Below are 121515 nucleotides of genomic sequence, written 5' to 3'. Positions count from 1 at the left end.
GAAACACAACTCTACCCACCTGCCAAGTTTCATCTCTTTATCTCTTATATTTGTATGGATTTTCAAGCTTTTTTGAGGGAACAATGGGTAGTTGGCGACATGGTAAAATGGTCCGTTTTTTTTCTTCGGTCAGGTTTTCGGTCGTAACTTTTTTATTTGTGGCCGCATTTTAGTGTCTTTTCGCAGAGCTACGAGGGATAAGTGGACGATAACGTGTGAGAAATATCGTCGCGGTTCGTTAATTTTTTCGGCATTAATTTAATCGATGAAGTTGATGGTCGCAAAGTGGGTAAGCCACCCTACTTTCCTACCTAACGTACTTCTAGTAGGCGTAGCATAACAATTTTTTCACGTGTCAATCCTGAGGTGACTTCAGGACATATTTGATATTCCTAAACTTTTTCTCGTAAAATCTAACCTATCTATTCGATGATGCCCCAATAGCAAACTCTATTTCTGATTTAAACTAAATTCAGAAATTATTAACCAAATGCTGAAATGGCGTTATTTATTTTGAGTTATACAGATATCCTATTGGCAGATTGGTGAACTGTTTATCCGCCATTTAACATTGAGACATTTGATTCAATGATGTTACTTCAGGCCATAGGAGTGCAGTCGGTCATAATTAAAAAATGTTGCCCCTTCTCCACATTCATGGATATTCATTTTGTGCTGTCATATCATAAACATTGTGAAACTAATTGAGCAAATTTCAAACGGCATCAGGGATGGCCAATACCGAATAATTTACTATTTCGAATACATTCAAAATTATTATTTAAGTTTCGAATACTTCGAAAATAAATGCAAGCTTATCTTTATGGCGGAATTAGCATACAATAAACAATGGAATTACCGTTACCTACAAGCTGGCTACCAGAAAATTTATATCCGCCGATTGCCGTGATATTTTATAGTAGTATGCCCTTTTTATTTTCGTAAGTACGAGAGTGCGAATCAAAATTAATTATAATAGGGCAGTTTACCATTAGTTTTGTGTTTTTGATTGCTGTGGTATTTTGAAACATTTTATTCTTCGTAAGACGAGGCATTGATGAGTTAGGCTACATCGAACAAAAGTAAATTAATACGAAGGCATTTTAAATGCTGTTATCAGTCATGGATTTACGGTAAATACTTTGCACAACCGATAATTCCATACTTTTAACAATCATTATCAAAACTATTTGCCGAAAGTGGGTAAAGGTATAAATTATTTTTTTGTGAGTACGAAAGTGTGAATCAAAAATTAATTATAATCCAGCATTTTACCACACATTATATTTCTACAGATACCGCGTTATTTTAAAGTTGTAATGCTTTTGTATTTTGTAATTATAATCAAGCAGTTACCACACATTTTATGTTCACAGATGGTCGCCGTATCTTAGAGTAGTAATGCATTAATTTATTCGCGAGTCTGCAAAACTATGTGTTACGTTAAAAACAATTAAATTAATACAATAACAATAAGTCATTTTAAATGCTGTTGTCGGTCATGGATTTGAATATTTTGCAACATATAATCATCTTAGTTAAAAGTCCATACTTTCAACTATCATTATCAAAATTATTATTTTTCCGTGAGTACGAATTAATAAATCAAAGTTAATTCTAATCGGGCAGTCAACCACACATTTTATGTCCACAGATTGCCGTGGTATTTTGGAGTTGTATCAATATTTGTTTTTCGTAAGTACTGTAATAGGTTTAAAAAATTAATTATAATTGGCCAGTGCACCACACCATTCAATGCTGCAGATTGTCGGTAATACTTTTATTTTTTCGTTAGTTGACGCAACCACGAGTTAGGTTAATTATTAAACAAAATTAAATTAATACGACAAGGCATTTTAAATGCTGTTATTGTTCATGAATTTGAATATTTTGTCGCAACGGAAAATCATCATAATAAAAAGTCGATACTTTTGACTATCATTATCAAAATACGGTATTTGCCAAAAGTGTGAAAATGTTTAAAGGATTTTTTCCAATAAATCAACTCGTTTTTTAAGACATGAGACAATTTATTGGGTGTTGTAATTTGTAACAAAGTGCACGACTTTATTTAACTTATTTATTATCTGACTATTTGTATTTATGTGACTTCCTTGACTTAATACAAATGAATCCGTAAATTAGAAGCATTGCAAGGGGATGGCGATAGTGCCAATCTTGCGACCATGCAAATGTGTCGCAACAATAAGGGCGCACGCTCGCACAGAAGATAATGAACAATCAAAGTGTCGATACTATTTCACCACCATTGCATTACGCGACAAAGCGTGGAAATCGGCATATACAAGTTTAAGCCATCCATCTTCATTTAAACTGGAATCTCTTTCAGTTATAGGATAGGATAGAATTTACCTATTTATCCCGGGGGAGAGGAAAGCCGATAAGAAGGCTTATTCATATGGCGAACCACGGCCTCTCGTCCGGTTACCATTCCAAGTCGGGTATGGTATGGGATTAGTTATATTGTTTGTTTTCGGAAGCATGGACTTGGTGGTGGAGGAAGCCGTAACCGACCAGCGGTTACGTGAACCACCCAACGACGGCGAGAAGTCCAGCAATCCTCTCGCACATAACCATCCCTGCATGGGATTCGAACCTGCGAACCCACGCAGAGTAATTAGAGGTGCGGTGGCGAGCGTATTCCTAACGCTTAGCCCGTTGAGCCACAACGCCGCGCCGTTATGTCAGTGACAGTTCAATACTCAGCCATTCATTTTTTTTTTTATATTTTATAAATACTGTTGAACTAATTTTATCAATAAAGCATTATGGCAAATGAAGAATTTTCTAATCCTCTGCCCCCTGAGCATTATCATGAGACTGATGGCAATGTTAATGAACAACCTCTAACCAATGCAGACTTTCGAAAATTTTTGACGACCCCTAAAGCTGGTGGTGAAAAAACTCACGATGATCGAGCAAAACGAGTCTCAGCGTCCCAATCAGAATTTGATTCAGAAGATCATGAATCGGCTGCTGAAAAAAGAAGAAAAAAGAAAAGTTTGTATGCAAAACTTAAAAAGCAAGAAATGGAAAGGCAGGCTGAACTTCAAAAGAAATATAGAGATCGAGCAAAAGAGAGGAGAGAAGGTAAAGGAGATTATGCTGAATCTGATCTTATCAATACAACTGCTAATTACAAAACCGTTGGCCCAAGTGCTGAAGCGGACCGAACTTCCGCTGAGAAAAGAAGACAAGTCATCCAAGAATCAAAATATCTTGGAGGTGACATGGCTCATACTCACTTGGTAAAAGGTCTCGATTTCGCTCTTTTACAAAAGGTTCGAGCTGAGATATCGACAAAAGAACGAGAGGACGAAGAACTTGATAAAGTTTTATCTGAAGACATAGAAAACACGAAAGAAGAACAACAGCAGCAACAGAAAGAAGTGGTTACGTTCAAAACAAAAATGGCAAAAAACATACACAGACTTGTCTTCCAGCCTCAAATGAAACTAAGAAATGAATTGTTTTTGCCGGGACGAATGGCGTACGTTTTTCAAGTCGATGATGAGTTTGCAGACACAGATATTCCCACTACTCTGCTTCGTAGTAAAGCAGACTGCCCAACACTCGAGTCTCAAACAACATTATCAACTAACGATATTGTTATTAATAAACTGACTCAGATATTGTCATATTTACGTCAAGGTGCTCGCGAAAAGCATAGAAAGAAGAAAGATAGAAAGATAAAGACTGAAAATGATAGGCCACATAAAAGACCCATTGAAGCAGACATGGGCATATTTGATGATATTGGTGAATATGTTCCTACTCTAAAAAAGAACAGAAGCAAGCCTGCAAAAAATGCTCATTCTTATTTTGAGAAACCTAAAATGGAAGAAGAAATGGTTGAATCAAAACAAGCTGTTGCTGCTTCAGTGAAAAATTTTGTAAAAAATGTCAATGAAAAATATGCAGGGTCGTCACAACCAGACCAAACCAAAGAAACTAAAAAGCAAAAGAAAGAGTCTGGCAAAGGCAATCCACTCATTGGCACAGCGGGGGCATCTGACAGTTACATGGAATGCTATCCATCAGCGCAATACAATTTATCAGGCGTAGGAGACGATAGTGATGATGAAGCAGATTACAGTAAAATGGATCAAGGTAGTAAGAAAGGTCCAGTTGGAAGATGGGACTTTGATACTCAAGAAGAATATAGTAATTACATGTCTCAGAAAGAAGCAATGCCTAAAGCTGCCTTCCAGTATGGAATAAAAATGACAGGAGGTCGAAAAACAAGACGAACCAAGGAGCAGAATGAAAAACAAAAATTGAATCGCGAACTGATGCAAATCAATCAAATTATTGAAAAGCGAAAGGGTGGAGATTCGAATTATAAGAAATATTAACTATATATTATCAAGTTATAAGCATTACTTTGATCATAAAAAAATTCAAGGTTGAACTTGTGAGAATTACTGTATTTGCCAATGTTTTCATCATGTTGAATGTCTGTTTGTTAAAAGTGATATTCTCATATCATTATTTTGTAAATTGATTTGTGTATATATAAATGGATAGACAAGTATAGAATGTGTAATTTGTCGTAACCGTATTATTTTAATGAGTGCATATTTTGGAATTTTTGCCTTTGAATGGAGTTTCTTATATTTGATTATGATTGTGGTTTGTATCATTTAGTCACATCTTTGCCACAAACTGGTACTGTAGTTCAAATGGATGCTCTTCTGTAACTGATCTCATAATTCTGATATTTAGGTTTGAATTTTCTGAATGTTACAATAAAAAGTTGTTGAATTAATGATTGTGACGATAAAATCCAATAAAGTACTTACATACCCACTTTTCTCAAGAGTTTTTGTTCTTTTCTCCTAAAATTCATTAAAATGCATGGAGACTGCCACTATCTGAAATTTTACATTGGGCATTCATAAATGTTTGTTAATAATGTCAATCGAAGGGTATCGACCTTTATCAGTTTATTGAATGTTTGCTTTTTTTATTTAGAAAACCAAGTACAAAATCAAGTTTAAAGTATACATAACAATTTTAAATGTCATCATGACATCTTTAGCTGAACAACTTGCTAGGCTTTTCGATCCGAGTGTGAAGAGCATTGACCCAGAAGATGATATTTATGAAGGTACTTGTGATATAACACTCAATGCATTACTGTTCACTTTATGCACATTTTTTTGCTAAAACTGTGATGCACTTCTACAGTTGTGGTTGTGCTATGGCACCTAAAGACTTAAATAGACCTGACCATTTAGGGGTGTTTTTTGGCTTGCTACTGAGTTGCTGGGTACCTACATACTCATAATATTCTTTGACTGAACGCTATAACCCAGGGGGGCACAACCTGCAGCCGTACGGCCGCATGCGGCTTTCGCAGGTAAAATGTGCAGCTGTGCTGGTGTGTTACTGAAAAATAATTTATGTTTTATGTTGGCGCTTGAGTGTTACGAAAAATCATATCATTACTTGTGTCTGTAATGGAAATAAATTATCAGTATTATAAAAAAGTAACAGCTCTGAATATTCTTTCATATCTCTAAAGCGGGATATCGTTAACAGAGAAACGGTTCTTTAATTCCAGATGAAATTAGATTTTTTTGGCGTTTATGTAAAGAAGTTATTGTTCGAAACCTGATCGCGATGACGCCACTCGTTGAAAAAGTCAGCTTTACAAAAATGTAATGCCCCCGTCAAACGAGAAAAGGTTGTGCACCCCTGCTGTAACCAGTGACCCAGTATTATTATTATTACTCAAACATTGTTTGTGAATATTGTGGTTGGTATAAATTGAATTGTTTTCTCTTCAACTACTGAATCACTGTCACATTTCAATTATTCGGAGATTGAAACTTCTCCCTAAAAGGCTTTCAATTTTGTTTTGAAGATTTTTTTGGTTTAGAAAAATTGTATCCTTGATCATAGACTCCTTGTTCTTGAATTTCTTGAATTAAAATATATATAGATCATCTGTTTTGTTTGATATTTGCATTTCTACTTTATATAATGCAGTAATGCCAGAAACTAATAACTGTATGTGCTACCCAGTTTTGAAATGACTGTACTTTATGGGTTTAGCATATCTGACCGAAATGTTACTCCATGATTGAAGTGACGAACTAAGTAAAACGATATATTACGACTATCTATACCTAATGAAAATTGTTGTATTTTTACATGGTAGAATTTTTGTTTAGAAACCAGAGCTAAAGTTGTAGAGAAAGATGATTTGAATAGTGATGCTGAAGATGGAACAGTTATTCAACATGTTCCTGGAATTGGCCGAAGAAAAATGCAGTCGCTCGAAGGCATGGGAGAGCTATATAGGGGTAAAGTTGTATCAAGGAATCAAACATCAGATGGTGATGGAAGTGAGTCTGGCAATGAAGATAACATTGAACTGGAGGTAAATATTGTTGCTATCATGAAGTGCATTAAGGTATTTAGATTACATTTCCGTTTTATTCTGTATCGTCAAGAATAGTGAGAAAAATCATGTACGATAGTAGAATTCTTTTGTAATTCGAATATCATGACCTCCAAATATCGTTTTTAGTCTTTATGAGAATATCAAATATCTTTGCTGTCGAGGTGTTTTTGACTGAAAATATTTTCCAGTTAGTGCATATCATAGACGAGATAGTCTGTGCAAGTGTGCAGCCACAGCAAGAATTAGGATAAAAATTGCGCTATAATTGTTTTTCATCCTCTGTTTCGATCCTGTCCGAGTATAAGGAAAAAATTTTGCATTTCTTGAACTTCACTATGTCTAAAAAAGCATTTATTTATTTATTAGTATCTCTACCTGATTTTATCGTTATCCTCGTGTCATTGTTGATAATATAGTTTGGTAGTGTAGGTTGGCTGTATTTATTCATGTGCTAGGACAAAAGTTTATCATTTGTCAAGTTTGGGTGATGAAAAATGTCTTTTTTAGAATGTGTTTTATATAATTGCAATTTATTTATAGAATGGGAATGCTGAAGATGAAAATATTGACAGTGGAGATGATCAAACTGATGAAGATATTGAGAGGTATATTCTTTTACTTCTATTATGTTGTTTTCTATATCTATTGACATCCTGTATCCAAATTCTTGATTTGAATATGTTTTTCACTACTAATGCAGAGAAATGAATGGTGATACTAGCTATAATAGTGAAGTTGGAGACATTATGCTAGATGAAGATGATGGAATGGATGAAGAAATTGATTCTGATGAAGCCGATGGAGATGGCGATGACAGTTTAAAAATATTTCAAAATAGGAAAAAGGCTGATCCATTATTAAAATCGAGAGCTACTAGAAATCAATTTTGTGAGATTACTTACGTTTCTTTTATTAATTAAAATTTGTTAGTTTTATCTGCCAATCTGGTTAATTCTAATATTCATCTAATGTTGGACAATATTTTTGATGGGAATGACAAATTGATTGGATTATGTAATTGTTTGGTCATACTTATATCATTAGAGCGAAGCCCTATGATGGCTAGAGTTTTGGGCTCAACTATATTGGCATTAAAGATCCATGGTTCGAACCTATGATCACCACCTCACTCAGGGTGTAATAAGGTGAATGATTGAGGTCCTTAAGAAAAAAGCAGCTGTTTACATATTGGTGTAATAGAGACTTGTATAGAGCTTTGTTTAAAGTGAAAGACGTCATATAACGAAAACGATACCTGAATGTATTGTACAATACTTATCTACGGTATATTCGCTAAAATTTCATTTGCTGCACAATGTAGTAGGGCCATAACTTTTCTGTTTGCTTACCTCACATTTTGTATAAGAGCACACTTTTTACTGTTAGTTCAAAGTTATCGATGCTCTTTGTCGAGGATAAACATAAACAAATGATAGATGTGAACAGACAGATATTGACTATTTGACTTTGCGAATAAATTCAATTTGTTTTTTTGAGAATTTTTTTTATATTTTTTAGGTTTGTGGGAAAATATGCTTGAAGCTCGAATCAAATTTCAGAAGATACTTACAATATCTAACAGATTACCTCAATATGATAAGATGGAACTATTTAAAACTGAATTACCAGCTTCTCTTTCATCTGCGGATAAAATTTTGTCTAATCTTTTATACAAATTGTTAGAATTAGAAAGGAGACTTCTCACTCAAAATCCTGAAACTCAGTCAATAGCAGATTCTAAAATCAGGTATGTTTATTGTCAAAAACCCTAAATTGAATACATTCATGGTACCTAAATCTCAGTGATACGTTAGCTTTAGTATGTGAAATTGTTAGTTTTTTTCAATAGTATTAAATAATGAATTTTATTGAAGTATCTCCAAGTTTATCGTCATCAAAATCTGAAGTTTTTGCACTGGTATATTGAAATTTTAATCGTCTGGATCTGCTGTTGCAGCAGTAACATTATGCGATCATATTGCTCTATTTATTTTATAATGCTTGGGACTTGAATGACACTACAAAATCACAGTGCACATTGAAGAGATATATCTTGTGTAATGTTCCCATTGACTGACACACATCAATAGAAATGTTGTGGGTAGTCATCTCTAAATTTATTGTTATTTTTTATGCATAGTAATAACAAGCGGAAAAGTACAACGTCGATGGAAGAGGTGAATGATATGATCCAAGACAGATTTACTTCATATAAAACTCATAGGAATAAAGTACTGAAGTTGTGGTATGATAAAACAAGATTAACAGCGACATCAAAATCAAAGGTATACATACGTAAATCAGTATTCGTCATATTTGTAGAGTTAAGAATATCATAATGTTTTACTTTACCTCTTTCATAACAATTATGACTCTTTATATTTCAGTCATTCTCAAATTTTGAACGGTCGACAGTTTCTCAGATAGAAGATATATTACAAGACCGTGAAAGATTAATCAAGCGGACACAATTGAAAAGAACGAACTATCGTATACTGGGAACGACTCAGTCTAATAAACTAGAGGTCTGTGAAATATTGTGGTTTAGTATGTTAAATTTTTGGTCCAGAATTTGGTTTGAGATGTTGGTATAAGGAGTTATGTGTGAAAGGATTCCTAAGCTGGTTACGTCTTGACTCCTTCAGCATCCGTATCCATCAATCTCGAATAATTACGGGTAACTCAGCTATTTCCAAAGCTGATCTGGACTGGTGATTGGGCATTAATCTTTTTTGGTTCGCAACATGGATATGCTGTCTTATTGAATTTCTACCTTGGAATAAAAATGGAAAGTCCTAATAAATATAATTCACAATATATTTGTTTTTCAAAGACAATTTATTTTAGTATCATGTTGCCTTAAGATCAAAGAAGGCACGAATAATTGAACAGAGTTGTGTGCCAAGCTTCAGTCCTTTACTCATATCAGGTCTATGTTATTGACTTCACCCATCCCTGTCAACTGTTGCTTTTTGCCCTTTAGCTTTTGTTTTCAATCAATAGACACCTGTTGAAGATGCCGACAACCACAGTAGTCATTTAAAAGAATATCTGCCTGAAATCTATGATGACGATGACTTTTATCACCAGTTACTTCGACAACTCATTGAACAAAAATCATCAGGACCTGGAGGTTCATCAGATCCAGTTGAACTTACGAGGTTTGTACATATTTGTAGCAATATCATATATAAAAATTTAATTGAATTGAAAATTAATTTTTATTTTTCATAAAATTTGATCATGCATTGAAGGTATCTGATGAATTTTATGAAAATGATTCAATAGTTTTAGTGAATGTCTATTCATGAATATTGCTTTCCTAAATTATTAAAAATAAATAAAATATTTTTGTGTTGTGGTGGTAAATTGTCTTGTCAAAGTGATCACTAAAGATTTTTTTTTTGAATTCCAATTTGAAATAATTTTCAAGGCAATGGTTAAAAGTACCATGAATATTGCTTTCCTAAATTATAAAAAATAAATGAAATATTTTTGTGTTGTGGTGGTAAATTGTCTTGTCAAAGTGATCACTAAAGATTTTTATGAATTCCAATTTGAAATAATTTTCAAGGCAATGGTTAAAAGTACAAAGATTACGGAGTAAAGCAAAGAAAAATGTTGACACAAAAGCAAGTAAAGGAAGAAAAATAAGGTATGAACTTGAGTATTTATTTCAAATTTTTGACTTCTCATTTATCTATCACAGTTTTTGGATTAATTACTTGAATTATGCAATTTGATTATGAGATTTGAGGACCCAATGCCAATGTTTTGAAGAGTTTTATTTGGAGTAGTCTGCTAGAAACTAGGGACACATTGAAAACGTTTTCTGGAGTGGAATTTAATTGATAATAAATTGACTCGCTTGATATACTATAAAAGTATTTACTTTTTTCCAGTGTTCTGTATTCTAAATCGCAATACAGATGATTATGAGACCATAATATGAATATTTCAATATATGAAATATATAATAATTCAATATAATATTAATATTTTAATGCAACCTTTTGACGGGTTTTAACACACACATGGAACCTAAAAAATGATAATAATACATGATATTTCAAAGGTATGAGATACATCAAAAATTACAGAGCTTCATGGCACCAAATGATCAGTCAGATTTTACTCACGAAGCTAGGAATCAACTATTCATGTCTTTATTTGGAAATGTTCCAGAATGTTCTCCTGAAATATAAAGATTTACATTGCAAATGTTTATGTGAATTTCTTATGGCAAGGGATCGGATACAGACCTAATATTATCAGTTAAAAAGGGTATGATTATGCGACTTCAATTGAACCAGATAATGGGTTATAATTAGATTCAGCATTCACTATGCATAATTGTAATTATGATGTCACATGGGAAATCTCCAAGAAGTGTATTGCTTTTTGAAATTCAGCCTAATGTTGAAATGTTCATCTGCCTATTTAAAAAATCGGAAGTTTTTGTCTCTCAACTTAGCGATACCATATAGTTTGCTTTTCTCTGCCACGATGCACGAGACTGGATTTTGCCTAATTTTTGACATCTTTCCTGGAGATCCTCCCTGCATGTTTGGTGTTATGTTATTAGACACGGAGTGGTATTAGTTGTATGGTCAAATTTTTGTTGGACACAAAGTGGATAAACAATGAGTTTATTTCGTCATGCAAAAAATCACGAATGTTTTAAACACAAACTATTATACATTAGAATTTAGATGATAAGAATATCGGATTTCATCGCCATTGACGGAAAGTCGCGAAAAAACCATAACATGGCCATCATGAGTCTGGCACACCAAGATTTAAAGCGAGTCCCAATTGAAAGTATATACGAAGCAATGGACACGTAAAGAAACTTCAGTACTTCAAAAATTTAACAAAGTAATGATTGGTATAAAAATTCACATATATATGATTTGAAAAAACCTAAATAGCGAAAAACAACTGAGAAAAATGCTCAAATACATATGTAACCGATTTGACGGAGTCTGCTGTGATCAGATAAACTGAAGCGTCTGTCGGAAACCGAAATATATACGATTTGGAAACAATGTTTGTCTCATACCTTTTATTCAAATAATCTTATGTTTGAAATGTTGATTATTTCATGTAACATTGAATCATTTTCTCCAAAACTGCTCATTATCAAATAAAAATGACCAAACATTAGCACATATTTGTCGATTTATATAATACGTAAACTGTGACTATATATATGTGATATTTATTTTATATTTCGTTGGCCACGATCATCGTTGTTCTAAAAATGCCAACACTAAGTTCCTATGCTCAAACAAAAAAGTGTAGCCTTGTCAGATGTGCTCAAAATGAATGTCTCAACCTTCTTGTATTGTTGAAAACGAGCAACAAACGAAGTATAGTTTTTCTAAACCAAACATAACATAAATCGGTTGATGTAAGAAATAATTGACAAATTTAATGGATATATAGGAAAACAGGTTACAATTTCCGTATTTAGTATTTTTTTCGTATCGGTTTCTTCGCAGAAACAGTCTCCAATAAGACCTCCAAGATGAAAAGTTTTGAATAATTGACAGTACGTATCATTACAAAATCTGTTGTAGGCCTATATATATATTTAATTGATTTAATCAGAATCACCACTAAAATAGGAACAACACACAGATCGGATAAGGCGAGTACCGTCAACACCAGTGTTTCACTCGACTGCAAATGAAATACAAATGTCTTTTGTCGCAAAGTCTGGAAAATGTCAACAAAATAAACTAATTGGACTAAATTAATAGGATTAAAGTTGTCTTTGTTTTTTTATACAAAATAGTGCAAATTATTGATACTGTTGTTCGATTTGTTTGTTTGTATTTTGCTGTACGAGTCACCGTTGGCGTTGAAGCACTATCAGTTTGTCTGTTAGTGTCATGTTTCGACGTAAAGAACTATCACGCTCATTACAATGGTTATTTGTATGCCCCGGGGTAGTAATAGCTGAAAATTAAACAATATTCAAATGCTTATCCTGTCCGCCCCCGCAAAAACAGACATGTGACAAGAACGATTTATTTTCTTATGTCATGTGAATATATTGCAATCCTTGTCGTAATCGTTGCTTATTTTAATGTTTAAATATTCGTGGAAGTGAAGTAATCGTGGATTTAGGTCCCAAAGTCAGCGAATAGCTCTGATAAAGACTTGATGAGAAACTACGGGAATATAAGGATTGTAATAATTTATGTATATGGAATAATCGTATATGTGAAAGACCGTAAAACATTGATTCACTGATAACAAAAACTGCTGAACTCCTCTATATTTTCCTGTAACGTACAAACCCAACTCAAAAGTCTATGTCCTGCAGTTCAAATCACAACACAACCTCAATTTCAACAATGAATCATTTATTTTACACATTGCTTGTATTACGTTAAAAAAGACTCAAAAGATTTAGTCATATTGGAATAAAAGCCAAATATCGCAGAGTTATTATGCACGTTTACTTGTTCAACAAATAAGATACATTTGCCAGCAGGCTTCTTTCATAAAACAATGCGAATTTGGTCATTCAAAATGAATGTCCGTAAAATATCATCTCCATGGATGTCTCACAATCATGCGGTCTTGGCTTTTGGATCTTTTTCTCTCACTGAAAATAACAGTTACATTTCTTATAAAATTATAATTGAAAAAATAAATAACCAAAACGCTTGCGTGAAACATGACCTATATCACTCGAAATACCAAATTATATATATTCCAGATATACTTTCAAGGTTCAGCTTGTCATATATATATATATATGTGTGAAAACACAAGCTTATATTTAAATTATGTGAAACAACATTCAAAAATACTGTAAAATTACCAAAAGACTTCAGAATTGACTATTTATGTCTTGCAAAATACACTAGGCCCTACTTAGTTTATCGAAATAGATAAAAATTATCACTTACGTTTCTGACAATTGTCATAAAAATCCCAATGAACAAAAGGCTCAAAATAAGTTTGTGTATCCAGTATTTCTCCAGTTTCTGGGTGAAGGCAGTGACAAGTAAATGCGTCTTCACCACATTTCATGGCAATAAACAAACCTTTCTCGTCACATTCTGTCAAAAAACGTCATTTTTTATTGAACGGACATTTTCGCGATATATGCATATTGTAAACATTGCGTTGTTAAATATTGCAGATGTTATCGTTTCTGGCAGTCAGACACGCTTTCGAGAATTATTTTTTTCAAATCTACTTTTTAAATAATCTTTCTTTTGACTTATGTAATATATATATCGATATATGAATAAGTCCATAATCTGAGAAAATGATTCAGTTATGATAATACTGCTGGAAAGTTATAATTGTAAATCTTTTTGAATTAGCGTATTTCTAATAGTATCGAAATGAGGAATTCGATGAAACACTAACACTAACTTTGAAATAATAAAAGATTATTTTCTTGATGAAAATTGTAACAACAGTCAAATATTAAACAATTTGTCGCAAATTCTATCAATCCCCAATTTCAGAATCAAACTATGTACATGGAAATTTGTATTTTATAACAAACGTTTATTTGAAGCACAAGCGCACGAAGAAGCGACTGTAATACATACCCGGAAGAGGTGTAGTAGACTCGCGAACAGCTTTTTCAAGTGCTAATATACAAGGTGCATCAGCCGGTGGTGGGGATGGAGGCGGAATAGTTGGTCTGTCAGGCACAGAGACGGCACTGAAAAATATTTACCGCAAATCAAATGAGAAATTCTATCAAACATGAAAATTTCATTGCATCGTAATATTTTTATCAAACCCTTTTTAACCCCACTTCATGAATTCCTTGTTCCTAGTCAAAACAATTAACCTTGTGGTATGCCGCTAAAACTAGCAATGCAATGCCAGGTCGTGGTACAGTATTTTACTATTTTGCATTATTGATATTTTATATTATATATTGATATAATTAACAATATATTTCTATAGATTCTTGTGACTTGTCAGCAAATGTATTAAAGTCTGTCATTACCACGATCCGTTTTTATTCGTTACTTCGTCTTCTCCTTTTCTACAATCAGCGGTCCCATCACACAAAGATGTTTTTTCTAGGCAAGTTTGATACGCTCTTTTTCCTCTTCCGTTCATGCACTGAAATGTATATGCGTCGCAGTCTAAAATTATAAAATCGTAATTCATTTTTCTAACTTGTGTGAAGAAATGATATTTTACAGAAAAATAGTGGAACAGCTATATATATATATGCTTTACGAGGGCAAAAGAATGTAAGCAATACCTTATTTACTATCACAGCAAATAGCCAAAGGATGTTATCATTCTGCTTGAGACATTCCAGTGGCCAAATGGCAAGCTTCAAATCAAAAGTTGGTCACAGTTATTGACAGTTTACTCACCAGTATAGAAGTCCATAGAACGAAGGTTCGAATACTTTTTCTTGTTAAAAATAACCAATTCATACAGAATTCCGGGTCGCAATGAATTTACAGCATTGATTTCGTAATATCCTTCTTCATCCATATCCGATTTCACTAAGTCAACTACGTAGTCAGAGGGTGCGTCTGCCAGATACTAAAATATATATACTGTATATTATTTATATGTAAAGCAATTTTATCATGTTATCTTGGATGCTGCACATCGACTGGAATTCATAGGCTATATTCTGAATCAATGCATTTCATACAAAACGTGTGCTATATCTACAACAACGTAACGAACATAATAACGTCTTGATTTATTCAGTTACTCAAAAAAAATCCCTGTGTTCAAAAATATCTCTATTATTTCATCTTATTGAATCATTTTCCCCCAAAACACCCACAGTTTTTCGATATATCCGCCGAATTAGATGATACGCTACGGCAATGATATATATATTAAATGTTTATTTTGGGACCTCCTGAAGTATGCGCACCAAGATGGCGCACAACCTGAACTCAGGTTGTGTACCAGGTTAGGGTTCAGGTTATGCGACATCTTGGTGCGCATACTTCAGGAGCACCTTATTTTGTTTATCACTATTCTCGTTGTTCTAGCAATGTGAATAGTAGGTTCAAATGTTTGAACAGGAAAAATTATCACCTTTTCAGAGATGCTCACAAAGTATTTCTTGACCCTCTTGTATTGTCGAAAACGAGCAATAAACGAAGTCGAATTTTTCTGTAACCATAAATGATATATAGACATAAATATTATGCTATATGATATATATATATATGTTAAATTAAATTAAAACAAAATGTTTCTCACCGATACAATTTCTATGTGTATTCTTTTCCTTCTTCTCGCTTTCTTTGCAGAAATAGTCGCAAATAAAGCCACCAAGATGAAAAGTTTTAGATAGTTCATAGTTAAAAACGTACTTTTACAAAATCTAAAACTTAAATTTAAAGGCTCTCTTTTACTTGTATTTTATCTGTAGCACCACTAAAATTGGTAAGTAGAAACAACACTTGTCTATTTTCCGAATATCTATCAATAAAACTATAAAACAAACTACATTGGTGTGCCTGATTTTCTTGCGATGTCCATCAGAAGGCAGCAATGCAATTAACTGATACGTTGAAAATGTTTTACACGAAGTAGTAACAGTTTACGTGATGAAAACTCGAATTTTCATTTTCAACTCTCGTTTTTCAATAGATTTACATATTGTGCACATTTCAATGCAAATGATAAACATGGTACGAGTTGTCGCTATTTATTAGGATTCGTCGAAAGAAAATCATTTCACGCCCATCACGACTTATCGGAAACGTGATAGTTTCTCAAGTGACCAAGAATCATCGAATAACGCTCGCATTAACGCAACGCACGGAATCAGGAGAAAGTATCATTAATTATAACGCCCGCAGGCAGAAATCAGAACGACCATTGTCGTGTAATCGAAGTTATTCGAGTTAAATACGTATTTTTAAACTGATTACCATAAATGCTATCGAAACTATCATGTTCTTCTTCCCCGCCAGGTAGCCGGTATAATTTTGTGTGGGTTACCTGTAAATATTTTGTTTCGTGAATGTCGTCACATTCTTGTAGCCTATAGTTATTCCTTACGGTCGCTTCATTGTTTATCCTAATAGTCGTAAACTATTTGAGCATAAAGTAATTGACAGTAAGTGCATTACTTTTCCGTAGAATTTCCACAATTAATCAGGTCACGATTGGCTAGCTTTCATTTTCATGCGTTAGTGCTTCAAAACTAAACTTATGTCGAAAAATGCACAGTGGCATTAGCCAGTTCAAATTCTTTTTTATCGCTACAATGGAGTACAGACTCAAACGGAGTCTTGTTATTGCATCCGCTCCTATCTGTAAGAAAAACCAATATGATGTAAGAAAAACAAAAAAATGGCTCTCGCTAACATTTTCAACCGACGTTTTAACGAAAAGCGGTATTTGAACTGAGTCAAAAATTGTACGTCTCTTCTATAATAATTTACTCTATTCCGATTTGTTAGTAAACGACTCACCGATAATCCGACATCTTAATCAAAATAAATTTCTAGTTAAGCAGGTAACTCTCCGGGCCAGGAGGATTGCTGGAGTTGATTCTATGGTTGACCTATAAAAATATAGGATTTTATTATGCACTTTTATAGTCATTTTAGCGTGTTTATTAAATATTGATAAGAATATTAGTGTAATTACTAATTATTATTATACTATCGCAAAACTAATAATAATGTGTGGGAAATTTTCCGCATTCTGCCGGCTCAAATTTTGCAATTTTCTGCTAGCTTCACAAAAATAAATTCGTATATATAATATTCAATTCGTTTATATAAAATAAAAACGACCTAATCATAATAATAGGTTAGTAGTTAATGGTCAAAATTTACCGTCGAGGCCACCTTACCTAATAGTAAATCCGTCACTGGCCATAGCGCTTTATTGCTGCGTGTTGCATGCCTTGAACGTTGAAATAATCTCACAAAAGTGAGCGAAAGCTTACTCTTGAAAATGGTTCCTATATTTCACCATTGTCAGATCTTTGGTGGCTATTTTGAGCGTGTTTCCACGAGTTATCCAATGTTATCGAAATGAACAAGTAAATTGAGATTCGGAAAACACCCAATATATATATATTGTATAATCTCACAAGTAACACATTCGCAACAAAAAAGATTGACATACATTTTTTTTCAAATTTTCTGAAATCATGCAAGAAATGTTATATTCACATAATCAATTAGTACATCATAATATTTAATAGGAAAATTTTTCTGGTTCGTCAAAATTACGGCAGTCGGATAAGTGCAGTGGAACTGAGCTCCAGCCGTCGCCAATTTCAACAAGCTTATTTCGAGCTCGTAAAATATCTTGTGCGCTGGGATGCGGATTGCGGCTGTGGATCCATATGTAACGTTTACCTGAAACAGTGCGAGATAAATATTCAACTTAATGATTCGAATAAGTGTGGAACAAACAAGGAATATCACCAAATGATACTTACCTAAGTGGTTGCATTGCAAGCACATAAAATAACGCTCATAATCTGTAAAACAACTCATGGGTCGATCGTAAAAGTTTTTAATTTCTGTAAAGATAATAAAACGGCAGGTTCACAATTTTTATATAAAAATGTGTTTTCATCATTCAATCTGAAAATTAGTCGCATCTTTGATGAAGAATAAAGAATGTGATATTTCTTATCTTTTTAAGTGGCACCCCCGTCTTTAAAGAAAATATAGTGGTTTGCTATACAACATAATGCACACACTCCTAAACAGGTGAGGACACTAAATTCTAAGAAAATTTTTAGTTCCGTGTTTGTAAAATTTTAATCCAATACCCTCGTCATCTCATAAACACCCTAGTAATATTAGGTCATTAGCTTTGTAACAAAGGAGTATCCGCCGAGGTTTGCAGTGTTGCGCAGCAATATGGAGTTTTTGTGTAATACAAACATTGATGCACGTAACAATACACGCAACGAGAGAAGACGGTCGACCGTCATGTATACCTGCAAATGCGTTATCTCCGGCTCCGTTATTTTTTGCTTCATTCAACCACAAGTATTCTAGATCAGAAAATATCATTATCAAGGAAATATTTCACGGCGAAGAATTACAGTTGGATAAATCATAATTTTACAAACCAAACTTTTCGTCAAATCTAATGATAGAGCTTCCGTTATGATACCAATGAACTGGTATTACCCCACTAAATCTTATTGCACCCCTGCAAAAATAGAGAAGCATATTATCATAAAGAAAATATTTGAAATGTATATATATTGTATTCTGATGGGTGCACAAACTTTCGTTGGGTGTTGGGTTCGACGGATCAATTGAACTATATGTAATTTTGCTCACAAACTATTGCGACAAACACTTATTTTTTATTGGTTTCACAACAGAATTTGGAATAACAGCCGTCGATACATCTTTCAAAATGAAATATTAAGTTGTTTGCGCAAATCGATGAGAATCGAAGAAAATCGAGGCGATCATATTCAGGGAATTTTTCATTGAAATTTAATTTTCAATGAAAAGCGTTTTATAACGTAAACCCAATATCGTATCGAGTTATTTTCCTTTCTTAAGTTAAAATACCACTAGTCCAAGGTAAATATCATTTCCATGTGTAATACAGTATATATATAACAATATGTACGGCGTTTCAAAAAAACTTAGTCAAAAATAGAATTATAATCATTAAAACGAATTAAAATGTATTCACTTTTCTGCCGAGGAAATATCTTGAAATTCTCCGTAGGAATCGTCGTCGTGAGAATCGTGGAAGAATAGGAATGCATAACATGGGACGTGGTGTTCAACGGGATCGTTTGTGTTCAGGATGTGATACCAAGAATGAGGAAGCTAAAACGATACAACGGTCTCACTTTGTTTACTCTTGCTCTATTCGAATCGTTCTACAATAGCAAACTTTGTGGGTATTTTTTGGTTTTATTCTTATTTTTATCAATGGAACATTTTTTCGTGAATCTTTTTTTCAATGATCAATGAACGGATAAACGCTTGTAGTAACTGGCGAAAACATTTTTTTTTGCTCGCTATGGCATTCTTAATCATGAAGTTATCCGAAATTTACTGTATATGAAGAGACATTGTAATTTCAGCTTCAGTTAAATTACCTTACCATGTTATAATTGACCTCGTCGAAAATTGGCAAAGTGCACTTTTCTTTTCCATTTTCAATTCGTGGCTTACCGACTGTCGTAGACACGAAACAAATAGTCAGGATCGATGTCAAGCTGATGAAGACCATCCTTACTTTGAAAGGCTACTCCTACAAATGGTAATCCACGACTTTTTCGAACGATATATTTTCTGAAATCAAATCATAACAATATGGGTCGTGCTGAACCATCGCGATTACGCTCAAATACGCTATGAACTCCGAAACGATTATCTCCTGATAAAACAAGATTACGCACGTTCGTACTCAGAATATATAAAACCAAAATGCAGGCGGCATGAGATGCTGCATTTACCAATGATATCATCATTGTCAATCTGGACGAAAACAAAGTTTATGATGAAACAAAACAGTAATAAGCAAAAATGCCCACAGTGACTATCGTCGAAGTGCATAACTTTGGATGAAATGGCCGTAATTTCCACGTAACTCGACCATTTATCATCAATGCAACGGCCAAATTTACCAAGTTTGATATGATAATCAAAATAAGTAGCCTACAGCAGTCGTATTTTTAGACTCATTTGGTGATATTCGTCTTTAAAGTTAAAAACTTCCACTGAGACTTGCGAACTTGTCGCATACACAACTGTACGACCAACCCACCTAGTCAGCCATAACAGATTGGCCAATCCTGTCGGAATACAACGTTGTGGGTGTAACCAGCCCAAAAAAAAAAAAAATGGTAAGCTTGTGAATCACACCAGAAGATTTGCATGTAAGTGTAAAAAGCACTGATGCAGTAATCAGAGTATTTTATTTTTCCATTATACTGAAAATACACTTTGTATGACCAATTTAAAGAACAAGCTGGTAGGCGACCAGTTGGATCTCCGCCATTGTTTGAGGCCCGCGTCATTTCCGTTCACAAACAGGTAATAGGACAGTGGTTCCCAACCGCCGGTCCGCGAAGCTTTTTTTCCGGTCCGGAGGAAATTTCGTTGTTTTCATGCCGTTTCAATCGCTTTACCGAAGACGAGGTTGCGTTGGTTTATTACGCAATTTCTCTTCCGCCGTCATATTGCGACATCTTGGCGCCGAGTAATCACACATTTAGCTTTTTCGGCTCCGATTCATCGCGAATGCGCTCCATCAAATCTCGCAAGTTCCGTATAAAACGTTATGTATATTTTCTTTGTTTAAACTAGAATACAGTCAAGAACAGTATAATATTTGGTGTTGTGTTGCCTCTCTCTCTCTATATATATATATTTTGTCTTATAAACTCCCCTGTATAAACAGTTTTGTATACTCCACGCTTACCACTTCCACCACACCAACCGACCCATTGCACCCCCTTGCACAACTGTCTATATAGGGACCAAATTATACATATTTAATCTAATGTTTTTTGTTTTATATTTGTCAAAAGGGGTGCATGCTGCACATTTGTGTTTTAGGCCAGCACGGTCTTGTGCATGCATCCCGTCTCAAATAATAATAATTGTTCATTTATTTATGTATTCACTATTACGAGACGAATAAACATACATACATACATTCAATAATCCAGTAAGATATGAACTTGTTGCGACCCTACATGCGGTCACGAGACGCGCACTACTTCACAGTCCAGATAAAGAAAGAATCACTGTCTAAATTTGAATATCTCTTGATAACGAATACCAATCCCTATGTTATCAAGCTGTTGTTTGTGTTTTCAACCAGTTACTGCGTTTTGCAAAAAAAAAAAAAATTTCATCACTAGCTTCAATTGAAACGAAGCAAAGAAATTGGCTGCACGCCTCTGCTGAGCAACGTGTTGCAGAAACTCATTTGAGGCCTCAGTTGCAATCCTATATTGGAAACGAAACAGCAGCATAATTCTCACTAGAGTTAATTGTGTTTATACATGATTTGCTATGTACATGTTTTTATGTGAGATGTTTTCTGCGTGCCTTTTTTACGCATATTGGGTGCCCAGTACTGCATTTTACTACGAAAATAGATGTTATTATTTTATGTTTCACCCATTTCAATTTTTGGCCAGCACAACATTTGATAATTTTTTTTCGTGTGAAATGTTTTTAAGTGTGTCTTTTCAGTCTAAAATCATATTGAGTTCCCGACATTGCAATATATTATCTGTTCCGGGTATTTCAATTTTTCGCCTGTCCGCGAGTAAATTTAATTTAATTTTACCGGTCCGCCAGGATAGGAAGGTTGGGAACCACTTAGACGTCCAATATCGCTGTATTATCTATCTAAAAAGTAAAAAGATAATTGTGGTAAATTAAGTTCAAATACAAAACTTTTGTTTGGATGTTTAAAATGGTTATTCCGTATTGTTCCGTTGGCTGTACGTATAGTATATACAAAATTCAGTTATATTCCACTTTTTTCAAAAGATCCGCAACGTCGCGCAATGTGGATATCATCTATTGGCAGGACTGCTTGGTGTCAAGTCCAGAAGTCATCTCTCTTGTGTTTCACTGTTTGCGAAAAGCACTTCGTTGATGGTGTGTGATAATGTGCCGTTATCAATTTCTCTAAATATTCATAAGCTCCCTCATTTCAATGGAAAGCAGATGACTTTTTTTTTCGCGACCCCAATTTTTATAGAATCAAAGCTTACAGATACTCGCGACCCCACTAGAAACGTTCAGCAACTTCAAAAATCAACATATTATAAGTTTAATCACAATGTACCTGCTGTTTATCGACTGCAAGTAGACGTTCCAAACGGGGAAACCTCAGAAGATTTGATAACACATGGAATCGTATGAAAACCACGGTGTGATAATCTGTTAGATTGGAATTAGTGTACTTGATAAAATGTGGTAGATTGTAAGGACGCGTACGATATTCGGAAATAGTAAGGTTGTTTCTAAATATACAATAACTCGAAATCCTATTCAGTATATTCCAACAGCGAGCGTCTTTGTTATTTTTAGTTCTATATTAACATATTATTTTTTCTTAAATTTTTTTTTTCAATCATTAATTCGAAAGTAAAACAGAGCATGAATGTAAAATAGGAAAAACAGCGTATGGAATCCCATCTTTTAAGTTCCCTCATTATGCTAGAACTTGTGGTTTTGTGTTTGACTGCTCGGAACGCTTCATAATTTTGTATGAAACGTCTAAATACGTAATGTTACAATACGAAAATGTTCACCTTCATGTTGAGGCAGTGTGGACGAAACACGTAGCCTACTCGTAGATTTTAGACACGTGCGCGAATTAACAAAGCGCTCTCGCAACGGATCGAAACCTAAAGGTTCATATTTACTCGGTCAAGACCAAAGTGACTATATTCACTTTGGTCAAGACCCCGCCTGTCAATCAATACCATACTTGCCAAACACCTGATCAAGGTCCAATCGCCGGATAAAGCAATTTGTTTTGTATTTTCGGTGACCAAGCGGCTACACTGGTACAAAATCACAAATCAATATAATTTCTCTCAGCCTAATAAAAATCCGATTCGCGTACCATCGGGTCAACTACTCATTGGGATGTAACATGATCAAAAGAGCTATAAAATAATATTGGCACTCGTACCATTGTCACTCAATTACATTTACTAATGCCGGTACCTGCCGACCAAAGTGACCAGAAACCAAGTGGGGACACCGTGTGCGATGATGCATATCGGACGCCATTATGTGTCCATCGAATCGCGCGATAGTTATCTTACTACAGGTATCGCGTGTGAGTTATGCAACTTCGAAACCTCATATCTCACTAACCTTACATTATATTTAGACAAGTTTTATATTGTTTGAGAGACAATCTAGGAGACTAATTATAATTATGAGATGGGGATAAAATGTCCCGATTATCGTACAAAAATCGGCGAAATTGGAAGCGTGAATTTTTTTGAAAAACTTTCCAATTAAATGACAAAACCTCCGATTTGTTCTTGTTTTAATCTAATATGATATCGACACATATACTTTTGTAAGTTTGACATTTGTAGAGATTAAAAATAGCTTTCGAATAGTATCATTAGATTGAATTTATCGTACACCAGTAAAATTGTATACTCTATTTTATTCAATGTTCTCCAATTCTTCATATGTCCGCTGCGCAAACTTGAGTTAAACAGCGACGTTCCTTAATTACTTCGTTACGCAGCGATCTTTCGCAATTACGTTGCGACCAAAGTGTTGCAACGTAGCAGCTCTGCGTTCCTTATGAAAAATACTTATCACTTACCCTGGTAAGTGTAGAACATCATTAACCGTCCTAAAGCATACGTTTAAAGCAGGTATTATTTAAACCGCGGCCGATGCTACAATACTGATATAATTGGAACTCCAGCTGTGAACGACAAAATTCGCGATTGCGTAATTTACAACGTTCCGCAGAACAACGTCGCCTGAACGTCAATGCCTAATTGTACTTTGCGTCGTTACGAAAAACTCTAATCACTTTGCTGCCGACCAACTGGAAAGGTACCGCATGAAAGTTTTACCGATCAAATTTGGGGCCGTTTGGACAATAAATGGTCGAGTTATTGCTGAAAAATCCGAAGTTAAGCATTTTTATGGTATCTGCCGAGCAGTTCAAATCTGATTTTCCAAATTCAAAATCTTAGTCTCTTGTGTGCGCATGTTTGGAAGACATTAGGCGGCCCCAGAAAATCTTCACGCGACCCCATCGGGGGTCGCGACCCACAGTTTGGGAACCACTGGTTTAGAGGATACAAAAGCAATTTCTATAACAGTATTACTTACAAATTTCTGTGAGCTTTATTCGTTTATTCACTTTGAAGTTTTGTGTGCTGATCAAAACAAGAGAGCAATCATCAAATATATTGACAGGGAATGTCAAACGAAGTATATAAGCCTATGGTAGACTATTCGGAAAAGAAGCATTATATCTTTACAGTACCGGTACAGTAGAAAAGCGGGGTCTCGTGTAGTTTCGTACCTAACGTACTTCTAGTGGGCGTAGCATAACAATTTTTTGATATGTCAATTGTAACTCCCAGATAAAACCGGGCAGCAAGAAGTATACAGTTACTCAATTTGTTATAAAAATTACAAACATATCCCAACAAGCAGTCAGGTTGGGGTTAGGATTGATACGTGGAAAAATTGTTATGCTACGCACACTAGAAGTACGTTAGGTACGAAACTACACGAGACTTAAGATGTAGTCAGGTGGGGGTTAGGATTGATATGTGAACTTGTTTGTGTTGGAACTTGTAAGCTCTTTTCCACTTTCAAAAAGTGAAAAACCAAATAATAATAACGAAATACTCTTATTTCATTAATGAAATATTTTAATAAGATCACAGCAATCGAGACTTCTTTGAGACGATAAATATATACCGTATCTCTGCACTTCAGCCACCAAAGTTACCCCAGCCCACACTCAGCCTGACGTCAAAGGGTTAACCAACTATTTTACTGACTTTATAAACGTAATTACATAAAAACTTGGTGACTCTGACAATATAGAGACCATATCTGATATACACAACGCAAATACAATACCAAGCACGGCCCAGTTACCCCTAGTATGGCCTGACAAAAACGAGTGTGGGCCAGCGTCACACAAGTGTGGGCTAGCGTCACACGAGTGTGGGCTGGCATCCCACGAGTGTGGGCTAGCGTCACACGAGTAAGGGCTGACGTTCTGACAATGTTTCACCGTAAGTTAAGGCATCCTAAACGTTCACAGATTACTAAATTACATATATCCATGTTTAACTCAGCGCCAGAACCTCTCAAAGTCCGGCAATTGATGGCACAAAATAGCCACAATTGCCGGGAAAATGAATCAAAATCAGCTGAACTATGATATCTCTAATCACTGTTGCCAGATATATAGGTGGACAAGCATGAATTCACAGGAAGGTTTCATAACAAAAAAAATTTATATCTAAGCGAAATATCAAACCTATTCATTTCCATCAATAAGAATGAGGTATGAACAAATCGAATCTGATTCGCACAAATACATCTTTCAAAATAAAGATTGAACAAGCAAATTCAAAAGCAAATTAAGTAACATTTACCCAAAGAGATACATTGTCTTGATGGCTTTGAAGTCTGATTTCGGCACTTCTAATACTTTGTACGCCATGAAATCGACTTATTACATTATATATCCAATTATCCAACAAATAACGAAAAATTCTACCGGGGGGAAAGACTTTGGAATAAAAAAAAGAATCTACCTATGTATAAAGATAATCCTATTTCTCGACAATGATATTTTATGACAAAATGCAATAAAGAATTGAAACTTTTCTATTAATTTGTACATCACGAAATTTGCTTAATATATTATATAGTGAATTATCTTACAAATAGTGAAAAATAAAAAAAAATTTACCGGGGGGAAAGACTTTAAAATAAAACCGGAATCTACCTATATCTGGCGATAATCATAATTCCCGATAATAGTATTTTATGACAAAATGCAACAAGAAATTGAAATTTTTCTATTTGTTTGTACCGTACGAAATTTGCTTATTATATTATATAATGAATTATCTTACAAATATCGAATATTAAAAAAATTCTACGGGGGGGGGGGGGGAAAGACTTTAAAATAAAACCGGAATCTACCTATGTCTAACGATAATCATAATTCCCGATAATGGTATTTTATGACAAAATGCAACAGGGAATTGAAACTTTTCCATCAATTTGTACATCACGAAAATTGCTTATTATATTATATAGTAAATTATCTTACAAATATCAAATATTGAAAAAATTCTACCGGGGGGAAAGACTTTAAAATAAAACCGGAATCTTCCTATGTCTAACGATAATCATAATTCCCGATAATGGTATTTTATGACAAAATGCAACAAAGAATTGAAACTTTTCTATCGTTTTGTACATCACGAAATTTGCCTATTATATAAAATAGTGACTCATCTTATAAATACTGAAAAATAAAAAAATTCTACAGGGGGGAAAGACTTTAAAATAAAACCGGAATCTACCTATGTCTAACGATAATCATAATTCCCGATGATGGTATTTCATGACAAAATGCAACAAGGAATTGAAACTTTTCTATCAATTTGTACATCACGAAATTCGCCTATTATATAAAATAGTGACTCATCTTATAAATACTGAAAAATAAAAAAATTCTATCTGGGGGAAAGACTTTAAAAATAAAACCGGAATCTACCTATGTCTAACGATGATCATAATTCCCGATAATGGTATTTTATGACAAAATGCAACAATAAATTATAACTTTTATATCAATTTGTACACTACGAAAATTGCTTATTATATTACATAGTGAATTATCTTACAAATATTAAAAAATAAAAAAATTCTACCTGGGGGAAAGACTTCAAAATAATACCGGAATCTACCTATGTCTAACGATAATCATATTTCCCGATAATGATATTTTATGACAAAATGCAACAAGGAATTGAAACTTTTCTATTAGGTTGTACATCACGAAATTTGCTTATTATATTATATAATGAATTATCTTACAAATATCAAATATTGAAAAAAATATACCAGGGGGAAAGACTTTAAAATAAAACCAGAATCTACCTATGTCTAACGATAATCATAATTCCCGATAATGGTATTTTATGACAAAATGCAACAAGGAATTGAAACTTTTCTATCAATTTGTACATCACGAAATTTGCCTATTATATGAAATAGTGACTCATCTTATAAATACTGAAAAATAAAAAAAATTCCACCGGGGGGAAAGACTTTAAAATAAAACCGGAATCTACCTCTGTCTAACGATAATTATAATTCCCGATAATGGTATTTTATAACAAAATGCAACAAGGAATTGGAACTTTTCTATCGTTTTTGTACATCACGAAATTTGCCTATTATATAAAATAGTGACTCGTCTTATAAATACTGAAAAATAAAAAAATTCTACCGGGGGGAAAGACTTTAAAGTAAAACCGGATTCTACCTATGTCTAACGATAATCATAATTCCCGATAATGGTATTTTATGACAAAATGCAACAAGGAATTGAAACTTTTCTATCAATTTGTACATCACGAAATTTGTCTATTATATAAAATAGTGACTCATGTTATAAATACTAAAAAATAAAAAAAATTCTACCGGGGAAAGACTTTAAAAATAAAACCGAAATCTACCTACGGTCAACGATGATCATAATTCCCGATAATGGTATTTTATGACAAAATGCAACAAGGAATTAAAACTTTTCTATCAATTTGTACATCACGAAAATTTCTTATCATATTACATAGTGCCGTTATCGTTAGACATAGGTAGATTCCGGTTTTATTTTAAAGTCTTTCCCCCGGTAGAATTTTTTTAATATTCGATATTTGTAAGATAATTCATTATATAATATAATAAGCAAATTTCGTGATGTACAAACAAATAGAAAAATTTCAATTTCTTGTTGCATTTTGTCATAAAATACTATTATCGGGAATTATGATTATCGTCAGATATAGGTAGATTCCGGTTTTATTTTAAAGTCTTTCCCCCCCGGTAAATTTTTTTTCATTTTTTACTATTTGTAAGATAATTCACTATATAATGTACAAATTAATAGAAAAGTTTCAATTCTTTGTTGCATTTTGTCATAAAATACCATTGTCGGGAAATAGGATTATCTTTATACATAGGTAGATTTTTTTTTTTTCAAAGTCTTTCCCCCCGGTAGAATTTTTGAATTTTTCGTTATTTGTTGTATAATTGGATATATAATGTAATAAGTCGATTACATGGCGTACAAAGTATTAGAAGTGCCGAAATCATACTTCAAAGCCATCAAGACAATGTATCTCTTTGGGTAAATGTTACTTAATTTGCTTTTGAATTTGCTTGTTCAATCTTCATTCTAAAAGATGTATTTGTGCAAATCAGATTCGATTTGTTCATACCTCATTCTTATTGATGGAAATGAATAGGTTTGATATTTCGCTTAAATATAAATTTTTTTTGTTGTGAAACCTTCCTGTGAATTCATGCTTGTCCACCTATATATCTGGCAACAGTGATTAGAGATATCATAGTTCAGCTGATTTTGATTCATTTTCCCGGCAATTGTGGCTATTTTGTGCCATCAATTGCCGGACTTTGAGAGGTTCTGGCGCTGAGTTAAACATGGATATATGTAATTTAGTAATCTGTGAACGTTTAGGATGCCTTAACTTACGGTGAAACATTGTCAGAACGTCAGCCCACACTCGTGTGACGCTAGCCCACACTCGTGGGATGCCAGTAGCCCACACTCGTGTGACGCTGGCCCACACTCGTTTTTGTCAGGCCATACTAGGGGTAACTGGGCCGTGCTTGGTATTGTATTTGCGTTGTGTATATCAGATATGGTCTCTATATTGTCAGAGTCACCAAGTTTTTATGTAATTACGTTTATAAAGTCAGTAAAATAGTTGGTTAACCCCTTGACGTCAGGCTGAGTGTGGGCTGAGCGAGTGTGGGCTGGGGTACGGTAACTTTGGTACTTCAGCCTGTGGGTTCCAAACTATCTGTAAGCCATGTAGGTCTGTAGGTACCGTACAGTTGATTAGTGATATGACATGGTGATCATTGTGATGTGAAAGTACACAGTCCAGATAATTCAAATCTTCTTTTATTTGCCCTACCAGCCAACCCTGCCTAACTTCAGAACTTAGATACAATATCTGCTTTATGACAATATTACAGTATTATGGAATTTCAGGAAGTTTTATAGTAGTAAAAGTGTTTATAAAACAGTCACGGAGGGCATATTGATATAGCTTTGTATTATTTTCACTTCCTTGCAAAAACATTTTCGGATTTGAAAAATCAAATACAGTACCGGTATGTGTTTCATATTCAAGAACTTTGAACTTGAAAATTTGCATTCATCGTTAAAACTGTATTTTATATTGTTGTTGCAGAAAAGTTTCAATCAATTTAGTTCGAAAATACATTTTTGTCTATAATTCGTAATTGAATTGAACATATTTTTCGTTACATTGTCAAATTTCATTTGCTTCAAATAACACTTTTCCTTATATTGGATTGAAAATAATATATACTGGTACGCATAAAATCAAGAATATATCTGTATATAGTAGGCTAGTAAATGTAACTAATCTATAATATAAATATTTTGGCATATATATTACAGATTTTATATAGCAGGTTAGGGTTATCAAATATGGATGTATCACAACTTTTCTTCATGAATCAAGCTCCTTGTGACTTTATTCCAGAAAGAACATTGAATAATAACTATGAGTTCTCTTCTAATATGATGGGGGCAGTTACAGGTGAAATGAATTTTTAATATGAAAAATTGGCAACTGAAGATGTTTACATAGCTGGCGATGTAAGCAATTGAAGTTTCAGCTAATGTGTTTCGTCCGAAGTTAGGCACTTTGACTGTATCTGTGTACAGAGTTAATAAATTTCAGTTATCAATAAATCTGTCTGTGATATTTTTGACTATGAATATTTTTGCCAGTGTTTTCTATTTTGTTTTACAAGATCAACAACAGGGATCGTGTTTTGATGATTTGGAAGAAGAAAATGAAAAACAAGAAAAAGAGTTATATCTGTGTAGTGAATTGGGAGTATTCCTTGCTCAAGAACTTGAAGAACTTTTGATGCAACAAAAAAATTTAGTCAATGATCATACTAGAATGCTTCTCGATCTACAGGTAACTGCATCTCATATAAATTAAACTAGTATCATTTTTAGAAATCATTTTATCAGATGAAGCATCATTTATGTAAAAAAAATTAGGTAAAGTTGTGTATTATTAGTTTCAGTACATCATAACCCTGAAAATAATGCTTATTTTTGGGGAAGAATGAGTCTGTAATGTTATCTATTGATTGAATAGAGGCAACACATCTGAGCACTTGAGCTATTACAAATGGGCATCTGTATGTTTAATTCTGTAATTTAGAACATTTCTGTTTAATTTAGAACAATTTTTCTCTTTTTTTTCTATAACTTTATTTTTTTTTTATCCAGTCATATGAAACTTCCAAGAAGTCCTTCCTCGACCTTGCTGATATGGATGCTGCTTCAGAATTAAATGACACACTCAGTACACTCAGTTGTTTTTCTCCTGATAGTGAACTTTCATCCGAGCTTCAATTCATCAAAAAACGTTTCCATCAATCATCTAGCTGTAGTGGAATAGACAGTGTGGACAAACTGACCAACCTACAATCACAGGTTTATATATAATTATCATGTTATTTGTAATTAACCCAGACAGTAGTGAATTTAACTATTATATAAGATTCCAGTTTGAAAATATATTGCCTTTATATTTGATGTACCGGTACCTTAATGAGTGTAATGTTCAAATACTAACTTTCAACATATTTTTAACCAGCATGACTCTGTATTGGAAACGTTAATATTTGGTTGAAAATTGAATAATTAGCAGCAAAAAGCAATAAACTATCATTGTACATATTATATTTTGTCAAAAACTTATGAAATATTTTTTTTTATCCAATGTTAATAGTTTACATATATATTTTTTTAAATTGGTATATATCCCATGTCACCTACAAATCGGATAGATTCTGTCCCATTCAAAATAAAGTGTTTTCTCACAAGCAGTAGCTCCTTGTACAGAGCCTTGTTCAGAGTAAAAGGTCTATAAAAAAAATTTGGTATTTACCGGTATATGAAAAAAAATTGGAAAAATTTTGTAGAAAAATACTCATATTTGTCTATATTTTAGCGTCACCCGATTCGTTCAGTCATTCACTTTGTAAGTATCAATGGCAGTTAATGAGCATGCTGGTTTATGTTCAAATACAGATGGATCCATTACATTACTGATTGAGATGGATCACTGTTCATATTTTTGCTAAATCCATTTCATTTCTTTCGTTAGAGTAAGAAGGGCAATTATGATACTCAATTCTAATGCATTGCGGGTAAATCGTATTGATCATTCCACATTTTTTCCCTAATTTCTATCTACTTTGATTACATTAAATGATGTTTCTAGATTTATGCATTAAACACAGATGGGCCAAGGATGAATCACACTACTATTGTGTGATTCAACTATGGCACACTAGCTAATGAATTGAACTTTGATGCATGGGTGGTATTAGTAATCATCATATCCATATGCATTCATCCATCATGATTTATGGAAGTTTGAAACTTAGCTTTATGATATTTAAGGTAGTTACTAGTTTCATTAGAATTTAGTCGTTGATAATGTTTTTTTTTGTATTCGAAAACTCAAGTATATCAAGCAAAAGATAATTTATTAGGGTCATTAAAATGCTTGAACTGTGAAGTCAATCATTTGTAACCTCAGGGCATCAAAGATGTGATTACAATTCACAGTTACATCACAGTATGATAGCTGTTAGATGTCTCGCTTAAACTTATTTTTCTTCATCATGTTATTTTTAAATCTATTATAGGAGGCCTTGTTCTGTATGTGGCCAACACTTATAACCCAATTTTTATACTGCCCCATTTTTCGAATAAAATATAATGTGGATTTTATTTAATCCTATATTCTGGGTGTGCTAGTTATGACTCACAAGTCACAACTATAAGTTGAAATACATCTGATATGCAACGTATTTTTGCCTCGGGGTACTATATAAGACCGGTATATCACAATGATGCAATTTGTTTATTATTAGCCTTTTTAGGCATCTATAAATAGTCAAAAGTACATATATGGTTGTGCAGATAGCTACATTTAAATTTGGTTATTTGCTAAAAAGTTAGACCTGATAAAATTTTATGAATAAATAAGTGCATGTTTGTGCTTTAGACTGAAGCTGTTTTTTTAATTTATTGTCGATTAGTCTACATGCATATTTGCTTATCAATCTATAAAGTGGGTCATTACATTAGTACTTGAAAAATGTTCAATTATGTCTCATTAGCTGATGAATAATTTAGAATATATTTTCATTTGAATATCCTCCGATATATCTTCAATATACATTACTTTTTCATCGTACAATCAAAACTTACTGTAGTAAAAACTTCACTTTCTTCTAGAATGATAATCAGTGAATATGACTTATTCCTTCAGAATTTTTTTTTCTTAAATACCTCATTTTTTAATTGAGATAACCTGATAGTTGTTGTGTTCAATAAATATTCTAATCCTTCCAAACTCTGTGACAATATGCAATACACATCAAATACAACAAAATATGCTTTTATAATGAAAAAATTTAGACAGTTTGTAAATACGGTAAATGTTTTATATTGTAAAATTGATTTGTTTTATGACAATCGTAATATGACATATTACATTAGTATCAAACTATCAATGGATAATGAAAATTATTATTAATGGTGGTTATATTATTATTTTGCAACAAAGCAATTATCATCTTAATTTTGGAAACCTAATATTTTCATAGAAGGGCGAATTCATAGGGGAAATTTTCTAACCCATCTCAGATTTACCTGGCAGGTCTATTGATTGATAATATTGTCATACCATACCGTCCATCAATAATCGTACTCTCACAAGTTATAATAATGTCAATGAAAACTTGGATTTGATACATATTGATTACCAATGGACAGACAGAGTCCAGTACAAGCAATGTATTCATAGGAGAATAATAATTGAATGATGATAATTGATTGATTTCAATAAAAAGAAAGCAATTCACTTATGACTTATACGTTTCCTCAGCTTGAATTGGGTTGTTGCATTACTAATTGCAACCTCTTTATAAAACCAAGGTGAATTTTATATCTGATGATATTACCAACTGGTCTATGTTCAGTGTGATTTTAAATTTAGCATAAAGAATGCACAAATTCATAAGATTTTTGCTGATTTTGTATCTGTCTACACTTTTATCAATCTCATTTTTCTCGATCCACTGTTGAGTGACACAAATTTGTTTCTTTGGGTTTTTTTTTTTTCATTTTCTTTAGGTTTATAATCATAACAGGGTAATTTTCCACATTCCTTTTATGAGTTCATTTAATCTTGGTTACATATTACCTGATTTGTGATTGAATGTATTATCTTGTTTGGTTCAGCCTTAAACATTGTCTGCAAATCACATTTGTTTATAATTTAAATTTCACAATTTTTTTTTTAAGCCTGGTATGTCCTGTGTTTTCAAATATCAAATTTTGTTTTCTGTATGGATTAATTGAAATTCAGATTGCTTATTAGAAGACTTCTGTATGGATACTTTTTTGTTGATACTGTGAAATAAGAATTATGATCCTTTAGCCAGATGCAAATAATTATATGTTTTTCTGACATTTTTATATCTAGCCACATATGAACAATATGAATAATACTTTCAGCAATTTTATTTTAAACCCCTTAAATGCTACAAAACATAAAAAAAATTTTAGGTATCTCTCCACCTGATAGTTCTGTTATTTTTTGCTTATCTATTCAGTATGGAACTTTGACACATATGTACATGTGACTGGGTGTAATATGTGAACTAACCTTTATAATTTAGGTTTTCCTATGTCATTGGGGATTTGTCTTACCTTATTGTACTAAAGTCTATTTTTAATATAATTGTTTCATATTGATTTTCGTTTTATAGAGTGAATCTTGGTATTCGTGTATTTCCGCTTCCGGTATTTTGGTATTTCAATTTTTTATAATCAAAATTTTTCTATTTGAAGCTTGATGATCTTCGTAAGAATCCAACTTTACAAAGATCTGGTTCAGTTGATAGTTTGACCGACATACAGAGTATTCCTGAATCAACATTGACTTCCTATTCAACTCCTGCAACTAAAAACTTACAATCAGATTTAGAGAAACTACAACGTTCTCACGATAGTATCACACGACTCGAAGTTCAACTAGATGTATGTTGTTTGGATATTTTGTCTTAATATAATATAATAACGTTCTATTTTGTTTTCCACGTAGTAGTGTTTTATTTATTCAAAGTTTGAACTATTGATTTTCTAATTCATAGTTCATTTCACAAACAATTTTCACTAAGTCTTGATTTTATGTATGGCTGTGATAAAAAATGCAAATTATATTTTGTATAAAAAAAAATATATGCCAGATAGACACAGAATTTTGCAGATCTGAAGCCTTGTTTACCACAACATAAAATTCAACTCTAAATCCCTGCTATAGAGAATAAGAAAGGTTATTCCATGAAGTAAGACAAATTTCATAAGTCACCTTTGCTCCCACAAAGTGCATAAACTGATTCTAGTGGACTCTGACAGGCACCGTGTCCTGTGTAGTTTTTGATATGAACCTAACAACCATATCATTTTATTGAGATTTGTTTGATATTATAATTTTGTTAAAAAATATTTCAATGTAAAATAACAAGATCAGTATCTGTAAATAGTGAGTACTGAGTAGTGATTCCCATAAAGTTGAGACCTTTGCATGGCTGTTCCTCTTTACACTATTATTTCTCATCAAGTTACAAATTCATATTTATACATTTTCAATCATTTATGTCTTGAAGTACACTTTATTATACTTTCAGTCAACAAGAGCAAAATATCGAACTATGATGACAGAATATTCTCGAAAGTTGAAAGAAATTTCACAAAGTCTCGGTAATTGTGTAGAAAGAGCAAGACCCTACTTCGATTCAGTCATGAAAGCAAGAAAGGTGAGATTGGGTTCCATCATAAACAAATACATACACAGATACATTTTGAGATTTTCTTGAAGCTGTATGGCCATACGGGGATTGAAATCCCATCCCTCATCCAGTCATTCAGCGGTTAATTTAATTTATTATTAATAGGTAATGTCAAGGCTGTGGGGGTCCCGGGGAAATTTTGACCTCGATTCCAGTTCTGTAATCCCACGGAAGTTCTGACGATAAAAAACTTTGCCATATCCAAGCATTCTTTTAATAGAGGTTACAAAACGCCTAGCCAAGTTAATTTTTCAAACTTCTGTTAGAAATTTTGACATTGATTATCATCATTAAATGTCTCAAATTCCTACTACCGTCTCTAGGAAGTTCAGCGTTTCCCATCCGGTCTTCCATCCAATGGAAACATGACAAACTTCAACTCCGACTCCACATCCCTAAGTCGTATTAATATAATAAGAAATGAAATTCAGTCGCATACCATGAACCAAACCTGTAGTGATGTGCCGTACCTAATTTTTTTAGAGTCTATGGACTCTGTCAACTGTGATTTTTGTAGAAAGAGATTTATTTGTAAATATAACCTTTTTGAATACTGTTGTATTGACAGGCGCAAATGGAGACCCAGCAGGCTGCCATTAGGTATAAAAGAGCAGTTAACCTTCAGAAAGCAGGAAGAGATATGGTTCGAGTCGCAGAAGAACGTCTGTCTTTATCATCGGATAAGTTTGATACAACGTGGCAGGAAATGTTGAACCAAGCAACTTCAAAGGTAATTTGAATTTAAGTAATCTAAGTAATTTGAGGTGATTCCGCTCTGAACAATGCCCTAGACAAGCAGCCACTGCTGCATTATTTACAATTAACCAACTCTTTGTGTGTTGGAACTTGACTTATTAGAAATTTATATTCTTGATCAAACTTTTTTCATATACAGATCAGGAACAATGCAGTAAATAAGTCATCCGTTTGGCATATGAATTACTTGTTTCAAATATATATACCTGCTTTTCTGAACAAAAAACTATACATACTGTTCTGTTTTATCCACTAGGACTTGACTGTTAACATTAAACATTACCAGTCCGTGAAGATTTTTTTATTCTCACTAATTTACCTGTGTAAAAGGATGCGAGCCCCAGATCAGTTGTTCGCAATCTTCTGATTCTAATTTTCAAATGATTCTGATTTCTAATTTTCAAATAATTGAGACAGCTGTAAGAATTTTATTCACGATTACAATTTTTGCGATAGCGTTAAAATCCTTGCATAGGCAAGCAATAATAAGGAGGTATGAGAAATCCAAAATGAGTTACGAGGAGGAGATAGATGTTCAGCAGTTATGGTTGGTTGGTGTTATCATCCAATAATGAATCCCCATTTTATACAGATTGGGAACCACTGTTAGATTAGGCATTACCTTTAATTAATTGTAATTCAGGTAAACGAAGCATCAAGAGAAAAAGATTATATACACGGAATTCACATGAAAGCTGCTGGAATTTTTAAAGCTGCTGAAGATGATAAAAACAAATATCAAGTTACTTTACAGAGAAATATTGTCAAGGCAAAACCTTATTTCGAAGTCCAGCAGGATTTTCAAATTAAACTTGAGGTATTGTTTCTAATATACTGACAAACAAATATGCATGTACTCATGTACTGTATTGTGATTGCATTTCAATACTTGATCATGCTTGTAAACAATGTTCCAATCTAAGCTGATATTGACGAACTTCTTGGTCTTCATATTTGATTAATACTCTTATTAAGACCACAATCAATGCTGGTTTTTGGGTGCAGCTATCAATAAATGAAAATTTGATAATGTTTGCTTCGCTTCATACTTATTTTACTAAAAAGTAGAATTGATGGTTATGTATGTATAAACTGCAAATTTTTTATTTGTACAAAGGAAATGACCTTTACAAAAAATTTACTTTTACCGCAAGAAATTTTTTTATTAAAATTCAATGCAAATCAGCTTTTGTGCTAATTTGGTTTCAAAAAGAAATCAAGCCTATTTTATTTTTTATCATTCTCAATTTTTGTTCAGGCGATTACAAAGAAGCTGAATTCTCTTGAAGTCAAATTATTAGAAGCTCGTCAGTTCTACTCTGACGCTCTTTCGTCCATCAGACAATCTGGTGATGGAGAGGGCTCATCTATAGCACTTGACTCACTGGCAGAAAGAGGAATGGGTGTCGGGGCTGAGAATCCTTACGCGTCCGTCTTACCGAAACCAATGCAAGACATTCTGCGCCAGGAGGCTGCTACAACAAAAACGAAGGAATCAAAAAATAAGTCAACAGTTGCTGAATCAAAAACAGAAGGAGTTGTAAAATCATTAAGATATCAATATAATCCTTACGACCTTATGTATCTCAACGATACTGGTTCTGACACAGGTAGCATCCGAGATGGTGGATTTGATGGTTATATACAGGATTTTTAATATGTGTGAGCTATGTATGCTAGGGTGTCTGATTTGGGTCTTCCCAGGTTTCATTATCTTAATCTTTTCCGGTTTCATTTTCTTCTGAAATGATGCGTTCAGTTTCTTATTATATATTAGAAAATGCATTAATACTTTTAAAAAGTGCATTTTGGACATTATTTTAGCGCTCCAACTGTATTTTACGTGCTTCCGAGAATTTTGAATGAAGCAACTAAGTAAAGCATGTTGTTTAAACCTGCCCCAAATTACAAGTATCAGCACCAGCCCAATTTTTTATCTGAAGTACCCACTCTCCACTTATGACAACACTCATTGATTCTTGGTGCCAAACCCTGCCTTCACAAACAAATTTCGAACACTTATTGAGGTGGGAATCGAACACCCCGGTATGGGCTGATAAGGTCAAGTCTCAAGTTATCATCTGATTATCAATTTTTTTTATGTCATTATGGTATACTTCTGTACGGACCTGTTCAAACGAAAGTCTTTCCTCATAAATAAAGCCAGTGATTCATTATATCTTTTCTATAATTTTGCCTACCACATCATGTGGGTCACTGTTGCGTATCAAATCCAATATTCTTTGAAGTGCAGTTATTTCTCAAGCCAGTCAATTGAGATTTTCCCTTTAGCATGAATGCAGTCTAATATATTCATCAATATATTCACCATATAGATAAATGTTATTCTATTTTACCTCCAATATATAAATATTTTGTGCTTATTACTGATAAACCTTTGATAATTGAGTATTTTATCTGGATGACAAGTACAGATCAAAGTTTTTTTTTCTTTCTTAAGAATTGCATTTCTATATTCTATCATTACTTGGATTCAATCATGCACTTGATAAAATATACACAACTACACGTGAATTGTTTTATACCAATGAGGGTAAAATGGATTAGAAGCTCCATGCTTTCTTGAATAATTTTTAACCAATTGCTGGATAGGCACTAAGAAACTTGGGGAAATATCTTTTGGAGGCTCATGCATTGAAGTTCCGTTATAAAGGTATCTGCTAAGCTTAGTGTATAGAATGAAAGATAACTTATTGTAAACGGAATAACTTTTATTATTATTGGTTTCATACAATTTTTGCTAAGATCGGAGATTGTGAGCATATCTTCAGAATTGTAGACAGGGATGGCCAATACCGAATAGTTCACTATTTCGAATACATTCGAAATTATTTTTTTCGAATATGAAATTTCGAATACTTCGAAAATAAAATTCACTAATTGAAGCTTATCTAAATGTATGTAGGAATTTCCATACAATAAGCGATGGAATAACTGCTATCTACAAGTTACAACCTAGTTATATTACCAGGCATTTCATATTTGCAGATTATTGCATTATATATTTTATATACCTTGAGTCATGTTAACAGAATTAAATTAATACGGCAATAGTGGTATCGGTGATGGATTTGAATATTTGCGCAACACAAAATCATCCTAGTAAAACGCCCATACTTTTAAATATCAACCATTATCCAAACTATTTGCCAAAAAGCGGGATAAAGTATAAGTTATTTTTCCGACTTTTCTAAGTCCACAGATCGCCGTTGTATTTTGTAAATACAAAAATAGGAATCAAAAATTAATATTAATCGCGAGTTTGCCACACAATTTATGTCCACAGATTGCCGTGATATTGTGCCGAATATAATTAGTTCTTGATTCTTATTTTCGCACTCACGAAAAAATTGTCACAAGTCGGAGAAAGAATTTATACTTTATCCCGCTTTTTGGGAACTAATTTGGATAATGGTTGCCATTGATTTGTATTTAAAAGTATGGACTTTTTACTAGGATGATTTTGTGCTGCGTAAAATATTCGAATCCATGACCGATACCACTATTTAAAATGCCTTACCGTGTTAATTTAGTTCTATAATCATAACTCAAATGTTGGTAAATCGGGCAGTTTACCACACATTTTAAGGCCACAGATCGCCGTTGCATTTTAGAATTATAATAGTTCTATTATTTTGTAAATACGAATCCAAAATTAAATATAATTGGGCAGTTTACCACGTATTTCATGTCCACAAATACCCGTGGTATTTGGTATTAATACTTTCATTATTTTCTCAATATGAAAATAGGAATCAATATTTAATAATATCGGTCAGTTTACCACACATTTTATGTCCACAGATTGTCCATACAACAATGAGTTACGTTGAACGGAATTAAATTAATACGACATGACATTTTAAATGCTGGTACAAGTCAAGGATTGGATTATTTTGCGCAACAAAAAATCATCCTGGTAAAGGATCGATACTTTTAACTATCGTTATCAGAATTATTTGCCAGAAATTATTTTCTAATAAATCAACTTGTTTTTCCAACTTGTGCCAATTTATTGGATATCGTAACAATGACGGCTATAAATACCGTCATTCCCGGCTAATAAGTCCACATGGCAAATAGGACGATGTCTATTTTTAGCACTCAAAAAAGTTTTTTTTCCATATAGGCCTCCAATAAGACTGGTAGAAAAATGTGTCCCTGTGATATGCGCTAATAATTTTATGCTTAGAACCAGATCATGTTAGTTTGGTAGAATCATACTCACAGAATTAACTATTTTTAACAATTGAGCGGTAAATTTAAGTTGTAAAGCGGCAATCATTTTGGACAACCTATTAACCCGAATGTTAAAATAATTTTGAAATGTGATAAGTACTACACTGTACGTCCACGGGTTATTTCACAGCTGTGTTTTCCTGTCCCTGTCGTGTTCTGCTGAATCGGCAAAACGAAAGGGTCACAAATCACTTTCACTCGGTGGCCATGTTTCTCTTTAAAGTAACGATAACCGGCCTGCGATTAAATATCATGATTGGCAGACCCTAAGACCCAAATATAAGGTTACACAAATCATGCTTGAGAAGACTAATAAGCAGGCCACATAGAAATAAAATAAACATACTTTCTCAATTAGACGCCCTCCAAAAAAAAATCAGGCCAAAAAATTGGGCATAGAAAAGCGGTAATTGTCAATTTTTCGACGTGAAGGAAATGAATTTGTAAATTAAAAGCCTCGTAGACGAATGTCGGCAATGTCCACCCACGCAAACGTGCAAATGTGTCGCAACACTATGCGACGTACGATCGCACAGAATATAAACAATCAAAGTGCCGATTCTATTTCATCGTCATTACAATACGTGAGACAGCGTAAAAAGTCGTTCGAAGATTCCCGTAAAACGAAACACCACGTTTACGGCGAAAAGTGGCTACTATTCGAATTTTTTCGAAAATCAGCCGAAAAGGTATTCGAATACTATGATATTCGATTCATTTTGGACAACCCTGATTGTAGACAATTCATAATTGCAAGCTTTCATTACTTCCAACCCACATTTCCACTCGGATCAAACTACACTAATTGTATTGTATGTTGGATAACTGAGAAGATTTCAGCCGGCTTTCATACCCTACACCCTACAACTGAACTATAGGTTTTCAAAGTGCTCGGAGCCTAGGGGCTCCGCGAGTTACTCATTGATAAATACTGACTTGGCTAATTTTATAATTGTTCAAAAGAGCAATAACAACGTTGAAAAAATTTGGCAACAGTAGTGTCTAAATGTGGCAACAACGCAGTAATTCAAATATGACCAAATCCATAAGGTCAGATGGACAACAATGTTTTTTTTTTTTTTTATAAATTTATTGTGGGGGTCTGCAAATAATATTCAATCTCTTCACGTGCTCCATAACACCAAATGTTTGCTGTAAAAACTTCTGCTCTAAATAAGCATAAACCACACTTTCTTTATGAAAATATATAAACTGCAACTCTACTGATTACAATACTGTCGTAATCCAGCTGACAAATTAGACTTTTTCCGATTATGTCCCATTACAGTTACCCAGCATATTTGCTTGGATAAATTACCACTTTGATTACAATCAACTCTGGTTTTAACAATTATCATCACAACAATATTGATTTTATTTTATAAGAACTTGAAGTATAATAAAATATCCAATAAATAATTCTGTTAGAAAAATAAATTCCAGCCAAGACAATTTGATATTCTGTCAAGTCTGGGCCATAGATATGGTCTTCAACACTTACAAATCTTTTGGTTATACATAGACTTGTTAAGACGAGTTGAACTTCTTGTATTGTTGCGGATCAAATCTAAGATTTCGTTCTTTAGTGAAAACAACTGGTGCAGGTCGTAGTGCTGAAACTGATAGTTGTTTATCGCTTCTGCTATCATCATGAGAAGTCAATTTCAAATTAGTATTTTTGTTGGAATCGAGTGCAGCCAGAACATTCCCATCTTCAGGGGAAAACTTCTGCTGTGTTAAACCTTTCACAACTTGTCGCATTACAGCCATCTCTTGTCTATGACTGAGTAATTTATCCAAATCCAATGACAACTTCTTCCGAACATCAAGTAGCTGAAAAAGAAAATTTTTTGATAGAAAAGTTCACATCTCAGCGGTTGTGCGTGTGTGATTGATAACCCATTTGTTGTTATTTGAATCAATGTGATTTGAGAAATTCGCTGGTCAGGGGTGAATTGTTGCACAAATACTGTGTCAGTGGTGAATTGCTGCAGAAATACATTTGTGTAATTGGTGAATTGTTGCAGAAATACATTTGTGTTAGTGGTGAACCGTTGGAGAAATACATGTGTGTCGGTGGTGAATCGTTGCAGAAACACATCTGTGTCAGTGGTGAATCGTTGCAGAAATACATGTGTGTCAGTGGTGATTTGTTGCAGAAACACATCTGTGTCAGTGGTGAATCGTTGCAGAAATACATGTGTGTCAGTGGTGATTTGTTGCAGAAACACATCTGTGTCAGTGGTGAATCGTTGCAGAAATACATGTGTGTCAGTGGTGATTTGTTGCAGAAACACATCTGTGTCAGTGGTGAATCGTTGCAGAAATACATGTGTGTCAGTGGTGATTTGTTGCAGAAATACATGCGTGTCGTCAGTGGTGAACCGTTGGAGAAATACATGTGTGTCAGTGGTGAATTGTTGCAGACACACATCTGTGTCAGTGGTGAACCGTTGGAGAAATACATCTGTGTCGGTGGTGAATCGTTGCAGAAATACAAGTATGTCAGTGGTGATTTGTTGCAGAAGTACATAGATACAGAAAATACAGAGTCTCAAAACAACCTTGGGCAAAAATTATTTTTCTAGAAGTACTTCTCTTCAGTGGTCTGTGACTAATTCGGTAATTCACCCCTTCGCAACTGCATGGTGATAAAAATTTGGTATGAATTTCACACTTAGAACTTCAGTGATCATACTTAACCTAGTTCTTGAAATAAAAACCAACATGTTTATTTTCTTTATCTTTTTCATCAAAATCATTCTCAAGTTTGGACAAAGTTTTTTTCAGCGATGAAATTTCCAAGTCACGTTGTTGCATTCCCTCTATTAGATAACTGTACGGTTGTTTGCATTGATCAATCAGGTTCTCCGCATTTTCCAGCTGTAGGCTAATCTGTAACAAAAGTAAAGTATCAGTGTTTCAGGGTATGAATTTTATATCAATGGGAATAGTTATTTTCCAGACATGTAATTATGATGCAATAAAGCAAGCATGCAGCAGTGAACAACCTTGCAATGAGGGGAGTCAAGCAATCCTTTCATACATCATCATTATAGATGAGCATGATGCCCTATCATTGAAGCGGCATACTTTCAGCACCACAGATTATACATCTTGGTTTAAATTCCATGCACCTCACCAAAAGTAATGGATTGAGTAGGTAATGCAAAAGTACAACAAATCCTGTTTTTCCAAATATTAGTTGCTCTTTAAATATCAGTAGCGCCTTGTTCAAAGTACATTGAACGAATAAGCCTCGTGTATCAAAAAAATATGACCTGCATTTTCTAAACCACGAGGCATTAATATATTTGAGTCACTAAATCATGGAAGATGTTTACATGATTGGGTTATGGCAACTGGAAAGATCACAAACCTTCTTCATTTCTCTTTCTTTTATTTGTATCTCAGCATGTAGGCTTGTATTCAACTTCTCCAGTTGCAGAATTCTATTATAAATTGAAACACCGACATTGTAATAAATTTGAAAAAGCGGCAAATAAATTCTGACAAATAACGCTACATAATACCAATAATTCAAGAATTGTTATCAATTTGATATCACCAATACCCTAACTTGCAGACGGCAATCCGTATTTGCATTAGCGCAGTCGAACATTTATAAAAATGTTATGTCACCATTATTTAGATATTCAGTGCAATGTATTAAATTAAAACTAGACACATAAGTACAGGTATGTGTAGTAGCAATTGCAAACAAGAAACCTAGAATTTTTTTTAAAACAGAAGAGCTCAAATTAGGCTTATTGGTTGATCACATAGTAAACAAGAATTGTCAAAAACACACACCTGCGAGCCAAATGCACACTCTGTTTCATTCTCATTTTTGCATTGATGGGAACATTAGCACCATATCCATATGAGAAAAGAACTCTCTCTGCTGTTTCATCATCTTCTTCAACCTCTGCTGCTTGCATCACAACATCATCAAGTTCCTAGAAAAAAAAATGCACAAATTACACAAAACCTTGTTTATATGGGCGATTGATTGGTTTTATTCATTTCAATCAGGTTGTCATGGCATGTTTACTAATAATATTTGGTCTTGGGTACCTCAACTATGCAAGGAATTTTTGACAGAGCACATCTTATATCACCCTTTAAATTTTGAGTGTCTTCGCTTTCTTTGTGCGATTTTGATAAAATAATGTTTCAAGCCGAGACTACTTGTTTTTATTAAGAAGGGTACCCAAACCTAATAAAATTATCAAGGAGATCAATAGCGCTGAAAAAGGTCAGGAACCACTGATATACCAAACTACTTTCCTATGTTCATTTAACTGCAAGAAGAATTCATAAAATTCACCACTTTTTCCAATTATTTAGGCCAGACTGAGCAATCAATTTCCAATCTGTTTTGTAGGTGCACATCATTTGCATACCTCATCAAAATGTTTCGATTTCAAGCCATAAATTTGCCTCGTTACCTTTTCCATTTTTTCATATGATGTCAATCTAGCTTCTGCTTCCCTGATTGCCGATTTGAGTTCGGTTTCTGTGACTGATGATCTTTTTTCTAACTCAGTATAATCCAATGTGACAATCTCCAGTTTTTTATTCAATCTTTCGCAATCTTCATTTGACTTGAGAAGATTTTTGCTTGTTTCTTCGTACATTAACTAAAAATAGTAAGATTCAATTTTACATTCAAAATATTGTTTAGGTTTAACTCAGAACAAAATGAAACTTCTGGAAAATTGAATTAAAGTTAAAAGCAGAATTGAAAAATAATATTTTGAGTTTATTAATCTAAGCTGTCATCTTTATGTCCATCTATTCATCTTAAAGCATTTACACCATAGGTCCCAATTTCAGAAACTTATACATATACACAATACACACTTTGTGTCCAACAAGACCTACTTAAAAACCTAGACATGGTAGTCTTGTGAACGGAAAACATGACGTTGATTAAATTGAACACCCAATTCATGTTACTCACTTGTAGCCTATCAAGTTCAAATGATTTTGTCCGAGCTTCATTTTGGAAATCACTAATTCGAGAATCCACACTGGCTTCTAAAGCTCGGAGTTCAGATAGATACTTCTCACTTCGTTTCTCGGCTTCGTCCCTAAACTTTACGGCCTGGAAAAAACATCAATTGTAATTTTAATTTTTTTAACAAAAGATATTGAGCTTTTATTTATTCCATTTGTTCCTAGTAAATACTATTATGCAGTTACAGATGGTTATGATCATCCAAGATGAGTAACTTGAGATATATCAGAAGCACGAAAAAATTAAGTAGGATTTTTATGTAATCGGATATTAAAAAAATTTGCTCGAAACATGGTCACGCACTCACTCAGAAATGAAGGAGAATGATCTCCAAGCAAAATATTTATTACGATATAGTGGGTTTGGGAAAAATATTGGTTCGATGATCGGTGATTAAGATGGCAAGAGGGGCAACCAATGCAAAAAAATGAACATTAAAAAAAAATACTCAAATAAAGTCCAAAACAAGTTTCAATTCTGGACAAGTCAAGCCAATGAAAAGGGAATATTCTAAATTTAGATCCATCAAGTGATGAAAATGAATGTCTACACTCCCCATACGTTTATAACATATATGCCAAACTTAATTATCAATGATCGGAACAGTAGAAAATTTACCCAAGTACTACAATACCTGATCGCGTTCTTGATTGGCCAAATCTCTTGCCTCGCGTAAACCACGATTCTCTCTTTCATATGATTCTTTCGTATCAGTCTGAAGTTTACCAATTTCAGTATCAGTCTGCATCCTGGTATATTAATTAATAGGAAAAGTATATTATTAGATACGAGTCACACTTAAAAACCGGCGCTGCAGAGTCGAAAGTTTGACATGTTTTCATTGGAATAAAACCCAGAGCCGCATTCTAAAACTTTCTATAGCAAAATTTGAAATCCACAGAGTCAGACGTGAGAGTTGGAATTTCCGCCTTTTACAATAATAATTGAGGTCATAATTCATAACAGTCTATTAAAAAAGGCTGGTGCACGCCCAAACATTCATTATAAAAATTTTATTTCATTAGGAAATCAGAGCTGGAGTAAAAATTTTTAATAAACTTGGAACCAAGGTCAATTGTAAATTTTTCCCAATCCACAATCTATCTTAAAACAGCATTTTTACGCTGTTTGATATCAATTTTTCTAAAAATACTTAGGGTTGGTGTAAATCGCCAGGATAACATTGAAAATTCAGTCCACTTAAATTTCATTTTTTTTATATTCTGTTTACTCTAATTCACACTATCTTGGGCTATGCTCTGTATTTAATATTCAATTATTGATACAAATTTTTCTCATCTATGGACTAACTATAATTGATTCAGTAATACTCTATTAATAATGATTTCAAGTGGGAGTGGTGGCCTAGTTGTTAAAGCGATAAATATAACTATTTTAGCATCGCAGATTAAAATCCCATGCACCTCAGCTAAAGTGTAATAAATTGGGTAGGACATAAGTTCTCAAAGTGCTCCATACTGCAAGTGCAGCTTTAAGTATTTCAATGCCTCTGAAGCTGCCGCAAAACCATGGCGGTATTTCCAAACCATGGCTGGCCGCTATGGCTAAACTTATGGCAACTCACTTTTTAGCTGGCACAAACAATGATGAGCTGCCGTTAACGCGACAGCAAATTGAAAACCAATGGCGGGTAAAATTTTGGTGCCGTAACCACGGCAGGTCGGTGTAAGGACAGGGCTGCCCCTGATGGTGAAAAATATTGGGTAAGTTGGAATATTTTTTTTATGGATACAGTTTTGATGGATTTGGGGTTAGATTTCAGGGTCATAAATATGTCATATAAAAAAACTTACCGTATTCTATCCAATTCTGTTTGCAGTCTTCTCTCGTATTCAAGTCTATTTTCATCTCTGGATGAAACATATTTCTCATACAATTCTTCTCGAGCTTTCTTTGCATTTTCTAACTGATCTTCTGTTCTCTTCAACAATTCAGAACTGGTGTCCAATTTAGCTGTTGCATCATTGAGCTGCTTTTGCAAATATTCTTTATCCTGTAAGCAAAGTAATTCATTATAATCCACATTTTTCGTAAATTAGGAAACAGAAATTTGGTGAAATTTACTATTTTAACTGTATTCACAATTGCGCTCTAATGTTTAATAATATGATTATCATAATTGAAACAAGTTCAAAAATTTATTGCTTCGGATAATCAAATTTGTAGAAAGTTTTTCCTTGAATAATGACCATTAAAGTACATTTTTGAGCTTAAAATGAAAATAGATTACGCAACACAATCATAGAACAAGGTGTATGTTTGTCAGAGAAAATATTTTCTTTTTAAATTCCATAATGGTATTTATCACAGGCGACATATTTAAATAGAAAATCAATATTTGTCATTTCAATTATATTCCCGCAAATGATGGGAGATGAGATAATATGGGAGTGGCAAAAGTTATTTAGTTGAAATAGGTAGGCTAAAATATGAAGATGAGTTTTGGAAATGGCAAAAGTTTCCTAGCTAGAGATAGGCAAAAATATCCAAACTTTAATATGTATTTTCGAGGCAATATAATATTTAGTGGGCAGGTGATATTCAACTACATTATCATGGATGAATATAGTGAAGCTACAAATAACTTGAAAATTCAAAGTTTATGTGAATACTTCTTTAGAAGGATAGTTGAAAGTAGATGTAGAGAAGTTGACTTAAAAAAAATAAGAAAGTCAAAAGATTTTCATAATCTTGCATTTATAAAAAATAAAAATATCAGATTGGGTATAAGATAAAATTCCAACAACTGAGATGCAATAATCATGAAGTGCACAAGGAAGTATTAAAGTCTTTTAGATACACAAATCAAATTAACAACAAAGAGCTTCCCAAATTTATTGATTACTTCAGGGGTCAGCTTTATGATCACCATGCTATTACCGGTATGTCATAGAGATTTTGCCACATATTTTGCAAGTATAAACAAAAATGATATTACGGTACATCTTTTGTAATATTTTCTTAAACATTTCATCACAAAATAACATCATTTACCCAAAATGGTTATTATACCAAAAAAAAAGCTTTGCACCCACATACTTATATCGGTACCATTAACTGCACCTAGAACAACAGCAACTGTATACTTTTGTACCTGCGGACATTCTATACTTTTGTACCTGCGGACATTCTCATCCATTGACAATTGAACAAACACATTAACACCCATATAAGATTGCACTCACAGACATTTGCATTCATGATTGTTTGCACCCATAGGTATTCGCACCAGCAGACATTTGCACAGACATACATATGCACCTGCTGACATTTTCCCTCATTTAAATTTGACCCAGTTCAATTGTACCCATGTACATCTGCACACACAGACAGGTGATCAAGTCATTTTATGATACAGTTGGTACAAGTCATTGCTTTCTGAAGCCTGTAAACTACACTACACTGAAATATTAGTTAATATGGTGTAAAACCTCAAAAAATTCCTTTTTTAAATAAAACGATAATTTTTCATTTTAGTTAGTATTTTATAATAACGCTTTTCAAAGTGGAAAATTTGGCTTGCAAATTCACCCCTTTATTTATCTCATCACCTATGATTATATAATGACTCTCACGTTACGTGCAAGTACAAAAAAGGAATTATCATAACACCGATTTAAAGGTGTTTACAGCAAAATGGAACGCGCTGTACTTGGAAATAGTGTTAATAGAATTTCCCTTGGGGTGCTCCACTTTCTATTTTGTGTGCGAAGAGTAATTTATTGGTTAATGTGGTATGTGGTCATTAGCGATGAAATGAATTAAATTTGTCTGATAAGAGCCTGTGATACGACATGTACAATATTTTTAGAGAGCTTAAGTGAAGATTCACATTTTTTCATTCAAATATTGCATATACTGACTTTTATGAAGGTGAACTCGCATAACCCAAGCGTCAATCAATAAAAAGAGAATTGAATCGGAACTCAGTAAAAATGACGTGGACTCGAAATTCGAGTCCGAATCTCGTCCCATCCCTAAGAAATAGCACTGCAATGATGAAACATTGAAAATTGGGATACGATTAAATTACATACTTGTACAGGAAAGAATTACGGTAGATGTAGCACATATGAATATACATATTCTTGGAAATGTGAATCTATTGATCTCTTTTGCATGTTCCCCATAGCCAGACAATATAAACAAAAAAATACTTATTTCACACTGCTTTCTTATAAAATATAACGTCATCAAGTGCACAATTATATGTACAGAATGCAAAACTTGTAACGGACAGTCTGTACTAGGACTTGGATATATAGGGATGTCAATTGCACTCTTCCGATTTGAATAGTATTTCTACAGTATGTGTATAAACTTTTTTAGACATTGCGAATATGCATAAAATAATTCTGAAATATCACAATCAACTAGGGCAGTGGTCACCAAAGTGTGGGTCGCGACCCCAAGTGGGGTCGCCTTATATATTTCTGGGGTGCCGAGTGCCCATCGTTGTCATTTCTTTTATTATTTTTATTATGTGTGTGACTTCTCGGCTAAACGCTAGATACTTCAAGCAAAAATATGAATAACAAGCAGGTAATACCAAGAGCAATTACGATAAATCAATTATGACATCATAATCACAAATTTAGTCCGTGTGAAAAACAGCGTTCTATGACACAAATACACAACAGCGTGTAGTCTGCACTGTTAAGTTGAATAACGCTACATAGGCTAGCAAGTTTCAATATTTCGAATTGGAGTGACTTCTTTTATAAAAAGGCTATTGCTTAACGACAGTAATTTATATTTTAAAGTAAATCGTTATTGTGTCTTAAATGTACTGTACAGTGGCCGTTGCTTTTACTGCAAAGCCTCATTTTCCAGCCTACCGTCATATTGATAATTACAATTTATTAAATGGCTGATAAACATAAAAGAAAAATATCGTATGATCAATCTTTTTGAAAGCTTGACTTTTAGTGCTATGAGTCTGCCTAAATCAAAGCACCGAAATCGATTAAACGTAGAACAGGATTTGCGTTTGACCTTAAGCAACATTAAGCCACGAATGCAAGATCTCGTTGGAAAGAAGCAGTCGCATTCTTCACACTGAATAAATATGGTTGTTGTTGGGTTCTTTTAATAAATTTCCGAATTTGATAAATATTTTTTTCGTGTCTGTAGGTGAACATATATATGTATATAACTCGGGATGCGAGTGCTTATCATACGTAATAATATTGTAGATGGGGTCGTGTCTCAAAAAGTTTGAAGACCACTGAACTAGGGTATGAAAATATTTAATTTTATAGTTGATAGAACTAGAATTTAGCAGCTTTAAAACAAATGCTAACCTTGAAAAACATAACATTTATTTCACTTTTGATGCTTGCTATAAGCATTGAGATTAACCAGGCAAAAGAATGTAAAATTCCAGAAAACAATGAAGACATCGACTGGGATAAGGTAGGTATATAATTAAATAGTAAAACCTTCAATCAATCAATTTTTAAAATAAATACAACATTCATTATTCGCTTAGACTTTTTTCAAAAATTTGATTAAGACAACATTAGGACTTCAAATACATCCATCTCACAATAATATATCTGGAGATTTCAACATCTTCCCTGAACTCGACTTTCCAAATGTGTCACAGGTGTTAAAAGTTGAAATTTAGCAAAACTCTCATTGCATAATGAAATTATTCAGTAGAAATTGTAAACCATATAATTGTTGTGTGCAGGTTAAGGATGACTGGTATATGGTGCTACACACCAATGATGAGGTCATGAAAAAAGATGTTATAGGTGTAAGATTACGGAATATCTCCAAAACAAATGAAGGAATGCGAATGGTGATTACTGAATTACATGAGAAGTAAGTTTATAAAATATTTCCGATGACCTGAAACAAGAAACTGAAGAAATGACCTAACACTGCAATATTCAAACTAAAGTATACAAGTGAATTCAGTTACCGTACATTCGAATTGGCAGATCATACTACTCAAGTGTCCAACCAAAATCATAGCTGCATTCAAAAATAGAAGATATGTAATTGTACATTTTACTTAATTTCAGTTCTCCTCCCCAAACCTTTACAATCGAATCATCCAAACGAAGAGACGGCGTTTATTACGGAAAAAAGAGCGAAGGTATCATTTTTAAATATACCTATATAGTTAAAATGTAACGAAAATAAATAAAGAATTCAATATTTTGAAACAGAACCAGCTGTTTCGGCTTCACACACTCTAACACCAGAAGGAGGAACAAATAATAATGCTAAAAAATAGGTAATGTATAATTGAATTTGTATATTAGATTGGTGAATGGTGATGGATACATTGACATTCAAAAAGTTGAAACATTTTAATATTCAGATGACGCCTTTTCAATGGTGATATTCTGGCTCTATGTGATAAAAAGAATTATTTGGTCTATGCATTCTGCAGTCTTTCAGGTATTTTACGCCACTTTTCATTTAGTTTCAATGACAATTTGCTCTCAGCAGCATTGATAGAACTCACAATAGAGGGAATTAAACTCACTCAAGAGTAAGTTTTATAATTAGTGGGTAATAAAAATCAGTCACTTGGTAGGTACAGTCACAAAAAATGCCTGCTCACTAGTGAAGGTAGTATCACATTGCATGTGAGGTGGAAATTAGGGGGAAAGCAACCAACTATAAGTGCAATAACTAACCAGACTATTTTTCCCTCCCAGGCTGTACATAGGACAACAAATCTTTCAAACAAGTGACATAAACCATTTGCATATATGTAAATTCCTAATATTAGCTCGATGTTTTTTCAGATGAATGGGTTGTTTGGGCGGAATTTCCAACCCTGAATCCAACTTTTCATCAAATTAGTTTAATGTGAAACAAGCTCATTGAAAAAGGAATCATTGTACAACTTTATCCTTCAAAAACTGTTGAACATCCAGAGTTGATGGAAGTTTGACCTGACAAGATCATTCAATACTAAGTTATAACCATGAACAGAAATCCATTCAATAGAAATCATAACACTGCAGTATATTATTTAGTACAACTATTATATTCTAGAAAAACAAAGACAGTAAGAAAAGTACGCGAGTACTTTTATATAGAATGTGAGGTCTTATTCCATGTATCTTTCAGTTTCATTGTTATTATGTTGTGCTATAATTAGGTTGAAAATTATACAATGAAGACATGATGCAAATGTTTCAACGCTCTTGTTTGCAATTTTAAACTAAAGGAATTCATTTCTAATTTTTACAATTTGATGAGATAAGATAAAAATTTAATTCATTGTTAATAAATTTAAACAAAAATATAGTTGCTTGATATTTTGGGGGTGGATATCACAGTACATTAAATAGAGTATATATATATATATCCATTAAAGCTTATATTTGTAATTGTATAGGTGTGTGTAATAGCACTTCAATGATAAAACATCAAAAATTAGGATATATGATGGAATTCTAAATATTTGTACAGAAAAATGATTGGATGAATGACAAATGAATAAACATTTTCTTGAAAATGTGAATCTATTGATCACTTCTGCCTCCTCTTCCAAAGAACAATGCATGTTCAACACAGCCAGACAGTATAAACAAAAAATAAATACTCATTTCCCACTGCCTTCTTTGGGTAAATATGAAATCTTCACAACACCAATATATGTACAGAATGAAAGACTTGTAACAGACAGTCTGTTCTACGACTTGGATGAGTGAGGATGTCAATTGCACTCTTCCGATTCAAATATTATTGCTACAGTAGCTATTGACTTTTCGATGCAATTATTCATAATCTAATTCTGAAATCTCACAAATTGCTGTAAATTTGGATAACTCACCAACAAACTTTAAAAGTTTTCAGGTTTATGAAAGTACATAATTTTGTGATTTTTAAAACTAAGATTTAGCAGCTTTAAAATAAAATGCAGACCTTAAAAAACATATTGTGTATTTCACTTTTGATGCTTGCTATAAGCATCAAGATTAACCAGGCAAAAGAATGTAAAATTCCAGAGAACAATGAAGACATCGACTGGGATAAGGTATGTAGGCCTATATAATGAAATAGTAAAACCTTCACTTCCAGTCAATTTTTAATATATTTGAAACATTTTTCATTTTCCGCTTACACTTTTTTCAAAAATTTGATTAAGACAACATTAGGACTTCAAGAAAATTATCTCACAATAATATATCTTTCCAAACTTTCAACTTTCCAAATGTGTCACAGGTGTTAGAAGTTGAGATTTGGTAAAACTCGCAGTGCATAATGAAATTATTGAGTAGAAATTGAAAACCATATTGTTGTGTGCAGGTTAAGAATGACTGGTATCAGGGGCTACACACTAATGATGAGGTCATGAAAAAAGATGTTATAGGTGCAAAATTCCGGAATTTTACCAAAACAAATGAAGGAATGCGAATAGTGGTTATTGATTTACATGAGAAGTAAGTTTATAATTTATTTGAAATAACCTGAAACAAGTTCAAAAAATAAAACTGGACAAATTACTTAACACCACAAAGTCCGCAATATTCAGACTAAAGTAATACAAGTGAATTGAGTTACATTTGAATTGACAGATCAGAATACTCAGTTTCCAAACCAAATCAGAGCAGCAGATATGTAATTGTAAATTTTACTTTATTTCAGTTCTCCTCCCCAAACCTTAACATTCGATTTTACCAAACGAAGAGACGGCGTTTATTTTGCGGAAAAGAGCGAAGGTATCATTTTTGAATATACCTATATAGTTGGAATGAAAAAAGAAATAAAAAATTTATTATTTTCATACAGAACCAGCTGTTTTGGCTTCACACACTCTAACACCAGATGGAAGAACAAATAATAAAGCTAAAAAAATAGGTAATGTATAATTGAATTTACAGAATATATTGATGATGGTAGTAAATACATTGACATTCCAAAAGTTAAAACATTTTAATATTCAGATGATGCCTTATTCGATGGTGATAATCTGGTTCTATGTGATGAAAAGAATTATTTGGTCTATGCATTCTGCAGTCTCTCAGGTATTTTATGCCGCTTTTCATTTAGTTTCAATGACAATTCCCTCTCAGTAGCATTGATAGAACTCACAATGAAGGAAATTGAACTCACTCAAGACTAAGTAATATAATTAGTAAGTAATAAAAATCAGTTACTTGAGAGGTTCATTCACAAGGAATGCCTGCTCACTAGTGAAGGTAGTATCACATTGCGTGTGAGGTGGAACTTGGGGGGGGGGGGGGAAGCAACCAACTAAAAGTGCAATAACGGACCAGACTAAGCTTTCCTCTCCAGGCTGTACATAAAACAACAAATATTTCAAAAAAGTGACACAAATCAATCGCATATATGTATATTCCTAGAGCGATTTATATCGGGGCAATTTCTTTTCAGATGAATGGGTTGTCTGGGTGGCGTTTCCAAGCCTGAATCCAACTATTCATCAAATTAGTTTGATGTGGAACAAGCTCATTGAGAAAGGAATCATTGTACAACTGTATCCTTCTAAAACTGTTGAACATCCAGAGTTTATGGAAAGTTTGAAGTGACACGATCATTCAATACTAAGTTATCCCCTTGAACAGAAATCCATTTATTTAAAATTATAACACTGCAGTATACTATTCGGTACAACTATTATATTCTAGAAAAAAAAAGACAGAAAGAAAACTACTGAAGTACTTTGTGTTGGAATTTTAGGTCTTATGCCATGTCCCTTTCAGTTTTATTGTTATTATGTTGTGCTATCTTTAGGTTGGAAATTATACAATGAAGAGATGATGCAAAGGTTTTACCGCTATCGTTTGCAATTTTGAACTAGAGGAATTTATCTTTATCGTCCTTAATTTAATGAGATAATTTAAAGATTTTATTTCATTGTTAATAAATTTAAACAAAAATATAGTGGTTTGATATTTTGGGGGTGGATATCACAGTACATTAGATAGAGTATATATATATATATATTCATTTAAGCTTATATCTGTAATTGGATAAATGTGAGTAAATAGCACTACAATGATAAAACTTTAAAAATTAGAATATGATAGAATTCTACATGTACAGAAAAAGGATTGGATGAAGCACAAATGAATAAACATATTCTTGAAAATGTGAATCTATTGATCTCTTTTGCCTCCTCTTCCAAGGAACAATGCATGTTCCACATAGCCAGGCAGTATAAACAAAAAAATCATGTATTCACATAGTCTTCTTTAGAAAATATAACATCATCAAGTGCACAAATATATGTACAGGATGCAAAACGTGAACAGACACTAAACATTACAATATCATCTCACAATAGACAGTATAAACAAAAAAATTACGTATTCACATTGCCTTCTTTGGAAAATATTACATCATCGAGTGCATAAATATATGTACAGAATGCAAAATGTGAACGGACACTCTGTTCTATGACTTGGATAAGTAAGGATGTCAATTGAACACTTCCGGTTTAAATATTATTGCTAAAATATCTATAGTCCATTCGTTGAAACTATTTATAACAGAATTATAAAATCTCACAAATTGCTGTAAATTTGGAGAACTCACCAACAAACCCTAAAAGTTTGCCGGGTTATAAAAGTACATAATTTTGTAGTTTATAGAACTAAGTTATTTAGCAGCTTTAAAATAAAATGCTGACCTTGAAAAACATATTTCATATTTCACTTTTGATGCTTGCTATAGGCATCGAGATTAACCAGGCAAAAGAATGTAAAATTCCTGAGAACAATGAAGACATCGACTGGGATAAGGTATGTATATATTTAAATAGTAAAACCTTTACCGGTACCTTCAGTCAATTTTCAATATAGAAGGAACATTCATTATCCACTTACATTTTTTTCAAAAATTTGATTAAGACAACATGAGGACTTCAAATACATTCATCTCACAATAATATATCTGGAGATTTCAACATCTTCACTGAACTCGACTTTCCAAATGCGTCACAGGTGTTAGAAGTTGAGATTTAGAAAAACTCTCATTGCATAATGAAATTATTCAGTAGAAATTGCAAACCATATAATTGTTGTGTGCAGGTTAAGGATGACTGGTATATGGTGCTACACACCAACGATGAGATCATGAAAGAAGATGTTATAGGTGTAAGATTACGGAATATCTCCAATACAAATGAAGGAATGCGAATGGTGATTACTGAATTACATGAGAAGTAAGTTTATAATTTATTTCAGATGACCTGAAACAAGTTTCATAAAAAAAAACTGAAGAAATGACCTAACACTGCAATATTCAAACTAAAGTATACGAGTGAATTCAGTTACATTTGAATTGGAAGATTAGACATTTCAGTGTTCAACCCAAATCAAAGCTGCATTTAAAAACAGAAAATATGTAATTGTACATTTTACTTTATTTCAGTTCTCCTCCCCAAACCTTTACAAGCCATAGGATCAAACGAAGAGACGGCGTTTATCATAGGGAAAAGAGCGAAGGTATTATTTCTAAATATACCTATATAGGTAAAATGAAATAAAAAATTCAATATTTTGATACAGAACCAGCTGCTTTGGCTTCACACACTCTAACTCCAGATGGAGGAACAAATGATAAAGCGAAAAAAATAGGTACCTAATGTATAATTAAATTTACAGATTAAATTGGCAATGGTAAAATACATTGACAATCAAAAAGTTAAAACATTTTAATATTCAGATGATGCCTTATTCAATGGTGATATTCTGGCTCTATGTGACGAAAAGAATTTTTTGGTCAATGCATTCTGCAGTCTTTCAGGTATTTTATGCCACTTTTCATTTAGTTTCAATGACAATTTACTCTCAGTAGCATTGGTAGAACTCACAATATAAGGGATTAAACTCACTCAAGAGTACCGTAAGTAATTAAAATCACTCACTTAAAAACATTCAAGGAGGTTCATTCACAAGGAATGCCTGCTCACCAGTGGAGGTAGCACCACATTGCATGTAAGGAAATTGGGGGAAAAGCAACCAACTATAAAACTGCAATACCCTACTAAACTATTTTTTCCTCTCCAGGCTATACATAAGACAACAAATCTTTCAAAATTTCAAAAAAGTGACACAAACCAATTGAATATGTGTAGATTCCTAGAGCGATTTATATCAGTATTCATATCGGATCAATATCTTTTCAGATGAATGGGTTGTCTGGGTGGCATTTCCAACCCTGAATCCAACTATTCATCAAATTAGTTTAATGTGGAACAAACTCATTGAGAAAGGAATCGTTGTACAACTTTATCCTTCTAAAACGGTTGCACATCCAGAGTTGATGGAGAGTTTGAAGTGACAAGATCATTCAATACTGAGTTATAACGATGAACACAGATCTATTTAATAAGAATTATAATACTGCAGTATACTATTTAGTACAACTATTATATTCTAAAAAAAATAAAGACAGTAAGAAAACTACTGGAGTACTTTTATATAGAATTTTAGGTATTATGCCATGTCTCTTTCAGTTTCATTGTTATTATGTTGTGTTATATTCAAGTTGTAAATTATACAATGAAGACATGATGCAAATGTTTCAACGCTATTGTTTGCAATTTGAAACCGGAGGAATTCATTTTTATCCTTCACAATTTGATGAGATAAGATAAAAATTTAGTTCATTGTTAATAGATTTCAACAAAAATATAGTTGTTTGATATTTTGGGGGTGGATATCACAGTACATTAGATAGAGTATATATATACATAGTGAAGCCTCTATTTGTAATTGTATGAGTGTGTGTAAATAGCACTACAATGATAAAACATCAAAAATTAGAATATGATAGAATTCTAAATATTTGTACAAAAAAAGGATTGGATGAAGCACAAATGAATAAACATATTCTTGATCTCTTTTGCCTCCTCTTCCATGGAACAATGCATGTTCCACATAGCCAGACGGTATAAACAAAAAAAAATATGTTTTCACATTGTCTCCTTCAAAAAATATAACATCAAGTGCACAAATATATGTAAAGAATGCAAAACATGAACAGACAGTCTGTTCTATGACTTGGATAAGTAGGAATGTCAATTGCACACTTCCGATTTAACTATTATTGCTAGAATATCTGTAGAGTGCAGACTTTTCGTTGAAACTATTCATAACAGAATTATAAAATATCATGAATTGCTATAGATTTGGATAACTCACCAACCAACCCTAGAATTTTCGGGGTTATAAAAGATGTAATTCTGTAGTTTTCATAACTAAGTTTCAGCAGCCTTAAAATATAATGCTAACCTTGACAATTATAAGGTTTATTTCACTCAATTTTCAAAAACGGAAATTCCCATTTCCTTCTGAAACAGTCGACGCAATTACGAGCTCGTTAAAATAGCCGACTATTTCAGCGCATATCGACTTTTTTGTCGCGTAACATATTCAATTCATGACAGCTACGAGAATCTAAAATTCATTTCTATATCAATATAATTGTGGCCAACTTAACTCGCGGTTTTTGCGCCAAAATAAGAACATTACTACTCTAAAATACCACGTCAATCCATTAACATAAAAATATGAGATAAACATGCCTAATTGTATTTAGTTTTGATACTTATTGTTGCGACCTTGGGAATTCGTTATCAGTGTTTGAAAAATCTCAAGATCTGTAATAAAATCCTGTAAAGTACAATTAAACACATATGAAGTATATCAGTATATCAAAAACACATGTTCAAAACACTAGATATGATAGAATTTAAATGTTTGTACAAAAAAAGATGGATGAAGCCCCTAAATGTATTAACATGTTCATGGAAACGTGAATCTATTGTTCCCTTTCTGCCTCCTCTCTCATCGAAGTCTTTTTGTCTTTCTGCTTGTGTCTGCCTCATATTAATATGCTAATGCTATATAGTTGAGTAAAAGGCTTTGTTGCACAGCCAACATGAGATGGACATAAATATTCCACTCCCTTTTTTTTTTATCTTATTGCAGTGACTTGACTAGGAACGGACAATTCGAATAACTGAATCTGGGGGATCTGTTACTGCAATTCAGTTTATGCATCTTCGCACCATGTGGCGATTTTTGTAATTTGGATATCTAATTTAATATTCATAGAAAAGCAGTTTCTCTTGCGTCTGAATCTTTCTTGTTAGGTTATACTTGCGTTCGATTGCAAAGCACACATAAAAGTAGTAGGCACCAAGCACCGTAAATGTAGTCGGCATAATCAGAACTAGGACAGTGATGAATATGTCACTGCGAAGACTCGTTATTGCATCATTTTTGCATTTTCAGTTTTATGATCTAGTTAGCACACAAAAATTACTGGCGTTTTCTAATTGCAAAAACCTTCAGTTTTTGACAAACGCATCATGTTTCTTTTACATTTCATGATTTTTCGCACCCTATGAGTTGACCTGATAAATGGATGTAAACCAAAAACCAGATGTCGATGTTAGAACCTAAGATTTAATATTGTTTGTGATTTATTCGAATTAACTTACGCCTTTTAAAAAAATGGCAAAGTATATTGTAAAACAATTAAACAATGCATTATGCCATATTTATTCTGCCATTCCAATAGATTAAGTATTTTTCAAATTTCATGTCTACAATAAGTTGTCATATTGTCCAAAACCGGCACACGTTAGGTCAAATATTTTGGTCACCGATAGTTGAAAAAAATTGCCACTGTCATTCAATCATGTCCTTAAAGTTTCCTTGTGGGTAAGATACAAGTAGGTAGTGGACAAAGAAAAAGAATTTGCAGTTCAAACCCAATATTATGGTACTGTGCATACAGAAGAATAATATTTTCAAAAATAGCAGACTTACTGATACTGAATTGTTGTTTGATATTTTTGGGGTGGAAATCACAGTACATTAGATATAGTATACATATATATATATCTATTAAAGCTTATATTTGTAAATGTATAAGTGTGTGTAAATAGCACTACAATGATAAAACATCAAAAATTAGGATATAATAGAATTCTACGAATTTGTACAGAAAAAGGATCGAATGAATGACAAATGAATAAACATTTTCTTGAAAATGTGAATCTATTGATCTCTTTAGCCTCCTCTTACAAGTAACAATGCATGTTCCACATAGCCAGACAGTATAAACAAAACAAAAAAATACGATACTCGTTTCACACTGCCTTCTTCAGGAACTTTAACATCTTCACAACACCAATATATGTACAGAATGCAAGACCTGTAACAGACAGTCTGTTCTATGACTTGGATAAATAAGGATGTCAATTGCACTCTTCCGATTCAAATATTATTGCTACAGTATCTATTGACTTTTCGATTCAATTATTCATAATCTAATTCTGAAATCTCACAAATTGCTGTAAATTTGGATAATTCACCAATAAACTTTAAAAGTTTTCAGGGTTAGGAAAGTACATAAAATTGTGGTTTTTAAAACTAAGATTTAGCAGCTTTAAAATAAAATGATGACCATGAAGAACATATTGCGTATTTCACTTTTGATGCTTGCTATAGGCATCGAGATTAACCAGGCAAAAAAATGTAAAATTCCAGAGAACAATGAAGATATCGACTGGGATAAAGTATGTATATAATTAAATAGTAAAGCCCTAACCTTCAATCAATCTTTAATATATATGAAACATTCATTATCCGCTTACACTTTTTTTCAAAAACTTGATTAAAACAACATTAGGACTTCAAATACATTCATCTCCCATACTCCCAATGGTATATCTGGAGATTTCAACATCTTCACTGAACTCGGCTTTCTTATTATTGTGCGCAGGTAAAGAATGACTGGTACTTGGTGCTACACACCAACGATGAGATCATGAAAGAAGATGTTATAGGTGTAAGATTACGGAATATCTCCAATACAAATGAAGGAATGCGAATGGTGCATACTGATTTACATGAGAAGTATGTTTATAATATATTTCAAAGAAATTGAAAAGAGTTGAAAAAAAAACGAAGCAATGATTTAACACTGCAATATTTAAACTAAAGTATACAAGTGAATTTAGTTACATTTGAATTGAAAGATCAGACTATTCAGTGTCCAACCCAAACAAAGCTGCATTCAAAACCAGAAGATATGTAATTGTACATTTTACTTTATTTCAGTTCTCCTCCCCAAACCTTTACAAGTCATACGACCAAACGAAGAGACGGCGTTTATTATGGGGAAATGAGTGAAGGTATTATTTTTAAATATACCTATATAGGTAAAATGAAATAAAAAATTCAATATTTTGATACAGAACCAGCTGCTTTGGCTTCTCACACTCTAACACCAGATGGAGGAACAAATGATAAAGCGAAAAAAATAGGTAATGTATAATTAAATTTACAGATTAAATTGGCAATGGTAAAATACATTGACAATCAAAAAGTTAAAACATTTTAATATTCAGATGATGCCTTATTCAATGGTGATATTCTGGCTCTATGTGACGAAAAGAATTTTTTGGTCAATGCATTCTGCAGTCTTTCAGGTATTTTATTCCGCTTTTCATTTAGTTTCAATGACAATTTACTCTCAGTAGCATTGGTAGAACTCACAATATAAGGGATTAAACTCACTCAAGAGTACGGTAAGTAATTAAAATCACCCACTTAAAAACATTCAAGGACGTTCATTCACAAGGAATGCCTGCTCACCAGTGGAGGTAGCACCACATTGCACATAAGGAAATTGGGGGAAAAGCAACCAACTATAAAACTGCAATACCGGACTAAACTATTTTTTCCTCTCCAGGCTATACATAAGACAACGAATCTTTCAAAATTTCAAAAAAGTGACACAAACCAATTGAATATGTGTAGATTCCTAGAGCGATTTATATCAGTATTGATATCGGATCAATATCTTTTCAGATGAATGGGTTGTCTGGGTGGCATTTCCAACCCTGAATCCAACTATTCATCAAATTAGTTTAATGTGGAACAAACTCATTGAGAAAGGAATCATTGTACAACTTTATCCTTCCAAAACGGTTGAAAATCCAGAGTTGATGGAAAGTTTGAAGTGACAAGATCATTCAATACTGAGGTATAACGATGAACAAATATCTATTTAAAAAGAATTATAATACTGCAGTATACTATTTAGTACAACTATTATATTCTAGAAAAAAATAAAAACAGTAAGAAAACTACTGGAGTACTTTTATATATATAATATTAGGTCTTATGCCATGTCTCTTTCAGTTTCATTGTTATTATGTTGTGCTATATTCAAGTTATAAATTATACAATGAAGACATGATGCAAATGTTTCAACGCTATTGTTTGCAATTTGAAACTAGAGGAATTCATTTTTATCCTTCACAATTTGATAAGATAAGATAAAAATTTAGTTCATTGTTAATAGATTTAAACAAAAATATAGTTGTTTGATATTTTGGGGGTGGATATCACAGTACATTAGATAGAGTACCGGTATATATATATAGTGAAGCCTATATTTGTAATTGTAAAAGTGTGTGTAAATAGCACTACAATGATAAAACATCAAAAATTGGGATATGATAGAATTTTATATATTTGCACAGTAAAAGGACTGGATGAAGGACAAATGAATAACTATTTTCTTGAAAATGTGAATCTATTGATCTATTTTGCCTCCTCTTCCAAGGAACAATGCATGTTCCACATAGCCAGACAGTATAAACAAAAAAATTATGTATTCACATTGCCTTCTTTAGAAAATATAACATCAACAAGTGCACAAATATATATAGGCCTACAGAATGCAAAATGTGAACGGACAGTCTGTTCTATCACTTGAATAAATAAGGATGTCAATTGCACACTTCCGATTTAACTATTATTGCTAAAATATCTGTAGAGTGTAGACTTTCCGTTGAAACTATTCATAACAGAAATATAAAATATCGGGAATTGCTGTAGATTTAGATAATTGTTATTACCAACAAACCCTAAAAGTTTCCAGGGTTATAAAAAGATGTAATTCTGTAGTTTTCATAAATAAGATTCAGCAGCCTTAAAATATATTGCTAACCCTTCTGAAACAGTCGCCGCGATTACACGCTCGTTAATAAAAGAGTCGACTATTTTAGCGCATATCGACTTTTTTGTCGAATAAAATATTCAATTCATGACAGCTACGAAAATCTAAAATTCATTTCTATATCAATATAATTGTGCCCAACATAACTCGTGGTTGCGTTTTTTGCGTCAAAATAAGAACATTACTACTCTAAAATACCACGTCAATTTATTGACATAAAAATATGAGATGAACATGCCTGATTGTATTTAGTTTTGATACTCATTTTTGCGACCTTGGGAATTCGTTATCAGTGTTTGAAAAATCTCAAGATCTGTAATAAAATCCTGTAAAGTACAATTAAACACATATGAAGTATATCAGTATATCAAAAACACATGTTCAAAACACTAGATATGATAGAATTTAAATGTTTGTACAAAAAAAGATGGATGAAGCCCCTAAATGTATTAACATGTTCATGGAAATGTGAATCTATTGTTCCCTTTCTGCCTCCTCTCTCATCGAAGTCTTTTTGTCTTTCTGCTTCTGTCTGCCTCATATTAATATGCTAATGCTATATAGTTGAGTAAAAGGCTATGTTGCACAGCCAACATGAGATGGTCATAAATATTCCACTCCCTTTTTTTTTTATCTTATTGCAGTGACTTGACTAAGAACGGACAATTCGAATAACTGAATCTGGGGGATCTGTTACTGCAATTCAGTTTATGCATCTTCGCACCATGTGGCGATTTTTGTAATTTGGATATCTAATTTAATATTCATTGAAAAGCAGTTTCTCTTGCGTCTGAATCTTTCTTGTTAGGTTATACTTGCGTTTGATTGCAAAGCACACATAAAAGTAGTAGGCACCAAGCACCGTAAATGGAGTCGGCATATTCAGAACAAGAAGACAGTGATGAATATGTCACTGCGAAGACTCGTTATTGCATCTTTTTTGCATTTTAAGCTTTATGATCTAGTTAGCACACGAAAATTACTGGCCTTTTCTAATTGCAAAAACCTTCAGTTTTTAACAAACGCATCATGTTTCTTTTACATTTCATAATTTTTCGCACCCTATGAGTTGACCTGATAAATGGATGTAAACCAAAAACCAGATGTCGATGTTAGAACTTAAGATTTAATATTGTTTGTGAATTATTCAAATTAACTAACGCCTTTTATAAAAATGTCAAAGTATTTTGTAAAACAATGCATTATGCCATATTTATTCTGCCATTCCAATAGATTACGTATTTTTCAAATTTCATGTCTACAATAAGTTGTCATATTGTCCAAAACCGGCACACGTTAGGTCAAATATTTTGGTCACCGATAGTTGAAAAAAGTTGCCACTGTCATTCAATCATGTCCTTAAAGTTTCCTTGTGGGTAAGATACAAGTAGGTAGTGGACAAAGAAAAAGAATATGCAGTTCAAACCCAATATTATGGTACTGCGCATACAGAAGAATAATATTTTCAAAAATAGCAGACTTACTGATACTGAATTGTTGTTTGATATTTTTGGGGTGGAAATCACAGTACATTAGATATAGTATACATATATATATATATATAATATATGCATTAAAGTTTATATTTGTAAATGTATAAATGTGTGTAAATAGCACTACAATGATAAAACATCAAAAATTAGGATATATGAGAGAATCCTATGAATTTGTACAGAAAAAGGATCGGATGAATGACAAATGAATAAACATTTTCTTGAAAATGTGAATCTATTGATCTCTTTTGCCTCCTCTTACAAGGAACAATGCAGGTTCCACATAGCCAGACAGTATAAACAAAACAAAAAATACGATACTCGTTTCCCACTGCCTTCTTCAGGAATTTTAACGTATTCACAACACCAATATATGTACAGAATGCAAGACTTGTAACAGACAGTCTGTTCTATGACTTGGATAAGTGAGGATGTCAATTGCACTCTTCTGATTCAAATATTATTGCTACAGTATCTATTGACTTTTCGATGCAATTATTCATAATCTAATTCTGAAATCTTACAAATTGCTGTAAATTTGGATAACTCACAAATAAACTTTAAAAGTTTTCAGGGTTAGGAAAGTACATAATTTTGTGGTTTTTAAAACTAAGATTTAGCAGCTTTAAAATGAAATGTTGGCCTTGAGGAACATATTGTGGATTTCACTTTTGATGCTTGCTATAGGCATCGAGATTAACCAGGCAAAAAAATGTAAAATTCCAGAGAACAATGAAGATATCGACTGGGATAAGGTATGTATATAATTAGGTAAATAGTAAAGCCTTAACCTTCAATCAATTTTTAATATGTATGAAACATTCATTATCCGCTTACACTTTTTTTCAAAAATTTGATTAAAACAACATTAGGACTTCAAATACATTCATCTCACAATAATATATCTGGAGATTTCAACATCTTCACTGAACTCGGCTTTCTTATTATTGTGCGCAGGTAAAGAATGACTGGTATATGGTGCTACACACCAACGATGAGATCATGAAAAAAGATGTTATAGGTGCAAAATTTCAGAATATCTCTAATACAAATGAAGGAATGCGAATTGTGATTACTGATTTACATGAAAAGTATGTTTATAATTTATTTCAAATAAACTGAAAAAAGTTGAAAAAAAAACGAAGCAATGATTTGACACTGCAATATTCAAACTAAAGTATACAAGTGAATTCAGTTACATTTGAATTGAAAGATCAGACTATTCAGTGTTTAACCCAAATCAAAGCTGCATTCAAAACCAGAAGATATGTAATTGTACATTTTACTTTATTTCAGTTCTCCTCCCCAAACCTTTACAAGTCATAAGACCAAACGAAGAGACGGCGTTTATTATGGGAAAAAGAGCGAAGGTATTATTTTTAAATATACCTATATAGGTAAAATGAAATGAAAAATTCAATTATTTGATACAGAGCAAGCTTTTTTGGCTTCTCACACTCTAACACCAGATGGAGGAACAAATGATAAAGCGAAAAAAATAGGTAATGTATAATTGAATTTACAGATTAAATTGGCAATGGTAAAATAAATTTGACAATCCAAAAGTTAAAACATTTTAATATTCAGATGATGCCTTATTCAATGGTGATATTCTGTCTCTATGTGACGAAAAGAATTTTTTGGTCAATGCATTCTGCAGTCTTTCAGGTATTTTATTCCGCTTTTCATTTAGTTTCAATGACAATTTACTCTCAGTAGCATTGGTAGAACTCACAATATAAGGGATTAAACTCACTCAAGAGTACGGTAAGTAATTAAAATCACCCACTTAAAAACATTCAAGGACGTTCATTCACAAGGAATGCCTGCTCACCAGTGGAGGTAGCACCACATTGCACATAAGGAAATTGGGGGAAAAGCAACCAACTATAAAACTGCAATACCGGACTAAACTATTTTTTCCTCTCCAGGCTATACATAAGACAACGAATCTTTCAAAATTTCAAAAAAGTGACACAAACCAATTGAATATGTGTAGATTCCTAGAGCGATTTATATCAGTAGTGATATCGGATCAATATCTTTTCAGATGAATGGGTTGTCTGGGTGGCATTTCCAACCCTGAATCCAACTATTCATCAAATTAGTTTAATGTGGAACAAACTCATTGAGAAAGGAATCATTGTACAACTTTATCCTTCCAAAACGGTTGAAAATCCAGAGTTGATGGAAAGTTTGAAGTGACAAGATCATTCAATACTGAGGTATAACGATGAACAAATATCTATTTAAAAAGAATTATAATACTGCAGTATACTATTTAGTACAACTATTATATTCTAGAAAAAAATAAAAACAGTAAGAAAACTACTGGAGTACTTTTATATATATAATATTAGGTCTTATGCCATGTCTCTTTCAGTTTCATTGTTATTATGTTGTGCTATATTCAAGTTATAAATTATACAATGAAGACATGATGCAAATGTTTCAACGCTATTGTTTGCAATTTGAAACTAGAGGAATTCATTTTTATCCTTCACAATTTGATAAGATAAGATAAAAATTTAGTTCATTGTTAATAGATTTAAACAAAAATATAGTGGTTTGATATTTTGGGGGTGGATATCACAGTACATTAGATAGAGTATATATATATATATATATAGTGAAGCCTCTATTTGTAATTGTATGAGTGTGTGTAAATAGCACTACAATGATAAAACATCAAAAATTAGAATATGATAGAATTCTACATATTTGTACAGAAAAAGGATTGGATGAAGCACAAATGAATAAACATATTCTTGGAAATGTGAATCTATTGCTCTCTTATGCCTCCAAGGAACAATGCATGATAGCCAGACAGTATGAACAAAAAAAATATGTTTTCACATTGCCTCCTTTAAAAAATATAACATCATCAAGTGCACAAATATATGTAGCCTACAGAATGCAAAACATGAACAGACAGTCTGTTCTATGACATGGATAAGTAAGAATGTCAATTGCACACTTCCGATTTAACTATTATTGCTAAAATATCTGTAGAGTATAGACTTTCACGTTGAAACTATTCATAACAGAATTATAAAATATCATGAATTGCTGTAGATTTGGATAACTCACCAACCAACCCTAGAAGTTTTCAGGGTCATGAAAAAATGTAATTCTGTAGTTTTCATAACTAAGTTTCAGCAGCCTTAAAATATAATGCTAACCTTGACAAATATAAGGTTTATTTCACTCAATTTTCAAAATCGGAAATTCCCATTTCCTTCTGAAACAGTCGTCGCAATTACGCGTTCGGTAACATAGCCGACTATTTCAGCGCATATCGACTTTTTTGTCGCGTAACATATTCAATTCATGACAGCTACGAGAATCTAAAATTCATTTCTATATCAATATAATTGTGGCCAACTTAACTCGCGTTTGCGTCTTTTTGCTTCAAAATAAGAACATTACTACTCTAAAATACCACGTCAATCTGTTGACATAAAAATATGAGATAAACATGCCTAATTATATATAGTTTTGATACTTATTTTCGAGATCATGCTAATTCGTTATCGTCGTTAGAAAAATCTCAAGATCTGTAATAAAATCCTGTAGAGTACAGGTAAATACATATAAAGTATATCAGTACATAAAAATAAATATTAATCGCCTCAAAATCCCAGCGGAATGACTTTTTCGACGGATAATCAAGATTTTCCTGTTGTGCAAAGTAATCAATCCAGGACCGATACGGGCATGTTTAAAATGTCTTGCTGTATTAATTTCATTGTCTTCAATTTAACATGCGGTTGCGTTGACAAAATAAAAGCATCACTGCTCTAAAATACCACGGCAATCCGGGGAGATAAAAATGCATGGTAAACTGCCTGATTATATCTAGTTTTAATAAGTATTTTTGCCATTTTTCGAATTCAACAAATCTGATCTGTACTTGCAACACTGACTCCGCTCTATCGCAATGCTGCTACTCAGATTATTTTCAAGATAAAATCATAAAACCGTTAGAAAAATCAGCTAAATCTCAAGTCTGCTATAAAATCTGATGAAGTAAAATTTATTTTAGTACAATAAAAATTGATTGAATACAGTTTAATTAATTATCTTGAATATCATCAAAAATCGGGAAAAAGTCGTGTTTCCAGCCTTGTATAATGTTAACACAAAAATTTTCAACAGCAATTTGAAGTAATGACTAATGAATAAAAAGGTAAATCCCGCTCACAATTGACTGTGTTTTGATTTTAGTGACGATATGGTTCCCTACGCCGACCAAACATAATACCTATAAAAGTTTTTTTTAATCTGTCGCGGGCCTCCCACAACAAAACTTATATTGTTTACGGTTTTATTTTTGGTATTTTTTTCGGCGTGGATTCACTCCTTTATTTGCTATAACATCTCGCCGCCGATGAATGTATAATAACTCTCACCGGATTCATAATTCTTTGCAAGTACAAAAATAAAGAAATTATCATCGTTGTGGGGCACAAATTTGTCTGAAATTTGTGATTTAGGGAGAATAACCACCAACAAGGTGTTTACGCCCTAAATAACACCTCTCGCATACGTAAACCCCCTTCATGGCTGGGCCATTGACCAAAATTATCTTCATTATGGAAAACTCGCCGAAAATATAAGACTCTGCAAAAACACACGACATTCAAGTCAAATTTACATACAAATCACCTGCTCAAGTAACTTTTCTGTTTGTTGTTTGGTGTCAATCTCTTTCCTATATTCATCTATCTCTTTCCTTGAAGATATTAATTCTGCTTGTTGAAAGGAATGTTGTTTTTGTACATTTAATAAATCTTTTTCCAACCTTACCAAAAAAAAAATACAGACAAGAATTATTTTGGTACTTGCCAACAAGCAGGTTTTAACGTTTCTGGTCACCAGCACAAATCAATACAAATTAAAGAGCATTAGCACTAGGTCTCAATATCCTGTAGCACAGGGGTCACCAACCTATTCGAGGCCGAGGGCTACTTTCTCGGTACAGATTAAGCTGCGGGCTACCAGTTCAATGTACACTTCTAAAAAAGTCAGTTGTTCGAATGAGCTCCAATTATTAATATAATTACTGGTATTTAGTCAAGTAGACCCACTAATAAACTTTAGGATTCTTCAGGAAATCAAACGATTATCACAACGTAGCAAATAAATTTCTATCAATGACACTTGCATTTCAAAACTGAGTGTTTTCAAATTGATTTTCAACACTCTGCACAAGTTTAAGATAAAATGGACTCAACAGTTGTACTATCAAATGTTGCAGAGTATTATACTCCGACGTGTAACTTGACACTGTGACTATGAGCGAGTCTCGCAGATTTTCATCAGTGAGGCGTGTTCTGTGTTTGTTCCCGGTGGAGTGAGTCGCGGCGCTGTGGCCCATTGTGTTAAGCGTTAGGTTAGCAGGTTAGAAACCCATGCGTGGATAGTTATGTACGAGAGGATTGCTGGACTCCTCGCCCCCGTAGGGTGGTTCACGTAACCGCTGGTCAGTTACGGCTTCCTTCGCCATCAAGTCCATGCTTTCGGAAACAAATAACTAACTAATCTCATACCCGACATGGAATGGTAACTGGACGAGAGGCCAAGGTTCGTCATATGGTTAAGCTGTCTTATCGGCTATCTTCTCCCACGGGATAAATATGTAAATCTCCTCCTATCCTGAGTTCATGTCAAAAATGTTGATTCACAAAGATAGGCGGAACCAGACAATGGTCTCATAAAATAGGATTGCTGTATGATTTGAATTGCGAACTTTTTTTGCCTGTACTGCGCTGACCAGTGACTGAGTGGATAGTTAGCGCGATAGATTGTGTGACAAAATGTAAAATATCTCTTCGCTTCGTCGCCGCTACAATCGCCCCACTAAAGAGACAGACGCAGGCTGTTTTCAAGGTGGTAAAAATATAACCACTTCCCATTCATTGTGAAAATGATGGGTTTTTCATCGTTTTTCTGCCATTTTAAAATTGCTGCTCCACAAACCAACGGACAAGAAAAAGCGCGGGTTCGTGAAAAGTGATATCAGTGTGATGTCATATTCGGAAGAGTGTTAATTGACCCGTCAAAAATAAGGTTGATGGTTACAATAATTAATATAGTGTCATTTCCAGTCCCCATAAAAGTGTGATTTATACTAAAATAGCAGGACAAAATTTAATTGATGTAGCTTACTTATAAGAGGCGTTATTAAGCTTAGTTTGGAACAGACCTGCGGGCTACTCATATGGTCTTCGCGGGCAACTTGGTGCCCGCGGGCAACGTGTTGGTGACCCCTGCTATAGCAGTAAAAACAACTTCAAAACTGGGTTGGTAAAAAATGACTTACTGGTCTCTTTCTTGCTTGACAGAATCAAATCTCTGAGCTTTTGAGTTATATGTATGAAGGAGATCTCGCGATTGCTTTGATTCTGCTGATACAACATTGAGTTGAGTTTCTGCATGATTACGAGCTCTACATTCCTAGAAACGAAATAACTTACAATCTTACAAACGGTGAATCAAAATTTCCATGATGGTCATTAAATATATGAAAAAATAAATAATAAATAATAAAAAATACAACAATTTGAATGTAAACCGTCATTACTCAGCTAATTTTATTGCACATTACGAAACTGGTATATAATATGTTTACAACACAGCATCGAAACATTGTTTGGTATGGACGTCATGGATGGATGGCCCAAAATAATAGCTGCTTCGAAAAGAGAATATCGACTTATTTTAAATTAGGTCATGTTAAATAAAAAATACATAGAAATACATTCAGCAATTTGACTTTGGTTTACTTTATTTTAAAGATTTCAGAACTCGAAAAAGAATATATTTTTAAGTCATGCTGTAATGAAGATTTTTCAAATGTAACTATTTAAAATTGTTAATAGCATCAAAGATTTATAATATATATATATATATATATAAATTATAAATACCATAATAAATATAAAGTAATTTTCAAAGGACTTTGACAAACTTTTTACGAACTGCAACTGAGTCACTGAACACTGGTTAGAAAAAATATCTACCATAATACAGTGGATCTCGGAAGACGAACATAATTCGTTCATAACTCAGGATTGGTGTTAGACTACCAAATAGCAGGAGTACCAAAACTTTTTTTGCCATGAGAAACAATGGTAATTATTTTAATTCGTTCTCACGCATTCCAAAAAAAAAAAAACATCATGTAACTAAACAACAACAATTATTTAAAAGTGTACATAATAAAGATCAAACATTATAAGGATAAAAATATCAAAAATCTTGTATCAGTTACTGTATGTTTGAGCAAATTTTTGTGGGCTCTATGGGATTTGTTTTTGTGTGCAATGATATCAAATACTTCGCACCTTGTTGCAGTTCCGCTTTCGCATTAGTCATGAAGATTGCCACACCGGTAATCTACAGATTGCATTGCACAGATTACTACTTCGTTTTGGCCTTTTCGAACATATTATATTTAAGCATTGCTATTTTGTTTAATGGTCAAGAGGCAGCTGAGATGCGTTTTTTTGGTGGACTACCCATTGTTCGAGTATAGAGTCGTTAGATTACGGAGGTACCACTGTATCTTAAATCTACAAACCTGCATTAAATTTTGCTCTGTGCTATTCAACCTGTGATTTAGTTGTGCAATTTCAACTGACAATTTATCCCGTTGTTCACGTAAATTGATGCATTCAATTCGAATTGGTGACATCACTTCATAAATTCTGAAAGCAATCAAATACAGGTTTAGAGTTTTTAGAAAGAAGAGGTTTAGACAAAAATGTGATGAATGATGATATCAATAACTAAAGTTCAATATTTCAATAGTGATCAATGACTAAATTTCAGTGTAGACCTATTTTCTCCCTATCAAAATCAATCATGGAAGTTATAGACATCGCAGTGTACTACTGGACATGAATTGCACACAAGGAATGTTCTGCTGAATTGTTGCTGTTTGGGGGGTGACATTTATTGTTGGAAGAAAATGGTTATTCTCCAAATTTATTAGACCAATTATTTTCAAACTTTCAGTTTTAAATATAGCTCAAGCCATTGGAAAGATTCATTTTTTTTAAACTCCTCCGAGCCTGATACACCCAAAATTTTGATTAAATGTAGCTAGATATGGCTTGAGCCAATAAAAAGCTAATTTTTATTTCAAATTTCTCTGAGCCTGATACTTCAGCCAAAATTTTGCTATTTTGTGAATATTACACCACCACGTGACAGTCCTGTGACGTCAGACCACTTCAACATCTTTTTGAAAGAGCTTGTGCTTACTGCCCAGCTGAGATCTTATTGGTACCAAATAAATTGCTGTTGTGGTTGGATTTGATTTTATTATTTTGTATGAACAGATAATGGATTTCAATGTAAGTCGCATAGGCTACTGATTCTACAGTTAGTCATTGATTAGGAAAATGTAAGTCATTCTTACAAGCTATTGACTGATGGTGTTTTTAATTTCTCTACACTCTGTACCTCATGGAAAAGAATTCTTTGAGAGACAACTTATTGGGAGGCATCGATTTTAACTCAATATATTCTTCCTCCGATATCTGAACATCTCTCTGGAGCTGATACTGAATGTCAGATGCTTTTGCTTGAAGTCTTTTATTCACATTTTCAAGTTCTTGTTGCCTGTAAATTCAAATGATATTTTAACAGATTTTTAGAATGTAAACTCATAATTATGCTTGAAGTGTATAACAAGATTCCACTTTCTTAAAATGTTACAGGATTTTTTCCATAAATTATTAGATTGATTTCATGTTGCATTATCTGAATTAACTGATTTTGTATTACTAGCCGTTTTAGCTTTTTCACTACATGGCATTATGCTGCTGTTTGTTCAAGTACTGAAACTTTTACTGCCGTGCCGTAACAATGGTGATTATTTTAATTCGTTCTTACGCATTCCGAAATACCCAAAATATTGACAAAACGTGTACCTAAACAACAATAATTATTTAAATAGGTACATAACGAAAATCAAACATAATGTGGGTCGCCGGAATGCGTGGCCAAATGACTTTATCTCACTCGGCTGCATGCTTAGGTGTTCGAGCACCGAATTTCTGTTTGAGTACCGAAGAATTTTTGACTGGAATTTTTTGGTAGACTACCGAATTGTTTGAGTAACGAGTCATTCAACTGCCAAATAGTCCGAGTATAGAGTAATTCAACAACCTATCATTGTATTTAAATGTGAATACCTTTCCAATATAATTTTTAGTTCTTTCTGGGTTTGTTGTTGCCTATTTCGAGCTTCATCTTGCTGAATTGCTAATGCACTTTCCAGTCTTGCTTGCAGAATCTGCGATAAACATAAAAATTAGATACCAAGAGTCCCAAGGGGGTATACCAGGTTCTACAATCTAGAAGGAATTTTATTAAATTATTGGAACCATCATGCAACTTCTTGTTGGATCTTTTTTTCTGGGAAGTACAGTAATAATAATGGTTTTATAGATACTATGGCTATGGTGTTCTTTACCTGTCTTTTATGCAGTGTGTCATTCAGTCTTTCTTCAAGTTCTTCTACCTTGCTCATATGATCTGCTTTCATGTTATCGATAACTAAATTTTTCTGAGACAATTCAATTCGAAGTAATTGAAGATCATGAACCATTTGTTTTCTTTCAAACTCGTGTCGTGAAACACGTCCTAATGAAAAATAAATATTAAATATATAGAACAATTATTGTTTTATAAAATTTATAATCAGACTGATAACAAGTAGATAAGGCAATGCAGACATAAAATTTATCAAATACCAAGGGATAAATATACACAGTCATTGCAACAAGTATATAATATAGCCTTCTATATTGCCCACTTCAGAATGTCTACTTCATCTATTTCTGTCATTCTATTAGGTTACTACCAGAATCACCAAGGATGCCCTAGCACCAGTTAATAGCAAGAAAATTTATATTAGAAGCAACTTAAAATAGAGAATAATCCATTATTATACTTCAATTACCATGTTTATTGGTCTGATTATCAGCTCTAGAAATATCTCGTTCTGTGAGGTCACTTACGCCACTGATCAAATCATCAGTGTCTAGTAATCCGCTCATGGCACTGTGAGTCTCTTTCGAATCTGGCTCAAGGAGAGCACTAGATTGATTTGAGGTTTCAGCTGCAACATTTGATGCCATTTAAATACTTGATTAAAAGCAGAATCGAATTATACTGAAGAAAATATAATATTACAGTATTAATAATGACAGTATAAGATCTACACATATCTACTAGTCTACCCTGATGACAATAAGTACATACTAGATATATAAAATATATACTAAGCATTGCTAAGTGTATAGACAAAAATATTTGTAACTTAACATTTGTAATTTATAACATATAGAAAAAATCTTCGTAATATTAATAGAATTTTAAACACTTCCAATGTTTTTTGTTCTGAAGAATAGCTTTATTTATAAAAAATTACATAGAAAAATGGAGTTTATTGAATAGCCTACAACAGAAAACGTTAATAATAAATGGTATAATAAAGACATTCTAAACTTGATTTCAAATATTTGTATACAGCGAACTCATTATAGCTAATTCCTAAGAATATTCAAGTCAGTAATGTTCGTTAAAATCAGAAAATTAGTTATATTTAATAATAAAATAAATTTTTAATTTTATCAATCGCCAAAATGTCTAGGTTCTCTAAATTACTGCTTGTAACATCAATTTGTTGCTATTGAAATTAGAGATAAATAAATTTTACAATTAGGAATTGTCTTTGAGTAAGTTGAGATTGAATAAAATAGATCTCAAGTTAAGAACAAGAAATGTATTTTTAGGATCACAAGTTCTATAGCATTCTTGCAAATTCCTTCCCATCGAGAAAGCATCAAAATATTTCCGATTGGTCTTTACTTTCGATAATTTTTGAAGAATAATGCTTAATTTTTCGATTATAACTGTGTTTGGTGATGAACTTTTATCAAGAGAGCCAATGGCGCTCCTAAGTGTAGAAGAAAATGTGCGGAACCATTGTTCTGTGCTGCACTGTTCAAGGAATGCGGGCAACAATGCAGACTCCATTGACATTTGTAGAATGACATCGATTGCATCTCCTATCAGTGCTTTGTTTGCTCTGTATGTAACATAAGGCAGAACAATATGAGTTGCATTGTAATCCAAAAATATTTTTCTGTTATTTTCATTTTTCAAATCCTTCTTCATTTGACCAAAAACATGAGCTAATACATCAACTTGATGTAAGGTCTTTAAAACAATAAAGCAACTAAGAAGCCTAATTTCAGGAACATTGCTACGAAAATATACAGAATTATCAGAAGCAAATTCTTGCGCTTTTTCTCCAAAACTAAGACTCTGTATACTGTCAACTGCAGTAGATGAAGCAGTTGTTGCCAGTATAAGAGAGGCTGACGAAGCTTTTCGAGAATTCAAAACTCCATGAGAAGGTTTGTATAGCTCATCACCTAGTCTACGTGTTGTTGAAGACAACAATGCATTTTGTGATTCATCGATGCGACACAAACAGAGATAGACAAATGAAAGTATTGATAAATGATGTTTTTTCTGTGTTGAATAACTAGGTAGGATTTTCACCACATCCACAAGTAGTGGGAGGATTTTAAGACATTTATCAACAGCATATTCTACACTGATTGAAATGGCCATGTCATTAGTGTCACATCTCTTCAAATGGACTTCTGATAACCAATCAAATGTTACTGACAATGCTTCAAGCATTCCTACAAACTGCTTAGGAGAAGCTTTTTCCGAAATTCTCTTCATTGTTGATGGAAACTGCTTTGCAACATTTTCTTTCTCAAACTTTGCATTCCCGGAAACAATATGAGTAGGTTTGCATGCTCTAAAATCTTGTCTTCTCTGAAGATTTTCCAGCCGTTTAGTTAATTTCGAGTTCAGATTTTTCAGTTTTTGATTTTCAAAACCCAGAGCTGACAGTTTATTTCTAAATTCGTCATTTTGGTCCTTCATCATGTTGAAAGAAGTTCTCACACGTTTGACTTCACAAGACTTTTCAAGCAATGCTGCATTCAGTCTTTCAACCTCTAATTGATGACCTTGCTGTAAAAGGTCAATTCTTTCTTGGACCTCAAGTTCTACACCTTCTAATTTAGCGGCAATCTCTTTTGTTCTTTTCATATTCTGTAGTCCGAGAGAAAGTGAACGTTCTCTTTCCAATAACTCTTTTTCCTTTTCAAGCAAAAAAGCTTCTCTAATTGCAAGTTCCTTCTCTTGGCTTTCAAAATTTTGTTCCAGTCTATTTTCGATCATTTGTTGCTCAGCTATTCTACTTTTCTCAGTAAGAAGTTTTTGATAAATGCCCATCAGCTCAGAGTATATTGCTTTTACATCAACAGCAGAAATTTTATCCGGTTCGGCACACGAATTGAACTGACGCGATAATCCAGATAATGTTGTTTGATCATTCCACGATGATGGAATTATAGTTTCCCAGCATTCTGATGAAGAAGATGGGATTTTTTTCGATGCTATAGGTATTGTAGACGGCAAAGTAGTTGGCCATGTTAAAGCATCACTTTCGCTATCCGCAGCTGTATCTTGATTTGTTGTTTCATCAGTAATAGTAGCAGCACATTGACGATCTCCAGAGCCTGTAGAAGTTCGTTTGTCTTCGTCAGTAGGAACAACACTTTTCTCAAACTCGGCAATTGAACTTCTCAAATTATTTTCACTCAGTTTCAACGCTTTTCCTAATTCTCTCATTGCACGATTGTAGTGTTTGCGCTCACTTTCTGTCAGAGATGGATTGGGAGGTAGATGGGAAAATGGTTCATTGTCAGTTGTGTTCTGATCGGTTGTTTCCAAAACCTTTACATCAGTGTCATCATTTCTTTCAAGATATTTTTTCCGTAAATGTTCTATGTATGGATCCAAATGACCAACGATATCACTTGATTCTAATGATGATTTTCCGGACATTGGTTCGTAATTATAATACTATAACAGTAAGTCTGATTCTACAAAATAGTACAGTAGTAATAGGCAATTCGAGTGAAAAAACTCAATTTTTTTTTTATTTCACAGCAAAAAATTAATATTATCTGGTTAATTGCAATTTACAGATTCAAATAAGTTAAAATAATAAATGTTCCATGCGGCAATGAAAGTCCAATATACAGAACAATAACTGAATACCTCAATCACAAAACTCGCAAAATACACATCATCAATCTTTCGATACAGAAGGAATGTCTGAATGTTATTAATGAAACTCCAGCATAGTCTACAGGCATACAAAGTTTTTATTTCAAAGCTAAATACGATCTATGATTTTTATGCAACATGCAAAATCATCAAGAACAACTTAACAAAGCCGAAATAGCCTACAACGGTGACCGTACATTTGAACCCATGTACATTTGAACCCTAGCGTATATCCACGGGTTCAATCTATATTCGGGTGATAAAACCCATGGGTTAGGGTTAGTATGGGTTTAACTATCCGTGAAACAAAAAAAAACTCCATAGGTGCAATAGCATACAGGTGCAATTGTCATGGGTTCAAATGTACGTGGGTTCAAATGTAATGGAACCGCCTACAACCCTACCTTAAATTCAGCATTTGAAAAATGACCTAGAGATCTTTAAATTAATATAAGAATATTCTGATATTGACTCCTCCAAACGACATTCCAAGTTGTTTATATTCCTGTATTCCCGTACCAGCTTACAGATTAGTTTGACGAAATCTTTACTTTAGCATTTCATTTAAAAGTTGCGGTACTGGAATATTTACATTAAATAATGCGTTTTCCTCATCAAAACATTACGCTTCGAATTACGCTCCCACCGTCCTATGAAATGAAACCTTGACATAATTAATAGAAAAAGATATGCCTGATTACCAGTTTGGATTGCTGATTGCTGCACGTGATTTCACAACGCGCAAGACAAAAACGATTACAGAGACCAGGAAGAGGACGAGATTCCCAATCGCCGAATTCTGATTTAAAATCCCCACCGTTTTGTTGATCTTTTAACGATGTCACGTGAGTGTTTACCCTGTCACACATGGACGACCTCGGTTAGGGTCGATTTTTCTCAGATTTATCCCAGGGAAGGGGTACGCCAATGGGTCGAATTAATCCTACGACAAACCACAACCCCTCTTGTAAGTTAAATTTTAAAATTCCTAATAACGCAACGCGCACACAATAAACCAAATACGCTGAAACCAAAGTAAAGTAAGTCAGCACCTAAACACAAATGCATAAATAAATAGTTTAATAAGTATACTCTCGACTTATAAAATAAATACGGTATATAGCCTACACAACTTGTTCCCAATCGGGGGCCCTGGTACACAAGGCGACTACAGAACAGTTTTAAGGGCCACAATACTAATCGATAAATTGATTTTAATGCAATTTCGTTTGCGCTTTTCCCGTTAAAATAAAATTCCTTGGCCGCCATAGTTTAAATTATCTGGAAACTTCATTTCAGTCACAGAGGGTTTTCACTTTCTTTCGCCCGAATAGTTTATCATAATGGGATTTGGAATCTATCAATTAAAATAATAATCTAAGTACTTTTGTGCTCTATGGATTATGAAAGTACTAGATAAAGGTTCAAAAAGCATGAAAGATACATGGCTAGTGTATTTATTTTTTTTTTTCAAAATTTCTCTGAGTCCTATGAGATCCAGTATTTCACCTAGATTCTCGCTCTTTTATTTTAATTCAAGAAATCCCTCATTTTATCCCGCCAAGCGTGGCTGACTGTCACGACTGCGGATAGTTATTGAACCTTTTTGCATTTAGACATTCTATGTAATAGAAAATTATGTTTGTCACAATCTACTTGAGCACATGGCGTGCTTCAAATTACGAATTCCTTCTCAAATACAGATTGAATCTGCATCTATACAATTTGTAAAGATTTTTATGGTGTCTCTATGATAATTTTAAACTGGCCATATGAAACAACAGCTTTGACGTTTGGATACCTCATTCAATCTTTGACAGAATTTGATGACTATAAATAATTAAAATAAAAAATTACTTGCATTCAACTACTACATAAATATATGAATGAATACATTCAGCGTTTTAGGTAAAGTGGCTTGCGCAGGATTTCGTTACGGCCATTTCAAAGGTGCAAAATGTGATGTAATATTTTTTATTTCACATAATGGTTAAATTCCACTGTAACATCATAGCAGATTTGCGTAAATTTTCTATAATGTCATAAGTGTCTTACGACATTCGTTGATGAATTCAATTCAGAAACAATTTCAGAAGATTAACGATGTCATGAAATGTCATAACGTTGGAAAAACGTACCATCACAATATGCGTTTGTGCACTAGGATTCGCGAGCACCAGACCTTATAACCATTTCGCTTGTTCAATTTAACAAATACAGGAATTCGCTCTCGCCAGTTGTTTTGTGTTTGTCTTAGTTCTATGCCGACCCAGAAGCGGATTAATCTAAATCACGAAAACCCTGCTCATTTTTTGATTGAACAACTCATGAAAACAACAAATAGTCTTCTTCCGCGAGATAGAACTCATGGCCAGAAAAGCCAAGCGATACAGGAACCATGCATGATTATGGTAATACATTACGCACCAGTAACTCGAGTTTATTTTTTCCAACCAGTGAAGAAAATCAATCGAACACAAATTACGAAAAAATGATATTTACACAGTTTTACTGGGGAAAGGAAGTCGGGGGGAACCAAAGCTGGTTATCGAGCAGCAACAACCGAGGTTAAAATATCTAATTTAAAATCATTGAAATGACGGCTTGAAGCAGTTCAAGTCAGCGTAGTCAGAAAAAGATAGATAGTCATAGTCAATTTTATTTTTTCCAAGCAGCAAAAAAATAACATACAAAATCAAAAAATAAACAAAATTTAACACACATTTTTACTGGGAAAGGGAAGCCGCGGGAAACCAAATTTGGTTATCGAGAAGCGACACCCAAGATTCTCCTTCTAACTTAATTTGGAAGCATAACCTGATTCCGTATAGAAAGTGGAGAGATATTTGTTATTTTGTCAACCAAGATACAAACAGTTATCAATACGAAAAAATGTATCAGAAATAAAATTACTTTGTTATGGACAGGAGGGAGCGATACTACCAAGTGGTCATCGAAGTCAACTCCCACCCTATTTGCTGATGTGAGTAAGGTTCACATTGAAGATGACTATTAGAAAAGTTTGTCTGTCAAATAATACTTTTAACAAATTCGATATAACCACAGAAAACTTCACATTGGGGGAGGGCATATTTTGTTGAAAACTCATTTAGGCAATATTAAACAATAAAAATTCCGTGGGCCTTAGATGATGGTAAACAATAATATATACAAACATTCGATATATGAAAATAGCAAAAATAAAGACATATATATATATATATATATATATATATATATAACATGTTCAAGACCTTACTGGCCTAAGACACAGATGTGCGACATGCAACCCAACAAGTTTAGGACTGCTGCGTTATAGTAGGACAACAGACATGAAATATACAAAAAACTCTGGTGCAATACACAAGACAAAGAGGTACGGCGCCACGATAATAGGTACAATAGACAGTTTATGGCACGTTCATGTCCCAGGTTCTCATGTGAAGGGATGGGAATAGGGTATAAATTGCATTTTTGTGTTTTTTTACAGTAGATTGTACGAAACAAGTAAAAAAAAAATCTAGACATGAACTTGCCAAAAACCAACGTTGGGTGGGACCACGACACAAAAGGATTAGGTTCTAATGAGGTAAACAATAAACGACATATGTAGAAATTCTTTGTTTACACTCGAGTTGTTAATCATAAATTGTATGCGAAAAAGGTAATGAGAGCAATAGAGTCTGGCATAAAATGCAGGTCAATTTCGTAGGCGCTATTGTGTGGAGTTTATTGTTACCACGTCCAATGAGCATATTATATACAATGAGTGGAAACTTCCAAATATTTGCTCACTAATCCATTGTTCCCTGCATTTTAACGTCGTCCAGCTAAATGGTTCGTTGCATATTAAGAAAGCACATCGTTCGCTGCAAAAATCCCTTGTTTCAGCTGGATCAAGTGCGAAATTGCTCACACATAAACCCCCAGGCTGCCTGGACTTTGTGAGCTATTCGTATACTCAAATAAAAATACTGATTTTAACTATAAATTACTCTGGGATACCTTGACATTGAAATTTAAAATTTGCCATTTTCATGTCTTGTGAATTTACACAAAAAAGTTTGTTTTTTATTTTATTATTTAGAGTACATTTTGTTATCAATTATGATTTTTGCATGTATATTATTCAATTTTAACGATCCTTCATATAGTCATATATATAGATACTGTTGATTTGGATGCCCAGTAAACCAAATTATTTTTATATAAATTTATTCGAATATTTTAACGAACATCGGCGAAGATGTTAAAAACTATTAAGGAATGTATTCACAACAAAAATTAATTTTGTTCTGATTTTTATCTTCTGTGTTGGATTTGTATCACAGTTACGGTCCCAATTTTGAGCAAACAATATTATCATTACTGACCCCGGGATGCGATATTTGTGAAGCTGATAGTTGACATTTTTATGTTTTAATTTTATATCGTTTCCGTGTTACTTTCATATTAAATAATAACTAAAAAACTCCGCAAATTGGTAATCTCTAGAATACTCAGTGTTGAATATTCACGTAACTCAGCTTTGGTTTAAAACACTGATACTTAACACGTGAATAAATCAGCAATAATGGCATTTCTACGTGGTCAAAATATTATTTCTCCGCAATATCTCGGAAAATTTGCATAGAATACATTATTCACATGCCTTGCTTAGCTGATTCAACGTTTCTAAATTTACAAAAACGATGTTGACGCCATTTACAAAAAATTAGAAATTGAAAACTATGATGGCGCAAAAATGACACAAAATAAAAAATTCTAACATTCATCGTTTCTGTCTGTTGGTAAATTTTACGTCGGTAAATTTTACGTAACTCGTTGTAAATTTATGTTAATAAATTCTATTTTGCTTTTCAACGCGCCCTGCTTTGTATTAAAATAAAAGAAATCGGGAAGAAAATGTCCTGAAATTAGCTCATAACCCTTCTTTCATTTCGTACGGCCATAACGGCGGTTACTGAATAACAATCAACAATCACGCATTCTTATTTGTCATTATCAGCGCCAACTAAAAAAACGAGAACATCGGTCAGAGACCGAAGACTTATCGATCGAAAGTTAGGGGATCCACCAGAACAGAAACTTCGGTTTCGATTCGAAAAATTCTGCAAACCCGAACTGGATTGTTTTGAATAGTTTTCAGCCAATATCAAAAATGTAGGAAACAATAGCCAACTCCCCATGTCGTCGTCGAAATACTACTCGAGGAAATACTTTTATGAAGAATTCTGCAAATCCGAACTGGATTGTTTCGATTAGTTTCCAGCCAATAGCATATTTACCAATCCTATATTTTTGGGTTAAATACAACGGCGCTAACCCGGGTTGCGACGGCTATTCAAACACAGCCTAGCAATATTTTGGTGAGGAATTCTGCAACCCCGAACCTGATAGAGAGATGTGGACATTGCTTAAACTTTAAAGAGTAATTATAAGTAACGAGATACGATCTCGCGGCGTGTATCCTTCGCTCTGACTCAATAGCGTGGAAAATTTCTCGAAGGAAACTTGCGCATCGCGACGACGTCAAAGTTACAAGAGAGATATGGACAATGCTTAAAGCACAGAGAATGACAATGGAGAATTCACTGGCGGGTTCAAGGGTCGTTCCACATGAGTAAAGAGGTACGGAAGTAGGGAATGCGATGCCTTTTTAAGCGAGATCTCTATCTCAGCGTGGGCCGTTCGGTGGTACAAAGTCGCGGGTTTGTATCTTTGGTTTAATTAAGAAGGTTAAGCGGCGAAATGGCCGCCCAAAATGGAGGAGAAACTTGTAAAATACAAGTACATACATATATACAATATCAAGATTGACCAAACCTCCTCAACTCTCCCTATGGCTCATAATAACCCCCAAGCATATATCCATCGATTTGTAATCAACTTATATTTTGATTTGAAAAAAAAACAATTTATTCAATAGTAGAACAGTATTTGGTAGATAGTCTTCTGTAATAGAAAAAAAAACAGTGGATAAGGGACGGAACCCTAGATCTATACCAATCCTATAATACAGTAATACTCGACCGATTTGGGTACAAAACCCTATGATTTTATAACCGAACCTCAAAATGTCTTGTAGATAACTCTCCGACAGTTAGCGCCCCCATTTCGTACACCATAACCGCCACTCTCATATACATAATATAAAATAGTAAAAATGGCGGGAGCTGACTCTGATGACCGTATGGTCGTATCGCTCCTCCCAGTTTATACAGCTATACCAAATAACTTTGCTTTTATTGCTGCAATGCTTGTTTTTCTGGTTGACGAATAATAAATCTCTATCTCTGATACCACAAATGCTTGATTTGCTTCTCGAAACTGTCGTCCCTTCTTCACAAAAGTTGAAATAACGGATTCCTATTCTAGTACGATTAGAATTGTATCGGTACTGGTAAATAGATTAGATACAATTTGCCAAGAATACTGTGGTAACTGGGTATGGGCCTGGAAGCAAAATAGCCAGATACCGTACGGAAAATGAGATAACAATACCTGAATATGGTGAACGTACATTTGAACCCATACATATGCACCCGTATATCCGTGAGTTCAATCTATATGAGGGTGTTAAAATCCATGGGTTAGGGTTAGTATGGGCTCAAATATCCGTAAAAATAAAATTCCATAGGTGCAATTGTCGTTGGTTCAAATGAAATGGAACCCCTGAATATGATAATTACTCTACTGTCAGTAACCAATGACATTAAACAACATGATGCGCAACTACGGCATTTTTGGCCGAAGATCGTATCCGATAGCACGCTCCAATGCACATACTTGACGAGACGAAAACGAGCGGATGTGTGCTGCTTTCGAGCATAGCACGGATGGTTTTCGTGCCAGCTTTGACAGTTGTTGTCGATTTTAATGAAATTTTGGAAAGTTGAGGTAAAAAGAAATCGGAAAAAGGTAAGGTAAATACTATTGTTGTATGTCACACACGGGCATAGCACTGTTAAGTACATGTGGGAAAGCCAGCTTTTGTCAACAACTACGAAGTTATTAAACACGGTACGTAGTACGGTACGTAGTTGGCCATCTGCCGGAATTGCATAGTTACTTACCCCTTATGGTTTCAGATAGTTCATGCACCTCCATTTAGATTTTTTAATCAGTCAGGATATATACTCATTGGTCTAACATACTATTACGCATTAACTTTTATTTGCGTATTGAATCAAAAGGTTAAGAAGTTCACCTAACATTACACTCATACCGGTTTATATTGTATAATCTGATCTCTCAAGTACTTGGAGCCACGAAGGCTTGTAAGTTTCTGACTAAACCCCTTTATTTGTTGGTTTATATACCAAATTCAGTAAAACATTTTTTACATGAATCATGAGATATTGGATTTATTAGCTTTCCCATTCTAAATCATATAGACTGCTTTATTTATTCTTAACGAAAATGAATAAATCTCCTATCTTTCTTCAGATGTGAAAGTTGTCGACGAACCTGTCTAAGCATTGTGAGACTCTTGCAGCACAAGAGGCAATAGCAAAAGTAGTAAGTATATCAATCAAGAAATTAAGCCGACATAAAGTAAAACTTTCAACTATTCGTCTAATCTCAATTTCCTATTATTTATTCACAGAACAACTATAGCAGAAGGGGAGATATCAGAAGTCTGGCGACATATCAGTGACAGTGTGATTCCAAGAAATATAATTAGAGTGCTCCATAAATGTTTGCAATAGAAGAACAACCTATGGAGGCATGCAAAGACATTTGACCCTCCGGTAGAGTTGTGTATGGCCCCCACATCCTGAAGGGCTTGAAGAAAATAACTAAAAAATCCAAAGCGTAAGATTGCATAAGCGATCTTATTTGTAAAAAGACACAAAACACGCCAGACATATTTAAAACAGCTTTGGAAAATGGTTCTTTGGTTCATCAACTTTTGGTAGTACTATGGAAGAAATTCAGGAAAGGGTATAATCGTGATTCATGATAAAATACTGTTATATATATTTTAGACAACTTCAATCTAGACCAGGGATGTCAAACTCGCGGCCCCAGAGAACTTCCACTGCGGCCCTCGAACGCTTAACAATAACTGTAATAGTATTTTGGAAGTTTTTTTTTTATCTAAATGTATTAGATTTTTTAAACCTTTCAAAGTGAAATTGATTATTCACACAGACAACAATTTACTGAAAGTCGTTTTGGAAAATTATTTTATTTTTTGTTCACATTTTGGCCCAATTAAGAATACACATCAAGCTAGCAAAAGAATACTTGAGTGATTAAATTAAACGCAAAGTACATGAAGAAGGTGGCATTTTCGAAGAAAATGGGAGTTGCAATATTTCTGCATTTTACAAAATTTTCAAGCACATTGTTAGGTCAATATATTTAGATTACCGTAAGTCATTTTTAGTGTATGTATTATTCTTTTCTTATCCAAAGCTTGTTCAAAAATGATTTTGAGCGTTGTACATAGAATTTTATGATTTTTTATAATAAATACAGTAACTTGCAATAACAGTGGAATGCAAATATTAATATGTAATTGCATTTGAAATTAAAGAAAATAATAAAACTTAATCCAACTGTTTGGTGTCATCACAATAAAACTATCTTAAAAATATCTTTCAAATATACATTATCAAAAACTGTTTGAGGCCCTTTTTACAATTTCCAAAATGCAATGCGGCTCTCAAAAACCCATGAGTTTGACACCACTGATCTATTCCAGACGATTCAAGCATTGCTTTGGGAAATAATATCACTTCAATTAAATTGAAAAAAATCTCACTGTATTAAATACAAAATCGTTGCTCTCATAAATGTAAACCAATTCAGCCACTGGAATATATTGGCCTTCACAAAGCAATGGAGGCAAAATTGAGAGTTCATGAGCTATGAACTTTTGTTCTTTTCTTTGTTTTGAACTTTTCATACTCCACAGCCCCTCTTAGTTTTTTTTAATTTTATTTACCATGTGATGGTCATACATATCTTTAACTTGTATTTTCTGTCATGATGTTTTATCTCAATGTGTCAAACTATTAATTAGTGTGCACTTTTTGCTTCCAGATGACATAAATGTATTGTCTTGTTTATTACCTCAGCTTGGAGTATTGACAAGAAAAAGGTGCCAGTAAATTACGTAAAATTTTTCTTAACTCTTTGTTATAATCAAAATTCACAATTAATAGGAATTATAAACAGCCAACAATCAATGAGAATTATATGCAAAATTCCCCAGAATAAATTTGTCTTCTTAAATCGGAGGAAGGCAAAATATATATAGGTAGTTTCCATCCACACAAGTCTTTCAAGAAGACTTACTCGAGCCAAACTAAATGAGCATCTTCAGGTGATCGGTAAGGCTGCAAGTTGAATTCAGCCCTGTTAAACTATTGCATAGAAGATAATATTAATTAGTGGGCTATGAGCTAAATTCCTAAATTTAAACAAACCTATCTACGAAGCAATATGTTCATACGGTATCATAAATTCACCTATTAAAGCAAGTTCGATAGGTGCAAACTTTGTGTTATGGAATTGTATCACTGCACCGTTAGGGGGAGGAAGAACAGTTTTGCTGTTTTGTATGACACCCTCTTTAAATGAAATTTCAATGTTTAAGCGCAAACATCAAAATTACTAATTTTGAACTTTGTCATTATCTGCAAAATGTTCCACACAAATCCTTCCGCTATCGCGTTTGTAATCTTCTCTGATAAAAAAAAAACGTCTATGGTGTCCAAAATTGCTCTTTACAGCTTGTCTGCCATTCCAGCTTTCCAAGCTAGCAAAACTTTTTAGATATAGGGATTATTTTCTTTCGTTACAGGTGCAAAAAGGCAGGTACTACACGTAAAGAAGACGCCGAGTATCAAAAGCGAGCGGAAAACGGTCGCGAAAGGCGACGAGAAATATGTGCATTGGATCGTATCATGAAATACAATCTTTCGCTCGTAGCCTTATGGAGTGACGTCAGAGTTGCCTATCATGTTGTTTAATGTCATTGCAGTAACTTACGGTACCGTAGGTACTGTGTCAGTTCACAGTCTGTGACATAAATACCGCAACTTGATCTACCGCAACTTGATTTTAGAGTGCTAACCATAAATAACTTAGAAATACGCGTAGCTTGTCGCAACAAACAAACGTTCGGCTTAAATATTTGGTGGCAAATGGAAAGCTGAGAAGTTCATACCTCGTTACTCATGCGGAACCTATGACGTCACACAGAGTGGCATCTCTATGTTGACCCTCTATACTTAAAGATTAATCACGAGATATGATCTAGCGGTGTGTAATGTGTATCTATCGCTCTGACCAATGACATTAAACAACATGATAGGCAACTCTGACGTCACTCCATAAGACTGCATGCGAAAGATTGTATTTCATGATACGCTCCAATGCACATATTTCTCGTCGCCTTTCGCGACGGTTTTCCGATTGCTTTTGCTACTCGGCGTCTTCTTTACGTGTAGTACCTGCCTTTTTGCGCCTGTAACGAAAGAAAATAATCTCTATATCTGAGAAGTTTTGCTCATTTGGAAAGCTGGAATGGCAGACAAGCTGTAAAGAGTAATTCTGAACATCATAGACGTTTTTTTTTTTATTAGAGAATATTACAAACGCGATAGCGTAAAGATTTGTGTGAAACATTTTGCAGATAATGACAAAGTTCAAAGTTAGTAATTTTAATGTTTGCGCTTAAACATTGAAATTTCATTTAAAGAGGGTGTCATACAAAACAGCAAAACTGTTTTTACTTCTCTTAAAGGTGCTGTGATACAATTCCATAACACAAAGTTTGCACCTATCGAACTTGTTTTAGTAGGTGAATTTATTAGACATATTACATATTCAGTTAATCGTAGGTAACTTTACTGGTACATAATGCCTCGTAGATAGGTTTGTGTCTAAATTTAGGAATTTAGCTCATAGCCCGCTAATTAATATTATCTTCTATGCAGGAGATTGCAGGGCTGATTCAACTTGCAGCCTTACCAATCACCTGACGATGCTCATTTAGTTTGTCTCGAGCAAGTCTTCTTGAAAGACTTGTGTGAATGGAAACTACCTATATGTTTTGCCTTCCTCCGATTTTAGAAGACAAATTCAATCTGAGGAATTTTGCATATAATTCTCATTGATTGTTGGCTGTTCATAATTCCTATTAAATGTGAATTCTGATTATATCAAAGAGTTAAACATTTTTTACGTAATTTACGGGCACTTTTTTCTTGTCAATACTCCAAGCTGAGGTAATAAGCAAGACAATACATTCATGTCATCTGCAAGCAAAATATACACACTAATTAAAAGTTTGACACATTGAGATAATACATCATGACAGAAAATACAAAGATACAGTATGTATGACCACCACATGGTAATTAAAATTAATAGAGGCTGTGGAGTATGAAAAGTTCAAGACAAAGAATAGAACAAAAGTTCATAGCTCATGAACTCTCAATTCTGCCTCCATTGCTTTGTGAAGGCCAATATATTCCGAGTGGCTGAATTGGTTTACCTTTATGATAGCAACGGTTTTGTATTTAATATAGCGAGATTTTTTTTCAATTTAATTGAAGTGATATTATTTCCCAAAGCAATGCTTGAATCGTCTAGAATAGATCAGTGGTGTCAAACTCATGGGTTTCGAGAGCCGCATTGCATGTTGGAAATTGTAAAAAGGGCCGCAAACAGTTTTTGATAATGTATACTCGAGAGATATTTTTCAGATAGTTTTAGTTTGTGACATATATTGTGATGCAACTAATCAGTTGGATTAAGTTTCATTATTTTCTTTAATTTCAAATGCAGTTACATATTAATATTTGCATTCCACTATTATTGCAAGTTACTGTATTTATTACAAAAAATCATAAAATTCCATGTACAACCATCAAAATCATTTTTGAACAAGCCTTGGTTAAGGAACGAATAATATATACACTAAAAATGACTTAATCTAAATATATGAACCTAAAATTAACAAAAATACTACAGTATAAACTCAATGTTTTTTTAATTACATTTGTCCTGACGTTTGGCATCTTCTTTGTGTCACCAGCATACTAAGGCCAGGCTGAAATGATTTTATAGTACCAACTCTAACTAACGAGGTCACATGATCATGGGTTAATCTGTATCTTTGCAAAAGTTTAATTAATTTCAGTAATGCAAAAAAGTTACTTTTATCATTTCATGTATAGATCAGTAAAAAAACAAATGACAGATTTTTTCGACAAGACATTTCACGCTACATTGCATGGCATAGGATTGCTTGAATTATTATTGATATTGATTTTTAGTAACTAAGTCGTTGTATATTTATATTAATATACAAACACATGAAAATTTTCTGTTCGGAGTTGGTCTTCGAATTTGTCATATTGACTGCTGAGCTTATTGTGTTTTTCATTGTACTGATGGAAATATGACAAATTAAACAATGTGCTTCAGAATTTTGTGAAATGCAGAAATATTGCAACTCCCATTTTCTTCGAAAATGCCACCTTCTTCGTGTACTTTAATTTAATCACTCAAGTGTTTTATTCAGTATTCTTTTGCTAGCTTGATGTGTATTCTTAATTGAGTCAAAATGTGAACAAAAAAAATTAACTTTCTAAAACTACTTTCAGTAAATTGTTTCCTGTGTGAATATTCAATTTCACTTTAAAAGGTTTGAAAAATCTTTTACATTTAAATAAAAAAAATTCCAAAATACTATTACAATTATTGTTAAGCGTTCGAGGGCCGCACTGGAAGTTCTCTGGGGCCGCGAGTTTGACATCCCTGGTCTAGATTGAAGTTGTCCAAAATATATAACATTATTTTATCATGAATCATGATTATACCCTTTTCTGAATTTCTTCTATAGTACTACCAAAATTTGATGAACCAAATATAACACAGGTGTAGTCAGTGAACCGTAATCCTCATTTTTCAAAGCTGTTTTAAGTATGTCTGGCATATTTTGTGCCTTTTTACAAAGAAGACCGCTTATGCAATCTTACGCTTTGGAATTTTTAGTTATTTCCCTCAAGCCCTGCAGGATGTAGGGGCCATACACAACTTTACCGGAGGGTCAAATGTCTTTGCATTCCTCCATAGGTTGTTCTTCTATTGCAAACATTTATGGAGTATTCTAATCATATTTCTTGGAATCAAACTGTCACTGATATGTCGCCAGACTTCTGATATCGCCCCTTCAGCTACAGTTGTCCTGTGAATAAATAATAGGAAATTGAGGTTAGACGAATAGTTGAAAGTTTTGTTTTATGTCGGCCTAATTTCTTGATTGATATACTCACTATTATTGCTATTGCCTCTTGTGCTGCAGGAGTCTCACAATGCTTAGACAGGTCTGTCCACAACTTTCACATCTGTAGGAGAGGAGATGTATTAATTTTCGTTAAGAATAAATAAAGCAGTCTATATGATTCAGAATGGAAAAGCTAATAAATCCAATATCTTATGTTTTTTGTAAAAAATGTTTTACTGAATTTGGTATATAAACCCACTAATAAAGGGGTTTATTCAGAAAATTATAAGCATTCGTGGCTCCAAATACCTGAGAGATCAGACTATACAATATAGACCGGTATGAGTGAAATTTTAGGTGAACTTGTTAACCCGTTGATCCAATACGCAAATAAAAGTGAATGAGCAATAGTATGTTACAGCAATAAGTATATATCCTCACTGATTAAAAAAATCTAGGAGGTGCACGAACTATTTGAAACCATAAGGGGTAAGTAAATATGCAATTTCGGCAAATGGGCAACTACGTACCGTACTGAATTAATAACTTCGTAGTATTTGACAAAAGCTGGCTTTCCCGCATGTACTTAACAGTGCGATGCCCGGGTGTGATATACAACAATAGTATTTACCTTACTTTTTTCCGATTTATTTTTACCTTCAATTTTCCACATATCATTAAAAACCACAACAATTGTCGAAGCAGGCTCGAACACCATTCGTGCTATGCCTTGAAAGCAACACACATCCGCTCGTTTTCGTCTCGTCAAGTATGTGCACTGGAGCGTGCTATCGAATACGATCTTCGGCCAAAAATGCCGGAGTTGCGCATCATGTTGTTTAATGTCATTGCTCTGACTCACTAGCGTCAAAACTTGGGCATCGGACACGTACACACACATACAGCGCGTCTCGAAAACTCTCGCTTTGTAAAAATCCAGATCTCTTCATCACTAATTAATTAATAACTCGCTAATTATACGGCAAAATTCATCCAAAATCAATAGGCTACTGGTCCGAGATATGATGAATGCACATGCAAAAATGCAAAATTGGAGCAGATTCAACCACGCCTTCGTGAGATATTGCGTGAATCTAACAGACAGACAGACATACAGACAAATACCTATCAACATGCATGAAATTTTTTTCTCAAACCAAAAGGGGGGGGGGGTTAATACCAGTGGTGGGATTTAGCCCGTCTCACGGAATTTAATGAAATCAGCAAATGGGTCAGCACAATGACATAAAACAACATGATGCGCAACTCCGGCATTTTTGGCCGAAGATCGTATTCGATAGCACGCTCCAATGCACATACTTGACGAGACGAAAACGAGCGGATGTGTGTTGCTTTCAAGGCATAGCACGAATGGTGTTCGAGGTTGCTTCGACAATTGTTGTGGTTTTTAATGATATGTGGAAAATTGAAGGTAAAAATAAATCGGAAAAAAGTAAGGTAAATACTATTGTTGTATATCACACCGCGGAAAAGCCAGCTTTTGTCAAATACTACGAAGTTATTAATTCAGTACGGTACGTAGTTGCCCATTTGCCGAAATTGCATATTTACTTACCCCTTATGGTTTCAAATAGTTCATGCACCTCCATTTAGATTTTTTTAATCAGTGAGGATATATACTTATTGCTGTAACATACTATTGCTCATTCACTTTTATTTGCGTATTGAATCAACGGGTTAACAAGTTCACCTAAAATTTCCTCATACCGGTCTATATTGTATAGTCTGATCTCTCAAGTATTTGGAGCCACGAATGCTTATAATTTTCTGACTAAACCCCTTTATTAGTTAGTTTATATACCAAATTCAGTAAAACATTTTTTACAAAAAACATAAGATATTGGATTTATTAGCTTTTCCATTCTGAATCATATAGACTGCTTTATTTATTCTTAACGAAAATTAATACATCTCCTCTCCTACAGATGTGAAAGTTGTGGACAGACCTGTCTAAGCATTGTGAGACTCCTGCAGCACAAGAGGCAATAGCAATAATAGTGAGTATATCAATCAAGAAATTAGGCCGACATAAAACAAAACTTTCAACTATTCGTCTAACCTCAATTTCCTATTATTTATTCACAGGACAACTGTAGCTGAAGGGGAGATATCAGAAGTCTGGCGACATATCAGTGACAGTTTGATTCCAAGAAATATGATTAGAATACTCTATAAATGTTTGCAATAGAAGAACAACCTATGGAGGAATGCAAAGACATTTGACCCTCCGGTAAAGTTGTGTATGGCCCCTACATCCTGCAGGGCTTGAGGGAAATAACTAAAAATTCCAAAGCGTAAGATTACATAAGCGGTCTTCTTTGTAAAAAGGCACAAAATATGCCAGACATACTTAAAACAGCTTTGAAAAATGAGGATTACGGTTCACTGACTACACCTGTGTTATATTTGGTTCATCAAATTTTGGTAGTACTATAGAAGAAATTCAGAAAAGGGTATAATCATGATTCATGATAAAATAATGTTATATATTTTGGACAACTTCAATCTAGACCAGGGATGTCAAACTGGCGGCCCCAGAGAACTTCCAGTGCGGCCCTCGAACGCTTAACAATAATTGTAATAGTATTTTGGAATTTTTTTTATTTAAATGTAAAAGATTTTTCAAACCTTTCAAAGTGAAATTGAATATTCACACAGAAAACAATTTACTGAAAGTTTTTTGTTCACATTTTGACTCAATTAAGAATACACATCAAGCTAGCAAAAGAATACTGAATAAAACACTTGAGTGATTAAATTAAAGTACACGAAGAAGGTGGCATTTTCGAAGAAAATGGGAGTTGCAATATTTCTGCATTTCACAAAATTCTGAAGCACATTGTTTAATTTGTCATATTTCCATCAGTACAATGAAAAACACAATAAGCTCAGCAGTCAATATGACAAATTCGAAGACCAACTCCGAACAGAAAATTTCCATGTGTTTGTATATTAATATAAATATGCAACGACTTAGTTACTAAAAATCAATATCAATAATAATTCAAGCAATCCTATGCCATGCAATGTAGCGTGAAATGTCTTGTCGAAAAAATCTGTCATTTGTTTTTTTTACTGATCTATACATGAAATGATAAAAGTAACTTTTTTGCATTACTGGAATTAATTAAACTTTTGCAAAGATACAGATTAACCCATGATCATGCGACCTCGTTAGTTAGAGTTGGTACTATAAAATCATTTCTGCCTGGCCTTAGTATGCTGGTGACACAAAGAAGATGCCAAACGTCAGGACAAATGTAATTAAAAAAACATTGAGTTTATACTGTAGTATTTTTGTTAATTTTAGGTTCATATATTTAGATTGAGTCATTTTTAGTGTATATATTATTCTTTCCTTAACCAAGGCTTGTTCAAAAATGATTTTGATGGTTGTACATGGAATTTTATGATTTTTTGTAATAAATACAGTAACTTGCAATAATAGTGGAATGCAAATATTAATATGTAATTGCATTTGAAATTAAAGAAAATAATAAAACTTAATCCAACTGATTAGTTGCATCACAATATATGTCACAAACTAAAACTATCTGAAAAATATCTCTCGAGTATACATCATCAAAAACTGTTTGCGGCCCTTTTTACAATTTCCAACATGCAATGCGGCTCTCGAAACCCATGAGTTTGACACCACTGATCTATTCTAGACGTTCAAGCATTGCTTTGGGAAATAATATCACTTCAATTAAATTGAAAAAAAATCTCGCTATATTAAATACAAAACCGTTGCTATCATAAAGGTAAACCAATTCAGCCACTCGGAATATATTGGCCTTCACAAAGCAATGGAGGCAGAATTGAGAGTTCATGAGCTATGCACTTTTGTTCTTTTCTTTGTCTTGAACTTTTCATACTCCACAGCCTCTAATAATTTTTTTTAAATTTTAATTACCATGTGATGGCCATACATACTGTATCTTTGTATTTTCTGTCATGATGTATTATCTCAATGTGTCAAACTTTTAATTAGTGTGTATGTTTTGCTTGCAGATGACATGAATGTATTGTCTTGCTTATTACCTCAGCTTGGAGTATTGACAAGAAAAAAGTGCCCGTAAATTACGTAAAAAATGTTTAACTCTTTGATATAATCAGAATTCACATTTAATAGGAATTATAAACAGCCAACAATCAATGAGAATTATATGCAAAATTCCTCAGATTGAATTTGTCTTCTAAAATCGGAGGAAGGCAAAACATATAGGTAGTTTCCATTCACACAAGTCTTTCAAGAAGACTTGCTCGAGACAAACTAAATGAGCATCGTCAGGTGATTGGTAAGGCTGCAAGTTGAATCAGCCCTGCAATCTCCTGCATAGAAGATAATATTAATTGGCGGGCTATGATCTAAATTCCTAAATTTAGACACAAACCTATCTACGAGGCATTATGTACCAGTAATGTTACCTACGATTAACTGAATATGTAATATGTCTAATAAATTCACCTACTAAAACAAGTTCGATAGGTGCAAACTTTGTGTTATGGAATTGTATCACAGCACCTTTAAGAGAAGTAAAAACAGTTTTGCTGTTTTGTATGACACCCTCTTTAAATGAAATTTCAATGTTTAAGCGCAAACATTAAAATTACTAACTTTGAACTTTGTCATTATCTGCAAAATGTTTCACACAAATCTTTACGCTATCGCGTTTGTAATATTCTCTGATAAAAAAAACGTCTATGATGTTCAGAATTACTCTTTACAGCTTGTCTGCCATTCCAGCTTTCCAAATGAGCAAAACTTCTCAGATATAGAGATTATTTTCTTTCGTTACAGGCGCAAAAAGGCAGGTACTACATGTAAAGAAGACGCCGAGTAGCAAAAGCAAGCGGAAAACCGTCGCGAAAGGCGACGAGAAATATGTGCATTGGAGCGTATCATGAAATACAATCTTTCGCATGTAGTCTTATGGAGTGACGTCAGAGTTGCCTATCATGTTGTTTAATGTCATTGGTCAGCATTACTAAAAATACATGTAACAGAACCGGCCGAAAACTATGACTTTTGTGATGGAACCAGCTGACAAAAAATTTGAATCCCACCACTCGTTACGAGTTACGACCCATGTAAAGGGGGACGTGGGGCTTTGTATTCTTTGATATAGGATGGGATTAACATATTTACTCATGTGGAGTGGAAAGAAGATAAGCCGATTCCCTGCTATTCTTCAAACTTTTGTCTTCGTTTTTATTGTCAAGATATCCCAGGCTGCTAGAGTGATTTGAAATCGGAGAGCCTTGGGGCTTCGTTTGTAGTGCCTTATAAACTAAGATTGCGAGAAGCTGTGGTTCGCCATATATTTAGTACTTCTTATCCCTTTCCTTTCCCATGAATAAATTTGTACCTTAATCCCATGCTATAATCAGAAATAACCGCACTTGACTTCATATTCTGTGCTATATGCATTCCCAATAAGCATATGCTTATAGTTAGTATGCTTTCAACGTACCATACTTCGAAACCCAAAACCGAACACGAATCGAAAAATTAAAAGCCTCAATACTGCCAATTTCGCGACTGGCGCAGCCCAAGCAAGGGATTTTTGCAGCGAGCGATATGCTTTCTTCATATGTAACGAACCATTTAGCTGAACGACGTAAAAAATGCAGGGTACAATGGATTAATGAGCAAATATTTGGAAGTTTCCACTCTTTGTATATATGCTCATTGAACGAAGTAACTAACTCAACTTTTTTTACACCAATCATCAAAGAGCCCTTTGTATCTAAAAAATAATGCCTGGAGAGTAGAATTTCCTTACTGCACAAAAGCTAATATAATTCTAATAAATGTCTTTAAAGTTTTGATATAAATTTGGACGTCGTTTTTAAGCTTTTAATACTGTTAGTCAGTGGATTCCCCAATTTGGGATCAAAACATGTGATCGATTCTTGTGCTATTGATTTTCTCACATACGAACAAAAAATTAGTGTGACTTCTGCTATTTCGAATATTATAATTTACGAAAACATGATCAAAGCAACTAGGGAGTTGATCAGTAAAAGATAAAAATATCAATGTGCAAATCTCAAGTATTAGTAAATCTTTAACACGTAGTAGTTTTTCCCTTCTGAACAAATCCGCGACACTATACATACATACATACATACATACATACATACATACATACATACATACATACATACATACATACATACATACATACATACATACATACATACATACATACATACATACATACATACATACATACATACATACATACATACATACATACATACATACATACATACATACATACATACATACATACATACATACATACATACATACATACATACATACATACATACATACATACATACATACATACATACATACATACATACATACATACATACATACATACATACATACATACATACATACATACATACATACATACATACATACATACATACATACATACATACATACATACATACATACATACATACATACATACATACATACATACATACATACATACATACATACATACATACATACATACATACATACATACATACATACATACATACATACATACATACATACATACATACATACATACATACATACATACATACATACATACATACATACATACATACATACATACATACATACATACATACATACATACATACATACATACATACATACATACATACATACATACATACATACATACATACATACATACATACATACATACATACATACATACATACATACATACATACATACATACATACATACATACATACATACATACATACATACATACATACATACATACATACATACATACATACATACATACATACATACATACATACATACATACATACATACATACATACATACATACATACATACATACATACATACATACATACATACATACTATCTCTCCGACCCCTACCAAAAGTCATTCTCAAGAACTGATTACAGACACTTTGAATTTTTGCTGTAATAGCTTTTTGACGATGTATTACCTTTAAACTAAGATCATAGCGTAAATGAAATGTGATACATTCTAATATATATAGATTCCCCATTACATACTTTGTGATACTTCGGGTATCGCTGCTCGATAACCATCTTTAGTTCTCCCTGACTTCTCTTTCGCATTAAAACCGTGTACTTTCGTAATTTGTGCCTGTGTTATAAACTTGATTGATTGATTGATTGATTGACTCTATATATTTACGATTGACTATGTGATCTCAATCTATATTTGGTTGCTTGGTGGCGCCAATCAGCCAAAAACAAAGCGTATATATTTTGGCCTAACCCTAAGCGCTTTTGTTGTCTTGTTTCAGATTCCGTTTCGCAATGTTGCTCCTTCTGTCCTTGGGTCGCCGTCTGTCTGAATTCAGGTCTTTCAGTCTTCGGGCGTGTGGGCAGGCTGTTACACCGTACTGCCGTATATCAGTATATGCCTATAACCTGATACGCCTATCCATTTTATTAACTTTTCATTCAATTTAGTTGATGTTTCAATATTCAAAATTGATAGAACTGTAGAAATGGAATTAAGGGGAATCACAGTCCTGCAGTCAGACAGTCTGATCTGCTGATGGAGTTGTTCTAATAATCTATTTTTTATGAATATTCGTGGTTGTAAAAATGCCAAACGAACATAGACTATAAACTGATATTCAGAATATAATTGTATCAAAATGATTGAGATACTGTCACTGTTTTCAGTTTTTCCATAGAATTGGTTAAATAAAGTACCGGTATAAGATCTAAATATTTTTTTAACAATAGTTAACTAACACAACATCTTGCCAACTGATTTACTTTTGAAATAATATATAACTGAAAGAAACATCAGTGGATTAAAAGATTTTGTGTCATACAATCAAATAAGGACTTTCACTGTGAAAAAAATAAAATGTCTGGGGATGGGCGACACAGACAAAGTAAAATTAATGATGACGATGATCTTCAAAACATTCAACAACATAGGGATGAAGATGAACCTGATGCACGCCCCGAGCGTCCAATGACGGCACCAACTAGACGCCCAACAAGGCGCCGTGGACCTGATCCACCTGGTGCTGTTGGGGGAGAAGGTATTGAATGGCATCAAATTTTTTTTTTATTTGTAATTTACTGAAAACTAATCATAATCATTTGAGATTTGTATATGGATAGATAAGGTAGTTATATTGAAAACTTAATATATACAAATTGAAAATGGGGAATTCTGGAGAGCGAGCAAAACCTTTAAAAATGTTTAAAACATGAGAAATATCATGTGCCTGCTCACCAGCACAAACACAAAAAAAAAATACAAGAAAGCAACAATCTCAGGGGTCTTGTGTGGTTTCGTACCTCAATAACTTATAGTGTGCTTGCCCTACACCTTTTTTGCGTATGTTATTCCTAACCCCACCTGACTACGTCATCCAAAAATTATGTCACAATCACGTCATATAGCTTGCCAAAGTACAGCTACGATTGCCCGAAATGACATCTGCGTCGACGATAATGAACTCACTAGCGCCAGCGATCTCTCTCATTGGGATTGCAACGAAAAGAATACAAGAGAAATAGCTTATTATGTCATTGTGACATCGTGGTGAAGTAATTTATGGATGGCGTAGTCGGCTGGGGGTTAGGAATGACATATGCAAAAATTGTTACGCCACACCCACTAGAAGTTATTATGGTACGAGACTACACGAGACCCCAACTTCAGTTGGTTGAAGCTTGGGCCAGAAATAAATAAAATATATGCGAATGTATTGAACTTTCTGTCTGTTGTACTTTTAAAACACTTGTAAATTATCAAATCAAATAGGTAGATTCTTTCGGCTTGGATTTACATATTGCTTTTGAATTATAGTTAGATAGAAAATAGCTGCACTTCGGTTTTCAGACCTTCAACATGTGTTATTTTCTAACAAAAAATTGCATACGAGACAAAAGCTATAGATTTACAGTTTAAAAAGTATTATGTAAATAGTTTCAAAGAAAATGAAGTGGACTAGATCTGTGCCATAGATGACATTTATGGTACAGGGTGACTAAAAAAAACTGAACCTATAAAGTTTTAATTACTTTAATGTCATTGAAGAAAATTTATTTAATGATGCTTAAACTTATGTTTGTGTATGATTGTACCCAAAAGTTTCAGTAATCTAGGAAAAACAGAAGCCCTAAATTTCCTAATTCTATGAAAATGAAGAATTTATTTTGACACTTGAACCTATGTTTGTGTATTATTGTATCCAAAAATCTAAAAAAAAAGCCACAAATTTCTTAATTCTATGAATATGAAGAAAGTTTATTTTAACACTTGAACTTATGTTTGTGTATGATTTTTCCCAAAAGTTTCAGTAATCTAGGAAAGACAGAACTATAAATTTCTTATTTATTTTCATGAAAATGAAGATTTATTTTAAAGAACTTATGTTTGTGTATTGTACCCAAAAGTTTCAGTAACCTAGTACATAATAATCCAGTTGATCATGGTTGCTCTATATTTCAGGTATTTCATATCAACGAGGTCTAAGTGAACAAGAAAGAAGAGTTGGTGGACAAGCTCATTTACTATTAGAAATGTAATGTTGTTTTTTTGTTAAGTCATAGTTTTCCTAGCTGGTGTTATAGTCCTATATGTCAGTATTATAACATTAGACTGAGCATCTTCATGAAATTTGAGCACAGTTAGACACATGAATGACTGTGATCTTCCCAGTTTATTGTAACATCTTTCTGAATTTGTCACTCTCAAGGATGTTGGATGTAGCTGGGCGCCTGGGCTTATAGAAACTGTACTGCTCTACACTAACTGCTAGCTAGAACTTTGTTGCCATTGCCACAAAGCATTTCTTCTCAAGGAAAGAATTTTGCGCATTATTTTCAGGGGCCTGTTGCTTGGATACCTTCTCTATGGCAATTGCTATCAATGTCTGTATTTTTCTACAGGTTTATTCTTGATCGTATACAGAGGGACCCAATGTCATCCAGGCATAGGGATCAAGTACAAACTGCAGTGTGTCAAGATGACGTAAGATGTTTAACAATACTTTAGAAACATAAAAATATCTTGTTATTCTTTGAAAACTACCATATACAAAAGAGAATATGTGTTTAATGAACTTGATTTGTTTCAGATGCAACAGGAAAAGCAAAGTTTTTCCGATCACGGAGAAGACCATTTAGACGATGTTGCTTGCGCTCTTCGAGATATTGGTGATCAACTTGCACAAGATTATGATTTGAATAAGTATTGCCTGTTTTTGATTCTTTGTTTCTTATTCAGCTATTAATATAGAAACTGACAATTACCAATTGTTTGGCAGAGAAAACCCCCAAATATATTTTGTCTGGTCTGATGTTAGAAGTGATGACTCACCACAACACCTGATCTCTTTGTTCTTTCGGATATGTTTGCACTTCGCTAAAAATAAATAAAAATGCATATTCTAAATAAGGAAGTATACACAAGCATGAGGAAGTAAGCCAAAACCAAGCATGAATTATGGATTGGTTATACCTAGGTGGCAAACCAGTCTAAGCCAAGACAAACAAGTATCAACTGTTCCTAATAAGAAATAAAAGCTCATTTTTATTATGATTATTATTTTTATTCTATGTATGCGCATTTTTATATGGTCCACACTTGGCTTATATCTTTTCATGATTATTGTTTGTCATGATCTTTTATTTCTTCAGCCTTATAGATATGGTACCAATTAAATCCCCCAAAGAAATCTTCATGAAAGTTTGCAGACAAATGTTTGATGATGGACAGTTCAACTGGGGTCGCGTCGTTGCCTTGTTTTATTTTGCCTACAGGTTAATAACAAAGGTATATATGATGATTTTTGTACTTCCTTGTGTAGGGCAGAGTTTTTAAACCTTTTTCGAGCCAAGGCACACTTTTTTCATTGAGAAAATCCCCCGGCACACCACCAGCTGAAAATGTGGGGAAAAGACCTAATATTTACAATATAAGTGTTATATTGGTAATATGAGCTTTTTTAACATTAAAAGAATGATGTTGAATCGGACATCTTGAATAGTAATCAAATAAAAACAAAGACAAAAAGACTAATCGCCACCTACTGCTGCTGCCACTTTCTGATATAGAACAGTACCGTACTAAATGATTACTCTGCCGGGCGCTACACCGCATAGACACACAAATTGGAGAATTTCCCACAGCACCCCTGACAATATTTTACGGCACAACGATTGAAAAACACTGGTGTAGGGTACTGACATCTGTAAATATAAGTACAGGATTTGAAATTTTAAAAATGATCAAATACGCTGAATTCTAAAAGAATAAATTACTTCATTTATTTTTATTGGCGATTTACTGCTTTGTATTAGACAACAATTGTGATAGAAAAGTTTATGTACAGGTGGAAAACTATAATTAATGAAAACAAGTGAAATACTATATCTTGTATTGTATTGCTTGTATTGTTCAATTTTGCACTGAACATAAAAAATAAACTATTATTTTTTACAGGCTGTTGCGACAGCAGTTGATAGCATTCCATGGGTAAAAGAAATATTCAAATGGGCAATCGATTTTTTCTGTCAATATGTTGCCTGGTGGATCATACAACGTGGTGGATGGGTATGTACTGTTTATATTATTCATTATATTAATCGCGTAACTGTATTTTTCCAACCTCTTGATTTAGAACAAACTGCAATTTAATATTAAAAGTCAATATTTAATAAAAGAGATTATGCAATACTAGTTTATCATGTTTTGAGCTTTGTGATAATGCTGTTCTGTTATATTAAGATATATTCAGCTGGAATTCATATATTTGTACTATTACTGTTTGTCATTAAATTCGGTAATTTGCATTGATGCTGTTTAGGATTTACCTCGCGTTTAATCTAAGAAGGCTTTTCAATAATTTTTTTTATAATTATAATCTGTCCTACTATAATCGGAACACCAGAAGTGTGTGTACCAATATGGAAGTAACTAATTTTGCTCGACTACTTTATATCAAGTTGTGTAAACAGACCGAATCCTATGGAAAGGGTGTAAATTCACTTGGCTAACACAGACAGTCCCCACAGTAATATATATGCATGAAGGTAGTGTATCGGTACTCGCAGAGTTAGGCATTAGCGGCTCCGCGAGCTATTTGTTTACTAATTAAAACAGTGACTTGCTAACTTTGTAACTGTCCAAAGAAGCAATAATGGCATTATTAGAATTCGTCGAAATGTGGCAACAAGGAAGTAAATCAATATTTATAAGTTTCAATAGATAGTTTATATTTTTATAAATTTATTGTGGGGCTCCATGAATAATACTCAACCTCTTCACAGGCTCCATAACACCAAAAATTTGAAAACAACAGCCTTAGAGCATTGAATCTGTTGCAGCGTGGCAGAATAAAAAAGTGTTCCCATTTGACTGAAATAAAACAGCAAAATTTTGGCTGAAAATATTGGTTCTCATATGAAATTTGAAAACAAGTACCGCAATTGCCTTACTGTACCAAAAATTTGAAAATTGACTGATTCATTAGTGGCAGTGAAAATTGACTCCATCAACAAGATGATCGCAGCAATTTAGCAAAATAATCTATAGCTGACATGGGCAAACTGCGGCCCGCGGGCCAATTCCTCCCCATTGGGTAATTCAATCTGGCCCACCTGATGCAGCCACAACCAAACTAAAACCGAATTTTAATGTTTTAGCTAAAAAAAACTCAAGGAATTTGTTGGGATTGTGATCAAATGTGGCGAGAGGCTTATCGTTTTCCTCTTTTGCTTTTGTAACATTGTAAATATTGTTACTAAAATTTTTTACGTCACTTATACATGGCCCGCCAGTTTAGGTGGGCAAAATTTTTGGCCCTGGTCCAAAATCCCTGCCCACACCTGGTCTATAGGTACAATTCATGTTCAATAGAGGAGTAGGTATTTTTCTGAGTAGTTTTTATTAGTGCTTCATTGTTTCAGGCTATGATCCGAGAATGGTGGGGACCATCAACAAGGACTATGTCAGGACTTGGAGTTATGGCTGTTATGACTTTAGTATATGTTTGGTGGAAGCAACAGTAGTTTAAAGAATCTTGATATAATCACTGTTCTTTATTTCTTTTTCTAAATTTTATATGAAGTTACTGAATACTGAAAAAATCATTTTGAAAGTCAAACTTTGGAAATGGTTTTATAACTCAGCCAAAAAATTGTTTCAAAATATTTTTTAAACCAATACTGTATGAAAAATCTTGTCTGTTATTGTATTGAAAGTAAATGTCCAGTTCAATTCAAACAATAAGCGATTATTTTATACTAAATTTTGATTTTAATATTGATAACTGTAAAACCAATGTCATATACTCTCATATCTCAATGGCTGTTTGTTGCTTCCTTATTATCTTCAGATGAGAATTTTTGATTGAACTGGCTTGAAGGAAACATGCATATATAATATGCTGTGTGTATCGTACCTCATCTTCATATATAAACCACGATATTTAGTTCGGGCCTAAAATGTTATATCTATGGAAAAATGTATCCAATGAAGTAATTTTAATTGAAAAATAAGGGTATGATTATTTTGCTCTATGGAAGAGATAAAAAAATATAAAATTGTTCTTTGATTTATAATTTTGCAGATGAAAAAAAAAGATAAATGGTATATTGTGTCTTTTAGGCGTAAAATGGATTCTATATTTATTATAATATGCATAATTTAATCTACATGTTCTGGCTCTTGTATGGCTTTTCAGTATTCAGTAACTGTTATAGGTGCCAAATGTCTATTGCTTGGAGTTTGTAATTCAAAAATCTGTTGATGAATATGCACCATTTTTACGCTCTACTTCATTGGTTTGAAGTCGGCTATTTGTGGTACCACATCCCCCTTTTCTAGTTAGAAGACACTGAAACCTATTTCATATGAGCAATTATTTGCTTCAACTGTAATATTTTGGTCAATATAGATATGTTTTTGGAACTAACCTTGAAGCAAATTTTATATTTCTGAGCGGCAAATGGGAATATTACAATATAATTGTGAAATTAGTTGAATATTTTCAGTTACTAATTTTAAATTGTAATGGACTTTTTTAAGTAGTGTGTGAACATATATAGTCTATACTTTGATCAGCATAGAAGTGTTAACTCATTTTACCTTTTAAATATCAAGATTCAATTTGAATCGTAGTTTTATAGTTAAATTGTGTGGGTGACTCATGCACTCACATTTTTTTTTTGTAGATAAACAATATTATATTCTTTCAACTAAATTTCTGATCATCCAACAAAGAACTATACCTTGCCCTTAAGAGAAGATACCTCATCTTTCGTGATGTTGAACAACTCATTGAGTGTAACGACATCTTATGTTTTATTATCGACTACTGAATACCTTTACTTTTTATAAAGGGTATCTTTGAATTGTCAACTCCACTGACTAATAGCATGTGCACTTCAATCATGGTTTTAGTTGCATGTTGTGTATTTACCATAGAATTGTATTTTATCTTTCTACAGTTCTTTTTCTGTAGCTCTCATTCCGCTTCAAATGCTACTTTGTAGTGAATTTTAATAATAATGAATTTTATTCATATATTTTGCTTTATTCTAGTTTATGTGGCATTGGCAGTAAGCTGATACAAGTGGTTCCAGTGACTGGGGTTGGCTTTTTATCTGCTATTGTATGTACATTCTGCCTTTGGAAAAGTGTAGTTCCATTTGCTTAGAGCAGGGGTCTCCAACTCAAAAATATGTCATGGGCCACTTTTTGAACTCAATTAACGACGCGGGCCACAAACCAGGTACAAAATTGATACACAAAAATAACAAAAAAAAATCTGAATCTGAACCTCCTACCAATACTAGACATATTCATTTACCTGTGCTGGATACTTGGCACGGTTTTGTAGTGGTGATAAACTCCTTTTGCGTTACGGTAATTTGCTATTCTGGAGACGGCATGCTAATGTTTGTCGTTTGAGGAGGGCTGATTTGGTAATTTTCATTGTTAAAAAAAAACTGCTTGCAAATATAAGTACTTCCAAACATCACATATTAACTTTGCGAACCTTTCTTGAGACACAATGATCAGACCGAAACTCTGTTATTTCGTCATACTAAAAATGTGTAATGAAATTATTGAATTTACAATTTAATTATTACAATAGAGTGAAAAATTTGCACTCTCCTAGTATGTGTACCAGGCCAGGGTTATGCCATTGTTTTATTCCGATTTTCCTTATTATAGATCTATTACGAGTTCAGGAACTTTCTTTGTTAGCTAAGTGAATGGGCTTCCGTCCATTTACACAACGTGATGTTAAATAACACGATAAAACCTACTCATAGTTAACATCGTACTATTTTAGTTTTTTATGGAAATATCTAATCCAAGACGCGGGCCGGCTGCGTGTTGGAGACCTGACTTAGAGCTTACCAGTGCATCTGTTGGAGCGTATGGGCCTGCCTCTATACAGCAGCTTATTGGCTTTGATGCTAGTATTGTCCCATGACAAAGATACGAGAAAATCGCTTGAGCCATGCTCGATGCTTCTCCAAAGTTTCATAATGGCATGGGGATGTCTTTGGAGATCTCTTATAATTTCCACGCAACAACCTTACATGCCGACTACTTGCACCTCTGTCAACTACATCTATAGAAGTCTACCTCCTATACTAAATATAAACTGATTAAACGATGATCAAGACGTAGCACAATATTATGTATTACAAATAAAAAAATTCTAACATGAAAAATGCTGTTAGATACCTCCCATTAACAGCTCGAAAATGTAAGTTTTAGAAATATTGGTGGCTGGGCCGATCGAAAAAAAGAATCATTTCAAAGGAAGTTTTAACTTCACAATGGTTATGTAAGCACACACATAGCATGTAAAGCGCCAAGCTCGCATGCTTCGCTGAACAACTTGATCATAACCAGACATTTCCAGAAGATTTTTTTACCTTCACCAACATCAGATCAGGTAAGCCTAATAAATCATACAAAGATAGTGCAAAACATACAAAAATTTACGAAATTAAAGATACATATTCCTAACGTGTTTTTGCTGGAAGACCATGTCAGACATGTACCATAGTGTCTTTTCAAGTAATACTGGTGGCCAAAATTTCCCATATTGATATTAGTATACTGTGATATGATTGATTTTCACATAAGGATATTGACACTACTGATGACATCAGTTTTCAAACATGAAATTGAAAGGCTCTCGAACTGTTCAGTATCACTTATTCGATTCATTTTGTATTTGTATAGTGATATTGATACAATGTTTGTGATATCTGTTCTCAAAATGGCCAATCCACAACTGGCATTTGCATCAACTCTGGCAGAAGCCCAGAAATAAAAACACTATCAACATCATTGGCGCACTTCTTCAAGAAATGGTCGTAATCATTTTGCGCAATAATCACCAACACTTTTGTGATCGATCAATCCATTATTCCACTAATTTTGAATCATGTCATTGCCTTCCTATGATATTCAGCAGGAGCAACTTCATACTCATTGGTGTCAAACAAAGAGGAAGCGTTGTCCTTAATATAGCTGGGAATAAAACATAAATCACAGTTCAACAGTACAGATGAAAGTATCATCAGATTTATTAGAAGCTATCTATAAAAATATACTAGTAGCATACATAACATTTGGGCATGACAAATTTGGTAGGGCTCGCATAGAATAGGTTAATTTAAAATAGAAACAGTTGCAGTTAGATATTTACCATTATAGTTTGCATCAAAATAAAAACTGAAGAATGAAATTAAAGATAGTTCACTCAAGTATTGAATCACAAAAATCGCCTGTATCCAATTTAATAACACTTTCAAAATAACATTCATATATGGCTAGGCTTTGTTTGATATTATTTACCGGTAGTATCATTTAGTGTTTTCAAATCATAGTTTTAAATCAGTTTTTCTTATTATATACCAACCTTAAAAGTTTTTGAATATGCTTTATTAACACTCTCATATTCTTCTCATTTAAACTTGTGTATGTCAGCATTGAACCCATTCGAACTGAAAAATATTACATTAAATTAAGAATATCCCTAATAGAGGTGGATATTTTTAGTTATATTCAATGTAGAAGCTCCCATTATCAAAGTAGTTTTATATTATGAACAAACCACTATTCAAAGATACGACGATTAGAAAAAAAAGTTGCCATTATTAAATCAGATAAAAAAAGTCTGCTATAAATTTAATTTCGATATTACGAGGGAAGATTTTCATACCGAACTACTAGGAATCAGTATTGACTGCCTTACTGTTTTTTATACGACGCTTGTTAAAGTCTTTAGCTCTGAACAAGGTTCTGTGCAGTATCCAATCTCATTGCCTACCCAATTTATTACACCCTACAAGAGATGGTGGGCATAGGATTGGCTATGTAAATGGCAATGCCAACAAAGTCAAGTCAAACCATCGCCCCACATCCGTTTACAGCATCTTTGAATAGAAATATTTTCTAGCAGTCCGGTTTTATTTCCAGTACTACCATTAATATCTTAAAAATATTTTTCACTTTGAATTTTTGTGATTTTATTAACACTACCAGTCTCGCAACCAGGCATTCTATGAATAGAGTAGATCTGTTGTGGGCTAAAATATCACTCTATTTTGATTACTTACCAAAAAATCTGAGAAAATGCGGAGGACCATATAACTGTGACATATTTTTTTCTGGGTTTTTCTCCATGATCTCACCATACTGAGGTCTTTCAAATTTATACAGAAGCTGAGAGCCCAACATTACATTAAAATACTCTTTGATACCTTCCACCATCTCTAGTATTGTACTTGCTCTAAATAAAATATACTGTAAATAACTGTGCAAAGAAAACAAATTTCACATTGCTGGCTACATAACAATAAAAGAATCACAGCAATAAATGAGGACAACAGAAATGTCAGGTCTTATCTATAAATGTGTGAATATTTTGGTGTGAAGTCTAAGTTAAGTTTAATAATTATTTTTTAATTGAAATTAATGATATTATTATTTTACAAACAAACGAAATTGCAAAATCTTTTAACAAATTACCTAAGTTTTATTAAATTTAGTTTGCTTTATAACCAACTAATTTAGAATAAATCAGAAACTTTAACAACATCGAAGCATGAGGAATCATTTCAAGGCAATCCCTGTATGTCGAAATAGATAATTTATAAAAACTAATCATTTAAAAATATATCATGATATCCTAAGTTTGTCTAGTGCACTTCATAGTTCAATTACCTTTTTGATTCTTCATTCTCAAAATATGCTACATAATCCTTCAATATATCATCAACAGTTTTACGAGCTGGAAGATGATACAACTGAAATACATCGAAACAAAATAATCAAATAAAGCATTACTTTTACTGGTAAAAAGGTGATAGAAAAACACACGAGATATTTTTAAATTATGATTTACAATAGAAAAAAAAATGAAATTTGCATAATAAATAAATAAAACTGATTATTGAATCGTGAGAGAAAACAAAAACTCGAGTAAAATTTTAAGCGTACAGATTTTAGATGGAAAGGTATTGATAAAAGGTTTAAAGAAGTAATACTTGTTCGCTCACCCAAAAGAATTAAAACTAATTAAGGCACGCACGCACACACGATCACTGAGACACGATCGGAAGAGAAAAAAGCAAGATATAAAATCAATTAATCAGTAAAAAATACCAATAATGATTGAATTTTTTTGCCACACCATATTAATAATTTGATGAGGATTGCCAAATTGGATATCGAATTAGCCAACAGGAGTTATATACTGTGTTAATAAAACATAGCTCAAACAGGGTTATATATGAATGATGACAATATAAATAAATGGATTGAGCCTCAAAAAATTGGTTCTTACACAGGATGTAATGATTAATTCCATATATAGCTAACTAATATGAAATAGTAGACATAAAATAAATTTGAATAATTGATTGCGATATAAATTGATAATAAATATTGAAGATTCTGATTGATCTACCTGCTTTTGTCTTGTTATCAAATCCCAGTCATCCACAAGCATTGGCTTTAATTCATCAGGCATTTCAATCTTCACTTCAACTTTAGCAAAGAACGAGTCCTCCTGTTAAGTAAGAATAAATATTATTGTGCAAAATTACCCAGAGCAGAAAAGTCAAATAATGTAGCCATAAGGGTTTATGTAACATGATAATATATAAATTGCCAAGAATCAGAAAAATTATTTCTCGAGTTACTTTTACCCAGAATTAGTAGAAATATCCATCAGATATACCATTAGTGTAATTTCTTTTTCAACTTGTTATTAAAGGTATCTATAGCAATTAACGAGCAAATTCCACATCTTCCCCCATTGTCTAATCCTAGTATCTTTAAACATTCAAGTTGAAAACCCACCGTTTCAACAGTGGGATCGACTTTGTTTTTCTTCTTTTTAGGTTCAGCTGAAGTATTTGGCTCTGTAGTAACTGTAGAAATAAAATTTTATTGTTATGGCCCAATTACATAATCTACGAATATTACAATTGAGAATCATACATTTTGATTCATGTGAGATGTGACCCAAAGAATAGTCCATTGAGAAATGTTCATGAGAGCAATCTTTACACATTTTCCAAGTTTTCAGTTTAACTTTAGGTCCCTGGACAAGCTTGATAGTTATTAATTACTATAATTAAAAATACTAACTGCTTATTTCAACGAAATGTGAAATTTACCTTTTTTCTTTTCAATACTTTCCTTTTCTGTTTTTGGTTTAGGGTGCTTGCCTCTTCGCAATTTGTCTTTTCTACAAACAAATGAAAAAAAAAATGGATTTGAATGGATTGGATGCTACTGGTGATAAATTCATAGAATATACGATAGCAATGGGAATCATATTGGATGGTGACAATGTAATATGATGAATATTGAGTTTTTTTCGACCTGTTTTAACACATATTAAAAGAAAAAATCAGGCAGTTTAGACTCCACTCCACATTTAATGAAGCAGAATAAGTGGGTGATTGGTTGCTTAGTTGGCTACAACTAGAATGGCATTTTACTATTGATAAAATAATGAATAACACCAGTAATATCCAATTTGAGGATGGAAGAGATAATGAACAGTGATAATGATAAACACATCAGACTTACCCATGTTGTTTCAGAAGATCCTTTTGTTTCTGTAAATTAGAGTCATTATATTTCAAAACCCGATTCTCTTGTACCCATTCATCCCACGATTTGTTCCAACCATTGTAGTGAATAAGATAAGCACATTTATGGTCTCTCACTTCAGCTTTTACACATTTAGCTTCATAAAGAAGTGGCCCATGAAAGCAGAGAACTCGTTCACCTGTTGGAAAATGACATCAAACTAAGATAAATTATTTATTAATAATCAGCTTATTGGACATATTCACCTTTAAAAGTGAGACAATTTTTAAGCAATGATATATATATATATATATATATCATGTCAATGAATTGTATAAAGCGGAAAGAGTAAAAATTAACTATTGCAGACTGCAGTATTGAGAATACCAAATGTATCTATTTGTTTATGAAAATTATAACTAAGGTTTTTTTTCATGTTTATGAAATTTTCTCCGACCTAGACCAAATATTTCCTTATAAAAATGAATTCTGTCCGATTGAAGTATCATGTTAATTGGAATCTAAGGCAACTCTTAAAGCAAATTTCTATCAAGTTCAGTTTAACATAAGAGACCCGCAAAATTTCTAAACTCTTGGTGAACTTCCAAATAATTTTGAACATTCCATTGGGTATGACCATTTTCGAACCGCATAATAATTAGCATAGAAGAACTCAAAAATTAGAGTTTGAGTTAAACTAACATAATTTATTTATCATTCATCGCAAGAAATATGTTAAGATTTAGTAATAATTTATTACCATCACTGAATTTGAGCTTGGAGCTGTCAGATTTTGGTGCCATTTCTTCTAAATATCCTATTACACTGGTTGCTTATGTCCATATAACAAAATTTCGTTCCCATTATGTTGAAATATATATTTGCCCATATTGTTATCCAGTTCCATGAAAAATTTTATTGTTTCAGTAATAATATCCATGTCACCGAGTGAGGTGAAAGTTGATATAGGATACAGCATATGTAATAAAATAAAGCAAATATAACAATTACAAAATATCAAGTGGCCCACTACTGATGAACTAATAAGAACCAATGTCATCATGAATTGTCACAGATAAGGTTTTGTGCATATATCGAATTTCTGTTATAATGTTTTTTCAATTATCATTCGATTCATGCAGTTGCAGTGCTGACTTGGGCACCTGCTATAGGCCATGTTCACAATACAACGTAAGTACTTCTAGTTGGCGTGGCACAACCATTTTTGCTTGTCCTTCCTAAGCCCCACCTGAATTCAAAGAAATACACGAACTACTCGTTTCATCTTTCAAGCTACTCCTGTTACGAGACTCAATAAAGTTCATAATAACTAAGAACCGAGATTCACAAGCATATATGTAGATAAAAAAAACATGGAGAGTAATGCAGTTGCAGAGTTTTTAGGACACGAAAATATTTTGGGAATGGCCAAATCACGCAATAGTTTGTTTTCTGCACTTCTCTCTTGTATTCCCTTCCCTAATCATTTATATTTCTTTTGAGATCAATTTATAACAGTAAGTTAACAGGTAACTCTCACCAACATGAGCTGTACAACTTCATAAATTAAGCGGAAATGAGGAAAAGGGTGGCACAGACGAACTATATTACGTAAGAATGCAGCCAAATTAATGCTGGGCTCTTCTCGAGAGCTTACTCATTTGTTACACATAATACATTTTTTGTAGCCATATGTCATGAAAGAGAAAAAAAAAGTTTAAATAAATAACGAATTGTTAACATACGATAATGAATAAATTAACAACTAGTTTCATCAGATAATTCAGAGTCTCCAAACTTTTTTTCTGAAGGAAATGATCTCGTTTTCGAGGATTCTAATGGGCTCGCGTGCCAGTGGTTGCCCACCCCTGCCCTAGTGCATACCGGTATATATGGGATAAAAATGATATTTTATCATCTCCCTTTTTTGTATTATTATTTTGTCCCAATATCAGTATATATAAAATAAAAAATAAGCACAAACAACGATTATCGGTTTATATAACCATAATATCATTGTGATCATTAAATTTCGTTTTTTTTATGCATGTAGAATTTTCTATTCTTTAATAGGCCTACTGCCTATTTTTCATTATCACAACTATGACTCATAAATTGATTCATGTATCGTGAATTCGGTATCTCTATAGAGCAGTGTTTCCCAACCCGAGTCCGCGGTCTCAAATGAGTCCGCGGAGCGTTTGAATGAGTCCGCAACGAGCCAGAAATTTACTGCGGGTCGCAAACCTTTTTGCGAAACCTAACTATCAGCCAAGTTACGATTTACGTTAGAATTTACATAAAACATAATAAGCAAGTTTATTCACATAACATTAATCGAGTCACTAATTACTGGTTACTAAGTAGGGCTGCTCATATATTCGAAAATTCAACTATTAGAATATAAATTTACTATTCGAAAATTTAGTAACAAGTGATGCGACGGGTCACTTGCGCGCGCTTAATCAAACGATCGTATTTCCCAATTCATTTACAGATTTCCGACGAAAACACGAGTCTGCACGCGATTCGATAGATACCTAAATGGTGTTTCGCGAGTTCGAACAACGAGGAATATATTTTTTTTCTGATGCTAAGTGTCAAGGGTGGCAACCCAAATTTTTTAAATTGAAAAGCGGAAATACTAAAAATAAAACGAAGAACACCTTAATTAAGTTTTGTTTTATGATGGTCCGCGATTAAAAATGCTTTTTTAGACACTACGAATCGCAAAATTTCGGGTGCTGCGGTAGTATACGTACCAGGGCATTTTCCCTCAGAATTCCTTGGATTTTCCCTCAAGATTTTTTGAATTTTTCCTCAGGATGCCTGTCGGGCTCGGGTCAGGTTTTAATACCCACGGACCCGGGTCGGGCCTGCAAATCCAGTTAATTAGTCGGGCTCGGGTCGGGTTTTAATACCCACGGGCCCGGGTCAGGTCGGGCCTGCAAATCCAGTTAATTAGTCAGGCTCGGGTCTGTCGGGTTTAATACCCACGGGCCGGAGTCGGGTCGGGCTGGAATTTTTTAGCCCGATCTTACCTCTAATCCAAACTAAATATAATCGGGCAATATATTCTCACCTCATCATAGTCCCAGATTGCCTTGCCATTTTAAAGCAGTAATGCTTTCATCGAAACAACCGCGAGTTACCATGAACACAATTAAATTAAAATAAAAGGACATTTTAAATTCTCGTCGTCGTCATTGGATTGAATATTGTGCGACAGAAAAGGCCATTTTATACACTAAAAAAATTCGTCTCTTTTAACGAACGCGTAATTGCGGCGAATTTCCGATTTTGAAATTCGTTAAAGTTCTGTTGTGTTTGGTTTTATTGCTTTTCACACAGAGTACGCTTGCAATAAACGCACATTAAGTCCGCAAAGGTTTTCGCCGGTAAAAAAATAGGCCGCGACCAAAAAAGAGTTGGGAAACGCTGCTATAAAGGCATATGAAGAAACCGGGCAGCCAATAAATTACAGTTAAATCTGGGGGCTCGTGTAGTTTCGTACCTAACGTACTTCTAGTGGTGAGTGGGCGTAGCATAACAATTTCTTGATATGTTAATAATCCTAACCCCCATCTGACTACGCCATCCAAAAATTACGTCACTACGACATCACAATCATGTCATAGAGCTTGCCAAATATACATACCATCGCCCGAAATAGCATCGGCGACGACAATAAAGAACTGACTAACGTCATCGATCTCTGCAACGAAAAAAATAGCTCTTCGATTTCGGGTGCTCATCTGCGCGTCTTGGATGGAAGTTCGTATAGTTTGAAGGGCTCTATCACGTCACTGTGACGTAATTTTCGGATGGCGTACCGGTAGTCAGGTGGGGGTTAGGATTGACATGTGAAAAAATTGTTATGCTACGCCCACTAGAAGTATGTTAGGTACGAAACTACATGAGACCCTAAATCTGTAAGTTAACAAATTGTAAATTAGGAATCTCATAATGAAGTTGAGTTTCAATATCAGAATCTATGTTGTTTACACTTTACAATATTCACAAATACTTGTGCAATGCAAAACCATGCAATGTATTGTTGAGAACTATAGATTTGTAATACAGTTTAATTTAAAAGACCTTAATTTTGTTTTTTCGGTTGATGGAAACGAATTTTCATATATCTGTCCCTCTGCAAATTGCTATCTTTTTTTTTTTTTTTGCCAAATAAATTCCAATGCCAAACGGAATTTTCGTATATTAATTTTATTGTCGAATTAGTATAATTTGCACCCAATTAAAACAATTTCATAATTTCAAAACACATTGCCCACAAGTTCAAATTGCTATCGCATCTCATCACCTCCTACATATGAAACTTCTACTACTCTTTACTGACTCCTCGCGGATAGTGATAGGTGTTTATTTTAATTACAGTTACCAGATATCATGACAATTTCGAAAATCACAGTGACATTAAAACGATAGAAAAGCATAAATGATTCAAATTATATATATATATATAAATATACAATTATATGATTTGTTCTGTTCTATAAAGTGTTGCCTTTTCAATTTGCCGAAACCTGTATTGATTGTCGTAATGATACTTTATTGGTTTATTGCTTACCTAGTTCGTATTCGATTCAACACAATATGCAATGCTAAATTTAAAAAAAAATCATTGTAATTAGGAAAATAAAGTAATAAACTTTTTTCCCTCAAATATTCACAATTAACTTTTTTGAGTTTGCTTACTCGGATTTCCATACAGCGTTGTCAAATATGGCAACTATGAGTTCACCAGCACGGATGGTCCTTTCTGCTCTGCTGTGCCGATCGATAGGTACGTTCGCGTTTTTATCGTCGCTGTCTTGTCATAAAGGCTATTTTCGTATAAATTTGTTGGTGTATTCACAACAAAAGGGTGCTAAATTAACATATTTGTCATGGTGTTAGGGTAGAAATGAGTTTAAAGTATTGTTACTGATACACATTCTTACCCAATTACGATAATCCAAATTAGTCTGCTGTATTCATTTTCGATCTAGCTATTGTTGTTTATTTATACGATATAGCTTACTATTTCACTGATTGATATCTAAAACTGTGATAAGTAGTTTGTACTGCAGTCATTCAGCTGCTTAAGTTTACCTGCTACTCATGTTTACAACCCTGTTTTTGCCTTTTATAAATGAGGAAATACGAATTGGCAATATCAGAATATGGACATATAAACTTATAAATTGGAAAGCCAATACAAACTTGGCATTAACGCAGCAACAATGTGAATCACATGATTAGCTAGGCTTTGTACAGTATTTTATTGATTCACAAAACCAATGCTGTGAACTTACCGTAATTTTAGCATATAAAAAAAAATAAAGTATATATATATTTTTTATTTTGATTTATAATTGGAATGTTTATTAATAGCATGACATTGCTCTATTTGAATCTCATTTTTTTTGTTTTCCTAAGTTTTAATTTGATTTTTCAGAACTAAGTTTTAAGTTTCATCTCTGGTGTTAGACTTTCGACCATATTGTAGATGAAATTATTATAAGCTACGAATAGGAGTGTATATTATAAATTGGTTCTTCAATCATTATTGATTCAATTTTGTGAGATGCATTCTAATCCTTATTGAACAAATTCTTATGCAATGCTTAATTGATTCATTTTGACAGTATTTTTTCACAAATTTAACACTTTGAGCATGTGTTAAATTTCATGTTATTTATTATATTTTAGAGCCATGGCAGTCATTCATGATATGGTATTTGGCCTCACCAAAGGCCACAAAGTTACCAAGTTTACCCAGAAGCCTAAACATGCAAGACGAAGAGGAGTAAGTTTAATTATATTTTGGGTTTTTATTTTTTATGTCTATTTATCTCTATTGATCTATTTTCTAATGACGCCACTTCTGCACCTTAGACCCTGTCCAAGAAAACCAAGTTTGTACGTGATCTTGTGAGAGAAGTCTGTGGTTTCGCTCCTTACGAAAGAAGATGCATGGAATTGCTGAGAATTGGTAAAGACAAAAGAGCGCTGAGATTTTGTAAAAAGAGGGTAAATATCTACTGAATTGCATTAAATTTACTTGATTGGGAGTGTATGAAAACTGTTTCGAATGCCTATAATATTGTGTATCATATCTTATACATCTCAGTAATGAAGCATTAAAAACCCCACCTCAATGTTGATTGGCTGATATTTCTACCACAGCTGATTTAGGCTTGAATGATATGCAAACATATATTATCATACCGAAATCTTTAGCACTCTGTTAATGTCTTTACTTGTTCAATCTTTAATAGATCTTAGGCTAGTGTTAGCGCAAGTCGCCCTTCCATCCATGTACAGTCCTAGTAGTTAATGTATAATGTGCACATGAATTACTAAAAAACAAAGAAAAATTTATCTCTGATTGGGGAAATGTTGATGTAGCTTGTGAATGTGTCTTTCTAAATTAGTTTATAATCTATTTTTATATAGCTTGGCTCTCATGTCCGTGCAAAAAGAAAGCGTGAAGAAATGCAAGCCGCAATCCAAGCCCAAAGAAAGGCAGCTGCAGCATCTGCTCAAAAATAAACCTGGTTAAATTAAACATGGAACATACAAAATCTGTTGATTTATTTGTCAGCTCAGGCTAGAAATCTAGTTGCATCACCAGGTAATTGGTACATAGTTTTATTCCCACATGTGTCGTAGGGATACAGACATTCATCATATATCATTCATTTTGGGGTTCCTAAGAGAGTATGTCTGCTCTTTGCAGAATTAGCGATGCGGCGCTCACTTTTATTACAATTGATATCAGAGCACAAGAGGTTGGTGACGGTCCTACTTAATGTGTGATTATGAGAGCAATTTCACCTAATGTTTTGGGGAAGTAGTGCAAAAATCAGATGTATGGCGACGGTCCTACTTATTATAAGCCTGATTATAGAGCAATTTCACCTAATGTTTTGGGTAAGTGGTGCAAAAATCAGATGCATGACAAGTACACAAATGGCTATCCTTAACCATTTACCCTTCCGGTGGGAGAATTAAGTATAGTTAAAAACTTAAGTTCTTTTGCCATGTATTAGAAAAATAGCATGAAAATTTTACAAATCAGAGAGTTGTCAAATTGAGTATTTATTTGTGGGCCAGAGTGGTAGAGGTCTATATAAAGATGTTCATGATGACCCAGTCCGAGCATACCGCCAACGATTTGATTGAAAACATTTTACAATTACTTTTTATCGTAATCAAGACGGACTTGTGTGACGTGCCAATAAATAGATTTAAATTAGGGCTTATAAAATGTCTCAAATATTTTACAATTAGTATCGTATATTTCAACTTAGTCGAGATACTTTGTGCGGCCACAGCAAAAAATCCGAAAGCAAATTGTGTCGGAATTAATTGTTTTCATACTCACTTTCGATAGTGACCGAACATAACAGGAAATTTTTACATTGCTGCAATTTACAGCGAAGAAAATAGTTCTCAACTATTATTTAGTATCGGGGATTTTACGTTATCCCGTTGTCGTTGATGATAATATTGTTCAGTAGGCGGTTTTAATTTAGGAGCATAACAACTGACATGAAAGATTTGAATCAGCGCTTACTAAAAAATAAAACACGATTTTCAGTCCTAATTTTTTGTCATTAGCTGATGGAAATTGGGTTCACTCATTTAATTATGACAATGACTGCGTAATAACATTTGCGTTTTTCTGAATCAACGAATGGTGGAGCAAAATAAAATTTAAAGATCACGCTTGCACAACAATTAATTTTTGTGTAGAGGGATAACTGTGGCTGAATTTAGCTTAACTATGTTGGTGGAATAAATAACACATACGCTGACGATAAACAGTCAGAAGTTATAACAAAAGTGTGTGTGTTGTTATTAACTTTGATTTTTCTGTAGAATTCAAAACATTTCACTAGACGAATAGTTGCACTTTTTTCTGTGAATACCAAGATACACCACCATTCACAGGTGTGAATACTGTATGTTTATCATGTCTTTTTTTCTTAGAAGCAAGAAAACCACTAATTTCAATACTATCACACATTCCATTTGTGCTGCTTTACAATGATATTATTATCAGAAAAGTGAATAAAATATGAGGGGAACTTTAGAATGTATTCGAAATAGCAAAGTATTTAGTTATGGCCATCCCTGGAGAGAGAGTGGTAACAGTTATATTGAATTATTATGAAAGTCTGAAGTGAGAGATCATACATAACAGTGATGAACACTATCTAAAACATATATACACTTAGAAACATTCGATACAAAAATATACTATAAATCATGACTAAGTTACTAGCGCAGTTCAATGGGACAAATTTGAATGAATGTGTCACAGTAACTGTTTCCATAAGCTGCAAATGAAAAAAGGAGCACCTGATGCAGTATTATATGACATTAATCAAAAGTCATTACATCTGGCTCGTTCACATCATGATGTTCATTGGGACTAGCAGTTTGAAAGTGCTGGGAATTCTTGAACTCCATGTAGAGGCTGAATAAAACGTGAAGTGATTGCACTTTATTGCCTGGATATATGGGAATATCTAACACGGCGCATATCATGTCAATATATTTTTGTAAATCACAATCAAGATCTGCAGATGGTAGTCGAACCTTAGAAAGAAGAGCTTCAAATTCAGGAGGCCATTCCTGCATGAGTTGTTCAATATCTGGCATGCTTTTTGTGTAGTGTACATTTTGTGGAAGCTTTGTCCTACGTAAATCTTCTATACTTTCAATCCAGGATTCCACAGATTTGGGATTGGTTTGAGCATCTTTGAGACTACGAACTTGCATTGCCTTTATACCAGACATTTTTGAGATACTCCTCAACTGCAGATCAAGAACCGTAGGGTCTGATTGCTTTGCACATGGTTCATCTAATACAGTGAGTCCAAGTAAACTGGATGAATTGTCAGGTTTTGATACTTTTATGAATGCATCAATGTCACCGACCGCAGGAATGTATTCAGGTATAAATGGTTTTAATTTGTGCTCAAGCTCAATAGTTTGAGGTGTGTATCGAGTAATGTATTGGAACAAATCTTTTATCTCCACGCTTACATTCAAACCTTCATAATCTGCAGGATCATAAGCACCTTCTAGGGCTGTTCCATTTTCTTCATCACCAGAAGACGAGTCGCTGTCCTCTGAAGAATCTCCTTCGCTCATTGTTGATGTCCCAGACCTTGCTTGAGCTTGGGGATCAGCAACATCACCAGGAGAACCATCAGTGGCATCGTTATCTCCAAATTCATTTGATATTTGATCATCATCATCTTGTGATGACATCTTATTATATTTTGGCTTCTCAGGTCCCGGTTGCAGAAGCGGTGTTGGAGTCTTTCTTGGGCTAGGGCTATATAAACTGGCAATTTCTTCAGAATCGTTCACATCCAAGCTTTCGTCGTAATGCTGATTAACAACTAGTTTAGTGTTTTCGTCATTTGAAGCCATGTACCATGTTACGAACAAATAAATGAATCAAGACTGCTGAAAGTGTTTGTTCAGACAATAGTTTAAGGTATTGAGCAGTGCAGAAAACTTGTACTTTTGACTTTTAAATTTATTAGTGAATGCAATATAGAACACCAGGGTGTTACAAATTTCATTAAACACCAAATCGGACTATAGCCTAGCCTTATATTTTAAAATAAAAAACTTGGGCAGTGAAATTCACGGTTTCATTTAGCCGTTTAGGTACCAAAACATTCATCCCTTAATTTAGCTCGATACCTATTTCACTACAAACACATGAATTTACAAGGATTTTATTATCTGGATTCAATTTGACGACTTTGGTTAATATAAATTTAATAGAAACCCTGATTTTGATAAATGTAATACCATAGGTCTACAACTGGCAAAAGATTATTGTTTATCGCACTAAAATTATAATCAGCTACAACCCAGCAGCAATCACTTATCAACGCTCTCCCACGACTAGACGAATAAACGATGACCATAGCGTATACCGTATAGTCTACACTTAAAAACCGACAAATAAAACTGCGAAATCGAGTCGACGCTCACAAAAAGTTGTTTAAATCGAGACTTCGATGTTCTGATGTTAAAGCAAGAGTCCGGGAAGTGATGAATTTTTGATTGTTACGTCACCATTGTTGCGTGATAAACAAAGAAATGGGTTGATCGCGAAACATTTACATTCATAAACCCTTTCCACTAACATTATTTTTGTCGTTTACTAGTTTCTGA

The 121515-nt window shown here is 33.5% G+C and overlaps 15 protein-coding genes and 2 long non-coding RNA genes across 23 annotated transcripts; 10 read left to right on the top strand and 7 right to left on the bottom strand.

Moving 5' to 3' along the window:
- The first annotated feature begins 2757 nt into the window (after positions 1 to 2757).
- LOC120345640 (protein Red-like) lies at positions 2758 to 4999 on the top strand. Its single transcript, XM_039415169.2, has one exon. It carries the CDS (start codon positions 2790 to 2792, stop codon positions 4374 to 4376), a length of 1587 nt encoding a protein of 528 aa, XP_039271103.2. The 5' UTR covers positions 2758 to 2789; the 3' UTR covers positions 4377 to 4999.
- On the top strand, positions 4996 to 10655 carry LOC120345641 (protein AATF-like). Its single transcript, XM_039415170.2, has 10 exons — positions 4996 to 5131; positions 6201 to 6409; positions 6974 to 7038; positions 7134 to 7321; positions 7952 to 8180; positions 8574 to 8718; positions 8821 to 8958; positions 9437 to 9594; positions 10008 to 10088; positions 10509 to 10655. Exons 1-10 carry the CDS (start codon positions 5050 to 5052, stop codon positions 10636 to 10638), a joined length of 1425 nt encoding a protein of 474 aa, XP_039271104.2. The 5' UTR covers positions 4996 to 5049; the 3' UTR covers positions 10639 to 10655.
- A 2135-nt stretch (positions 10656 to 12790) lies between these two features.
- On the bottom strand, positions 12791 to 16037 carry LOC120345934 (uncharacterized). Its single transcript, XM_039415536.2, has 7 exons — positions 15665 to 16037; positions 15497 to 15574; positions 14809 to 14983; positions 14427 to 14568; positions 14017 to 14132; positions 13360 to 13512; positions 12791 to 13052 (listed from the first exon to the last, which is right to left on the bottom strand). Exons 1-7 carry the CDS (start codon positions 15761 to 15763, stop codon positions 13018 to 13020), a joined length of 798 nt encoding a protein of 265 aa, XP_039271470.2. The 5' UTR covers positions 15764 to 16037; the 3' UTR covers positions 12791 to 13017.
- Positions 16038 to 17527: 1490 nt separating this feature from the next.
- LOC120345727 (uncharacterized) lies at positions 17528 to 19639 on the bottom strand. Its single transcript, XM_039415270.2, has 6 exons — positions 19520 to 19639; positions 19100 to 19239; positions 18516 to 18598; positions 18381 to 18437; positions 17871 to 17954; positions 17528 to 17787 (listed from the first exon to the last, which is right to left on the bottom strand). Exons 1-6 carry the CDS (start codon positions 19520 to 19522, stop codon positions 17624 to 17626), a joined length of 531 nt encoding a protein of 176 aa, XP_039271204.2. The 5' UTR covers positions 19523 to 19639; the 3' UTR covers positions 17528 to 17623.
- A 9992-nt stretch (positions 19640 to 29631) lies between these two features.
- Positions 29632 to 37685, top strand: LOC120346142 (uncharacterized). 2 transcript variants are annotated; one of them, XM_039415803.2, is made up of 9 exons: positions 29632 to 29792; positions 30010 to 30182; positions 30503 to 30709; positions 31230 to 31259; positions 34148 to 34336; positions 34987 to 35115; positions 35717 to 35878; positions 36548 to 36721; positions 37163 to 37685. In XM_039415803.2, exons 1-9 carry the CDS (start codon positions 29681 to 29683, stop codon positions 37559 to 37561), a joined length of 1575 nt encoding a protein of 524 aa, XP_039271737.2. In that variant the 5' UTR covers positions 29632 to 29680; the 3' UTR covers positions 37562 to 37685. The 2 variants fall into 2 exon arrangements, with proteins under 2 accessions (XP_039271737.2, XP_039271738.2); XM_039415804.2 differs by lacking the exon at positions 31230 to 31259.
- Positions 37686 to 41496: 3811 nt separating this feature from the next.
- On the bottom strand, positions 41497 to 74917 carry LOC120346741 (progesterone-induced-blocking factor 1-like). The gene is made up of 15 exons (XM_039416555.2): positions 74663 to 74917; positions 74174 to 74343; positions 73893 to 73993; positions 73159 to 73317; positions 72272 to 72398; positions 71012 to 71145; positions 69355 to 69490; positions 47002 to 47201; positions 45822 to 45936; positions 45131 to 45274; positions 44616 to 44807; positions 43978 to 44123; positions 43544 to 43616; positions 42892 to 43059; positions 41497 to 41997 (listed from the first exon to the last, which is right to left on the bottom strand). The coding sequence occupies exons 1-15, from the start codon at positions 74838 to 74840 to the stop codon at positions 41692 to 41694; spliced, it is 2349 nt and encodes a 782-aa protein (XP_039272489.2). The 5' UTR covers positions 74841 to 74917; the 3' UTR covers positions 41497 to 41691.
- Positions 49768 to 55085, top strand: LOC120346743 (uncharacterized). 2 transcript variants are annotated; one of them, XM_078114971.1, is made up of 6 exons: positions 49768 to 50623; positions 50904 to 51037; positions 51241 to 51314; positions 53972 to 54040; positions 54127 to 54207; positions 54578 to 55085. In XM_078114971.1, exons 1-6 carry the CDS (start codon positions 50504 to 50506, stop codon positions 54730 to 54732), a joined length of 633 nt encoding a protein of 210 aa, XP_077971097.1. In that variant the 5' UTR covers positions 49768 to 50503; the 3' UTR covers positions 54733 to 55085. The 2 variants fall into 2 exon arrangements, with proteins under 2 accessions (XP_077971097.1, XP_039272491.2); XM_039416557.2 differs by lacking the exons at positions 49768 to 50623; positions 50904 to 51037; positions 51241 to 51314 and adding exons at positions 52899 to 53216; positions 53489 to 53622; positions 53828 to 53901.
- Positions 55570 to 57788, top strand: LOC120346744 (uncharacterized). Its single transcript, XM_039416558.2, has 6 exons — positions 55570 to 55947; positions 56236 to 56369; positions 56579 to 56652; positions 56716 to 56784; positions 56873 to 56953; positions 57336 to 57788. The coding sequence occupies exons 1-6, from the start codon at positions 55828 to 55830 to the stop codon at positions 57488 to 57490; spliced, it is 633 nt and encodes a 210-aa protein (XP_039272492.2). The 5' UTR covers positions 55570 to 55827; the 3' UTR covers positions 57491 to 57788.
- LOC120346750 (uncharacterized) lies at positions 60397 to 62540 on the top strand. Of its 2 annotated transcripts, XM_078114973.1 has the most exons (7): positions 60397 to 60454; positions 60725 to 60740; positions 60947 to 61080; positions 61285 to 61358; positions 61422 to 61490; positions 61575 to 61655; positions 62038 to 62464. In XM_078114973.1, the coding sequence occupies exons 1-7, from the start codon at positions 60417 to 60419 to the stop codon at positions 62190 to 62192; spliced, it is 567 nt and encodes a 188-aa protein (XP_077971099.1). In that variant the 5' UTR covers positions 60397 to 60416; the 3' UTR covers positions 62193 to 62464. The 2 variants fall into 2 exon arrangements, with proteins under 2 accessions (XP_077971099.1, XP_077971098.1); XM_078114972.1 differs by lacking the exon at positions 60397 to 60454 and having other exon boundaries at positions 60462 to 60740; positions 62038 to 62540.
- LOC120346746 (uncharacterized) lies at positions 64266 to 68030 on the top strand. 2 transcript variants are annotated; one of them, XM_078114975.1, is made up of 7 exons: positions 64266 to 65441; positions 65644 to 65777; positions 65983 to 66056; positions 66120 to 66188; positions 66274 to 66354; positions 66737 to 66911; positions 67416 to 68030. In XM_078114975.1, exons 1-6 carry the CDS (start codon positions 65322 to 65324, stop codon positions 66889 to 66891), a joined length of 633 nt encoding a protein of 210 aa, XP_077971101.1. In that variant the 5' UTR covers positions 64266 to 65321; the 3' UTR covers positions 66892 to 66911; positions 67416 to 68030. The 2 variants fall into 2 exon arrangements, with proteins under 2 accessions (XP_077971101.1, XP_077971100.1); XM_078114974.1 differs by lacking the exon at positions 67416 to 68030 and having other exon boundaries at positions 64329 to 65441; positions 66737 to 67258.
- A 506-nt stretch (positions 74918 to 75423) lies between the features above and the next one.
- Positions 75424 to 78648, bottom strand: LOC120346742 (coiled-coil domain-containing protein 138-like). Its single transcript, XM_078114970.1, has 2 exons — positions 78255 to 78648; positions 75424 to 78041 (listed from the first exon to the last, which is right to left on the bottom strand). Exon 2 carries the CDS (start codon positions 77635 to 77637, stop codon positions 75424 to 75426), a length of 2214 nt encoding a protein of 737 aa, XP_077971096.1. The 5' UTR covers positions 77638 to 78041; positions 78255 to 78648.
- Positions 78649 to 88174: 9526 nt separating this feature from the next.
- On the bottom strand, positions 88175 to 91967 carry LOC144425758 (uncharacterized). Of its 3 annotated transcripts, XR_013477635.1 has the most exons (5): positions 91772 to 91967; positions 91164 to 91235; positions 90708 to 91075; positions 89066 to 89138; positions 88175 to 88345 (listed from the first exon to the last, which is right to left on the bottom strand). It is a non-coding gene; the product is annotated as an uncharacterized LOC144425758 (long non-coding RNA). The 3 variants fall into 3 exon arrangements; XR_013477634.1 differs by lacking the exons at positions 88175 to 88345; positions 89066 to 89138 and having other exon boundaries at positions 89260 to 91075; positions 91746 to 91967; XR_013477633.1 differs by lacking the exons at positions 88175 to 88345; positions 89066 to 89138 and having other exon boundaries at positions 89260 to 91075.
- A 404-nt stretch (positions 91968 to 92371) lies between these two features.
- Positions 92372 to 93655, top strand: LOC144425902 (uncharacterized). Its single transcript, XR_013477715.1, has 3 exons — positions 92372 to 92546; positions 93061 to 93132; positions 93221 to 93655. It is a non-coding gene; the product is annotated as an uncharacterized LOC144425902 (long non-coding RNA).
- A 5203-nt stretch (positions 93656 to 98858) lies between these two features.
- Positions 98859 to 105750, top strand: LOC120346045 (uncharacterized). Its single transcript, XM_039415679.2, has 7 exons — positions 98859 to 99250; positions 100672 to 100744; positions 101112 to 101193; positions 101300 to 101412; positions 101862 to 101997; positions 102667 to 102777; positions 104133 to 105750. The coding sequence occupies exons 1-7, from the start codon at positions 99070 to 99072 to the stop codon at positions 104232 to 104234; spliced, it is 798 nt and encodes a 265-aa protein (XP_039271613.2). The 5' UTR covers positions 98859 to 99069; the 3' UTR covers positions 104235 to 105750.
- A 1116-nt stretch (positions 105751 to 106866) lies between these two features.
- On the bottom strand, positions 106867 to 112515 carry LOC120345544 (mortality factor 4-like protein 1). The gene is made up of 9 exons (XM_039415030.2): positions 112064 to 112515; positions 111301 to 111502; positions 110883 to 110953; positions 110563 to 110633; positions 110168 to 110269; positions 109423 to 109505; positions 108816 to 108988; positions 108116 to 108200; positions 106867 to 107724 (listed from the first exon to the last, which is right to left on the bottom strand). The coding sequence occupies exons 1-9, from the start codon at positions 112104 to 112106 to the stop codon at positions 107637 to 107639; spliced, it is 918 nt and encodes a 305-aa protein (XP_039270964.2). The 5' UTR covers positions 112107 to 112515; the 3' UTR covers positions 106867 to 107636.
- Positions 112516 to 116077: 3562 nt separating this feature from the next.
- Positions 116078 to 117890, top strand: LOC120345545 (large ribosomal subunit protein eL36-like). Its single transcript, XM_039415031.2, has 4 exons — positions 116078 to 116107; positions 117016 to 117112; positions 117202 to 117336; positions 117763 to 117890. Exons 2-4 carry the CDS (start codon positions 117020 to 117022, stop codon positions 117856 to 117858), a joined length of 324 nt encoding a protein of 107 aa, XP_039270965.1. The 5' UTR covers positions 116078 to 116107; positions 117016 to 117019; the 3' UTR covers positions 117859 to 117890.
- Positions 117891 to 118338: 448 nt separating this feature from the next.
- On the bottom strand, positions 118339 to 120970 carry LOC120345728 (intraflagellar transport protein 46 homolog). The gene has a single exon (XM_078115002.1). It carries the CDS (start codon positions 120754 to 120756, stop codon positions 119695 to 119697), a length of 1062 nt encoding a protein of 353 aa, XP_077971128.1. The 5' UTR covers positions 120757 to 120970; the 3' UTR covers positions 118339 to 119694.
- Between the last annotated feature and the right edge of the window lie 545 nt (positions 120971 to 121515).

Source organism: Styela clava, chromosome 8 (genome assembly GCF_964204865.1).
Source record: "Styela clava chromosome 8, kaStyClav1.hap1.2, whole genome shotgun sequence".
NCBI lineage: Eukaryota > Metazoa > Chordata > Ascidiacea > Stolidobranchia > Styelidae > Styela > Styela clava.
This window is presented reverse-complemented; position numbering and strand designations above follow the sequence as displayed.

Excerpts from the sequence above, each read along its gene's own strand:
- LOC120345640 (XM_039415169.2), top strand. The coding sequence starts at position 2,790 with ATGGCAAATGAAGAATTTTCTAATCCTCTGCCCCCTGAGCATTATCAT.
- LOC120345641 (XM_039415170.2), top strand. The coding sequence starts at position 5,050 with ATGACATCTTTAGCTGAACAACTTGCTAGGCTTTTCGATCCGAGTGTG. Across the intron at positions 7,039-7,133 it reads ACTGATGAAGATATTGAGAG|AGAAATGAATGGTGATACTA; the intron begins GTATATTCTTTT and ends CTACTAATGCAG. Across the intron at positions 8,719-8,820 it reads CAGCGACATCAAAATCAAAG|TCATTCTCAAATTTTGAACG; the intron begins GTATACATACGT and ends TTTATATTTCAG.
- LOC120345934 (XM_039415536.2), bottom strand. The coding sequence starts at position 15,763 with ATGAACTATCTAAAACTTTTCATCTTGGTGGCTTTATTTGCGACTATT. Across the intron at positions 14,133-14,426 it reads ACGAATAAAAACGGATCGTG|TGCCGTCTCTGTGCCTGACA; the intron begins GTAATGACAGAC and ends AATATTTTTCAG. Across the intron at positions 13,053-13,359 it reads TTATGACAATTGTCAGAAAC|TGAGAGAAAAAGATCCAAAA; the intron begins GTAAGTGATAAT and ends TGTTATTTTCAG.
- LOC120345727 (XM_039415270.2), bottom strand. Across the intron at positions 18,599-19,099 it reads GATATTTCCTCGGCAGAAAA|GGGTGCAATAAGATTTAGTG; the intron begins GTGAATACATTT and ends CTATTTTTGCAG. Across the intron at positions 17,955-18,380 it reads CGGAGATAACGCATTTGCAG|AAATTAAAAACTTTTACGAT; the intron begins GTATACATGACG and ends TTATCTTTACAG.
- LOC120346142 (XM_039415803.2), top strand. The coding sequence starts at position 29,681 with ATGGATGTATCACAACTTTTCTTCATGAATCAAGCTCCTTGTGACTTT. Across the intron at positions 30,183-30,502 it reads GAATGCTTCTCGATCTACAG|TCATATGAAACTTCCAAGAA; the intron begins GTAACTGCATCT and ends TTTTTTATCCAG. Across the intron at positions 31,260-34,147 it reads TTCGTTCAGTCATTCACTTT|CTTGATGATCTTCGTAAGAA; the intron begins GTAAGTATCAAT and ends TTCTATTTGAAG.
- LOC120346743 (XM_078114971.1), top strand. The coding sequence starts at position 50,504 with ATGCTAACCTTGAAAAACATAACATTTATTTCACTTTTGATGCTTGCT. Across the intron at positions 54,041-54,126 it reads TAATAAAGCTAAAAAAATAG|ATGATGCCTTATTCGATGGT; the intron begins GTAATGTATAAT and ends TTTAATATTCAG. Across the intron at positions 54,208-54,577 it reads TGCATTCTGCAGTCTCTCAG|ATGAATGGGTTGTCTGGGTG; the intron begins GTATTTTATGCC and ends ATTTCTTTTCAG.
- LOC120346744 (XM_039416558.2), top strand. The coding sequence starts at position 55,828 with ATGCTGACCTTGAAAAACATATTTCATATTTCACTTTTGATGCTTGCT. Across the intron at positions 56,370-56,578 it reads ATTACTGAATTACATGAGAA|TTCTCCTCCCCAAACCTTTA; the intron begins GTAAGTTTATAA and ends ACTTTATTTCAG. Across the intron at positions 56,954-57,335 it reads TGCATTCTGCAGTCTTTCAG|ATGAATGGGTTGTCTGGGTG; the intron begins GTATTTTATGCC and ends ATATCTTTTCAG.
- LOC120346750 (XM_078114972.1), top strand. The coding sequence starts at position 60,621 with ATGATGACCATGAAGAACATATTGCGTATTTCACTTTTGATGCTTGCT. Across the intron at positions 61,081-61,284 it reads CATACTGATTTACATGAGAA|TTCTCCTCCCCAAACCTTTA; the intron begins GTATGTTTATAA and ends ACTTTATTTCAG. Across the intron at positions 61,491-61,574 it reads TGATAAAGCGAAAAAAATAG|ATGATGCCTTATTCAATGGT; the intron begins GTAATGTATAAT and ends TTTAATATTCAG.
- LOC120346746 (XM_078114975.1), top strand. The coding sequence starts at position 65,322 with ATGTTGGCCTTGAGGAACATATTGTGGATTTCACTTTTGATGCTTGCT. Across the intron at positions 65,442-65,643 it reads AAGATATCGACTGGGATAAG|GTAAAGAATGACTGGTATAT; the intron begins GTATGTATATAA and ends TATTGTGCGCAG. Across the intron at positions 66,057-66,119 it reads TTATGGGAAAAAGAGCGAAG|AGCAAGCTTTTTTGGCTTCT; the intron begins GTATTATTTTTA and ends TATTTGATACAG.
- LOC120346741 (XM_039416555.2), bottom strand. The coding sequence starts at position 74,840 with ATGGCATCAAATGTTGCAGCTGAAACCTCAAATCAATCTAGTGCTCTC. Across the intron at positions 74,344-74,662 it reads TAATCAGACCAATAAACATG|GACGTGTTTCACGACACGAG; the intron begins GTAATTGAAGTA and ends ATTTTTCATTAG. Across the intron at positions 41,998-42,891 it reads AAGATAAAGAAAATAAACAT|CTACTTGATGTTCGGAAGAA; the intron begins GTTGGTTTTTAT and ends TTTCTTTTTCAG.
- LOC120346742 (XM_078114970.1), bottom strand. The coding sequence starts at position 77,637 with ATGTCCGGAAAATCATCATTAGAATCAAGTGATATCGTTGGTCATTTG.
- LOC120346045 (XM_039415679.2), top strand. The coding sequence starts at position 99,070 with ATGTCTGGGGATGGGCGACACAGACAAAGTAAAATTAATGATGACGAT. Across the intron at positions 99,251-100,671 it reads TGGTGCTGTTGGGGGAGAAG|GTATTTCATATCAACGAGGT; the intron begins GTATTGAATGGC and ends TCTATATTTCAG. Across the intron at positions 101,194-101,299 it reads CTGCAGTGTGTCAAGATGAC|ATGCAACAGGAAAAGCAAAG; the intron begins GTAAGATGTTTA and ends GATTTGTTTCAG.
- LOC120345544 (XM_039415030.2), bottom strand. The coding sequence starts at position 112,106 with ATGGCACCAAAATCTGACAGCTCCAAGCTCAAATTCAGTGATG. Across the intron at positions 109,506-110,167 it reads TGATAACAAGACAAAAGCAG|TTGTATCATCTTCCAGCTCG; the intron begins GTAGATCAATCA and ends GATGTATTTCAG. Across the intron at positions 107,725-108,115 it reads CATATTCAAAAACTTTTAAG|CTATATTAAGGACAACGCTT; the intron begins GTTGGTATATAA and ends TTTTATTCCCAG.
- LOC120345545 (XM_039415031.2), top strand. The coding sequence starts at position 117,020 with ATGGCAGTCATTCATGATATGGTATTTGGCCTCACCAAAGGCCACAAA. Across the intron at positions 117,113-117,201 it reads AACATGCAAGACGAAGAGGA|ACCCTGTCCAAGAAAACCAA; the intron begins GTAAGTTTAATT and ends TCTGCACCTTAG. Across the intron at positions 117,337-117,762 it reads TGAGATTTTGTAAAAAGAGG|CTTGGCTCTCATGTCCGTGC; the intron begins GTAAATATCTAC and ends ATTTTTATATAG.
- LOC120345728 (XM_078115002.1), bottom strand. The coding sequence starts at position 120,756 with ATGGCTTCAAATGACGAAAACACTAAACTAGTTGTTAATCAGCATTAC.